General features: G+C 45.9%; 9 protein-coding genes, 1 long non-coding RNA gene, 5 other non-coding genes and 2 pseudogenes across 18 annotated transcripts; 8 read left to right on the top strand and 9 right to left on the bottom strand.

Moving 5' to 3' along the window:
* Positions 1-15,830: 15,830 nt before the first annotated feature.
* On the top strand, positions 15,831-37,451 carry LOC144484723 (uncharacterized). Of its 2 annotated transcripts, none has more exons than XR_013496107.1 (3): positions 15,831-16,158; positions 16,567-16,727; positions 36,763-37,451. It is a non-coding gene; the product is annotated as an uncharacterized LOC144484723 (long non-coding RNA). The 2 variants fall into 2 exon arrangements; XR_013496106.1 differs by having other exon boundaries at positions 15,837-15,996.
* A 4,243-nt stretch (positions 37,452-41,694) lies between these two features.
* On the bottom strand, positions 41,695-41,776 carry trnas-uga (transfer RNA serine (anticodon UGA)). The gene has a single exon. It is a non-coding gene; the product is annotated as a tRNA-Ser (tRNA).
* A 330-nt stretch (positions 41,777-42,106) lies between these two features.
* Positions 42,107-42,178, bottom strand: trnag-ucc (transfer RNA glycine (anticodon UCC)). The gene has a single exon. It is a non-coding gene; the product is annotated as a tRNA-Gly (tRNA).
* Positions 42,179-43,761: 1,583 nt separating this feature from the next.
* LOC144484728 (histone H1-like) lies at positions 43,762-44,442 on the top strand. Its single transcript, XM_078203162.1, has one exon. The coding sequence runs from the start codon at positions 43,762-43,764 to the stop codon at positions 44,440-44,442; it is 681 nt and encodes a 226-aa protein (XP_078059288.1).
* A 551-nt stretch (positions 44,443-44,993) lies between these two features.
* On the bottom strand, positions 44,994-45,076 carry trnal-cag (transfer RNA leucine (anticodon CAG)). Its single transcript has one exon. It is a non-coding gene; the product is annotated as a tRNA-Leu (tRNA).
* A 615-nt stretch (positions 45,077-45,691) lies between these two features.
* On the top strand, positions 45,692-46,003 carry LOC144484727 (histone H4). Its single transcript, XM_078203161.1, has one exon. It carries the CDS (start codon positions 45,692-45,694, stop codon positions 46,001-46,003), a length of 312 nt encoding a protein of 103 aa, XP_078059287.1.
* A 4,347-nt stretch (positions 46,004-50,350) lies between these two features.
* Positions 50,351-50,761, top strand: LOC144484737 (histone H3). Its single transcript, XM_078203170.1, has one exon. It carries the CDS (start codon positions 50,351-50,353, stop codon positions 50,759-50,761), a length of 411 nt encoding a protein of 136 aa, XP_078059296.1.
* A 1,256-nt stretch (positions 50,762-52,017) lies between these two features.
* Positions 52,018-52,227, bottom strand: LOC144484738 (U2 spliceosomal RNA; annotated as a pseudogene).
* Positions 52,228-70,918: 18,691 nt separating this feature from the next.
* LOC144484719 (histone H2B pseudogene) lies at positions 70,919-77,776 on the bottom strand (annotated as a pseudogene). Of its 2 annotated transcripts, XR_013496105.1 has the most exons (3): positions 77,088-77,776; positions 75,981-76,255; positions 70,919-72,004 (listed from the first exon to the last, which is right to left on the bottom strand). The product of XR_013496105.1 is annotated as a histone H2B pseudogene, transcript variant X2 (transcript). The 2 variants fall into 2 exon arrangements; XR_013496104.1 differs by lacking the exon at positions 75,981-76,255 and having other exon boundaries at positions 77,088-77,774.
* Positions 72,296-72,367, top strand: trnam-cau (transfer RNA methionine (anticodon CAU)). The gene has a single exon. It is a non-coding gene; the product is annotated as a tRNA-Met (tRNA).
* Positions 75,978-76,060, bottom strand: trnal-uaa (transfer RNA leucine (anticodon UAA)). Its single transcript has one exon. It is a non-coding gene; the product is annotated as a tRNA-Leu (tRNA).
* Positions 77,777-95,023: 17,247 nt separating the features above from the next.
* LOC144484721 (histone H2B 1/2-like) lies at positions 95,024-96,098 on the top strand. The gene has a single exon (XM_078203158.1). It carries the CDS (start codon positions 95,024-95,026, stop codon positions 95,396-95,398), a length of 375 nt encoding a protein of 124 aa, XP_078059284.1. The 3' UTR covers positions 95,399-96,098.
* A 454-nt stretch (positions 96,099-96,552) lies between these two features.
* Positions 96,553-96,942, top strand: LOC144484718 (histone H2A-like). Its single transcript, XM_078203157.1, has one exon. The coding sequence runs from the start codon at positions 96,553-96,555 to the stop codon at positions 96,940-96,942; it is 390 nt and encodes a 129-aa protein (XP_078059283.1).
* Positions 96,943-104,581: 7,639 nt separating this feature from the next.
* Positions 104,582-104,971, top strand: LOC144484717 (histone H2A-like). The gene has a single exon (XM_078203156.1). It carries the CDS (start codon positions 104,582-104,584, stop codon positions 104,969-104,971), a length of 390 nt encoding a protein of 129 aa, XP_078059282.1.
* A 764-nt stretch (positions 104,972-105,735) lies between these two features.
* Positions 105,736-106,146, bottom strand: LOC144484714 (histone H3). Its single transcript, XM_078203153.1, has one exon. The coding sequence runs from the start codon at positions 106,144-106,146 to the stop codon at positions 105,736-105,738; it is 411 nt and encodes a 136-aa protein (XP_078059279.1).
* Positions 106,147-107,237: 1,091 nt separating this feature from the next.
* On the bottom strand, positions 107,238-107,799 carry LOC144484722 (histone H4). Its single transcript, XM_078203159.1, has one exon. It carries the CDS (start codon positions 107,797-107,799, stop codon positions 107,488-107,490), a length of 312 nt encoding a protein of 103 aa, XP_078059285.1. The 3' UTR covers positions 107,238-107,487.
* Positions 107,800-108,684: 885 nt separating this feature from the next.
* LOC144484713 (histone H1-like) lies at positions 108,685-109,350 on the bottom strand. Its single transcript, XM_078203152.1, has one exon. The coding sequence runs from the start codon at positions 109,348-109,350 to the stop codon at positions 108,685-108,687; it is 666 nt and encodes a 221-aa protein (XP_078059278.1).
* Positions 109,351-114,746: the final 5,396 nt, after the last annotated feature.

Raw genomic sequence — 114,746 nt, 5'->3', positions numbered from 1 at the left:
CAGATCAAACACACATTGTGGAATAGTTCTGATCTAATAATACTCAGATAAGTGAGAATCAAATGAACAAAGTTACAAGGAAAGTAATTCTGTTTGGAACTAACGGTGGATTTCAGTTAACGGGCGAGAGCTCGGTTTTCAGGAGGTTCCACCAGATTTCTGTATAAAGAGACCGGATTCGAACCTGCAATCGTTAGATAGCAGCATGGACATTCGCGAAATTAATCGCTTTACCCGCTAGTCTACGGTCATGCAGAGCTGCCCGTTTGTGGAATTTGTGGGAAATTCCTTATTCAGTCCTGTTCGTTCGCCTCCCCCCCAACCGCCCCCCCATCACCCCACCCCCCCCCCACCCCCCCACACCCCCCACACCCCCCCACCCCCCCCCACCCCCACCCCCAACCCCCCCCCCCCACCCCCACCCCCACCCCCTCCGCCCCCAACAATCATCTCTTTTTCCGCTGCATCGATGACTATCGGTGCCGCGTCCTGCTCTCGTCTGCACCTCGACAAAAAATAGCTGCTTTCCTTCCAATTTCCACAGTCGCACCTTCACATGGTCCATCTCTCACACTTCCCTACCCTTCCTTGACCTCTCTGTCTCCAATTCTACACAGACTGACCACCTGTAATTAAAACCCTATTCACTCACACGTCGAGTACAGATCCTCATTCCCCGCTCCCTGTCAGGACGCCATCCCCATTCTCCTAGCTTCTGAACCTCAGTCGCATTTGTTCCCCTGATGCCTCTTTCCAAAGCAGCGCTCCTGACATGGACTCCAGCTTCCTGAAACCAGGGTAACTCCACCCCCACCCTCGGTGTTTGATTGGCGCTCAACCATGTCCCATTTATCTCCCGCACCTCTGCCCTCACCCCTGCCCTCATCCCTTCCTCTCCCAGAGCCACGATCGGCTCCCAAAAGATAGAAATCAAATAGATATTCTCATTGTCTTCTTTTCCAACATTTCAGTTAATATTTCGTCGATACCTTCACGAAATCCAATAGGAATAGCGATCATTTTTTCAGGCAGTGACCAACCCTCTGGAAGTGATCAAAGAGAATGAACAGCTTCAAACGCACTCGCTGCAAGTCGGGTTTGAAACTACGCGAAGAAACCCCATTGGATTTCAAATGCAACGCCTTAACCACGCTATGGGTTGCGCCACAAAGCCACACCAGGAGCCGTTATTCCGAATCCACACATGGTTATTTCTGACGTCGTCGAACAGACAGTTCAAAAACTCAGTGAAATGTTTTGGGAAGTCCTGTGGTTGTTAAAAGAGCTACAGAAATTCCAGTAGAACTCCGAAAGGACACAGACATGCTGGTGGAATGTGGGGGGGGGGGGGGTGGGGGGCGGTGGGGGGGGGCGGTGGGGGGGCGAGGGGGGCATATGGCAGATGAAGAATGAAGTGATTCATTTTGATGGGAAGAACGCAAAGAGACAATACAAAATAAAGGGTATAATTCCAAATCGGGATGCAGGGAAAGCGGGAAATGTGTGAACCTGTGTATAAATCATTGAAGGTGGCAGGACAGGTTGTTAGAGTCGGACATTATCCTCAGAATTAAAAATGAAATCAACTTGTTGATACAAATTTATTGCAAACAAAATCCAGATGTATTATTAGATCGCACATTAGATATTCCCAGCATTGCCCCTCGCATGAGGTGTGGTAACCCTTGGGCTAAATCACCACCAGTAAGCTCTCCCCATTGAGGGGGAAAGCAGCCTCTGGGCATTGGCAACAACGGCGACTTTACCTTTATATCTGTGTCATATTCTTTGATTTTATTTGATTTGATTTATAATTGTCACATGCATTAATAGACAGTTAAAGTAATGTTCATTGCATGCTATGCAGACAAAGCATACCATACATTTAAAAGGAAAGGAGAGTGCACAATGTAGTGTTAGAGTCACAGCAACGTGTAGAGAAAAATCAAATTAATACAAGATAAGTCCAATCAAAATTCTGATGGCAGCAAGGAAGAAACTGTTCTTTAGTTGGTTAGTGCCTGTCCTCAGACTTTTGTCGCTTTTTCTCGACGGAAGCCGGTGGAAGAGAGCATGTCCAGAGTGCGTCGCTCCATGATTAAACTGGCTGTTTTTCCAAGGCAGCGGGAAGTGTCAATAGATGGGAGGCTGGTTTGCATGATGGACTGGCTTCTTTCACGCCACTTTGTAGTTTTTTTGCGGTCTTGATCAGAGCAGGAGCCATAGCAAGCTGTGATGCAACCAGAAGGAATGCTTTCTCTGGTGCGTCTGTCTGTATTCAGACTGCGCTTTGCATTACCTGCTGCTCAATGAGGATTGAGATCTTTCTGATTCGTTCAGCTGAACTGTGCGTGTACAAGTGACTTATTTTGACTGTCAGCTTCCGGAACTGTAAAATAATTTATAAATTAAGACTGTATCTGTCAATTTTTGACACTGCAACTGACTTTCTGTATCCCCTCATTTTGAATCACTGATTAATTTTCTTTATTCATTCCTGGGATGTGGGTGTCGCTGGCTGGGCCCGCAATTATTGCCCATCCTAAATGTCCTTGAACTGAGCGGCTTGATAGGTGACCTCAGAGGGCAGCTTCGAGTCAACCACATTGCTGTGGGTCGGGGGCCACATGTACGTCCAGACCAGGTAACAAATCATTCCTTAAAGGACGTTAGTGAACCAGCTGTGTTATTTTATGATAATCGATTTGTGGTCATTGGACTTTTAATTCCAGATGTTTTTATTGATAGCAAATTTCACCATCTGCCGTGTGTGTGTGTGTGTGAGAGAGAGAGAGATTCTCACATAATCAGCCTGTTTGTGAGTATGGATTAATCCTTTATATTCCCTCAGAAACATGGTGATCCCTTGGTCTGTGTGAATTCCTCAGATACACTTGTACCACTGAGACTCTGGTGTGCAGGTGGAGGGTGGGGTGAGGTTTGAAGGCAATGCTGCAGGGTGCTCAGTGTGAAAGCAGCCGATTTTGAAGTACGTGTGTCGGAAAGTGAAGGGTGAACTTGTCTGTGTGAACATCACAGGAAAGCTCTGTCTGGTGCTGTGTCCAAGAGACAAGTTTTGTGTTGTCAGTAAATTAACTCCTGTAATGAAGGCACAAAATCTGAAACAGGAAATGCTGGAAATATTCAGCAGCTCCGAAAGCAGCTGTGGAGAAATATTCCTGTTGCCAGGATGAAAGCCTCCAATAGCATAGTTCACGTTGCTCAGACCTCTCAACCTTAGCACCTTCTTGCAAGGAACACGTAGGGCGGGAATTGGGTCTTTGTTGACTTGAGCAAATAGAGCAATGCACAAGCCTAGTAAACAGGAGATCTCGGTATCAAATCCCAGCGAGAGCCTTGAGTCCTTTCAAGTGATCAGTGCAATTGTGCAAGTCACAATGTCCCATCCTTGCTAGTCAATATTGTCTTTACCTTGACAGTGGATGATCTACAAAGATGAAACAAAAACATGTTTCGAGACTCCCCACAAATATATCTACTATTTATTTACTCGATCAGGTATTTTCATCATTTTGCAGAAAAACAATAATCTGCAATAAAGCCAATGCTGTAAATTCTACAAATACAACTTTCCATTTTTTTTCTCAGGGAATTTCTAACACAGTCGAATGGCCTTACAATCATACAATCCCAACAGTGCTGAAGGAGACCATTCTGCCCATCGAGTCTGTACCGACTCTCCAACAGAGAATCGCACACAGGACCTATCCCGCGTCGCCACGCAATCACCCCGCTAATCTACCTATACAAACACCTTCGGGATCAAGGGGCAATCGAGCATGGGCAATCCACCCAACTTGCTCATCTTTGGACTGTGGGAGTAAACAGGAGCACTTGGTTTCCTGAGATAACGTGCCTGGGTGAATGCAGCTTGAACAGCACTACAGAAGTTGAGCACCATCCAGGACAAAGCATCCCACTTCATTCGCTTCCCATGCATAAAAATTCACTCCCTCCACTACAGCAGAGTGCACCATCGACACGATGCACTGCAGCAACTCAGCAAGGCTCCTTTGCCAGCAGCTTCCAAACCAATGACTACGACAGCCTGGAAGGACAAGCGCAGCAGACACACCAGAATAACACCACCAGGTTGCAGGGCACTGATATTCATTTATTGATTGTAGTTATTTGTAAGTTGTTGTTGTTGCGTGTGTGTGTTCTTTAATCCTCTTTATCTTCCAAAAGAAGTGAAATATCTAATTGAAAAAGATGCTACTATTTCTAACCCAACCAGCGAACGTTGTATCAAACTTAAAGAAAGCCCCCGGGGTTTGTGATTTATTCTCGAGTTAGTGGTTTCCCTGGGAGCCGAGGCAACAGAAACAGCGTGGAGAGTTGGCAGAGCAGGAAATGTCGGTGCCGAAGCTGAATCACATCATTGAAGCAGCAAACTGTTTGCCACGAATCTGACCCCAAATCCAACGCTGGTGGGTCTCGAAACACAGTAAGAAGTTTAACAACACCAGGTTAAAGTCCAACAGGTTTATTTGGTAGCAAAAGCCACACAAGCTTTCGAAGCTCTAAGCCCCTTCTTCAGGTGAGTGGGAATTCTGTTCACAAACAGAGCTTATAAAGACACAGACTCAATTTACATGAATAATGGTTGGAATGCGAATACTTACAACTAATCAAGTCTTTAAGAAACAAAACAATGGGAGTGGAGAGAGCATCAAGACAGGCTAAAAAGATGTGTATTGTCTCCAGACAAGACAGCCAGTGAAACTCTGCAGGTCCACGCAACTGTGGGAGTTACAAATAGTGTGACATGAACCCAATATCCTGGTTGAGGCCGTCCGCGTGTGTGCGGAACTTGGCTATCAGTTCCTGCTCAGCGACTCTGCGCTGTCGTGTGTCGCGAAGGCCGCCTTGGAGAACGCTTACCCGAATATCAGAGGCCGAATGCCCGTGACCGCTGAAGTGCTCCCCAACAGGAAGAGAACAGTCTTGCCTGGTGATTGTCGAGTGGTGTTCATTCATCCGTTGTCGCAGCGTCTGCATAGTTTCCCCAATGTACCATGCCTCGCGACATCCTTTCTTGCAGCGTATCAGGTAGACAACGTTGGCCGAGTTGCAAGAGTATGTACCGTGTACCTGGTGGATGGTGTTCTCACGTGAGATGATGGCATCTGTGTCGATGATCCGGCACGTCTTGCAGAGGTTGCTGTGGCAGGGTTGTGTGATGTCTTGGTCACTGTTCTCCTGAAGGCTGGGTAGTTTGCTGCGGACAATGGTCAGTTTGAGGTTGTGCGGTTGTTTGAAGGCAAGAAGTGGGGGTGTGGGGATGGCCTTGGCGAGATGTTCGTCTTCATCAATGACATGTTGAAGGCTCCGGAGGAGATGCCGTAGCTTCTTGTGGTCTCGAAACCACAACCTTTGAATGGCTAACTTGCTATCATGTAGAAGTCCAACGCGCTTTCTATTGCGCCACAGAGCTGCGTGACGGAAGCTTACTTTATTTGTCCATATATGGATTTTTGACAACGTAGAAACAATTCGTATTTTCACCAATCTCGTAGTTAAAACGTCAAGAACTGTTCAGAGGAACTTCATTGATTGCAACTCGTGTTGGAACATCTTATGTCTGTTGAGACAGTTGTGGAAATACACACTTTTATACAGGAAATGTGTCCATCACAGAATGATCCTCCCTCTCTCTCTTCCTCATTCTTCTGTACAGCTTGGAGTCAAATCTCGCAGGCTTGATAGTCGGGAGACACATTCTACTCTATCTGTCAAAGGGCTGATCAGAACCTGTTTCCTGTTCCAGTAAAACATCTGCACAGAACACAACGCAAAGCTGGAAGCTGGAAATCTGAAACAAAAACAGAAAATGCTGGAAGTGCTCAGCGGATGAGGCAAACTTTTTGATTAATGGAGATTTCTGGAAAACAAATTCCTGAAGCACAGCACAGCTGCACAGTTTAAAGTTTCCTTTCATCCACAATGGATGGGCCATTCTATGATTTTGAATAATCCAAATTGACAATGCGCATTGTTATTCTAGTGGCCACAGCCTGATAACCACTCCAGGCATTGATGTCGCCCTTGGATTTTAAATTTGTAAATCCATTCTCTATCTTTTAAAGCTGCAATTGAAACTGTATCTATAACCCATTCAGTTCATTGTGAGTGAGAAGGAGAATTGAAGATACATTTGGATAATTTTCCTTTGACTGAATTTATACAGAAGCATAAAGGCGGGCATCACACACAGCACTTCATGAAACTCACCCGCTAAAAGCTTACAATGTTTAATCAAGGGATGGTCCTATTTATTCATTTATTATTAATGGAGAATAGAAAAGTTGGAACTGTATGCAATCTGGGCAATATAACTGAGCAAAGTGAAACACAATGGGGACTGGGCACGATAAGTCTCCCATGGGCAAAAGACAAAGTGGAGGTGCGACGTTGACTGCCTTGTGAGACGGAGCAGGGAAATGTTGTCGGATGAAGATACATAGGAAAGTGGGAGTGCGAAATGTTTAATGATCACTGTACAAGCAAAAGGTGCAATGCAGACTGCAGGCTGGATATTCAATCCTTACTATCCGAAACAACAGTGATCCAAAATGCCACTACGTTCAAAATATAATGCCAACCAGCACTAATACATTTCGTAAAAAGCATAGCCTTACTGATTTATATAATTTAAATGATTTAATTTCATTACAGAGGAAAGCAGCGTCGTGGTAGATTTCAAAAAGATACGGCCAACAGATTTAGTATTTCTAAATTCCTCCGTCCCGGGTTCAATATAATGTGAACAATTCTTGTCTGTTGTGTCCCTCGCTGATGTCTGAACTTCAGTCTACCAGAGTGTGCTGACATCCACTGGCCGCAATACAGAACCGCAGTAGCGCGGGAAAAAATGCACATTAACTGTCGCTGTTGACCGACATGTAGTTGGTCAAAGAAGACAGAGGGTAGCAGTGGAAAGTGGCGTTCCTCAGGGATCAGTGTTGTGACCTTTGCTGTTTGTAATATATATATATAAATGATTTGGAGGAAAATGTAACTGGTTTGATTAGTAAGTTTGCGGACGACACAAAGGTTGGTGGATATGCGGAGAGCGATGAGGACAATCAGAGGATACAGCAGGATATAGATCAGTTGGAGACTTGGGCGGAGAGATGGCAGATGGAGTTTAATCCGGACAAATGTGAGGTCATGCATTTTGGAAGGTCTAATACAGATAGGAAATATACAGTAAATGTCAGAACCCTTATGAGTATTGATAGACAAAGGGATCAGGTACACAGGTCACTGAAAGTAGCAATGCAGGTGGAGAAGGTAGTCAAGAAGGCATACAGCATGCTTACCTTCATCAGCCGGGGCATTGAGTTTAAAAATTGGCAAGTCATGTTGCAGCTTTATGGAACCTTAGTTAGGCCGCACTTGTTCAATTCTGGTCACCATACTACCAGAAGGATGTGGAGGCTTTGGAGAGGATACAGAAAAGATTTACCAGGATGTTGCCTTGTATGGAGGGCATTAGCTATGAGGAGAGGTTGGAGAAACGTGGTTTGTTCTCACTAGAACGACGGAGGTTGAGGGGCGACCTGATAGAAGTCTACAAGATTATGAGAGGCATGGATAGAGTGGATAGTCAGAAGCTTTTTCTCAGGGTGGGACAGTCAATTACTATGGGGCACAGGTTTAAGATGCGAGGGGCAAGGTTTAAAGGAGATGCACGAAGCAGATTTTTTACACAGAGAGTAGTGGGTGCCTGGAACTCGTTGCCGAGGGAGGTAGTGGAACCGGATATGGTAGTGACTTTTAAGGGGGTCTTGACAAATACATGAATAGGATGGGAATAGAGGAATATGGTCCCCGGAAGGGTAGGGGGTTTTGGTTCAGTCGGGCAGCATGGTCGGTGCAGGCTTGGAGGGCTGAAGCGCCTCTTCCTGTGCTGTAATTTTCTTTGTTCTATAACTTCGAATTTGGTATTACCTGAAGCATTTGAATCGACTAGCACAGATGTACTAAAGGGCAATCGAGGTAATGAGACGTTGGAGAATGAATTTCAGAGATAAGCAGATGATGTTACGTTGAAGATTTTGAGTAGAGAACCGTGTGGAATCATGTACTAATTAGAACAAAAGGCCCAGTTTCAATTAGGTATCTTCCGGGTAGAAAATGTACAGATTTGCAAAGTTTCTCAGATAGAGAGAGAGCGATACAGAATGAGTCCAACATCACACATATAGAATCTTAGAATGGATACAACAGAGAGAGGGAGAGCATTCGGCCCTTTGCCTGTACGCTGTGCTGTACAAGAACATCTCAGCTCATCCCTTTCCAAGTCCTTGCCTCAAAACCCTGGAAATCCTTTCACTTCAGGTGCTGATCCCATTCTCCCTTGACAACCCGGATTTGATGCTGCCTCGAACCCCCCCCCCCCCCCCAGGCAGTGCATTCCAGGTTCTAAACACTCAGCACATTAAAAACCATCTTTCTCTCCTCTGGCAATGGGAACAGTATTTCTTCATCTCCTCTTCTTAGACTGCACCCACCAACCCACCACCTCGACCATCTCGAAGGACAGCAGCAGTAAAAACATGGGAACACCAGCACTGCAAACTCCCCCTCAAGGCACTCACCGTCCTGACTTGGAAAAACATCACTGTCGCAGTGGCAAAATCCTGAAAGACTGTTTGGCTAACAGCACTGTGGCTGTACCGACACCTCAGGGACTGCAGCAGTTCAATAAAGCAGCAAACCACCACCTTCTTAAGGTCAGTTAGAGATTGGCAATGAATGCTGGCCTCGTCAGTGATGCCCTCTCGAAATGAATGAAACAAAAAAAAAACTCGCAACTACAACTGGAGACAGACAGATACAGAACAAATCTCACTCACGTGCCCGTGTTGGATACAATATGAATCCGCAAATCACATTCACTAACAGTGCGTAAAATGCAGTCCAAATTGGGCGATCGTTATCCAGTTGCAGTTTAACCAGTGTTTTATACAAGAACAGAAAACATTTTCACACAACATGCGACATTTTAACCCAATATGGAACATCATGAGACCAGATAATTAACTTTCTGCCGAACAGAAAACATCTTCACGGAGAATATTTTCACACAACAGGGAACACGTTTACAGAGCAGGGCATATATTAACAAAGCATTTTTTTAAAATTACACAAGATGGACCGTATTTATACAATCAGAAAGACATTGACAGCATCAGGGAAGCATTTTGCACAACAGCAGAAAACACCTCTCAACAACAGAGAGCACAGTTACACAGGAGGAAATATATTTGCAAACATGTATTTGCAACAGAAAATTCCTTGAAATATAGTGATAGATTCCGTGTCATGCGGTTTCCCATCACCTTTGTCTGTCGTTATATGTCCAGACAATTTAGCTTACTGCTATTGTGTGTTTTTCTCTGTTGTATTCTGGGTGTGATGCAGGGGCTGAGCCTCCTGACACTGGAACTAGTATTAAACGATACAGGGGCGAAAATCTGCCTGACTACATTGACAGACAGGCAGCCTTTGGTGTAGTAGAGTGGCGCAGCGGAAGCGTGCTGGGCCCATAGCCCACAAGTCAATGGATCGAAACCACCCTCTGCTATTCCTGTTATCACTGATAATGAAACGACTTGACAAGAACGTTTGTGACTTTTCGGTGCAGGATGCAGACAGGTATTTACATCGGCTTCTCTTTTCCCGAAAAAACCTCGATCTGCAGTGAATCACTTTTATATGCAAGAGTTTTACACTAAACAGGGAAAATCTTAACACAACATACAACAATTTACTGACAGAAACATCTTCACGGAGAATCTTCTTACACAATATAGAACACGTTTGCAGAGCAGGGGACATATTAAAAGAACAGAAAAAAACATTTAAACAGCCTGAAACACATTTACAACAACAGGGGTGAATTTTGCGCAACAGCAGAAATCATCTCTCAACAACAATTGAGACAGTTACATGGGTAAGGTGGGTGTGGAGGGATATGGGGCAAACATGAGCAATGGGAATAGCTCGGTGGTAAAAAAAACCCGACGGCATGGACAAGTTGGGCCGATGGGGCTGTTTCCATGCTGTAAACCTCTAAGTCATAGAGCACAGCAGGAAAAAGAGTGAACATCTTTGAACAACAGAGAGCACAGTTACAAAGCAGGAATTATATTTACAAACATATTTACACGAGAAAACGCATTTAAAACATCAGTGATCAATTCCGTGACCGTCCATACACGTGTACAAACCACCTCTTTTGCTGTTTTTGTGCGTGTATTTCTCTGTCCCTTCAGTCTTGGTGCTATGCAGTGGAATTTTGTGTCCAGACTGAGCCTCCTGACACTGGTGCTGGTGTTAAACTACAACGTGGAAGTTAATATCTGACTGGCTACATTGAAAGGCAGCGGAGATGGGGAGGAGAGGGAGGGGGAGGGGGAGGGGGAGGGGAGGCGGAGAGGGGGGAGGGGGAGGGGGAGGCGGAGAGGGAGGAGGGGAAGGGGACGGGGAGGGGGGAAGGGGAAGAGGAAGGGGGAGAGGGAGGGGGAGAGGGGGAGGGAGGGGGAGAGGGAGGGGGAGGGGGAGGGGGAGAGGGAGAGGGAGGGGAGGGGGAGGGGAGGGGAGGGGAGGGGGAGGGGGAGGGGAGGGGGAGGGGGAGGGGAGGGGGACAGGGAGGGGAGGGCAGGGGGAGTGAAGGAGGGAGGGAGGGAGGGAGGGAGGGGGAGGAGGGGGAGGTGGGAGGGGGAGGAGGGAGGGCGAGAAGTGAGGGGGAGCGGGGGGGAGGGGGGACAGGGGAGGGGGAGGGGGAAGGGGAGGAGGGATAGGGGAAGGGGAGGAGGGGGAAGGGGAGGAGGGGGAAGGGGAGCAGGGGGGACGGGGAGGGGGAGGAGGGGGGACGGGGAGGGGGAGGAGGGGGGAGGGGAGGAGGGAGGGGGAGGAGTGAGGGGGAGCAGGGGGGAGGGGCGGAGGCGGGAGGTGGGGGGTAGGTGAAGCTGGACTTGACGTAGCAGAAGTGGGGCAGTTGAAGCGTGCTGGGCCCATAGCTCAGAGGTCGATGGATCGAAACCATTCTCTGCTACTTCCTATTAACAATGATAACAAAACCACTTGACTACAATTCTGCAACATTTACGTGGAATATGCAGACAGGTATCTGCATTGTCTCCTCTTTTCTGTTATAAGCCCCAAACCAGTTTGGTATGCACACAAGGTGTAGACACTGTGAACATGCACCAGGATCTATTAGTGACAGAGGTAATGGTGCACAGGGCACAATTTCAGAACTTGTGGATAATGTGAAACTTGGAAGCATTGTGAACTGTGAGAAGGATAGTGTGAAACTTCAAAAAGGTTTACTGCCAACTGTTAACTTCCTTAAAGTCAATAATAATCAATTCAAAATATCAGCATGTGTGTTTTACAATCATAATTACTCGTTTGTATCAATTACTGCATCTCACATTGTTTCTTGTTAGCTCATAAATGTATTTAAAAGTCATTTAACTGAACGCTGCTAGTTTTATCAATGCCTTAATGTCGACTGGTTTAAAAATCTTACCACCCCATCAGGGGTTCCACTTCCAGGTATTAAATGTTATGAGACGTCTGGACAGAGTGGATAGGGACAAACTGTTCCCATTCGTGGAATGAAGAAGAATGAGAGGGAACAGATTGAACATCATGAGCAAAGGAAGGAATAGGAACACGAGGAAAACATTTTTCACACAGTGAGTGTTTAAAGTGTGGAATGCACTGCTGGAGAGTGTGGTGGATACAGATTCAATTGAAACGTCCTCAGGGAATTAGACTGTTCTCCGAAAAGGAAGAATGTGCAGGATTACAGGGAGAAGGCGGAGATGTTGATTTTCTGTCACAACTCCTCACATCATTTCTCATTCATCACTCATCACTGAATCGAGTGGGAACTGTTCCCTTGTCTTTGCTAAACAAGGAGAAGTGCAGCAATGATTAAATGACATGACAGTTGGTGGCCTAAGTCGAATGGGAGAGTTAAAAAATAACAAATATGTGTCTACAAGGAGGTGAGGATGGCAGAGAGATGGAATTTGAAATAAAACAGAAAATGCTAGAAACCTCAGCAGGTCTGGCAGCATCTATCGGGAGAGAAACAGAGTTAATGCTTCCAGTGCCTATGACTCTTCTTCAGAGCTGAGGAGGGGTTAAAATGTGACGGATTTAAAATGTTGAAGAGAATTCGGAGCACAATCTGGATTATTCATTAAAGCAATCACAAAAGCAAATGGCATGTGTGTTTTTATTGCAAGTTAATTGGAGTAGATGAAGAAAAGTGTCTTGCTACAATTGTACAGGAGTTTATGGAGACCACATTTGCAATGCTGTGAACAGCTATGGTATCCACATTTGAGAAAAGATAAGGTTGCGTTAGAGGCGGTACAGAGAAGGTTCACTCGATTGCCCCCCGGAATGAGGAGGTTGTTCCATGTTGAAAGGCTGAGTGAATTAGGCTGAGAGATCCTAGAGCTCAGAACAATGTGAAGATGCTGAGTGAACGCTTCCATTGCTGTCCTCTGGGCAGACGAGTGGCAGATAAAGTAAAAGTACAGAAAAGTAAAGTTAAAGGAAAGTTTATTAGTCACAAGTAAGGCTTACATTAACATTGCAATGAAGTTACTGTGAAATTCCCCAATTTGCCACAGTCGGGCACCTGTGCGGGTCAATCACCTAACTAGATGAAGTTCAATGCAGAGAAGTGTGAGTTGATTCATTTTGAGAGTGTGGAGAAATAAATGGAGAGGAAATGCAGGAAAAAAGGGATCTCGGTTTCTAAGTACAAAAGTCATTAAAGGTGGCTGAGCATGTTGGGAGAGCAGTTAATAAAGCAAATGGTATCCTACATTTTATTGGAGGATTAAATAGACGAATAAGAAGATCATGTTGAGCTTTTAAATACACTAGACAGCTCTCTCCTGGAGCACTGAGTCCAGTGGTGGGCACCACACTTGTCGAAGTTTGGAGGGAGTGCAAAGGATATTCACATGAATGATTCCATTGGTAAAGGTTTGTAGCAATGAAGATCGATTGAGAAGTTGGGTATTTTTCCTTACGGGAAGAAGCCTGTGAGGACCTGCAGAGGGACAGGTAGCATTGAGGAAGCAGGTGTGCTGCAGAAGGATTTGTATAGGCTGGGAGAGTGGGCAGAGAAATGGCAGAAGGAAAACAATGTGGAAAAGTGTGAGGTTATGCAGTTTGGAAGGAGGAATGGAGGCGTAGATTATTTTCTAAATTGTGAAATGCTTAGGAACTCAGAAGCACAAACGGACTTGGGAGTCCTTGTTCAAGATTCTCTTAAGGCAAACGTGCAGGTTCAGTCGGCAGTTAGGAAGGGAAATGCAATGTCGAGAGGGTCAGAATACAAGAGCACGGATGTCCTTCTGAGGCTGGCAAAGGCTCTGGTCAGACCCCATTTGGAGTAATGTGAGCAGTTTGGGCCCCTTATCTAAGGAAGGATGTGCTGGCCTTGGAAAAGGTCCAGAGGAGGTTCACAAGAATGATCCATGGAATGAAGAGCTTGTTGTATGAAGAATGGTTGAGGACTCTGGGTCTGTACTCGTTGGAATTCACAAGGATGAGTGGGATCTTATTGAAGCTTAGAGGACATTGCAAGGCCTGGATAGTGTGGACACAGAGAGGATTTTTCCACTTGTAGGAAAAACTAGAACCAGAGGGCACAACCCCAGACTAAAGGGACGATCCTTTAAAACAGAGGAGGAGGAATGTCTTCAGCCAGAGAGTGGCGAATCTGTGGAAACCTTTGCCGCAAAAGGCTGTGGAGGCCAGGTCATTGAGTGTTTCTAAGACAGAGATGGATAGATTCTTGATGAATAAGGGGATTAGGGGTTATGGGGAAAAGACAAGAGAATGAGAATGAGAAAAATGGCAGAGCAGTCTCGATGGGCTGAGTGGCCTCATTCTGTTCCTATGTCTTATGGTCTTTTGGAAGAGAAAGAAGGGTGGCTTTCGCACTGCTGCTGCAGAATGACAGGGACTCGGGTTCAATTCAGGCCTTGAGTGACTTACGTATTATCCACATTTTCTCTGTGTCCACGTGGCTTTCCTCCGGGTGCTCTGGTTTCCCCCCACACTCCATTGATAGGGTAAGTGGATTTACCATGCTAAATTTACCCTTATGTCTCCCAGTCTGTTTAGATTAGAAGGGTTAACAGGGTAAATATGTGAGGTTATGTGGACAGGTCAGAGAATCAGTGCAGACTCAATGGGCCGAATGGCCATCTTTTGCAATGTAGGGATTCATTGATAGAGATTTTCATGTTCCAGTCATGAGTTCATCAAGAACGCGGAGAAAATTTCAAAGTAAGTGTAAAAACTGCAACGATTCAGAGCCTAATTTACACATCTTTGGAAATTAAAGGAACATTTAACATGGCCAATACACCTAACCTGCACATCTTTGAACCATGGAAGTGAACCAGAGCACCCAGATGAAACTCATGGGGGAGAATGTGCAAAATCTGCACAGTCAGCAAAGGCCAGGACTAAACCCGGGTCTCTGAGGCTATGAGGTGGTAGAGTGGGATTGGACAGCGTGCAATTTTCAATACGGGAGTGTAGACTTGATAGGCCAAATGGGCTGTTACTGCTTTGTAAAGATTCTGTGGTTAGGGAATCTAAAACATAATCCTATTGCATGGAGCAGCAGGCTTGAGGGGCCAAGTGGTCCACTTCTAATGCGATTTATTGTGCTGTTGTGTCCAGAAAGCTGCAAATTGAGTTCTCATCATTAAATCTGAATTTACTCCAAATACCGTTGATGCATCAACTCAGTGCTCAGTGACAAACACTGACCCGTGGTTAAACAATGTCTCAATTTTAATATTCTTATTCGTGTTTCCAAAACCCTCCATGTCCTCAGCTCTTCCTCCCTTTCATCAACTCCAGCCTAACAATCCTCTGAGATATCTGAGCTCCTCTGATTCTGCCCTCGTGAGCATCCCTGATTTGGTTCACTCCGTAAGAAGTCTCTCAACACCAGGTTAAAGTCCAACAGGTTTATTTGGTAGCAAATACCATAAGCTTCGTCAGATCTGACGAAGGAGCAGTGCTCCAAAAGCTTATGGTATTTGCTACCAAATAAACCTGTTGGACTTTAACCTGGTGTTGTAAGACTGCTTACTGTGTTCACCCCAGTCCAACGCCGGCATCTCCACATCTTGGTTCACTCCACCAGTGATGGTCACACTTTCAGCTCTCTGGGTCGCAGCTCTGGAATTCCCACTCTAAACGCCGCTGCTTCTTGCTTGCCTTCCTCCCAGTTCTTTTTTGTCACCTGTTCCCTTCATTTATTTCCTCCTTCCTTTCCCGCGGGGTTCAGCTTTTGCATCCTCTGACTTTCCGCAGTCCTTTTGCCGCTTTAACTGCCATCAAATAATTATAATTGGACAACCATAATTCTGTGAGCGGTTCCACTTTAAGGATTATTTCGGCCACAAGTTCTTTGATTTCTCATTGGTTTCAGCTCCGGATCGAATTGAATGACGCAATGACGTTGGGTTGGGAGTGACGCTGCACGAGTCGCGCACGAGCGGCACATTCCGATTGGACAGTGCGTTACGATTGGCGAGAGAAGATGTCAATCACATTGGGGGCGTGTGTTGTTAGCAACGCGGTCTGTGATTGGGTACAATTGGAGCGTCATTTTCAATGGTCTCGAACTTCTGACTATGGAGCTCACGGATTGGACAAAGTAGCTGTCACTCAGTGGGCGCAGAGCGGCCATTGGATAACCGCGATGCGGCAATTTCCGATTGGTTTTCCCAGCTGCCGGTCACAGGCCCATCAGACACCGCGCGGAGCGGCAGCAAATGTCCCGCCAGTGGCTTCAGTCCCCGGGTCCGGATCCTGAGCCCGCGGCGGGGCTCCGGATGGGGGAAGGGTTTCGGCAGCGGGAATCCCGTCCTGCCCGGCTGTGAATAGGGCGGCACCGTGGTTAGGGACCCTAGTTCGATTACGGTTTGGGTCACTGACTGTGCGGAGTCTGCACGTTCTCCCCGTGGGTTTCCTCCGGTTTCCTCCCACAGTTCAAAGATGTGTGGGTTCGGTGGATTGGCCGTGCTAAATTGCCCCTGAGTGTCCGGGAGACCAGCTCGGGTAAATGCATGGGGTTATGGAGATAGGACCTGGGTGGGATTGTGGTTGGTGCGGACTCGATGGGCCGAATGACTGCCTTCGACACTGTAGGATTTTAGAAATCCGCAGCTCAGGGTCTCCAATGGCAGCTTCCTGTGTAAACATGTCACGCTGCAGTTCCCCAGTCTCAGCAGTGGTGGTACTGCAAACTCCCTGGAGTCAGGCCAATCAGCACAGAGACTGGGATCTTCCTGTGCTCTATGTGTGGGGCTCAGTGCCATTCCGGGTTCGAGCAACTCACTTTGCAGAGGCCACGGTTAGATCCTGGGATCATCCTGTGCTCTGTTTTGGGGGTGGGGCTTGGTTCCTCTGACTGAATCTCCCTTCTTGTTTGGTTCTAATTAACGCCTCTCTCTCTCTTATCGTCAGTCTGGGTGTTCCTGACTGAGCAGAATGGCCTGATCTCACCACACACATTGAGATGGAGGAGCTGCCGCTTGAGGTGCAGATGATTGAGAACTCCAGCCTTCTCTACACTTGTTTACTGAGGCCCAGCCCTTCATCCATCATTAGTTTTCCCAGGATGTCAGGTACATTAACATCTTCATCTGCTGTGCACACTGACCTGACAGTGGGAAGGTATTGGAGCAGGATAGTGCAGTCAACCATGTCAAAGGTGTGGACAGGTTGAGAAGGATAAGGAGGGATAGTTTAGCTGGGTAAGACTGCATTTACCCTGTTCTGATCTTTTCTTTCTGGCGATATGCAAAATATCACCTGCAATGATTTCCTGCCACTGCCACCCTTAATCAATGTCAGGACTGATGTCTTTGAAACCAGGCCTCTAGAGGAGTCTGTGACCTGAACGCAGCAGCTTCGACTACTCGGCCGTCCTGACACAGACTATTTATTTCACTCCTCTGCCACTTTATGGTTCCCCACTTTTAATTCCCAGTCTCAATCTCTCAGGAGCTTATGTTCACTTTAGCCTCTCTCTTTAAATATATAACCCTTGTTATATATTTAAAGAAACTCTTTCTGATTCTTTTTATATTACTTGTTCATTTACGTTTGTCATTCATCTTCTCCCACGTTAGTATTTTTCTGGTCATCATTTGTTGGTTTTAGAAACTTCCCCAATGCTCTGTCTTATCACGAATATATGAAACATCCTATGTTCTTCTTTCAGTTTAATGCAATCTTAACTTCCTCGGTTAACCATGGTTGATTTATTCCCTTTCAGAATCCTTGTTCATCACTGGTATATATCTTTGTTGTGAGTCAAAAACTATTTTCATAACGTATGTCATTGCTGATCGATCGTCTTTTCTGCTAATCATCTTTTGCAGTCCAGCCAACTCTGTTCTCATTCTTTTGTAATTACCCATATTTAAGTTGAGCACAGTTGCTTCTGACGTAAGTTTGCACTCCAGAACTGAATGCTGAACTCCACCATGTTAAGGTCACTGTTTCCTAGCAGAGCTTTTACTCTGACTCTTTATGAAAGCTGTCTCATTACACATTACAATATTCAAACTTGCCTGGTTTCTGCTCGGATCCACAAAATATTCTTCATGGAAACTGTGCCGAATGCACTCTGAATTCTTCCTCATGGCTACCTTTGCAAACTTGATTGTCTGAATCCACAGGAAGATTAAAGTCAGCCATGATTAATGTACTGCCTTTTCCTTCATATCCTCGTTATCTCCTGATTCATTCCCCACCCTACAGTATATCTACTGCCAGGGGCCGATAGACTACTCCCACCAGAGTCTTCTTCCCCTTGTTATTTTTCCCCTTCACCCATATGGATTCTACATTTTCTGACCCAAGATCATTTCTTGCTGTTGTCCTTATTCCATCTCATATTAACAAAGCTCCCCCAACACACTTTCCTTCCTGCCTGTCCTTAAAGAAAGTCACATGTCTCTGAATATATTGTCACCAGCTTTGACCTCTTGTAATCTCTGTCATGGCAAGAAGATTTTAGCTCATTTTGTGTCATTTGTTTATTGGTTCACTGTACAATTTGTGCCAAATTACAACTTTCATTTACATAAAGTGCCATTAATTTTGCCCTTTTCCCATTTTTCTTCTCTTTGCCTCTATTTTCAGCTATTTTCTTTTGCTGTATGTACACAGTGTCCCTTCCTGTCACACTCTGGGCCTCATTACCAAAAGAGCTGTCTTGCAATGCTGCCATATCTTCTTGCTTAGTTAGCCTACATATCCCTCCCCAGAACCACCACACCATTCCCCTTGCCCCTTTTTGATTAAAGCTCTTTCCACTTACCTAATTATGCAGTTTGCAAGAACACTGGCCCCAGCATGGTTCAGATGTAGGCCGTCCCAACTGTACAGCTCCCCCTTTCCCCAGTATTGATACCAGTGCCCACGAACCGAAACCCACTTCTCCCACATCAGTCTTTCCACCACGTAATCATCTCTCTAATTTGATGTATCCTTTGTCAATTTGCATAAGGTGCAGGCAATTATCCAGTGATTATAACTTCAGAGGTTCTGTTGTTTAATTTAGTGCCGAGCTCCTCAAACTCTCCATGCAGAACCTCTTCCCTCATTCTACCTGAATGATTGGTTGCCATGTGGACCACGGCAAAGGGACTTTCCTCCTCCCACTGCAAGTTCCTCTCCAGCCAGGAGCAGTTGTCCTGAATCCTGCCACCCATCCCAGGCAGGCAACACAGCCACTTGGATTCTCGCTCCTTGCTGCAGAGAACAGTGTCACTTCCCCTCACTATAGTGTCCACTCATTCTAATGCGCTTCCCTCACTTGAATGGCATCCTATACCACAGTGCCAAGGTCAGCCAGCTCATTCACCCTGCAGCCCCCACTCTCATCCAAAGCTGAAAGATGCTCAAAGTTATTGGACAGTTGCAGAGGCTACCATAGTTGCCCTCTGAGTCCCCTTATCTGCCTCAGCTGCAGTCACTCCCTCCTGTCCCTGACCACTTTTCAAACCTGAAGATTCTATCACTACCTGTCAGGATCCATCCCTTGCCAATTTAGTTTAAATCCATCCCAACAGCACGAACAAAGCTCCCCGTGAGGATGGTGGTCCCATTCCTGTTCAGATGTAATCTGTCCAACTTGTACAGGTCCCAGCTCAGCCAGAGATGGTCCCAATGCCCCAAGAATCTAAAACCCTCCCTGCTATATAATCTCTCCAGCCATGCAGTCATCTGCTCCACCTATTCTCATTCATGTATTTCCCCTGAAGGTGCTGACTCTGACTGGGTTCAGTTCTACACTCACTGGTCCCTCTCGCTCCTCCCCTGAAGGTGATGTCTCTGGGTGGGTTCATAGAAACATAGAAAAACTACAGCACAAAACAGGCCCTTCGGCCCCACAAGTTGTGTCGAACATATCCCTACCTTTTAGGCCTATCTATAACCCTCCATCCTATTAAGTCCCATGTACTCATCCAGGAGTCTCTTAAAATACCCTATTGAGTTTGCCTCCACCACCACTGACGGCAGCCGATTCCACTCGCCCACCACCCTCTGTGTGAAAAACTTCCCCCGAACATTTCCCCTGTACCTTAAACCTGTGTCCTCTCGTAGCAGCCATTTCCACCCTGGGAAAAAGCCTCTGAGAGTCCACCCGATCTATGCCTCTCAACATCTTATATACCTCTGTTAGGTCTCCTCTCATCCTACGTCTCTCCAAGGAGAAAAGACCGAGCTCCCTCAGCCTATCCTCATAAGGCATGCCACTCAATCCAGGCAACATCCTTGTAAATCTCCTCTGCACCCTTTCGATCTTTTCCACATCCTTCCTGCAATGAGGCGACCAGAACTGAGCACAGTACTCCAAGAGGGTCTTATATAGCTGCATCATTAACCCCGGACTCCTAAACTCAATCCCCCAATTGATAAAGGCCAGCACACCATACGCCTTCTTAACCACCTCCTCCACCTGCGGGGCTGATTTTAGAGCCCTATGGACCCGGACCCCAAGGTCCTTCTGATCCTCTACAGTACTAAGAGTCTTTCCCTTTATATTGTACTCCTTCATCCCATTTGACCTGCCAAAATGGACCACTACGCATTTATCTGGGTTGAAGTCAATCTGCCACTTGTCCGCCCAGTCTTGCATCCTATCAATGTCCATCTGTAACTTCTGACATCTCTCCAGACTATCCACAACCCCACCAACCTTCGTGTCGTCGGCAAACTTACCAACCCATCCCTCCACTTCCTCATCCAGGTCATTTATGAAAATGACAAACAGCAAGGGTCCCAGAACAGATCCCTGGGGCACACCACTGGTGACCGACCTCCATTTAGAAAAAGACCCATCTATACACACTCTCTGCCTCCTTTGGACAAGCCAGTTCTGGATCCACAGGGCAGCAGCTCCTTGGATGCCATGCCCTCTCACTTTTTCTAGAAGCCTTGCATGGGGGACCTTATCGAACGCCTTGCTAAAATCCATATAAACCACATCTGCCGCTTTCCCTTCGTCAATGTGTTTAGTCACATTTTTGAAGAACTCCACCAGGCTCGTAAGGCACGATCTGCCTTTGACAAAGCCATGCTGAGTAGTCTTGAGCATACTAAACCTCTCTAAATGCTCATAAATCTTGTCCCTCAGGATCTTCTCCATCAGCTTACCAACCACTGAGGTTAGAATCACCGGTCGGTAATTTCCTGGGCTATCCCTATTCCTCTTCTTGAAAATAGGAACCACATCCGCAATCCTCCGGCACCTCTCCCGTCTCCATCGACGACGCAAAGATCATCGCCAAAGGCTCTGCAATCTCTTCCCTCTTCTCCCACAGTAACCTGGGGTACATCCCATCCGGACCCGGCGACTTAACTATCTTGATGCCATTCAAAGATTCCAGCACAACCTTAGATCATAGATCATAGAATCTTTTTGTTAAAGCCCACATACTCAATCTTTTCAGTCCACCGCAAGCCCGCAGTACATCCACCCAGGTCCGTCTCCTCTGTGAGAACCGATGCAAAATACTCAGGAAGCACCTCCCCCATTTCTACTGGTTCCGTACAGATTTTCCCACCTTCACCATTTATAGGCCCTATTCCTTCACGTCTCATCCTTTCACTCTTCACATATTTATAGAACGCCTGAGGGTTTTCCTTAATCCTACCTGCCAAGGCCTTCTCGTGACCCCTTCTGGCTCTCCTAATTTCCTTCTTTAGTCCCTTCCTACAAGCCATATACTCTTCTAAATCCCTATCTTCGCCAAGCTCTCTGAACCTTTTGTATGCTTTCCTTTTCTTCTCGACTCGGTCCCGCACAGCTTTCGTGCACCACGGTTCCTTTAACCTACAAACTCCTCCCTGTCTGCTCGGAACGTTGTCCTGTAGAACTCTAGACAGACATTCCTTGAAAAACTGCCACCTCTCTTCAGTACATTTCCCCGAGAATACCTCCTTTCAATTTACTCCACGTATTTGCTGCCTTATGTCTTCATATTCCCCCTTACTCCATATAAACGCTTTCCTAGCTTGCCTGATCCTCTCTTTTTCCAATGCAAGCATAAAGGAGATAGAGTTATAATCGCTATCCCCAAGATGCTCTCCCACTGACAGATCTCACGGTAGCACAGTGGTTAGCACTGCTGCTTCACAGCTCCAGGGTCCCGGGTTCGATTCCCAGCTCGGGTCACTGTCTGTGTGGAGTTTACACATTCTCCTCGTGTCTGCGTGGGTTTCCTCCGGGTGCTCCGGTTTCCTCCCACAGTCCAAAGATGTGCGGGTTAGGTTGATTGGCCAGGTTAAAAATTGACCCTTAGAGTCCTGAGATGCGTAGGTTAGAGGGATTAGTGGGTAAATATGTGGGGGTAGCGCCTGGGTGGGATTGTGGTCGGTGCAGACTCGATGGGCCGAATGGCCTCCTTCTGCACTGTAGGGTTTCTATGATTTCTATGATCTGACACCTGTCCAGGTTCATTGGTCAGTATCAGATCAAGTACAGCCTCTCCTCTTGTCGGATTGTCCACATGCTGTGTCAGGAAACCCTCCTGAACACACCTAACGAACTCTTCCCCATTCAATCCCCTTACCCTCAGGATATTCCAATGTATGTTTGGGAAATTAAAGTCTCCCATCACAACAACTCTGCTATTGTTGCAACTCTCCAGGATCTGTTTCCCTGTCGGGCTCCTCCACCTCCCTGTTACAATTGGGCGGCCTATAGAAAACTCCCAGCAAAGTGATCGACCCCGTCCCACTCCGAACCTCCACCCACAGAGACTCTGTAGACAATCCCTCCACAGCATACGCCTTCTCTGCAGCTGTGACACTATCCCTGATCAGCAGTGCCACTCCACCCCCTCTCTTGCCTCCCTCCCTGTCCTTCCTGAAACATCTGAATCCCGGCACCTGGAGTATCCAGTCCTGTCCCCGAAACATCCAAGTCTCCGTAATGGCCCTCCACATCACACTTCCAGGCATCGATCCACGCTCTGAGCTCATCCCCTTTATTCACTACACTCCTGGCATTAAAGTAAACACAACTCAATCCTTTGGTCTGAGCTCTCCCCTTCTCTATCCCCCGTCCATCCTCCCTCTTGCACCATCTATAACCCTTCTCTGTTTGCGAGCTAACTTCCTCGCTCCCAGTCACCTTGTCTCAATCCTCTCCCCCCAACCTATCTAGTTTAAACTCTCCCCAGTAGCCTTAGCCAACCTTCCCACCAGGATATTGGTCCCCCTGGGATTCAAGTGCCACCCGTTTTGTGTGTACAGGTCACACCTGCCCCTAAAGAGGTTCCAATGGTCCAGGAACCTGAATCCCTGCCCCCTGCACCAGTCCCTCAGCCACACATTCATCCTCCACCTCACTCCATTCCTGCCCTCACCTTCCTGTGGCACAGGCAGCAATCCTGAGATTATTACCTTTGCTTTCCTCCTTCTCAGCTGTCTCCCTAATTCCCTATACTCTCTTTTCACGACCCCCTTCCCCCTTCCTTCCCACATCAGCGGTACCAACATGTACCGCTACCTCTGGCTCCTCTCCCTTCCCCCTCAGGATTTCTGGGAGTCGACCAGCGACATCCTGGATCCCGGCCCCAGGAGGCAAACCACCATCCGAGACTCCCGCCTGCCTCCGCAAAAACGCCTGTCTGACCCCCTTACTGTTGAGTCCCCGATTAACACTGCCTTCATCCTCTTTTCCTTAGCCCTCTGAGTTACAGGGCCGGACTCCACTCCGGAGACACGGCCACTGCTGCTTCCCCCAGGCGGGCTGTCCCCCCCAGCAGTATTCAGGCAGGAGTACTTGTTGTGTAGGGGCACATCCACCGGGGTGCTCTCAATCACCCGAGCTTTACCCTTCCTGGCCGTCACCCACTTGCCCTCCACCCGTGGCCCTGGTGTGACCACCTGATGATAGCTCTTGTCTATCACCTCCTCATTCTTCCTTAACAGCCTAAGATCCTCGAGCTGCAGTTCCAGCTCCTTAACACAGTCCCTCAGGAACCACAGCTCGACACACCCCTCACAGATGTGGATGTCCGGGAGGCCAGGTGCCTCCAGGACCTCCCAAATCCGACACTGGGAACAACGCACTGGCTTCACACTCATATTTGACCCTTTATACCAAGGTACTCAGAAAAGTAAATAAGAATTAAAACTCACCCCTGCTCGCCCTGTCCCCCGAAGCCCTGTGAGCCAAAGCGCTTATAGCTCACACTCTGCTTCCCAATCTCCCCTGCCCGCTCCCGACACTGCCCGCTGTATACTGCAGCCTACCTTTTGTACTTTGCGCGCTTAAAAAACCCTTCCCAGACTCCTTAGCAGCCCACTTCCGATTTTCAGTTTAAAATTAAGAAAAGAAAAATAGTATTCAAAATAAAGGCCAAAAAACACACTAACTAACAAAATAAATAATTAAATAAATCTCTCACCAGCACTCCTGCCACAAATCACTCCCTCTCTGCTTGCTCCAGTGGAACAATGAGCAAAAGAAACCCTACTGGGCTCGTCCGGGATTTGAACCCGGGACTTCTCGCGTTTTAATGCTCGTTCCACAAATTCTGGTTCCTTTCTCTCACACATAGAAAAATGTTGCCTGGTCTTGAGGGTGTTGACTCTGAGGAGAGGTTGAATAAATGCGGATTGTTTTGACTGAAAAGACAGAGGCTGAGGGGAGACCTGATAGAGGTGTACAAAATTGTGAGAGGCACAGACAGGGTGGATAATCAGAGGCTTTCTCCCAGGGTGGAAGTGTCAATTACAAGGGGCACATGTTCAAGGTGGGAGGGGGAAAGTTTAAGGGAGATGTGTGGGGGAGAATTTTCATGCGGAGTGGTGGATACCTGGAACATGCTGCCACAGGAGGTGGTGGAAGCAGGCACATGAACAACATGTAAGAGACATCTGGATTGGTCCATGAATAGGGAGGGAACAGAGAGATACGGACTAAGTCAGGTTTTTTAAGTCTAGTTCGGGCATCATTTCGGTCCAGGCTTGGAGGGCCGAAGGGTCTGTTCTTGCGCTGCACTTTTCTTTGTTTTCTTTAAACAGTGAATAGAAGCAAGAGTCGGCCATTCGGCCCATTGAGCCTGCTCTACCATTCATTATGATCATCGCTGATCAAATTCTCTTTCCTGATCCCACCTTCCACCCATATCCATTAATCCCTTTAGCCCCAAGAGCTACATTTAATTCCTTCTTGACATCACACATTTTGGCCTCAACTATTTTCTGCATTCGCGATTTCCACAGATTCACCACTCTCTGGTGGAGAAATTTCTCCTCACCTCGGTCTTAAAAATTTACCCTTTATCCTTACACAAAGGATATCGGTAACATTCTTCCTGAATCTACCCTTTCTAGTCCTGTTAGAATTTTATAAGTTCCTATGTGACCCCTCTCAATCTTCTAAACTCCAGTGAACATAATCCTAACTAACTTCATCTTTCTTCATATGACACTTGCCATCCCAGGAAGCAACCTGGGGAACCTTCGCTGCACTCCCCCTGTAGCAAGGACATCCTGCCTCAGATAAGGACACCAAAACTGCACACAATACTCCAGGTGTGGCCTCATCATTGCCCTATACAACTGCAGTAAAACATCCCTATTCTTCGACACAAATCCTCTCCCTCTCAAGGCCAACGTACCATTTGCCGTCTTTTTGTCTCTGTACCTATGCACTTACTTTCAGGGACTGAACAAAGAAGAGTACAGCACAGGAACAGGCCCTCTCACCCACCAAGTCTGTGCCGACGCAGATGCCTCTTGTAATGACTTCAATCAGGCCATTGAGGTTGGCCGATTGGAGAATGAACTCCCTGAATAAGGATCCAATTGATGGGCCAATCAGTGAGTCTTTGCCTTGTACTTAACTGGGAGTGTCAATTCCTCTAACACCCCCGGAGGTAGACTGCTAACTGTAAGCACTCGGTGTACTGCTGTTAGAGGTGTAAATAAGGGCATTTTGATGAAGGAACTTCTGCCTCCAGCAGACTTATTACACCTCTCTAATCTAATATTTTCTTGCCTCGATGTGGTCCATATCCCTCTGTTCCCTGCTGATTCATGTATCTATCCAGATGCCTTTTGAACGTTGTTCTATCATAGAAATCATAGAAACCCTACAGTGCAGAAGGAGGCCATTCGGCCCATCGAGTCTGCACCGACCACAATCCCACCCAGGCCCTACCCCCACATATTTTACCCGCTAATCCCTCTAACCTACGCATCCCAGAACTCTAAGGGGCAATTTTTTTAACCTGGCCAATCAACCTAACCCGCACATCTTTGGACTGTGGGAGGAAACCGGAGCACCCGGAGGAAACCCACGCAGACACGAGGAGAATGTGTAAACTCCACACAGACAGTGACCCGAGCTGGGAATCGAACCCGGGACCCTGGAGCTGTGAAGCAGCAGTGCTAACCACTGTGCTACCGTGCTGCCCGTGTTACAGAATCTGCTTCCACTACTTCCTCTGACAGCACGTTCCGGGCATTCACCACTCTCTGTCTGAAAAACTTGCTCCTTACATCTCTTTTAAACTTTCCCTCTCACCTTTGTCTCGAGTTATTGACCGCTCGACCCTGGGAAAAAGACTCTGACAATCCACTCTATCCAACCCTGTCATAATCTTGTAAACCTCTCTCAGGTCCCCCCTCGTCCTCTGATGCTCCAAAGAAAACAATCCACGTTTGTTCAACCTTCTTCATAGTCTGTATCCTCCAAACCAGGCAACATCCTGGAAAATCTCTTCTGCACCCTTTCCAATGTATCAACATTCTTCTGGAAGTGTGGCGACCAGAATTGTACACAATACTCCAAATGTGGCCTAACCAAAGTCTTATGCATTAAGACTTGATTGTACTGACTGATGCACAAGGACACCGAGGTCTCGCTGAGTATCCACCTTCATCAATTTACACCCATTCAAATAATAATCTGCCTTCCTATTTTTGCTACTGAAGTGAATAATGAGGTGGTCACTGCATATTTATCCACATTATACTACATCTGCCATGCAGATGCCCACGCACTCAGCCTGTCCAAATCGCGCTGAAGGATCTCTGCATGCTGCTCACAGCTCACCCTCCCACCCAATATTGTATCATCTCCATATTTGGAGATAATACATTTAGTTCCCACGTCCAAATCATTAATATATAATATGAACAGTTGGGGTCCTCGCGCTGATCCCTGCGGTCCTCCACTAATCACTGCCTTCCAATTGGAAAAAGATCCATTTATGCCATGTTTTTACTTCCTGTCTGTTAATCAGCTTTCTATCCATCTCAAGACGCTACCCACAATCCCATGGGTACTTTACCTTTACATAGTAGAGGGGCGGCACAATGGTTACCACTGCTGTCTCACAGCGCCAAGGACCCAGGTTCGATTCCCGGCTTGGGTCACTGTCTGTGTGGAGTCTGCACGTTCCCTCCGTGTCTGTGTGTGTTTCCTCTGGGTACTTCAGTTCCTCCCACAGTCTGAAAGACGTGCTGGTTCGGTGCATTGGTCATGCTAAATTCTCCCTCAGTCTACCTGAACAGCCGCCGGAGTATGGCGATGAGGGGATTTTCACAATAACTTCATTGCAGTGTTAATGTAAACCTACTAACAAACAAACTGTAACCTTTAACAATTAAAAACATTAGGAGCGACCCTGTTGAAAGTCTTCTGAAATTCTAAAGAAACAACATCCACCGGTTCTTCCTGGTCAACTCAACCAGTTACATCCTCGAAGAATTCCAGTAGTTTTATCAAGCATGATTTCCCTTTTGTAAATCCATGCTGACTTTATCTGATCATAACACTGCTTTCCAAACGCTTGGTAATGGGCTCGAGCAGCTGCCCTACGACTGACGTTCGGCTGACTGGTCATTGGTTCCCTCTTTCCTCTCTACCTCTGTTTTTGAATACAGGGTTTAGATTAGTTACCTCTCTATCCCTTGAAGGTGCTGACTCTGGCTGGGTTCAGTTCTACACTCACTGGTTCCTCTCTCCTGAAGGTGCTGTCTCTGGTTGGGTTCAGTTCTACACTCACTGGTTCCTCTCTCCTGAAGGTGCTGACTCTGGCTGGGTTCTGTTCTGCACTCACTGGTTCCTCTCTCCTGAAGGTGCTGTCTCTGGTTGGGTTCAGTTCTACACTCACTGGTTCCTCTCTCCTGAAGGTGCTGACTCTGGCTGGGTTCTGTTCTGCACTCACTGGTTCCTCTCTACTGAAGGTGTTGTCTCTGGTTGGGTTCTGTTCGGACACTGGAAATCTGCAATAAAAGCAGAAAAGAAAGCTCAGCCGATTGGGCAGCATCTGTTTCGAGAGAGAAACAGAGTTAGTTTTTCAGGTTTGTGACCTTTCATCAGAACTTGAAAACAGAAACTGGGAAGAGGAGTCGGCCATTCAACCCTTCGTGTCTGTTCCATCATTCAATGTGATCATGGCTGATCCTCTATCTCAATTCCATATTCTGTTTTTCCCAATACCCCTTGATGCCATTAAAATCTAAAAACAATCTCGCTCTCCTTCTTGAACCTATGCAGTGACTTGGTCTTCACAGCTTCTTTGGCCGAGAATTCCATAGGTTCACCACCCTCTGAGTGAAGAAATTTCCCCTCATCTCATTCCTAAATGGTGTTCCCCGTATCCTAAGACTGAGCCCCCTTGTTCAACATTCAAAGAACAAAGAAAATTACTGCACAGGAACAGGCCCTTCAGCCCTCCAAGCCTGCACCGACCATGCTGCCCGACTGAACTAAAACCCCCTACCCTTCCGGGACCATATCCCTCTATTCCCATCCTATTCATGTATTTGTCAAGACGCCCCTTAAAAGTCACGACCGTATCCACTTCCACTACCTCCCCTGGCAACGAGTTCCAGGCACCCACTACTCTGTGTAAAAAATCTGCCTCGTACATCTTCTTTAAACCTTGCCCCTGGCACCTTCAACCTGTGCCCCCTAGTAATTGACTCTTCCACCCTGGGAAAAAGCTTCTGACTATCCACTCTGTCCATGCCTCTCATTATCTGGTAGACATCTATCAGGTCGCCACTCAACCTCCGTTGCTCCAGTGAGAACAAACCAAGTTTCTCCAACCTCTCCTCATAGCTAATGCCCTCCATACCAAGCAACATCCTGGTAAATCTTTTCTGTACCCTCTCCAAAGCCTCTACATCCTTCTGGTAGTGTGGCGACCAGAATTGAACACTATATTCCAAGCGCGGCCTAACTCAGGTTCTATAAAGCTGCAACATGGCTTGCCAATTTTTAAACTCAATGCCCCGGCCGATGAAGGCAAGCATGCCGTATGCCTCCTTGACTACCTTCTCCACCTGCATTGCCACTTTCAGTGACCTGTATGCCTGTACACCCAGATCTCTTTGCCTATCAGTACTCTTAAGTGTTCTGCCATTTACTGTATATTTCCTAACTGTATTAGACCTTCCAAAATGCATTACCTCACATTTATCCGGATTAAACTCCATCTGCCATCTCTCTGCCCAAGTCTCCAACTGATCTACATCCTGCTGAATCCTCTGATGGTCCTCACCGCTATCCGGAAATCCACCAACCTTTGTGTCGTCTGCAAACGTACAAATCAAACCAGTTACATTTTCCTCCAAATCATTTATATATATTACAAACAGCAACAGTCCCAGCACTGATCCTTGAGGAACGCCACTTGTCACAGCCCTCCATTCAGAAACACACCATTCCACTGCTACCCTCTGTTTTCTGTGACCAAGCCAGTTTTGTATCCACGTAGCCAGCTCACATCTGATCCCATGCAACTTCACCTTCTGCACCAGTCTGCCATGAGGGACCTTGTCAAAGGCCTTGCTGAAGTCCATGTATACAACATCCACTGCCCTACCCTGATCAATCATCTTTGTTACTTCCTCGAAAAACTCGATCAAGTTCGTGAGACACAACCTCCCCTTCACAAAACCATGCTGCCTCTCACTAATACGTCCACTTATTTCCAAGTGGGAATAAATCCTGTCTCGAAGAATCCTCTCCAATAATTTCCCTACCACTGATGTCAGGCTCACCGGCCTGTAATTACCTGGATTATTCTTGCTACACTTCTAAAATAAAGGAACAACCTTGGCTGTTCTCCAATCCTCTGGGACCTCCCCTGTAAGAGTTTTAACAGCACCAGGTTAAAGTCCAACAGGTTTATTTGGTAGCAAATACCATTAGCTTTCGGAGCACTGCTCCTTCGTCAGATGGAGTGGAAATCTGCTCTCAAACAAATGGAAATCCATTTTGAGAGCACTGTTTGAGAGCAGATTTCCACTCCATCCGACAAAGGAGCAGCGCTCTGAAAGCTAATGGTATTTGCAACCAAATAAACCTGTTGGACTTTCACCTGGTGTTGTTAAAACTCTTACTGTGTTTACCCCAGTCCAACGCCGGCATCTCCACATCATGACGTCCCCTGTAGCCAGTGAGGATACAAAGATTTCCCTCAAGTACCCAGCAATTTCCTCCCTTGCCTCTCTCAGTATTCTGGGGTATATCCCATCAGGCCCTAGGGACTTGTCTACCTTAATGTTTCTCAAGAACCTGAATACTTCCTCCTTTTTGATATCAACATGGCTCAAACTATCGACACATCCTTTCCCAGACTCATCATCCACCAAGTCCTTATCTTTGGTGAATACTGACGCAACGTACTCATTGAATACCTCACCCATTTGCTCTGGCTCCACGCATAGATTCCCTCCCTTGTCCTTGAGTGGGCCCACCCTCTCCCTGGCTACCTTCTTGCTCTTTACATATGTATAAAAAGCCTTGGGATTTTCCTTAATCCTGCTGGCCAATGCTATTACGTGACCCCTTTTAGCCCTCCTTACTCCTTGCTTCAGTTTCTTTCTACTTTCCTTGTATTCCACACTTGCTTCGTGTGTTCCCGGCCTCCTAGCTTTGACAAATGCTTCCTTTTTCTCTTTGACTAGGCTCACAATATCTCTCGTTATCCAAGGTTCCCAAAACTTGCCATACTTATCCTTCATCCTTACAGGAATGTGCCGGTCCTGAATCCCTATCAACTTGCATTTGAAAGCCTCCCACATGCCAGATGTTGATTTGCCTTCAAACATCTGCCCCCAATCTACATTCTTCAGTTCCTGCCTAATATTGTTGTAATTAGCCTTCCCCCAATTTAGCATCTTAACTTGAGGACTACACTTATCTTTATCCATCAGTACCTTAAAGCTGACTGAATTGTGGTCACTGTTCCCGAACTCCTCCCCTACTGAAACATCAACCACCTGGCTGGGCTCATTCCTCAATACCAGGTCCAGTATGGCCACTTCCCTAGTTGGACTATCTACATATTGTTTCAAGAAGCCCTCCTGGATGCTCCTCACAAGCTCTGCCCCATCCACGCACCTAGCATTGTGAGTCCCAATCAATATATGGGAAGTTAAAATCTCCCACCACAACAACCCTGTTACTTTTACACCTTTCCAAAATCTGCCGACATCTCTGTTCTTCTATCTCCCGCTGGCGTTGGGTGGCCAATAGTAAACCCCCAACATTATGAATACACCTTTCCTATTCCTGAGCTCTACCCATATTGCCTCGCTGTATGAGCCCTCTGAGGTGACCTCCCGGAGTACAGCTGCGATATTCTCCTCATACTCACCTGATGAACAAAGAACAACACAGCACAGCAACAGGCCCTTCGGCCCTCCAAACCTGCACCGATCATGTGTTCCTAACTAGACCATCCGTTTGTATCCCTCTATTCCCAGTCTGTTCATGTGGCTATCTAGATAAGTCTTAAATGATCCTCGCGTGTCTGCCTCAACCATGTTGCTTGGTAGTGCATTCCAGGCCCCCACCACCCTCTGTGTAAAATATGTCCCCCGCATATCTGTATTGAACCTTGCCCCCCTTGAACTTGTGACCCCTTGTGTTTGTCATTTCTGACCTGGGAAAAAGCTTCCAACTGTTCACCCTATCCATGTCCTTCATAATTTTATAAACTTCTATTAGGTCGCCCCTCACCCTCCGTCTTTCCAGGGAGAACAACCTTAGTTTACTGAATCTCACCTCATAGCTAATACCCTCCATACCAGGCAACATCCTGGTAAACCTTTTCTGCACTCTCTCCAAAGCCTCCACGTCCTTCTGGTAGTGTGGCGACCAGAACTGGACGCAGTATTCCAAATGTGGCCGAAGCAACATTCTATATAACTGCAACATCATATGCCAACTTTTATACTCTATGCCCCGTCCAATAAAGGCAAGCATGCCATATGCCTTCTTCACCACCTTTTCCACCTGTGCTGCCTCCTTTAAGGATCTGTGGACTTGCACACCCAGATCCCTCTGTGTGTCTATACACCTGATGGTTCTGCCATTTATTGTATAGCTCCCCCCTGCATTGGGCGGCACGGTAGCACAGTGGTTAGCACTGCTGCTTCACAGCTCCAGGGTCCCGGGTTCGATTCCCGGCTCGGGTCACTGTCTGTGTGGAGTTTGCACATTCTCCTCGTGTCTGCGTGGGTTTCCTCCGGGTACTCCGGTTTCCTCCCACAGTCCAAAGATGTGCGGGTTAGGTTGATTGGCCAGGTTAAAAAAAAAATTGCCCCTTAGAGTCCTAGGATGCGTAGGTTAGAGGGATTAGCGGGTAAAATATGTGGGGGTAGGGCCTGGGTGGGATTGTGGTCGGTGCAGACTCGATGGGCCAAATGGCCTCCTTCTGCACTGTAGGGTTTCTATGATTTCTTCTATGATTTCTATTAGATCTACCAAAATGCATCATTTAGCATTTATCTGGATAAAGTTCCATCTGCCATTTCTCCGCCCAATTTTCCAGCCTATCTATATCCTGCTGTATTCTCTGGCAATGTTCATCACTATCCGCAACTCCAGCAATCTTTGTGTCGTCTGCAAAGTTACTAATCAGACCAGCTACATCTTCTTATAAATCATTTATATGTATATCACAAACAGCAGAGGTCCCAGTACAGAGCCCTGTAGAACACCACTAGTCACAAACCTCCAATCAGAAAAAGAACCCCCCACTGCTACCCTCTGTCTTCTATGGCCAAGCCAGTTCTGTACCCATCTCGCTAGTTCACCTTTGATCCTGTGAGATTTAATCTTTTGCACCAGTCTGCCATGAGGGACCGTGTCAAATGCTTTACTAAATTCCATGTAGACGACATCCACGGCCCTTCCCTTGTCAATCATTTTTGTCACCACCTCAAAAAACTCAACCAAATTTGTGATGCATGCCCTCCCTCGTACAAAACCATGTTGTCTATCGCTAATGCGACTATTCAGTTCTAAATGTGCATAGATCCTATCTCTAAGAATATTCTCCAACAATTTCCCTACCACGGACGTCAAGCTCACTGGCCTATAATTCCCGGGTTATCCTTGCTACCCTTCTTAAATAACGGGACCACATTTGCTATCCTCCAATCCTCTGGGACCTCAGCTGTGTCCAATGAAGAAACAAAGATTTCTGTTAGAGGCCCAGCAATTTCACCTCTTGTCTCTCTCAATAATCTGGGACAGGTGCCATCTGGCCCTGGGGATTTGTCTACCTTTATGCTTCCTAAAACACCTAACACTTCCTCCCTTGTAATTGCGATTTGTTCTAACGGGTCTACACATCCCTCTGAGACACTACCAATCAACATGTCCCTCTTCTTTGTGAATACTGATGCAAAGTATTCATTTCGGATCTCACCTACTTCCTTGGGTTTTGAGCATAATTCCCCTCCTTTGTTCTTGAGAGGTCCGACTCTTTCTCTGACAACCCTCTTGCTCCTAACGTATGTATAAAATGCCTTGGGATTCTCCTTAATGAAGGGGCAGCGCTCCGAACCTAGTGGCTTGTGCTACCAAATAAACCTGTTAGACTTTAACCTGGTGTTGTGGGACTTCTTACTATATTTATCCCAGTCCAACGCCGGCATCTCCACATCATATTCTCCTTAACCAGTAGTGCAACTCCCCCACCCCTTTTACATCCCCCTCTATCCTGCCTGAAACATCTGTATCCTGGAATGTTAAGCTGCCAATCCTGTCCTTCCCTTAACCAAGTCTCTGTAATGGCAACAACATCGTATTTCCTAGTACTAATCCAAGCTCTAAGTTCATCTGCCTTACCTGTTACACCTCTCGCATTGAAACAGATGCACTTCAGTCCACCAGATCCTCTTTGATTATAAACCCCACCCTGCCTGCTGTTTCTCTGGGTCTTACTGGCCCGACTCTCCGGTTCTCCTTCAGCTAATTCACCTTTGCTTTGGTTCCCACCCCCCTGCTAAACTAGTTTAAATCCTTCCATGTGACATTAGCAAACCTCCCGGCCAGAATATTTATGCCCTCCCAGTTTAGATGCAACCCGTCCTTCTTGTACAGGTCCCATCTGCCCCGAAAGAGACTCCAATCGTCCAGATATCTGAAACCCTCCCTCCTGCACCAGCTGTTTAGCCACATGTTGAGCTGCACTATCTTTCTATCCCTAGCCTCACTGGCATGTGGCACAGGGAGTAATCCTGTGATTACAACCCTTGAGATCCTGCTTTTTAACTTTCTACCTAACTCCCTAAACTGCTGCTGCAGGACCTCATCACTCCTCCTACCTATGTCGTTAGTACCAATATGTACCACGACCTCTGGCTGTTCACCCTCTCCCTTCAGAATGCTTTCTGTCTGTTTAGTGACATCCTGGACCCTGGCACCAGGGAGGCAACATACCATCCTGGATCTCTTTCACGTCCACAGAAACGCCTATCTACACCCCTAACTATAGAATCCCCTATAACTATTGTTCTAGTGCTCTTTGTCCCTCCCTGCTTAACAACAGAGCCAGCCATGGTGCCACTGCTTTGGCTGCTGCTGCTGTTATTCCCTGATAGCCCATCTCCCCCAACAGTATCCAAAACGGTATACTTGTTAGAGAGGGGGATGACCACAGGGGATTCCTGCACTGACTGCCTGCCCCTTCTGGCGGTCACCCATCCATCTGCCTGCACCTTGGGTGTGACCACGTCTCTAAATCTCCTATCTATGATGCTTTCCGCCTCCTTCCTGCTCCTAAGGGCATCCAACTGCTGCTCCAACCTATCCATGCGGTCTGAAAGGAGCTGCAGTTGGGTGCACTTCCTGCAGACATAGTTGTCCGAGATAGAACAAAGAACAATACAGCACAGGAACAGGCCCTTCGGCCCTCCAAGCCCGCGCCGCTCCCCGGTCCAGGATTGAATCCTGAATCCAGGATCCCCGCCCAATTTGAGATGCTGAAAGCCCCGGATCTCCCACATCCCAGAAGTGCAACACTTAACCCCACCAACCGACATTTCGAGCACCAATTAAATTATTTGAGAAAATTTATAAAACTCTTACCTTCACTTTTACCTTCCCACGGTGGCCTTTTTTTTTGGTTAGAGGAGGGAGCAAGGGAAACACTAATGTAGTGTTTCGGGTTTACCGCTCCTTGACACCAGATCTTCAGCTTCTCACTTCTTGGTAAATGTTGCTGGGCCGACTTCTCCCAGAATGCACCAGTGAAGTCCCTCAGCCGCCTCGACCGGATGCTCTAACTCCTGTTTTTCACTGGAGGTGATCTTCCGCTTTCCACTTCTTGGTAAATGTTGCTGGTTCCCCAACCACGGAAAACATCCTTCCTGCATGTAGTCTGTCCAGCCTGTTAGAATTTTATATGTTTTAATCAGATCTCATCTCATCCTTTCCTTTCTGTTTTTCACACCAAAGTGTATAACTTCACATTTAGCCGCGTTGTGCTGCATCTGCCATGTGTTTGTTCACTCACTCAAGTTGTCCAAATCACCTTGAAACCTCCTTGCATCCTCCTCACAATTCTGCCCAGTTTTGTGTTGTCAGCAAACGTGGAAATGTTACATTTGGTTCCCTCATCCAGGTCGTATATGTGAATACGCGCTGAAAAATGGGATGAGAATAGATCGGTGCTGATGGCCGGTGCATACACGAGGGGCTGAATGGCCTCTTTCTGTGATGCAAAATTCGATGACTCTCTGACCTCTTAAAGAAGTCATTCATTTGGGAACTCCTGAGATAATGATTGGTTCGATAGAAATAAAGATCTCTTGTCTTTTCTCTGGTGTCTTACACTTTGCTCCTTGCTTCCTGACAGGAATCTCCAAACTGGGGGAATTGTGGATCCTGGTGACATCACCCTTTTGGGAATGAAGCTATTGTCACAGAGTCCTGTGTTGTCAATGTACTGACCCGTTACCATAGTTACCCAGTTTCACTGGATGTTGGCAGAATGTTTACCATCGGTTTGGTGGTCGACCTGCCAGCTGTTCATAAGGAATACAGATGCTGTGAGTGAGCATTGTCCGCCTCCCACTTACAGCATTGACGGTGACAACCTGCATCATTTCCTATTGGGACTAGAGTCATAGAGTGACAGAGATTTACAGCTGGAAACAGGCCCTTCAGCCCAACTCATCCATGCTGCCCAGATTTTGCCATTACACTCGTCCAGGTGCCTGCCTTTGCCCCATACTCATCCATACCAATCTTACCCATGTAACTATCTAAATGCTTTTTAAAAGGCAAAATTGTAACCACCTCGACTACTACCTCTGGCAGCTCGTTCCAGACACTCACCACCGTCTGTGCAAAAATTGCCCCTCTGGACCCTTTTGTGTTTCTCCCCTCTCACCTTAAATCTATGCCCTCCACTTTTAAACTCCCCGATCTTTGAGAAAAGACATTGACTTTCGAGCTGATCTATAGCCCTCATTATTTTATAGATCTCTATAAGATAATCCCTAAGCCTCCTGCACTCCAGGGAAAAAGTCCCAGTCTATTCAGCCTCTCATAACTCAAACCATCAAGTCCCGGTAGCATCCTAGTAAATCTTTTTTGCACTCTTTCAAATTTAATAATATTCTTTCTATAATAGAGTGACCAGAACTGCACACGGTATTCCTAGTGTGGCCTTACCAATGTCTTGTGCAACTTCAACATGACATGCGAAATCCTATGTGAGGATAAATGGGCCAATACATTGCATTGCCATTCCGACAGTTGTTAATGAAGTGAAAAAGCCGGTGTTTAATGAAATGCCCCATGTGGAAATCTGCTCGAATATAACAACACTGCAAAATCCTCAATTATTGTTGTTTCTGCTCAACCAGCCCTGGAAGCCCCGATTGGTCTGAAGTTGGAGGTGAAGAGGAGCCAAATCTCAACAACTTGCTGACAAACATCAAAATTCAGCTGCTTTGGAGCAAGGCGATCCTCGAACAGGCCATTCAGAGTAGCCAAGACCCTGGAATGTCACCGCTGCTGGAGAACAGAGATGGAGTGAGCAAGGCCGGATTCTCGAGTGGTCAAAATGGGACCTCATTCATTGATGGAGTCTCCTACTCCAGTTCTCACTCCTTCTGACATTGTTGGATGGTTCGAAGTGGAGGAAATTAGTCAGGATGGAAGTGGTGACGAGATTCACAGTCACTCCGTTATCTTAGAGACCATTTTTAAGGCAATATGTGCAGCGACTCCACTCTGGGTTGGATGTCAGATCAGCTCACCAGGTGGAAGGAGACCGAGAGCACAGACGAGGCCATTCAGCCCCAATACTTTCTTAAATGCTCCGTTGTGCAGTTCAAAAACTAGAAGTCTGGGATTCGAGCCACGTTACGCAGGCGACTGGGAAAAGCACCATCGGATTAATCAGACCACTGGCCCATGCCGGAAAGACTAAAAGCCCAGCAGAGGGACGTCAACATGTATTTTCACTTTTAATGTTTCTTCTTTACTCTAAATAACTTATTGTGTTTGTATAATTATCATAAATGTTTCACATTAAAGCAAATACTCAGAATTTTTAGCATTGCTGGAGAAGTGTAACTGGGAACAATGCCCTGTTCATTCAGTTTGGGGAATACTTCCTGACAGAGGAAGACTGGGACATGACAGCTTCTCCCTATCAGCTCCTTCCAATTCCCCCCACAATTCTGAACACCTCTATCAAATCTCCTCTCAATCTTCTCTTCACTAAAGACCCAAATTCTCCAATCTACCGATGTAACTGAACTTCCTCATCCCTGGACTCACGCCCAGAGATTTATTACACCCTCGCTAATGCATTCACACCCTTTCTAAACACTGCTGTCCAGATCAGAGTGCAATACTCCAATTGAGGCCAAACCAGGGTTTGATACAGGTTTCCCACAACTTGCTTCCTCTTGTTCACTATGCCCCGACGTATAAAGCTCACAATCCCAAATGCCTGAGTAACCACACTCTCAACCTGCCACCTAAACAGCAATTATTAGTGTCACATTTGACCACAGGTCCCTTGTTCCTGCATGTCTTTACAATTGTACCATTTCTTTTCTCTTGTCTCTCCCTTTTCTTCCCACTGAAATAAATCATTTCACACTTCTCTGCTTTAAATTGGTCTTGTTTGGCCAATCCACGAGCTGTCTAAGAAACTGTGAGCTTCAACACTACCTCCTCACTGTTCACAATGCTGTCATGTATTGTGTAATTACCACAGTTTGAATGTGTGTTCTGTACAGCATTGCCGATGTCTCTAATATGTATCAGGAAGAGCAGAATTCCTAACACCAACTCTCCTGGAATCCCACTTTAACCAACCTCCAATCCAAATAAAAATACTTCCCACTGTGTTTCCTGTCACTCTGTCAGATTCCTATCCATGTTGCTGCTGTCCCTTTTATTCTATCAGCTCCAAATGTTACCACAAGGTTGCTGTGTGCCCCTTTATTTATAAAATGCTTTTTGCCAGTCCATGTTCACATTAACCACATTACCCTCATCAACCTTTTCTGTTACCCTCATGAAAATCTCGAGCAAGTTAAATATGATTCCCCTTTAATAATTATGTATGTGTTTTCCTTAATTAATGCACATTAGCACAAGTGAGTGTTAATTTTATCTGCAGTTATTGTTTGGAGAATATCCCACATTGCTGAGGTGAAACTGATTGGATTGAGTTGGCTTATCCTCACAGCCTTTTCTGAAAAAGTGTGTTTACCATTTGCAATTCTCCAGTCCTCTGGCACCACACATATAACTAGCAAGTATAGGAAACTTTTGGCCAATGCCTCTGCAATTTCCACCCTATTTCCCTCAGTATCCATGGATCCGTCTCTTCCAGTCACAAGAACACAGGAAATAAGAGCAGACATTGGCCACATGGCTCATCAATAATGTTCCTCCATTCGAGGGCAGCATGATGGCACAGTGGATAGCACTGCTGCCTCACAGCATCAGGGAACTGGGTTCAATTGCAGTCCCAGTTCACTGTGTGGGGTTTGCACATTCTCCCCTTGTCTGTGGGGGTTAGGTTGATTGGCCATGCTAAATTGACTCTTAGTGTCAGGGGATTAGCAGGGTAAATATGTGCGGTGACGGGAATAGGGCTTGATGGGTTGAATGGCCTCATTCTGCACTGTAGGGATTGTATGATTCAATACAATGATGAGTTATGTGTCTTTATTGCCATACAGTGCGAGGCACAGCATTAAAACAACAGCAACAGCATCAGACAATACAAAGATAGAAATCATACATATTTCTGACAAGTTTTCCAAAAGTCACTACATTTTCAGTATTCACCATCAAAATCAGGTAAAGCATTTGAAATATCAACAATTCTATGTAGGGAAAACAAATTGTGAATATCATCGCATGAACCAAATTTCTGTACTTTATACTGATGCCCACCCAAAATACAGTAGATGCGAATAAAGATCTTTTGAAGCTTGGGTAATAAGGCCATGTATCAATTTATAATATTGAACTAAACCATAAATCAGCCTTCTCTAAAGATTGCAATTCAAGAATCCTTAATCGGGTATTCCCCTCATGCCTTCCATTTTCCTGGTTACATATCTTTGCACTCTCTCTATTAGCTGAATATCATAGAATCATAGAAACCCTACAGTGCAGAAGGAGGCCATTCGGCCCATCGAGTCTGCACCGACCACAATCCCACCCAGGCCCTACCCCCACATATTCTACCCGCTAATCCCTCTAACCTACGCATCCCAGGACTCTAAGGGGCAATTTTTTTAACCTGGCCAATCAACCTAACCCACACATCTTTGGACTGTGGGAGGAAACCGGAGCACCCGGAGGAAACCCACGCAGACACGAGGAGAATGTACAAACTCCACACAGACAGTGACCCAAGCCGGGAATCGAACCCGGGACCCTGGAGCTGTGAAGCAGCAGTGCTAACCACTGTGCTACCGTGCCGCCCCAAAATATGCCCCAAAAATATTCAAAATACTTCAAAATATTTCAAATTTTCAAAGAATATCTCTTTGAAAGTGTGGGTTCCAAAGTATGGGTGCAGTCTCCAGATGTGGGCATACCAGCTTCTGATAGAGTTTCAGATCTTGGGTTCAACTCCAGTTTACTCCTCACTCCCTTGATTCCCAAAGAAACCAAAATGTGTCTATCTCAGCCTGAACTGCAATAGAATCCCTCCAGCGCAGATGGAGGCCATTTGGCCCATTGAGTCTGCACCGACTCTGAGACACCATCCCACCCAGAACCTGTCTCAGTCACCCCACATATTTATCCTGCTAATCCACTTAACTGATACATTTGGGAAACAAAGGGTACCTTAACAAGGTACCGCAAGATAGGTTGTTGCATAAGGTTAAATCTCACGGGATCCAGGGTGAGGTATCTTAATGAATACAAAATTGGCTTCTTGACAGAAGCCAGAGGGTGGTTGTAGTGGGTTGTTTTTCAAACTGGAGTCCCGAGGGGTGTGCCTCAGGGATCAGTGCTGGGTCCACTGTTATTTGTCATTTATTTTAATGATTTGGATGAGAATATAGGAGGCATGGTTAGTAAGTGTGCAGATGACACCAAGATTGGTGGCATCGTGGACAGTGAGGAAAGTTATCTCCAATTGTAAAGGGATCTTGATCAATTGGGCCAGTGGGCTGCCGAATGACAGACGGAGTTTAATTCAGACAAATGCAAGGTGATGCATTTTGGTAGATTGAACCAGGGCAGACTTACCAAGTTAATGGCAGAGCATTGGGGAGAGATGCAGAACAAAGAGATCTCGGGGTACATGTTCAAAGCTCATTGAAAGTGGAGTCACAGGTGGACAGAGTGGTGAAGAAGGCATTTGGCATGCTTGGTTTCATCGGTCAGAACATTGAATACAGGAGTTGGGACGTCCTGTTGAAGTCATACAAGTCACTGGTAAGGCCACACTTGGAATACTGTGTACAGTCCTAGTCACTATTATAGAAAGGATATCATTAAACGAGAGAGCATGCAGAAAAGATTTACTAGGATGCTACCGGGACTTGATGGTTTGAGTTTTAAGGCGAGGCTGGATAGACTGGGATCTTTTTCTCTGGACGTAGGAGGCTGAGGGGTGATCTTATAGAGATCTATAAAATAATGAGGGACACAGATCAGCTAGAATAGTTAATATCTTTTCCCAAAGGTTGGGGAGTCGAAAGCTCGAGTGCACAGGTTTAAGGTGAGAGGGGAGAGATACAAAAGTGTCCAGAGGGACAAAAGCCACATGTGTGGCTTTTGCTACCAAATAAACCTGTTGGACTTTAACCTGCTGTTGTTAAACTTCTTACTGTGTTTACCCCAGTCCAACGCCGGCATCTCCACATCATGACATTTTTTTTACACAGAGGGTGGTGAGTGTCTGGAACAAGCTGCCAGAGGTAGTAGGTGGGTACAATTTTGTCTTTTAAAATGCATTTCGACAGTTACATGGGTAAGATGGGTGTAGAGGGATATGGGCCAAACGCAGGGATGTGGGCCAAATGCAGGCAAATGGGATTAGCTTAGTGGTTTAAAAAAAGGGCGGCATGGACAAGTTGGGCCGAAGGGCCTGTTTCTACGCTGTAAACCTCTCTGACTCGGAACCCATTCGGCCGATCTTGTCCATGCCAGTCCGAGGCCCCCCTTTCCAAGCTCACCTTCCTGCACCCGGCCCGGAACCATGCAGCTGAAAGCATGATGGCGATCGAAATACTTCATACCAAAAAATCAGCAGGTTTTTTGGTTGTCTGAAATAGCGGAAGTAAACACTTCACAATCATAACCGCTGCGAGCAGGGCTCGAACCTGCGCGGCGAGACCCCATTGGATTTCAAGTCCAACGCCTTAACCACTCGGCCATCACAGCTGCGCATTTCTGTAAATAATGTAACCTCAGTAATGTTCATATTAACTTCTATCAAGTACCGGGATTGTGCAGAGCACAGTGTGTGAGCTGAAATGTGTTCCTCTACCGTTACTTTGTATCTTTGTCACGAACGGAGAACTCATTTGATGTCAGAGATTTGTTTTCCTATTTCAATATTTTTTCATGAGAAACGAATTACGTCCGAATAGAAAAAAATAAAAACTGATAGGTCTATTTTAATTCACTATTGTCAAATGTTGCGTTCGCCCTGTTTTTGTCCACTCGGTTTAAAATAATATTCGCGGATAAGGTTCTAAAACAAATTATGGATGCGATGGCCGGGAATCGAACCCGGGTCAACTGCTTGGAAGGCAGCTATGCTCACCACTATACCACCATCGCTCACTCTACTCAAGGAATCGTTATTTTAATCAGTTGTAATTACGGAACTACCTGAGTTGCTGATTTCATTCCGCACCAGGTGTGTCCATAGCACAGTTTGGAAACTGAACTTGGCTTGTCTCGTTTTTCTGGACAGTTCAATTTATCTTTTTACTGTTGTTTCTGACTGGGAACTCATTGTTTAATTTTGAGGCCTGTCCTTTCATTTAAACAACTGAAAGCAAATTGAAGCTTGATTTTCCATTAGAAATCTTCAGTGAATTTTATTTTCGGAGTGCCCACCTACTGTTGTGACATGCGATAGCGAATTAAATAAATCACCACTGTGATGGTCAGGAACTGACGTTTGGTCAAACGCTCTCCCAGTCACCACTCCACCTCCATCGTTCACCTGACTGTGCCACTCCCTCAGTGAGAAAGTCCAGCTCTGACAATGAATCTGGTTCCCTCCAGGTCCAATCGGAGGATGGTCAGGAACTGTCTGCCACTGTCAGAAACTCCATTATCAGCGAGTGGGGGATGATTATTTAACTGGCAGTCACTGGTTGTTGAGGTTGTGGTTTATTGTTACCTGTCAGTGCAGGAGAAACAAATAAAACAGGAAATCCAGAGACTCCAAGAGCAGATAATTTGTATTTTCATCGTAAACAAACACAGTGATCTCTGCAATCACAGTAATAACTGGGGGGAAAAAACAGATATGATTGGCTCTGGCCACGGAATCTGGTTAACAGATGTGGTCCTACACCACATGGACTGCAGCGGTTCCAGAAGGCAGCTCATCACCACCTTCCCAAGGGCAATTAGGGATGGGCAATAAATGCTGACCCAGACAGCGACGCCCACATTCCATGAATGAATTCAAAGACAATCTGTGGGGAGCGGGCCTCAGAGTGTTTAACAGTTACTGAGGTGAAAAACTAACTCACCCCCTGGAATCCGGAGCAAAGGCCGGAAGGAGGAGAAATTCCGTCCTGGGACCTTACATTTGGTGAAAGTTTTGTCCCGTGAATGTGTAGATGTGAATATTGCGTAAGAGAGAGTGTATGAAAGGAGCGGGCGGGTCAGACTAATCCAACTGTGTTTGTGTGTCTGTTCTGATCATGAGATCTCCGAGTCTCTCTTGTGTAAAATAAAACAATTTTTCAATCAAAGATTCCCGCTAAACCCGCTGCTGAGCCCCAAAGTGAGATTTCAAGGCAATTGTTTCGCTAAATTGAAGATTTCAGTGGCAAAGTCGAGAACATGTCAGCTATCGCGTGAGAGCGCGATCAGTGCAGCAGTAAAACGGGTTTCAGTGGAAAATGGAGTCCTCAGTTCGAGTGAAACCTTTTCAACAGCAAACATTCGTGTGTCAGAGACATGAAGGATGTGAGCTGGATCTCTGGAGAGGCGGAATTTCATTGCAATGGGAGAGTTTGTGAGGAGAGAGAAACACAGAGAGGTTGGAGGAGCCGGGAGCTGACAGCAGCTTGTCTCTGCTCCGTCCGCTCTCTGCCTTTAAGTTGCTCTGTGCCGCCACCACTGGGTTCATTTCGGATCCAGTTCTGACTCTCACACAGATTTTCCACACACTCTCGGATATGACTGAAACTGCAGCCGCCGAAACGGCTCCTCCAGCCGCTCCCGCTCAAGTGAAGTCTCCCAGGAAGAAGAAGGCGGCTCCCCGACCTGCGGCAGCCGGTCCCAAGTTAGGCGAGCAGATCCTCAATGTTGTGGCGGGTTGCAGCGATCGCAATGGGATGTCCTTGGCCGCGATAAAGAAAGCTTTGGCTGGCAGCGGAGTGGATGTGGGGAAGCGCGTCTCCCAGATCAGGTTAACGATCAAGAGGAAGGTGGAGACAGGGTCTCTGGTGCAGACAAAGGGACAGGGCGCCTCCGGCTCCTTCAAACTCGCTAAGAAGGAAAGCCCGGGGAAAATGGGAAAGAAGGCGAAGAAACCAACAGCCAAGAAATCTTTAGTAAAGAAAACAGCGGCCAAGAAGGTGACAACAAAGAAAGCAGCAGCCAAGAAACCCGCAGCGAAGAAACCCGCAGCAAAGAAACTCGCAGCAAAGAAAACTCCAGTGAAGAAATCAACAGTGAAGAAAACAAGCAGCAAGAAGGCGGCAACTCCAAAAAAGGCGGTGAAGAAAGCAGCCCTGAAGAAAAAGTCTCCTGTGAAGAAGGTGACGGGCGGAAAGTCTGTCAAAAAAGTGACTAAATCGAAGGCCAAACCCAAAGTGAAAGCAGCAAAAGCGAAGAAAGCGTCAGGAAAGAAGTGAAACAACCCGAGCAAATTGTAAACCTCTGAACCCAAAGGCTCTTCTCAGAGCCACCCACATCTCTCAGGAAAGAGCTGATCCCGCAAGAAAATGATTCCTGTCCCGCGGCCCGGCTCATTCTCAATAGAGATCATTTCAAATTCAGACTAAAGCAAATTTCATTTGAATTTGACATTTGTTCAATCGCCACTTTCTCTCATAATAAAGATGTCTGGTAGATTCAGTGTGAGACAGTAACACTGGCGGCTAAATACCGCATTGCAGCCTAATTTTTAATCGAATCCCTGCAGTGCAGAAGGAGGCCAATCGTCCCATCGAGTCTGAGCCGACCTCAATCCCACCCAGTCCGGATCCCCATGACCCTATTTATTGACCGGACACTCCGGTGCAATTTAGCATGGCCAATCAACCTGACAGGCACTTTGGTGTGCGGGAGGAAACCGGAGAAAGCCCGGGGAGAATGTGCAAACTCCACACAGACAGTGACCTCAGCCGGGAATCGAACCCAGGTGCCTGGCGCTCTGAGACGGCAATTCTTAGCCAAACATCAATGTCAGGAGTGGGATTTGAACCCACGCCTCCAGAGGAGACTGCGACCTGAACGCAGCGCCTTAGACCGCTCGGCCATCCTGACTCCCTTAATTTTAACACAGGAGATTGCCCGAAACAGCTTCAATAAAGTGTTTGCAAACAGCGAGAAGCAGATGTGTGTGAGGATGTTCCGGAGGAAGATTCTTGCTATAGAATCGACTGTGTTTACGTCGGAATATTACTGACTGGGAATTATTACGGACCAGGTTTAAAAACACAAAAGAACAAAGTCACGACCCGAAACGTTAACTCTGTCTCTCTCTCTCTTCACAAAAGCTGCCGGAGCTGCTGATTAGTTGCAGCATTTTCTGTTTTGATTCCATATTTCAAAGCTCCGGGTTTGTAGAAACTCTTGTGTGTGAAGGGCGGCTCTGGAAGGGTTTGTGTGGGGAGCTGTGTTTCGCTTCCATTGTTAATAAACGGGTTGAAATTGGCGGTTGCAGAAACTGGAGGTGGAGCTGAAAGATCAGGGGCCGTTCTGTGTGTGTGTGTCAGTCCGGCTCTCTCCTCCCTCCCGCTCTGTGTTCAATCTTCACTCTGTCTCCTCCCCTCTCTGCTCTCACTCCGCCTTTCTCAGTCAGGTCGGGGCGGGCTGTATAAAAGGAGCCTGAAAGAGTTCCTCTCTCATATTGTGCAGAGATCTGAGTGAAGAATCATCATGTCTGGCAGAGGGAAAGGAGGCAAAGGACTGGGTAAAGGCGGCGCAAAGCGGCACCGCAAAGTGCTTCGTGATAATATCCAGGGCATCACCAAGCCAGCAATCCGCCGCCTCGCTCGCCGTGGCGGTGTCAAGCGGATCTCGGGTTTGATCTATGAGGAGACTCGCGGGGTGCTGAAGGTTTTCCTGGAGAATGTGATCAGGGATGCGGTCACCTACACTGAACACGCCAAGCGCAAGACGGTCACTGCCATGGATGTGGTGTACGCTCTGAAACGCCAGGGCCGCACTCTCTATGGATTCGGCGGCTGAACAACTGCAACCTTCCTACCGAACACACAACAAAGGCTCTTTTAAGAGCCACTCACCGCTTCACAGGGAGAGCAGTGACCTGGGGACGGGGGCTGGGACAGGCTGTTCAGTGTTTGAGATGCATGTTTGTTTTGTTTAGGTTACAGTGCGGGAATCACCGAATTTAACATTTCATTTGGAGCAGCCATGCGGATTGTTTTTGAAATTTTTAAGTGGATTGTCTGAGCAGCCCCCAGTTGACATGTGCCCTCAGTGAAACGCCACATCATTCCTGTTTAATCACTCAGTGTTTGGATAGAGTTTATCAAAGCTTTCTCTGGAATAGCGGAGTTTAGTAGCAGCAGCCGGTGAATCGTTCACTGGACCAGTCCCAGTTGTGATGCTATTTGCCCCCAGACGGTTGTTTCCTGCACTGAAACTGACGCTTTGTGAAACTGATCAGTTTCCGCTCAGTCATTCACAAACCCGCAATTCCCGCAGTTTGAGCCGCTCCAACCCCAGCCTGCTTCTGATTGGCCATCCTCTCCGCATTCGCAGCTCTGAACCAATCGCAGAGCATCGAATGTGAACATTGAGCCAATCATTGGCTTCAACTGTCAACCAGCAGAAATTTTGAATTGGGGGAAATGCCGCCAATTTCAGCGCGGGAAAGGGAATTGAGACAAATTCTTAACTTATTAAAAATAGATTCTCAATTAATATTCTGCTGTAAGATTATTTTACAAAGAGGTTTCATTTGTGAACATTTGTCCGCCACGGGCAGCAAACGACTCTATTCAGTAATGTCAAACGGGACAAATATGAAGTCACTCTCTGTAACAAACAACAGACTCAACCCCTTTCTGGGGGAAGGCTAACTTTATTGGGATCAGGCAGAAATTGGCAGCTCTTGATTGGGAGAGGCTGTTTGAGGGTAAATCTACATCTGGTATGTGGCAGTCTTTTAAGGAACGGTTGTTAGGGCTACAGGACAAGCATGTGCCTGTAAAAAAGAAGGATAGGAAGGGTAGGATTAGAGAACCCTGGATAACCAGGGAAATTGAGGGACTGGTCAAAAGGAAAAGAGAGGCGTATGTTCGGCCCAAGCAGCTCAAAACGGAGGGAGCTCTGGAGGAGTACAAAGAAAGTAGGAAAGTACTCAAACGGGGAATTAGAAGAGCAAAAAGGGGTCACGAAATGTTCTTGGCAGACAGGATTAAGGAGAATCCCAAGGCATTTTATTCATACGTTAGGAACAAAAGGGTTGTTAGGGAAAAAATCGGACCTCTCAGGGACAAAAGTGGGGACTTATGCTTGGAGCCCAAAGAAGTAGGGGAGATCCTAAATGAATACTTTGCATCGGTATTCACAAAGGAGAGGGATGTGTTGACCGGGAGTGTCTCTGAGGGGAGTGTTGAACCGTTGGAGAAAATCTCCATTACAAAGGAGGAAGTGTTAGGTTTGTTAGAGAATATAAAGACTGACAAATCCCCAGGGCCTGATGGAATCTATCCAAGGCTGCTCAGGGAGACGAGAGGTGAAATCGTTGGGCCTCTGACGCAAATCTTTGTCTCGTCACTGGACGCAGGTGAGGTCCCAGAGGATTGGAGGATAGCCAATGTGGTCCCGTTATTTAAGAAGGGTAGGAAGGATAACCCGGGTAATTATAGGCCGGTGAGCTTGACGTCCGTGGTGGGGAAGTTGTTGGAGAAGATTCTTAGAGATAGGATGTATGCGCATTTAGAAAGGAATAAACTCATTAACGATAGTCAACATGGTTTTGTGAGAGGGAGGTCATGCCTCACTAACCTGGTGGTGGTTTTTGAAGAAGTGACCAAAATGGTTGACGAAGGAAGGGCCGTGGATGTCGTCTATATGGACTTTAGTAAAGCATTTGACAAAGTCCCTCATGGTAGGCGAGTGAAAAAGGTTGGATCCCATGGGATAAAGGGGGAGGTGGCTAGATGGGTGGAGAACTGGCTTTGTCATAGAAAGAAGTTTAACAACACCAGGTTAAAGTCCAACAGGTTTATTTGGTAGCAAAAGCCACACAAGCTTTCGAGGCTCTGAGCCCCTTCTTCAGGTGAGTGGGAATTCTGTTCACAAACAGAACTTATAAGACACAGACTCAATTTACATGAATTCATGTAAATTGAGTCTGTGTCTTATAAGTTCTGTTTGTGAACAGAATTCCCACTCACCTGAAGAAGGGGCTCAGAGCCTCGAAAGCTTGTGTGGCTTTTGCTACCAAATAAACCTGTTGGACTTTAACCTGGTGTTGTTAAACTTCTTACTGTGTTTACCCCAGTCCAACGCCGGCATCTCCACATCATGTTTGTCATAGAAGACAGAGGGTGGTAGTGGAAGGGTCTTTTTCCGGCTGGAGGCCTGTGACTAGTGGTGTACCGCAGGGCTCTGTATTGGGACCTCTGCTGTTTGTGATTTATATAAATGATCTGGAAGAAGGAGTAACTGGGGTGATCAGTAAGTTTGCGGACGACACAAAACTGGCAGGACTTGCAGATAGTGAGGAACATTGTCAGAGGCTACAGAAGGATATAGATAGGCTGGAAATTTGGGCAAGGAAATGGCAGATGGAGTTCAATCCTGATAAATGCGAAGTGATGCATTTTGGTGGGAATAATGTAGGGAGGAGCTACACGATAAATGGAAGAACCATAAAGGGTGTAGAGACGCAGAGGGACCTGGGTGTGCAAGTCCACAGATCTTTGAAGGTGACGTCACAGGTGGAGAAGGTGGTGAAGAAGGCATATGGCATGCTTGCCTTTATAGGACGGGGCATAGAGTATAAGAGTTGGGGCCTGATGTTGCAGATGTATAGAACGTTGGTTCGGCCGCATTTGGAATACTGCGTCCAGTTCTGGTCGCCACACTACCAGAAGGATGTGGAGGCTTTGGAGAGAGTACAGAGGAGGTTTACCAGGATGTTGCCTGGTATGGAGGGGCTTGGTTATGAGGAGAGATTGGGGAAACTGAGTTTGTTCTCCTTGGAAAGACGGAGGATGAGGGGAGACTTAATAGAGGTGTATAAAATTATGAAAGGCATAGATAGGGTGGACGGTGGGAAGCTTTTCCCCGGGTCGGTGGTGACGTTCACGAGGGGTCATAGGTTCAAGGTGAAGGGGGGGAGGTTTAACACAGATATCAGAAGGACATATTTCACACAGAGGGTCGTGGGGGCCTGGAATGTGTTGCCGGGCAAGGTGGTGGAGGCGGACACACTGGGAACGTTTAAGACTTATCTAGACAGCTATATGAACAGAGTGGGAATGGAGGGATACAAAAGAGTGGTCTAGTTTGGACCAGGGAGCGGCACGGGCTAAGTGTTCCTTGTTTCTCGTTTCAAGGCTTCATTCTATGATCATCTTGCTGGTGCCAGTACAGAGCGAGACTGCGGATAGTTGGGAACCTGTCTCGGGGGCAGGGAATTCATATGGTGTTCGTGGAAGTGGAAATGACTAGGGTTGGGAAGCATTTTCCGATCAGGGCCAGTGTGATCTCCTGGACTCGTTTCGATCGCCTCAGGGGGTCGGAGAAGAATTTCCTAGATTTTTTTTCCCCATATTGGCCCTGGGGTTTTCACTCTGGGTTTTCGCCTCTCCCTGGAGATCACATGGTCTGGAATAGGGGGGTGGGGGTGAGTTAATAGGTTGTGATGAACAAAGCATCGTAGCTGTGAGGGACAGCTCGGTGGATAGGATATTGGTATGTAGATAGGCTGGAAAATTGGGCGGGGATCCTGGATTCAGGATTCAATCCTGGACCGGGGAGCGGCACGGGCTTGGAGGGCCGAAGGGCCTGTTCCTGTGCTGTATTGTTCTTTGTTCTTTGTTCTTTCACACCGGCTTCAGGGAGACACAGAGAAGCGACTGATTTCTGATCCTTTCCCCCGAAAACGGCGGCGAATTTTACAAGCGACAGGAGAGGGGAAATCTGAATGGGCTGGAGAGCAGAGGGACAGGGATCGAGTGGAACAGCGTGAGATTCTGGGAATGAACAGCCCAGAGAGCGGGAAAAGGCTCTAAAGCACTAAGTCGGGGGAGATAGACTTCAAATCTTCAATGTTTCTGGGAATTATCTTATTTAGGACGGAATGAAGACTTATTTTATACAAACGGTTATTTCCTGCACAGAAAACGGCGGAATTTCTGAAAGGGGCGGTTAAGAAAACAACTGAACCAATCAGAACCTGAGGTACAGACATTAATTCGCTGGTCACAGTTTGATTGAAACTTCCTGGGCCAATTCCCGCTGGGGGCGGTCCCTCACAGAGTTTAAAAAGGCGGATGCAGCGCAGACTCTGTATTAACAGTTTGTGTCTCAGATTGTGCTGCATCCGTTCAGAAAATGGCCAGGACCAAGCAGACAGCGCGCAAATCGACCGGAGGGAAAGCTCCTCGCAAACAGCTGGCTACCAAAGCTGCCCGGAAGAGCGCTCCAGCCACGGGCGGAGTGAAGAAGCCTCATCGCTACAGACCCGGCACTGTGGCTCTGAGGGAGATCCGCCGCTACCAGAAATCCACCGAGCTGCTGATCCGCAAACTGCCCTTCCAGCGCCTGGTGCGAGAGATCGCTCAGGACTTCAAGACAGACCTGCGCTTCCAGAGCTCGGCCGTCATGGCCCTGCAGGAGGCCAGCGAGGCTTACCTGGTGGGGCTCTTTGAGGACACCAACCTGTGCGCCATCCACGCCAAGCGAGTCACCATCATGCCCAAAGACATCCAGCTGGCCCGCCGCATCCGCGGGGAACGCGCCTAAAACCCGACCTCGGCACCAAGTACAACAACGGCTCTTTTAAGAGCCACCAAATCGGCAAATGAAAGAGCTGCGATCTCCTGTTAACGATTCTAGTGTTTGAATTCCCAGGACAGAATATTCCCAGGACTCCAAAACTGAAACCTCTCAATGTTACAATTAACCCTCCGTTGCATTGAGGTCACTCATAACTCCAAACCTTTGATGGTTAGAGTAAAAACGATGCCGTTAACAGTTCTACCGCAATTCAATTTTAAAGTAGTTTTATTAAACCTGCGATCGTTTCAGTTTCCGAGCAATAATTCCGCAAATCCACTTTCTCCGCACGTGTTTCGAGTCGCAGCGAGTATTGAAAATTGCGTCAATTAGGTTCAGAATATGAAGCATGTCTCAAACAGGAGCCCACTCACACAAGTATAGCCATTGCAGAAACGCTTGCACATTCGCATAGACAATAATTAACACTTTTCCAGATCGAGTGACTGACTTTGAAAACCGATGGGCTGCAGATGAATATCCTCGCAGATTATCACATTTTAAAGCAATTATATTTGAAATAGGATCATTTCCGTTCACTGGGATGGTTTCCCCGATAAACAGCAGCAACTTGCATTAAAATACTGTCTGTGTCAATCGTACGGATTGATAGAACAAAGCGGGAAACAGCTGTACTGTGAATAGCAGTGCAGAAACTGACCGATAGACACCAGCTCGCCCTTTTTCAGATAAAGTGAGTGGCTCTGAAAAGAGCCTTTGGGTTATCAGATTAAAGAATGGTCGCTTCACTTGCTCTTCGCGGACCCAGCGCTGCTTTTCTTGGGCAGCAGCACGGCCTGGATATTAGGCAGCACCCCGCCCTGAGCGATGGTCACTCCTCCCAGCAGCTTGTTGAGCTCCTCGTCGTTGCGGACGGCCAGCTGCAGGTGTCTGGGGATGATGCGGTCTTCTTGTTGTCCCGGGCCGCGTTCCCGGCCAGCTCCAGGATTTCAGCGGTCAGATACTCGAGCACAGCAGCCAGATAGACCGGGGCTCCGGCACCCACACGCTCAGCATAGTTGCCCTTTCTCAGGAGCCTGTGAACACGGCCAACCGGGAACTGCAGTCCAGCCCGGGAGGAGCGAGACTTGGCCTTGGCCCGAGCTTTCCCGCCGCTCTTTCCTCTTCCAGACATTTTTTTGTACTTTTCCAATTCAATCAAATTCAATTCAGAGTCTCAACAAGTTGAGACATTTCCGACCAAATTACCCTGTCCTGGGCTCGATCTACATGAGCCAAGCTGAATGGAGTTGGGGGAGGTTCCTCCTCCAAGGCTTGAGCTCATTTGCATCTTAGCCAAAAGGCCGAGATGCCGCTTTTAAAAATTGCTTCATATGAAACATATGAAGCTTCAATGTAACCTCATGACCTCAACCAAGTGCAGCATCCAATCCATACTACACTTGATCTTAGCCAAAAGGCCGAGAAGCGATTGAAAAGATGTGCGGGTTAGGTGGATTGGCCGTGCTAAATTGCCCCTTAGTGTCCCGGGATGCATAGTTTAGATGGATTTGCGGGATAACTATGTGGGGTTACGGGGATAGTTACGGGGTTACGGTGGATAGTTAGAGATTCTGTAGATCGTTGAACAAGGAAAGAGTTAGCAGAGTGAGCACTGGTTCTATAGAAAGTGCAACTGGGGGATTGATAATGGAAAACAGGGTATTGGCAAATGTATTTTTCATTGGTGTTCACTGTAGAGGATACAAGTAACATCCCAGAAATAGCTGGAAACCAGCAAATGGAAGGGAGGGAGGAACACAGGAAAATTCCAATCAACAGGGAAAGTGGTATTGAGCAAATTGTCGGGTCGACAGGCTGACAAATTCCTGGGTCCGGATGGACTTCTCGTGAAGGACATGAAAGAAGTGGTGAAAGAGATAGTTGATGCATTTGTTTTAATTTTGCAAAATTCCCTGGCTTTGGAGAATGTTCCATTAGGTTGAAATATAACAAATGTAATACCATAGAACCATAGAAAATTACAGCTCAGAAACAGGCCTTTTGGCCCTTCTTGTCTGTGCCGAACCATTTTATGCCTAGTCCCACTGACCTACACTTGGACCATATCCCTCCACACCCCTCTCATCCATGAACCCGTCCAAGTTTTCTTAAATGTTAAAAGTGACCCCGCATTTACCACTTTATCCGGCAGCTCATTCCACACTCCCACCACACTCTGCGTGAAGAAGCCCCCCCTAATATTCCCTTTAAACTTTTCTCCTTTCACCCTTAACCCATGCCCTCTGGTTTTTCTCTCCCCTAGCCTCAGCGGAAAAAGCCTGCTTGCATTCACTCTATCTATACCCATCAAAATCTTATACACCTCTATCAAATCTCCCCTCAATCTTCTACGCTCCAGGGAATAAAGTCCCAACCTATTCAATCTCTCTCTGTAACTCAGCTTCTCAAGTCCCGGCAACATCCTTGTGAACCTTCTCTGCACTCTTTCAATCTTATTTACATCCTTCCTGTAACTAGGTGACCAAAACTGTACACAATACTCCAAATTCGGTCTCACCAATGCCTTATATAACCTTACCATAACACTCCAACTTTTATACTCGATACTCCGATTTATAAAGGCCAATGTACCAAAGGCACTCTTTACGACCCTATCCACCTGTGACGTCACTTTTAGGGAACTCTGTACCTGTATTCCCAGATCCCTCTGATCAACTGCACTCTTCAGAGTCCTACCATTTACCCTGTACGTTCTACTTTGGTTTGTCCTTCCAAAGCGCAATATCTCACACTTGGCTGCGTTAAATTCCATTCGCCATTTTTCAGCCCATTTTTCTAGTTGGTCCAAATCCCTCTGCAAGCTTTGAAAACCTTCCTCACTGTCCACTACACCTCCAATCTTTGTATCATCAGCAAACTTGCCGATCCAATTTACCACATTATCATCCAGATCATTGATATAGATGACAAACAACAATGGACCCAACACCGATCCCTGCGGCACACCACTAGTCACAGGCCTCCACTCAGAGAAGCAATCCTCCACAACCACTCTCTGGCTTCTTCCATTGAGCCAGTGTCTAATCCAATTTACTACCTCCCCATGTATACCCAGCGACTGAACCTTCCTAACTAACCTCCCATGAGGGACCTTGTCAAAGGCCTTGCTGAAATCCAGGTAGACAACATCCACCGCCTTCCCTTCATCCACTTTCCTGGTAACCTCCTCGAAAAACTCTAATAGATTGGTCAAACATGACCTACCACGCACAAAGCCATGTTGACTCTCCCTAATAAGTCCCTGTCTATCCAAATATTTGTAGATCCTATCCCTTATCACACCTTCCAATAACTTGCCCACCACCGACGTGAAACTTACTGGCCGATAATACTACCTTGATTCAAAAAGGGATGGAGACAGAAAGCAGGAAACTACAGGCTGTTAGCCTAACAGCTGTCATCGGGAAAATGTTAGAAGCCATTCTGAAAGGTATTACAGATATTACAACTTGGAAAAAATACAAGGCAATCAGGCAGAGTCAATATGGTTTTCTGAAAGGGAAATCATGTTTAACTAAATTATTGGAGTTTTTTGAAAGAGGCCCATGTGCTGTGAATGGGGAACCGGTGGATGTCCTGTTCTTACATTTCCAGAAGACATTTGCCAAAGTGCCAGATTAAAGATTATTGTGTAAAATAAACATTCATGGTTTTGGGCGTATCATTTTGGCATGGATTGATGGTTGGCTAGCTAACAGGTCAAAAAGAGTTAGCACAAATGGTTCTTTTTCTGGGTGGCAGGATCTGATGAGTGGTGTATTCATGCTGGGGCTACAAATTGTTACAATTTATAAAAATTGCTTGGGTGAAGGGACTGAAGGTACCGTTGCTAAATTTGCTGACAGCATAAAGATAGATGAGAAATTAATTGTGAAGTATACGTAAGGAGGCTTCAAAAGGAAACAGATAGATTAAGTGAGGGCAAAATGTGGCAAATGAGGCAAATTGCGAGGATAAAACAGTGGTTGACAAATGGGAGACTTTCAAAGTTGAGTTGAATGGGATGCCAGCCAGGTACATAGCCACCAGACACACATATGCGGTGTCCAAAGCTGGAGTATCCTGGATGTCTGAGGTTATTGACGAGAAAATAAGGAAGAAAAAAGAGGCATATGATGCATGCTGGAATAATAATAGCAATAGAAATCATGAAAAACAGCTCAAAATGCAGGAGAGGGGCTAAGGCTGGAATAATGAAGAGGAAGCATGAGGAAATGTTAGCAGGCTGCGCTAATACAAATCATAACATCTTCTTCAAACATATTAATTGTAAAGGATTAGTGAAGGACAGAGTGGGGTTCATAAGGGCCAAGCAGGGTAAACTGCTCACTGCAGCAGAGGGTATGGCAGAGATAGTAAATAAGTACTGTACTTCTGGCTTTACCAAATTAGACAATGTGACAATGGCCCAGTTGAAAATGTATGTGTTGATTAACTGAGCTTCATAGTGAGTGTGTGGAATTAACTCTCTCTCAATCGATCATTGTGTGTGGGTGCGGAATTAACCCTGTCTCAATCTATTCGTGTGTGTCAGTGTTGAATTAACTCTCTCTCAATCTATGAGAGAGTGTGGAATTAATTCTCAATCGATCATTGTGTGAGAGTGTGGAAGTAACTCTCAATCTTTTATTGTGTGAGAGTGTGGAATTAACGGTCCCTCAATCTATTACTTGTATGAATGTGGAATTAACTGTCTCTCAATCTATTACTCAATGTCACTGTGGAATTAACTCTCAATCTGTTACATTGTGTGAATGTGGAATTGACTCTCTCTCAATCAATTACCGTGTGTCAGTGTGGAATTATATCTCAATCTATTACTGTGTCCGAGCGGGGAATTAACTCTCCCTCAATCTTTTACTGTGTGCCAGTATTGAATTAACTCTCTCTGAATCTATTACTGTGTTTGAATGTGGAATTAACTCCCTCTCAATCTATCATTGCGTGTGAGTGTAGAATTAACCTTCTCTCAATTACTGTGCATGTGTGGAATTATCTCTCTTTCAATCAATTACTGTGTGTGTGTGGAATTAACTCAATCTATTACTGTCTGACTGTGGAATTAACTCTCACTCAATCTATTACCGTGTGAGAGTGCGGAAATAACTCTCTCTCAATCTGTTAAAGTGTCAGCGTGGAATTAACTCTCTCTATCTGTTACTGTGTCCATGTGCAATTAACTCTCAATCTACTTTTGTGTTCGTGTGTGGAATTAACTCCCTCTCAATCTATTACTGTGTGTACGTGTGGAATTAACTCTCTGTCAATCTGTTGCTGTGTGAGAGCATGGAATTAATTCTCAATCTATTCCTGTGTGTGAATGTGGAATTGACTCTCTCTCAATATATTACAGTGAGTGAGTGTTGAATTAGCTCTCTCTCAATCTATTGCTGTGTGTCAGTGTGGAATTAACCCTCTCTCAATCTATTACTGTGTGTCAGTGTCCAATTAACTGTCTCAATCTATTACGGTGTGACACAGTAATGGATTGAGAGAGAGTTCATTGCACTGTCACACCGTAATAGATCGAGACAGTTAATTGGACACTGACACACAGTAATAGATTGAGAGGGGGTTAATTCCACACTGACACACAGCAATACATTGAGAGTTAATTCCACACTGACACACAGTAATGGATTGAGAGAGAGTTCATTGCACTGTGTTAGTGAGGAATTAACTCTCTCTCAATCCATTCGTGAGTGTCAGTGTGTAGTTAAAACTCTCTCAATCAATTACTATGTGTGAGCGTGGAATTAACTCCCAATCTATTACTGTGTGTGAATGTGGAATTGACTCTCTCTCAATATATTACAGTGTGAGAGTGTGGAATTATCTCTCTCAATCTATTACTGTGTGGGAATGTGCAATTATCTCTCTCTCAATCTATTTGTGTGTGTCCATGTGGAATTAACTCTCTCTCAATCTATTGCTGTGTGTCAGTGTGGAATTAACTCTCTCTCAATCTATTACTGTGCATGAATGTGGAATTAACTCTCTCTCAATCTATTGCTGTGTGTCAGTGTGGAATTAACTGTCTCAACCTATTACGGTGTGACAGTGCAACTAACTCTCTCGCAATCTATTGTGTGTCAGTATGGAATTAACCCACTCTCAACCTATTAATCTGTGTGTGTGTGTGGAATTAACTCTCAATCTGTTACAGTGTGAGAGTGTGGAAATAACTCTCTCTGATCTATTACTGTGCGTTACTGTGGAATTAACTCTCCCTCGATCTATTACAGTGTGTCAGTGTGGAATTAACTCTCTCAATCTATTATTGTGTGTGAGCGTGGAATTAACTCTGTCTCAATCTATTATTGTGTGTCAGTGTGGAATTAACTCTCTCCCAATCTATTACTGTGTGTCAGTGGGGAATTAACTCTGCATCTATTCCTGTGTGTGAATGTGGAATTAACTCTCTCCCAATCTATTACAGTGTCAGTGTGGAATTAACTCTGTCTCAATCTATGACTGTGTGAGAGTGTGGAATTGACTAGCTCTCATTCTAGTATCGTGTGTGTGGAATTAACTCTCTCTCAATTTATTACTGTGTGTGAGCGTGGAATTAATTCGCAATCTATTCCTGTGTGTCAGTGTGGAATTAATTCTCTCTCAATCTATTACTGAGAGAGAGCTTGGAATTAACTCCCAATCTATTAATGTGCATGAATGTGGAATTAACTCTCTCTCAATCTATTGCTGTGTGTCAGTGTGGAATTAACTCTCTCTCAATCTATTGCTGTGTCAGTGTGGAATTAACTCTCTCTCAATCTATTGCTGTGTCAGTGTGGAATTAACTCTCTCTCAATCTATTGCTGTGTGTCAGTGTGGAATTAACTCTCTCTCAATCTATTGCTGTGTGTCAGTGTGGAATTAACTCTCTCTCAATCTATTGCTGTGTGTCAGTGTGGAATTAACTCTCTCTCAATCTATTAGTGTGTGTCAATGTGGAATTAACTCTCTCTCAATCTATTGCTGTGTGTCAGTGTGGAATTAACTCTCTCTCAATCTATTGCTGTGTGTCAGTGTGGAATTAACTCTCTCTCAATCTATTAGTGTGTGTCAATGTGGAATTAACTCTCTCTCAATCTATTGCTGTGTCAGTGTGGAATTAACTCTCTCTCAATCTATTGCTGTGTCAGTGTGGAATTAACTCTCTCTCAATCTATTGCTGTGTGTCAGTGTGGAATTAACTCTCTCTCAATCTATTGCTGTGTGTCAGTGTGGAATTAATTCTCTCTCAATCTATTACTGAGAGAGAGCTTGGAATTAACTCCCAATCTATTAATGTGCATGAATGTGGAATTAACTCTCTCTCAATCTATTGCTGTGTGTCAGTGTGGAATTAACTCTCTCTCAATCTATTGCTGTGTCAGTGTGGAATTAACTCTCTCTCAATCTATTGCTGTGTGTCAGTGTGGAATTAACTCTCTCTCAATCTATTGCTGTGTGTCAGTGTGGAATTAACTCTCTCTCAATCTATTAGTGTGTGTCAATGTGGAATTAACTCTCTCTCAATCTATTGCTGTGTGTGTGTGTGGAATTAACTCTCTCTCAATCAATTGCTGTGTGTCTGTGTGGAATTAAGAACAAAGAACAAGGAAAATTACAGCACAGGAACATGCCCTTCGGCCCTGCACTGACCTTGCTGCCCAACTGAAATAAAACCCCCGACCCTTCCAGGGACCATATCCCGCTATTCCCATCCTATTCGTGTATTTGTCCAGACGCCCCTTAAAACTCACTATTGTATCTGCTTCAACCACCTTCCCCGGCAGTGAGTTCCAGGCACCCACCACCCTCTGTGTAAAAAACTTGCCTCATACATCTCCTTTAAACCTTGCCCCTCGCACCTTAAACCGATGCCCCCCCAGTAATTGACTCTTCCACCATTGGAAAAAGCTTCTGACTATCCACTCTGTCCATGCCCCTCATAATCTTGTAGCCTTCCATCAGGTCGCCGCTCAACCTCTGTCGTTCCAGAGAGAACAAACCAAGTTTCTCCAACCTCTCCTCACAGCTAATATCCTCCATACCAGCCAACATCCTGGTAAGTCTTTGCTGTACCCTCACCAAAGTCTCCACATCCTTCTGGGAGTGTGGCGACCAGAATTGAACACTATATTCCAAATGCAGCCTAACTAAGATTCTATAAAGCTGCAACATGACTTGCCAATTTTTAAACTCAATCCCCCGCCGACGAAGGCAAGCATGCCGTATGCCTTCTTGACTACCTTCTCCACCTGCATTGCCACTTTCAGTGACCTGTGTACCTGTTCACCCAGGTCCCTTTGCCTATCAATACTCCTAAGGGTTCTGCCATTGACTGTATATTTCCTATCTGTATTAGACCATCCAAAATGCATTAATTCACATTTGTCCGGATTAAACTCCATCTGCCATCTCTCTGTCCAAGCCCCCAACCTATCTATATCCTGCTGTATCCTCTGATGGTGCTCATCGCTATCTGCAAATCCACCAACCTTTGTGTTGTTCGCAAACTAACTAATCAAACCAGTTGCATTTTCCTCCAAATCAGTTATATATATATTACGAACAGCAAAGGTCCCAGCACTGATCCCTGAGGAACGCCAAATGTCACAGTCCTCCATTCAGAATCGCACCCTTCCACTGCTACCCTCTGTCTTCTAAGACCAAGCCAGATCTGTATCCACCTTGCCAGCTCACCTCTGATCCCATGCGACTTCACCTTCTGCACCATTCTGCCATGAGGGACCTTGTCAAAGGCCTTACTGAAGTCCTTGTAGACAACATCCACTGCCCTACCCTCATCAACCATCTTCGTCACTTCCTCGAAAAACTCGATCAAGTTAGTGAGACATGACCAGCCCTTCACAAAACCATATTGCCTCTCGCAAATACATCCACTAATTTCCAAGTGGCAGTAAATCCTGCAGCCAGTGAGGATACAAAAATTTCTCTCAAGGTCCCAGCAATTTCCTCCCTTGCCTCTCCCAGTATTTTGGGGTATATCCCATCAGGCCCTGGGGACTTGTCTACCTTAATATTCCTCAAGAACCCCAACAATTGATCTCAACATGATTCAAACTATCGACACACCCTTTCCCAGATTCATCATCCACCAAGTCCTTCTCTTTGGTGAATACTGACACAATGAACTCATTGAATACCTCACCCATTTCCTCTGGCTCCACGCATAGATTTCCTCCTTTGTCCTTGAGTGGGCCAACCCTCTCCCTGGCTATCCTCTTGCTCTTTATATATGTATAAAAAGCCTTGGTATTTTCCTTAATCCTGCTGGGCAATGATTTTTTGTGACCCCGTTTAGCCCTATATTAACTCTCTCTCCGATCTATTACTGTGTACCAGTGTGGAATTAACTCTCAATCTATTACTATGTGTGTGGAATTAACTCTCCCTCAATCTATTACAGTGTCAGCGTGGAATTAACTCTCTCTCTCTATCTATTATTGTGTCCGTGTGCAATTAACTCTCTCAATCTATTTTTGTGTCCAAGTGTGGAATTAACTCTCTCAATTTATTACTGTGTGAAAGTGTGGAATTAACTCTCTCTCAATCTATTACTGTGTGTGAGCATTGAATTAACTCACTCTCAATCTATCCCTGTGTCAGTGTGGAATTCACTCTCTCGCGATCTATTACTGTGTGTACGTGTGGAATTAACTCCCTCTCAATCTGTTGCTGTGTGAGAGCATGGAATTAACTCTCAATTTATTACTGTGTGTGAATGTGGAATTGACTCTCTCTCAATCTATTACGGTGTGAGAATGTAGAATTAACTCTCTCTCAATCTATTTCAGTGTCAGTGTGGAATTAACTCTTTCTGAATCCATTACTGTGTGGGAACATAGAATAACTCCCTCTCAATCTAATGCTGTGTGGGGGTGTGGAATTAACTCTCTCTCAATCGATTAGTGTGTCTGAATGTGGAATTAACTCTCTCTCAATCTATTACTGTGCATGAGTGTGGAATTAACATTTTCTCAATCTATTACTGTGAGAGAGTGTGGAATTAACGCTGTCAGCCATTCTCTGTTCATGTGTTTCAGTATGGAATTAAATCAGTTCATCTATATTAGTGAATGCGAGGATGGAATTAAATCTGTATTTGTTATTCACTATTACTGAATGTGAATGGGACATTAACTCTCTGTTCATCGCTGTTATAGCATGTGAGAGTGGAATTAACTGTCAGTCTTGGTTATTGTGTATGAATGTAGCATTAACTCTTGCTCAGTAGAATTGAATGTGTAATTAACTCTGGCTGTGTTACTGTATGTTAGTGTGGAATTGATTCTCTATCCTTTAATCACCATCACTGTATTTATGTTTGGAATTACCGTTGTGGCAATCTCTGTTACTGCATCTGAATGTGTAATTCACTCCCTATCTATCAATAATAATGTGTGAAATTACTTCACTGTCTGTCAGTCTCTGTTACTGCATGGAAGTGGGTCACTGTCAGCTTAGCAAACTGCTGCTTGCAGAGAGCCACATGGATCAGTGCTGGGTTCTCAGCTATTTACAATCTATACTAATGGCCCAGATGAAGGGACAGACCATCACCAAATTTTCAGACAATACATAAATAGGTGGGGAAGTAGGTTGTGAGGAGGACACAGAGTCTGTAAGGAGATATAGCGAGGTTAAGTGAATGGACACAAATTTGTCAGGTAGGATACAATGTAGGAAAATGTGAGGCTTTCCACTTCAGTGGGAAGGATGGGAAGGCAGAACATTATTTAAATAGAGGGGTAGATACAGCAGATTGACCCAGAAAAGGAGGAAATAACTCTAATTATAAGTACATATGTGGAGTATCAAAGTAGGGAAGTGTTGCTACAAATACATGATATTGCTGAGTTTAAAGGTTTTCTCTGATTTAAAGAGGTAAATACTTGTATTGGAGGCAGTGAAGATTCACTCGGCTGATTGCTGAGATGAAGGAGTTATCTTATGAGGAAAGTTCAATCAAGTTGAGCCGATCTCATAGAAGTTGAGAAGAATGAGAGATGATCAGATTGAAACATTGAAGGATCTGAGGGAATTGGACAGGGTAGATATCGAGAGGAATGTTTTCATTTGTGGACAAAATTAAAACTAGAGGACACAGTTAAAAATAAAGTATGCCCCACTTTAGATGGAGATGAGAAGAAATTTCTCCTCTCAAAATGTCCTTAATTTGTGGAATTTAACAGATTCCATCCTAAGTTAGAAAGAGTTTTGATCTACAGGAGAGACAAGGGTTATGGGGCAGGCAATTAAATGGAGTTGAGGCCATAATCACATTAACCATGATCTTACCGAATGGTGGGGGAACCCTAAAGAACAAACTGCCTTCTGCTGCTCCTGCTTCTTATGTTCTGATTTGATGTCAATGTGGGACTAACTCTCTGTTAGGCTCTGTTCCAGTATTTCAGTGTGAAATTAACTCAAGCTTGATACTGCATATGAGTGCAGAACTGATTTGCTGTCGATTATTTATTCTATATGAGAGTGCAATGTCTCTGCCAGTCTCTGTTCCTGTACAGGAAACTTTGATGAGAAATGTTTGGGCTCGACTGGTCTCAAATGTACTCAGGGTTAAACCCATCAGCTTTTCCTCCATCAACACTCCAGTTCAAAGCCAGCCAACAAGAACGTACCTTCACAGAACATCCACCCTCATTCCAAAGGGGCCTTCATTTGTCTATTTCAGGCCTCAGTTTTCTGAACAGCTGCAATATTTCACCGGTAAAATCATGTGGATACTGAACATCTGAAACAAAGTGAAAATTCTGGAATGACTCAACAGGTCAGGCAGGTCAGAGAGAAACAGAGTTCATGTTTCAGCTCTCTGACAATTGGCTTGCATTAAAACACGTACTGATGTCTGTGAATGTCAGCAGCCATTAATTCCCACATGAGGAATTAATGGTGCAGTGGAATTGTCACTGGACCATGATCCAGAGTAATGCAATGGGACCTGAATATCACCACAACAGAGTGACATTTGAGCTCAATAAACAACTGGAAATAAAAGGTCTAATGATGGCCATGTCGTAAAAACCCACTTGATTCACTGATGTCCCTTTAGGCAAGCAAATCTGCCCACATGACCTCTTCTGGCCTACATGTGACTCCAACCACACAGCAATGTGTTTGACTCTTAAATGCCCTCTGAAATGGCCTAACAAGCCACTTAGTTCAAAGGTAATTAGTGCAATGAATGCTGGCCAAGTCAGTGACGCACACATTACATGAATGAATAAAAATAATTATCTGCACCCAGAAAGCGCTCTATCCAACACACTGACTTGCCCAGGCACTGAGAGTGGGCATGCTCCCCAGGGGCAGCCGCGGGGCAATCGGTGCTGGAACTTTCCTCACTGCCACTTGTCTCCCATTCCACCAAGCTGCCTGTGTCCTTTTGAAGTTTCCCACTTTCCTCCTCACAGTTGCCAATGCCTCCAAGTTTGGTGGCGTGTGGAAATGTTGAGCTTGTGTCCTGTACGCCAAGGTGTGTGTCATTAATATATATCAGGAAGAGCAGGGCTCCGAACACCGAGCCCTGGGGAACTCCACTGGAAACCTTCCTCCAGTCTGAGAAACAACCATTAACCACTGCTCTCGGTTTCCTCTCACTCACACTGTTCCATATGGGGCGGTGAGGATGGCCTCGCTGCATCATCCGCTTCATGGTGCCGCTCCCTCGCCGCACGTCCGCCGAGCCCGGCGGCTCTGATTCGGGCTCTGAGAGCCGCTGAGACTCACGTTGTTGCGCGTGCACAGTTCAGCTCAGCTTCCGCTCCGGGGCGGAGCCTCCTGACGCCTGCGCAGTGCGGATCATTCTGAATGAGATAGACCGTATTCACGCTCGCGGCGTATTGTGGGTTACACTGCCCACCATTTCATGGAATAATACAACATATCATAGAAATCATAGAAATCATAGAAACCCTACAGTGCAGAAAGAGGCCATTCGGCCCATCGAGTCTGCACCGACCACAATCCCACCCAGGCCCTACCCCCACATATTTACCCGCTAATCCCTCTAACAAAGAACAAAGAACAAAGAACAATACAGCACAGGAACAGGCCCTTCGGCCCTCCAAGACCGCGCCGCTCCCCGGTCCAGGATTGAATCCTGAATCCAGGATCCCCGCCCAATTTTCCAGCCTATCTACATACCAATATCCTATCCACCGAGCTGTCCCTCACAGCTACGATGCTTTGTTCATTACAACCTATTAACTCACCCCCACCCCCCTATTCCAGACCATGTGATCCCCAGGGAGAGGCGAAAACCCAGAGTGAAAAACCCCAGGGCCAATATGGGGAAAAGAAAATCTGGGAAATTCCTCTCCGACCCCCTGAGGCGATCGAAACGAGTCCAGGAGATCACAATGGCCCTGATCGGAAAATGCTTCCCAACCCTAGTCATTTCCACTTCCATGAACACCATATGAATTCCCTGCCCCCGAGACAGGTTCCCAACTATCCGCAGTCTCGCTCTGTACTGGCACCAGCAAGATGATCATAGAATGAAGCCTTGAAACGAGAAACAAGGAATAATTAGCCCGCGCCGCTCCCTGGTCCAAACTAGACCACTCTTTTGTATCCCTCCATTCCCACTCCGGTCATATAGCTGTCTAGATAAGTCTTAAACGTTCCCAGTGTGTCCGCCTCCACCACCTTGCCCGGCAACACATTCCAGGCCCCCACGACCCTCTGTGTGAAATATGTCCTTCTGATATCTGTGTTCAACCTCCCCCCCTTCAAAGAACAAAGAACAAAGAACAGTACAGCACAGGAAACAGGCCTTCGGCCCTCCAAGCCTGTGCCGCTCCTTGGTCCAACTAGACCAATCGTTTGTATCCCTCCATTCCCAGGCTGCTCATGTGACTATCCAGGTAAGTCTTAAACGATGTCAGCGTGCCTGCCTCCACCACCCTACTTGGCAGCGCATTCCAGGCCCCCACCACCCTCTGTGTAAAAAACGTCCCTCTGATGTCTGAGTTATACTTCGCCCCTCTCAGCTTGAGCCCGTGACCCCTCGTGATCGTCACCTCCGACCTGGGAAAAAGCTTCCCACTGTTCACCCTATCTATACCCTTCATAATCTTGTATACCTCTATTAGATCTCCCCTCATTCTCCGTCTTTCCAAGGAGAACAACCCCAGTCTACCCAATCTCTCCTCATAGCTAAGACCCTCCATACCAGGCAACATCCTGGTAAACCTTCTCTGCACTCTCTCCAATGCCTCCACGTCCTTCTGGTAGTGCGGCGACCAGAACTGGACGCAGTACTCCAAATGTGGCCTAACCAGCGTTCTATACAGCTGCATCATCAGACTCCAGCTTTTATACCCTATACCCCGTCCTATAAAGGCAAGCATACCATATGCCTTCTTCACCACCTTCTCCACCTGTGTTGCCACCTTCAAGGATTTGTGGACTTGCACACCTAGGTCCCTCTGTGTTTCTATACTCCTGATGACTCTGCCATTTATTGCATAACTCCTCCCTACATTATTTCTTCCAAAATGCATCACTTCGCATTTATCCGGATTAAATTCCATCTGCCACCTCTCCGCCCAATTTTCCAGCCTATCTATATCCTGCTGTATTGCCCGACAATGCTCTTCGCTATCTGCAATTCCAGCCATCTTTGTGTCATCCGCAAACTTGCTGATTACACCAGTTACACCTTCTTCCAAATCATTTATATATATCACAAATAGCAGAGGTCCCAGTACAGAGCCCTGCGGAACACCACTGGTCACAGACCTCCAGCCGGAAAAAGACCCTTCGACCACTACCCTCTGTCTCCTATGGCCAAGCCAGTTCTCCACCCATCGAGCCACTTCTCCTTGTATCCCATGAGCCTTAACCTTCTTAACCAACCTGCCATGTGGGACTTTGTCAAATGCCTTACTGAAATCCATATAGACGACATCCACGGCCCTTCCTTCATCAACCGTTTTTGTCACTTCCTCAAAAAACTCCACCAAATTTGTAAGGCACGACCTCCCTCTTACAAAACCATGCTGTCTGTCACTAATGAGATTGTTCCGTTCTAAATGCACATACATCCTGTCTCTAAGAATCCTCTCCAACAACTTCCCTACCACGGACGTCAAGCTCACCGGCCTATAATTTCCTGGGTTATCCCTGCTACCCTCCTTAAACAACGGGACCACTTTCGCTATCCTCCAATCCTCAGGGACCTCACCCGTGTCCAAAGAAGCAACAAAGATTTCCATCAGAGGCCAGCAATTTCCTCTCTCGTCTCCCTGAGCAGTCGAGGATAGATGCCATCAGGCCCTGGGGCTTTGTCAGTTTTAATGTTCCCTAAAAAACCTAACACTTCCTCTCTCGTAATGGAGATTTTCTCTAACGGGTCAACACCTCCCTCCGAGACATTCCCGGTTAACACGCCCCTCTCCTTCGTGAATACCGATGCAAAGTATTCATTTAGGATCTCCCCTATTCCCTTGGGTTCTAAGCATAATTCCCCTCCTTTGTCCCTGAGAGGTCCGATTTTCTCCCTGACAACTCTTTTGTTCCTAACGTATGAATAGAATGCCTTAGGATTCTCCTTAATCCTGCCTGCCAAGAACATCTCGTGCCCTCTTTTTGCCCTTCTAACTCCCCGTTTGAGATCTTTCCTACTCTCTCTGTATTCCTCCAGAGCTCCATCTGTTTTCAGTTGCCTGGACTTAACGTACGCCTCCCTTTTCATTTTAATCAGATCCTCAATTTCCCTGGTTATCCACGGCTCTCGAATCCTACCTTTCCTATCTTTCCTTTTTACAGGCACATGCCTATCTTGCAGCCTTATCAATAGTTCCTTAAAAGACTCCCACATGCCAGACGCGGACTTACCCTCGAACATCCTCTCCCAATCAACATCCACCAATTCCTGCCTAATCCGGCTCTTGTCAGCCTTCCCCCAATTTAGCACCCTGCCCGTAGGACAGCACTCATCCTTGTCCATTACTATCCTAAAGTTAACAGAGTTGTGGTCACTATTTGCCACATGTTCCCCTACCGAAACTTTGACGACCTGACCGGGCTCATTTCCCAGAACTAGGTCCAGTATAGCCCCCTCTCTAGTCGGGCTATCTACATACTGTTCCAAAGAACCTTCCAGTACGCATTTTACAAATTCCTCCCCGTCCGGTCCCCCAGCTCTAAGCACTTTCCAGTCTGTGCCAGGGAAATTAAAGTCCCCCACTACAACAACCCTATGTTTTCTGCACCTATCCAGAATCTCCTGACATATCCTTTCCTCCACTTCCCGTGGGCTGTTGGGTGGTCTGTAGTACACCCCCAGCATAGTGACTGCACCCTTCCTGTTTCTGAGTTCCACCCACAGCGACTCAGTACATGACCCCTCTAAGTTGTCTACCCTCTGCACCGCGGTAATATGCTCCTTAACTAATATCGCTACTCCCCCACCTTTTTTAGCCCCTCCTCTGTCTCGCCTAAAACACTGATACCCCGGAATATTCAGCTGCCAGTCCTGTCCTTCTTTTAACCAAGTTTCCGTCACCGCAACCACATCCAAATTCCGCACAAGCATTAAGGCCCTAAGTTCGTCTGTTTTACCCGTTACACTCCTCGCATTGAAGCAGATGCACTCCAGACCTCCAGGCCCAGTCAGGTCCTCCTCCTCCAGAGTGCTCCTCTTCTTAGCTAGCCTTGCCCTGGCCCCCAGCTCGACCCCAGCCTCAGTATTTACTGACCTCCTGTTTTGTTCCCCACCCCCCTGCCACACTAGTTTAAATCCTGCCGAAACACTCGAGCAAAACTCCCAGCCAGGATATTTGCTCCCTTTCTGTACAGTTGCCATCCTGACTTGAAGATTTCCCAGTTATCTATGAATTTAAAACCCTCCCTCTTGCACCAGTCCTTTAGCCACGCTTTCAATGTAGAATCTCCCTGTTCCGAGCCTCACTTGCACTAGGCACCGGGAGCAGTCCAGAGATTGCTACACTGGAGGTCTTACTTTTTAGCCTAGCACCCAACTCCCTGAATTTCTCTCGTATGACCCCCCTGCTCTTCCTACCTACATCATTTCCCCCAATGTGTACAATCACATCCGTTTGACTACCTTCCTTTTTAAATATGCTTCCTACCCTCTCGGAGACATCCAGTACCCCGGCACCAGGGAGGCAGACTACCATCCTGGATTCTCGTTCAGTCCCACAGAAGCGCCTGTCCGTGTCTCTAACTATTGCGTCCCCCACAACTATCGCTCTCCTAAACCCCTTCTTTCCCTTCCGGACCCCTGAGCCTGTCCCCGTGGAGGTGATCTGGTCCTCGTGGCTTACCCCTGGAGGGTCATCCCCCTCCACAGAATCCAAAACAATATACCTATTGTGGAGGGGGACAACCACAGGGGATCCCTCCACAGACTGCTCACTCCCTTCCCTTCTCCCATCTGTTGCCCATCCCTTTCTCTTATGGGAGACTGCCACTGGGGTGCTTTCTGGCACATCACCCTTCTGACTATTACCCCTCCTAACCGTGACCCACGTGTCTTCCTTCCGAGACCCTGGTGTCACTACCTGACTATAACTTTTATCTATGACTCTCTCATTTTCCCTAACTAAACTGAGTTCATCGAGCCTCAGCTCCAGCTCCCTTACACGATCCTTCAGGAGATGCAGTTCCACACATCTGGCACAGATATGGACTTCCGGGAGGCAAGTTGTCTCCAGGAACTCCCACATCCCACACCGAATGCAGTATACTGGCCTCCCACTCATACCAGCCATGTCCTTTTTAGTTTTGGGGATAAAACAAAAAGGGGGTGTAACCGAAGAAAAACAAACAAACAACCTTCCTCGCCGAAGCCCTGTGAGCCAAAGCCCTTTTAGCTCTCACTCTGTCCCCTGCTCACTCCACTGCCCGCTAACGACGCTGCCCGCTCAAAGGTGCGGCCTACTTTTAAACCCTCCAAAATCTTCCCAGGCTGCTGCTGGGCCTATTTCCTGTTTAGAAAAAAAAAAACCTCCGATTTTTTTCACTAATTGAACTGAAAAATAATTAAATAAATTAATTACTCTACTGCAGCCCGAGCAGCACTCCCACAGTGAGACACCAACTGTCACACTCTACTGCAGCCCGAGCAGCACTCCCACAGTGAGACACCAACTGTCACACTCTACTGCAGCCCGAGCAGCACTCCCTCACTGAGACACCAACTGTCACTCTCCACTGCAGCCCGAGCAGCACTCCCTCACGCATCTTAGGACTCTAAGGGGCAATTTTTAACCTGGCCAATCAGCCTAGCCCGCACATCTTTGGATTGTGGGAGGAAACCGGAGCACCCGGAGGAAACTCACGCAGACACGAGGAGAATGTGCAAACTCCACACAGCATATGGGGTTATATTTAAACCCATCGGAATTCTGCCAGAGATTTCGTAGCGAATCCGCCCCATTGCCTCTTTATGCCCTAAAATTCGCCCTTTAAAACGGTTTTTCTCCAACTGCTCTTTGAAAAGATTTTGCATCAGATTCCCCAGTTTTTTAGACAGCATATTCAGGATTTACAGAAACTAGCTACCTATGTAAGTAAACATGTGTTTGCTCACAATATCTTTACTTTTTTAACAAATCATAATGAATCAATGTCCTCATGCAACAGGAACAGTTTATGCCAATTTACTCTATTAAAGCTGTCCATGATTTTGAACACCTCCATGAAAACTCCTGTTAACGTGCCTGCAGACATCAAAAACTATGAATGCTGGAAGTACAAACTTAATTTTGAAAATCTGGATGTACACAACAAGTATGCACCTGCGGGGGTAAATATTGGTCAGGTTTAAACTTTCAGATCAACATCCTTTCATCAGCACTGGTGAAAGTTACAAATGTGATCGAAGATTTTAAGAAAATGCTACAGAGAACGGCAGATGGCAAAAAAAAAACAAAAGGGAGGTTTGTGATTGTGTGCAACACACACGCATAAAATGGCAAACAGTCTAAAGGAAATAGTAAGAGTACAAGTAAAGATAGTGAGCACTGTGTCGTCAAGAGGGGTGCATGAGTTCCATTGGAGCACTGGAGAAGACCAAGGACAGAATGATCAGTGTGAGCAAAGCACAGAATTAAAATGATAGGAATTATCACAAATAGTGTGCTTCTTGTGGACTGAATGGAAATGTTCCACAATCTGTACATCTGTCATCAGAATGTAGAGCAGAGTACATTGTGAGCAGCAAATACAGCACACTACATTTAAATGATTAGTCCAGTAGGATTCATTGAGGGGGTATCTGATGAGGAGAAAAGAGGTAAAAGGCCTGTTGTTGCACCTTGACAGGTGCCATGGAAAGTCAAAACGACAAATAGAAGCTGTTAGGAAAGCACTGCGGTATTCGGAGGGGAAGGAATGTTTGGTGAGAGCATCACACAAGCGAGAGGTGGTAAAAATGCTGAGAGCTAATCCATTGAAAAAGTTGGTAATTTAAAGGAGGAAGCATTATCATAATATAGAGAATATAGAGACGGGGTGAAGCAGAGGTGTGGGACAAGAGCAGACACAGATGAGTATGCTGTCAGCCACAGAGTGGGGAGACCAGTGGCTGAGGAAAAAGGAAGAAATATCAGAATTTCTCAAATGGAAAGCTCCATTATCAGTACGCATTGTTCAAGACCTTAATTATACGGCCAGGAGAAATATTGATGTATCTGAACGTTTTATGTTTCAATTTTGTAGAATACATTCAATGCTGACAATGTGGTTTGCTCTGGGTTGGATAGATTGAGTGTCTGCTTTGTGAAACACCTGTCTTCAGTCAGAATAAAGATTCAAATCCAAGCTTAAACTGAAGTCCCAGCTCTCAACAAAGGAAACTCAGAATGTATTACAGGTGAGTTGGCTAAAATAGATTGGGAAACTCGATGAAGGGGCACGAAGGTGGATAGGCAGTGTCTGATATTTAAGGAAGAAATGCTTGCATTGTAACAGTTGTACATTTCCTTCAGTCGCAAAAACATAACAGGAAAAATGACCCAATCATGGCTAATAAAATTAGGTATTATTAGATCTGATGGTGATTTTTATAAAGTTGAAAGAAAAAGTTGAAACCCGAAGGATTGGGAACAGTTTTTATTTCAGGAAAGGAGGACAAAGAGATTGATTAGAGGGATAAAATGCTGTACGAGAGTGAACTTGCAAGTCGCTGACAATTGGACTATTAAAGCTTATGTTAGTATGTGAAAAAATATAACAAAGATAAATTTAGGTGCTTTGCATTCGGATATGGGCAAATTTATAATGGAGAACAAGGAAATGGCAGCGCAATTAAATAAGTGTTTTCATGCTGTCTTCATGGAGGAACACACAAATAACTTCCCAGCAATGCTCGGGAACCATGGTCTAGAAATTGGGGGGATTTAATATACTGAAATATATAGTGCTGGGGAAATTAATGGGACTGAGGGCTGCAAAATCTCCAAAGCCCAATAATCTACATCACAGGGTTCTAAACGAAGTGGCAATGGGAAGAATGGATCCAACATTCTCTACATTCTTTAACAGTCTAAGCAGTTTGGAGAGTGGAAAATGTAACCCCTGAGCACAGTTTCACAGCAGAGAGCACAGTTCCACAGCAGAGAGTATTTTTCCACCACAGGGAAATGAGTTCCACAGCGGAGATCACAGTTCCACAGCAGAGAGCACAGTTCCACAGCAGGGATCACAGTACCACAGCAGATATCACAGTTCCACAGCAGGGAGCGCAGTTCCACAGCAGGGAGCGCAGTTCCACAGCAGGGAGCGCAGTTCCACAGCAGAGAACACAGTTCCACAGCAGAGAACACAGTTCCACAGCAGAGAGCACAGTTCCACAGCAGAGATCACAGTTCCACAGCAGAGATCACAGATCCAGAGCAGAGATCACAGATCCAGAGCAGAGATCACAGATCCACAACAGAGATCACAGATCCACAACAGAGATCACAGTTCCACAGCGGAGAGCACAGTTCCACAGCAGCGAGCACAGTTCCACAGCACTGAGAACTTTTCCACAACAGGGAAAAGAGTTCCACAGCAGGGATCACAGTTCCACAGCAGAGATCACAGTTCCACAGCAGAAAGTACAGTTCCACAGCAGGGATCACAGTTCCACAGCAGAGATCACAGTTCCACAGCAGAGATCGCAGTTCCACAGCAGAGGATCTATTTAGAAACAAGGAAGCAGAATTAAACAAGAAGAAGAAGGTTAGGAACAGGAGACATCTTGGGATTTACATTAATGACCACTCAGTCCATTCTCCTTTGCCTGTGTGTGATCTTGTGTATCCTGACTATCTGTCGCTTCGTCTGTGTGTCGTTCTGTGTTTTCCATTCTTGGTGACAGTGGAATTGTGGCGCCAGGGGGAGCAGCCGAGCGCATGCACTCCAATGATGAACACGGAAGTGAATACCTGTGACACATTCACAATAGCTCGCAGGCAATTTTAACTGTGTAGCAGAGTGGCGCAGCGGAAGCGTGCTGGGCCCATAACCCAGAGGTCGATGGATCGAAACCATTCTCTGCTATTACGTTTTGAGCAACAGCAAAAATAATTCCTCAGCGGCTCCTTCAAAATGATTTGACATTCCCGCCCAGGATGCTGTAATTTTCTTCCGCTTCTCGCTACTCGTTAACATTTGAATGAGCAACAGATCGCTGAAATGCCATTTACTCACACACGGACACAAGCTGTAAATGTAGCAAAGATACACAAGCCAAGGTTTGTCCTTTTCAGCCCGTTTCTCCCAAACAGCTGACACAGGCGTGATGATCCGAATGATCTTGAATTATTCACCATCACTCTATGATTGTCCGAATAGAAAAAAAGCTATTTTCTTCAATGAAAACAATCTAGTGAAGTTTAGACATATTAGCTGCAGTATTTCTGATCTACGGGGCACCCTGCAGTAAGCCACCATGCTTATATGGGCAGCAGCGTCCTCCCTGTGACAAGAATATCAGCACAGCGGACACAGCATCACGTTAAAAACAGAGTTAATCCTTATTTGGACAGAAATCATTATTTTTTTCTTAATTACTGGTTTAAAACATGAAATTCAGTTCCCAAAATCACCATAAACTGAGAAAGTGAAGTTTCCTTTCTTCAGGCTTGCATTAGATACACATTGTATGAAATACTTTTTTCAGTCTCTCATTGTTCCCTTGATTCGCCTCTTCACAGCTGGACGGATTTTAACGTTTTCAGTTTACAACATATTTCACCCTTCTCGGCCTAACTTAAGGTCAAAACTGTGACCTGCGTGTGTCCTTTCTCCTCGCACTGAATGTCTGCCTCTAACATATTGTGGTCACTCAGTGTTTGATGTTTATTTACTGTCAGATTATTAATTAATCCTGCTCCTGCCTCATTACTGAAATTAGTGGAACCTTTTGTCTTGTGCTTCCCAAAGCAAGGTGGAGGGCAGGAGTGATTAAGTAATAAAATCATTGGTGCTGCAAGGCGAAAGGGAGTGGGAAAGGAACAAGTAACAGCAAACAGAGATGTGTCTGAAGGAGGTGTGAATTGAAGAATGACGAACAACTGCCAGCTGAAAGCAAAATCAAGAGAAAATATAGATGAAAACCAAAAATCAAAATAAAATGGAATCAATTATGACGGTTACTATCATATTAGAAATACGGGCAGGAGTCAGGCCATTCAGCCCCTCAGTCCTGCACCATCATTCAAGAAGGGGAGGCGATGGTCTCGTGGTATCATCGCTAGACTATTAATCTGGAAACTCAGCTAATGTTCTGGGGACCCAGGTTCGAAACCCTCCACAGCAGATGGTAGAATTTGATTTCAATCAAAAGTAATTTGAAAATAAGAATCTAGTGATGGCGATGGAACCATTGTTGGAAAAATCCATCTGGTTCACTAACGTGCTTTAGGGCAGGAAATCTGATGAAATTACCTTGTGTGGCCTACATGTGACTTCAGAGCGACAGCAATGTGGTTGACTCGATACGTGGATGGGTAATAAATGCTGGCCAGTGATGCACACATCCTATGAATGGACCAAGGAAAAAGATCATAACTAAAATAATTGTGGCTGCAATTCGACTTTTCGAACTTTTGCAGCAACCATTCACTCCCTTGTATAATCTGTCTAATTCAGCCTAGAACATATTCAATGATCCAGTCTCAACTGTTGTCTGGGGAAGGGAATTCCACTGACTAACGATCCTCTGAGATGAGATGAGAGTGACTGCCCTTGACATCAAAACAGGATTTGACCGAGTTCAGCATCAAGGATCCTCAGCAAAAGCAAAGTCGATGGGAATCATGGAAACCTCTCCACTGGTTGGAACTTTATCCAGCATAAAGTAAGATGGTTGTGGTGGTCAGTCATTTCATCCTCAGGAGACCATTTCCCGAGTTTGTCAAGTTACTGTCCCAGATCCTTCCACCATAAGGTCAGAATTGGAGATGCTCGCTGATGACTGTGCAATGTTTAGCACCATTCAGGACTCTTCAGTTACTGAAGCAGCCCATTCCCAAATGCAGCAAGAACTGGACAGTATCCAAGCTTGGGCTGAGAAGTGGCAAATAACAATCACACCACACATGTACCAGACAAAGACCATTTCCAGCAAGACAGAATCTAACCATTGTCCCTTGACATTAAATAAAATTATATCAATATCTTAGTGATTACCTTCAACTGGACTAGCGATGTAATACAAGGGCTACAAGGCAGGTCAGAGACACAGAATCCCATGGTGAGTCACAAAGATCCTGACTGCCAAACACTGTTCACCATCTACCAGGCACAAATCAGGAGTATGATGGATTAATCTCCACTTGCCTGGGTTAATGCAGCACCAGCAACACTCAAGAGGTTTGACACCATCCCGGACAAAGCATCCCTCATGATTGACATCCCATCTGGAAACACACATGCCCTTGACCACTGACACACAGTGGCAGCAGTACTTACTACCTCCAAGATGAGCTACTGGAACTCACATTTGGGGTTCATTCAGCATCTGAGTATATCTGCTGCTGTTTCTAAAGGGTGCAAATCATGTGTATTGGTCAGACTGTCATAATGTGTGTGAGTGTGGGATCATTCTGAATCTGTCACTGGTACTCAGTGTCTGGGATACTGCTATGTAAGTGTGATAATCAGATGTAACGTTCAGTCCCTGGTGCTGTCTGTGCAGCATGAGTCATTCATCTAACACTGAGCACATGTTTGAGAATTATCGTGTGTCTGTCAGACTCTATGACTCAGTGTGAGCATGGGATTCATCGTATAATCTTCAATCTATTTATAAATTTGGATTCATTCCATATAAATTTCGAGCAAAGCAACAGGCCACTGATGTGGTAGGTTTGAAGCAAACAATGTGTGTGAATTTCGGCCCAACATTAAATCTGTGTCACACTGAACACAATTGTGAAAGATAATGTATCCTTCAATCTGATACTGGATTGCTATGCAAGCTTCACTCAGGTTGTTCACATTGATTTGATCTGTGACACTCAGTCTGATTCTGAGTAAGAATTTTGACATGAATGTAAAAGGAAACTCAGTCTGGAATTCGTATAGTATTGTCCATCTGGCTCAGTGTGAGTGGGGAGTTAGGATTAGTTAATAAGCTATAGTTCTTTCATAGTAATCAAATTGATATTGTAACTTTAAGTTTCATAATCTGGGTGAGTTTTCAACTGGAATCTGAATTTGTATCTCAGGTTATACTCGCTCTCAGAATATCTCAATCTGAGAATGTATTTGAGATGAGGCTTCGTATCGAATGTATTTGTGAGGATACAAACTATGGGCCACTTTTAAACCCCTGATGTGGGTGGTATTTAACTCGAATCTCAGTGTACATTGTTAAGGTACATTGTGTAACTTTTAACCGAAAACCATTTGTCAGTTTGATCAGATATTGAATTTGGAGCTGTGGCTGCTCTATTGTGGGATTGACACAGTGATGATCCAATATTAGGTGAGAATTTGGACTGGGATTTATGGATTCCCCTATCAATGGCACTGAGTTTGTTTTGATGTATTGGTATACAGTGAAAGGTATTGCTTCTTGTGTAAAACGGACGAAGCATACCGTTCATAGAGTAGAGGGGAGAAGGAAAGGAGAGGGTGCAGACTGTAGTGTTAAAAATTCATTTACCAGGAGTGGGGTTCGAACCCACGCAGACATATGTCCATTGGATCTTAAGTCCAACGCCTTAACCACTCGGCCATCCTGGTACGAGAATTGGCCATCAAATAGGCACAACATCTGTCTCTCCTGCAGTTTGGGTCTGTGGAATTGATCAGCTGTCTGTGTCTCTGAGCTGTCAGTGACAATGTACGGACTGTGTGTGAGAAGGAGTTGGCGACAATTTCCCCTGTAACTTGTGTGGAGGAAATATCACGTTTGTTTTGGATCTGTCAAATATTTGTCTGTGGAAACAAAGTACATTCAATATCTCAAATCCAGATTCCGTCAGTTTAATCTCTATTAATAATCATTGTGAGCGGTTTGTGAGGCTGCAGCCAGACTCCAGCTCTGATTGGTCACTCACATTTCAATCACATTCTTAACCAATCGGAGAGCCAGGGAGAAGAAATGGGAGGTTTTGATTGGTTCACATTTTCAAACTGGAAAAACCCGCCAATTTCAGTGCAGGAAAAATACAAAATAACGGAACGCCTGAATGTTCAGGAAACTATTTCAATCTCACACTTTATAATCTGTTTATTGTATTTTCCCTCACACAATCCTGGCGCTATTTTAGGAACAGTTTGAATTTCTCAATCTCTTATCTGTAACCCGCGGTAATCAGACCCCGTTCAGCAATTTAAAACGGAGCAAATCTCAGCTCAGTGGAAAAGCAGAAACATAGAGATTACCAACCAACCCCTTCACAGGGACAGAGGGAAACGGCTGATTTCTGATCCTCTCCCCTGAAAGCGGCCGGGAATGTTACAATGGGAAGTGCGGAGAGAATCCCCGGCCCGATCTCGCCGGTGGAACAGGCAGCTTTGTGTCCGGAGAATAGGGAGCGCCGGGGGGAGGCAGATCTTAAAGCGCTGCAATGGACTCAGGTCCTGTGTGGCTGATTCCGTCCTCTGGGAAAGCTGCGGAATAAACAGATCAGCCCGAGAAGAACCTCTTCATTCCCGCCTTTACTCTGTTCCGGGAGCGGCTCCCAGATCACCCGAGAAAAAAATAACAATTTAATTCAGAGTCGTGAAAGTCTGAATATAGTTATAATTAAATTTAAATAATTACCTCCTGATACTCTTTCTCCCCATTGTCCGTGACGATCCCCAGACTGGGATTTAAAATCTGCTCTCATTTCAGTTTGATTGTCCCTTCAATGTGAAAGTGTGTGTGAGGGGCGGGTATGAAGTCCCATTCACAACATTCTGCACCGGGACAAATCTCTATCCTCCAGAAAGACATTTCTCATTCATTCAATAAGGGAAAAGATGGCGCAGCTTTTTCACAGAGATTGTGGGTGGCTCTTAAAAGAGCCGTTGTGTTTGGGATGTTTTTCAGTCCATGGGGAGTTTTACTTGGAGCTGGTGTACTTGGTCACCGCCTTTGTCCCTTCCGACACGGCGTGCTTGGCCAGTTCCCCGGGCAGCAGCAGGCGCACGGCGGTCTGGATCTCCCGGGAGCTGATGGTGCTGCGCTTGTTGTAATGGGCCAGGCGGGAAGCCTCACCCGCGATGCGCTCGAAAATATCGTTCACGAACGAGTTCATGATGCTCATGGCCTTGGAGGAGATGCCGGTGTCGGGGTGAACCTGCTTCATCACTTTGTAGATGTAGATGGAGTAACTCTCCTTCCTCGACTTTCGCCGCTTCTTGCCGCCCTTTGTTCCCGGTTTCTTAATCACTTTCTTCGCCCCCTTCTTGGGAGCTGGTTTCGATGTTGGTTTCTTCTCATCAGCCATCTTCAATTTCACACAGAAATAAAGCAAACCCCTTCCGAGCGCTGATTAAATAGACAGTCCCACAGAACTATGCTAATGAGGAATTGGGAAAGCAATGATTGTGATTGGACATTTTGAAAGTTATTACAGTCACTTATCCGGGATTCATTTGAGTGGATATGAAAACAGACCAATCAGATTGAGGAGTTTCCGCCAATCACAAGCCCCCTTACCACAATCAGGAATTACATTTCACAAAGAATGTCCAGCGCCCGTTTGTCAGTGTGGAAAGATCCACCGGGAAATGTCGCCTGGCTGTCGGTGTGAGGGACCCTCCTCCACAGAGGGACTGTGCGGGAGTGTGGGATTCCTTCCGGAACTGTGAATCTCTGGTAATGTGTGTGAGTGTGGGATTTACTCACTCTCTGATACAGTATGTGAGTGTGGGATTTACTCACTCTCTGATACAGTGTGTGGGATTTACTCACTCTCTGATACAGTGTGTGAGTGTGGGATTTACTCACTCTCTGATACAGTGTGAGTGTGGGATTTACTCACTCTCTGATACAGTGTGGGAGTGTGTGATTTACTCACTCTCTGATACAGTGCGTGAGTGTGGGATTTACTCACTCTCTGATGCAGTGTGTGTGTGGGATTTACTCACTCTCTGATACAGTGTGAGTGTAGGATTTACTCACTCTCTGATACAGTGTGTGAGTGTGGGATTTACTCACTCTCTGATACAGTGTGTGAGTGTGGGATTTACTCACTCTCTGATACAGTGTGTGAGTGTGGGATTTACTCACTCTCTGATGCAGTGTGTGTGTGGGACTTACTCAATCTCTGATACAGTGTGTGAATGTGGGATTTACTCACTCTGATACAGTGTGTGAGTGTGGGATTTACTCACTCTCTGATACAGTGTGAGTGTGGGATTTACTCACTCTCTGATACAGTGTGTGAGTGTGGGATTTACTCACTCTCTGATACAGTGCGTGTGTGTGGGATTTACTCACTCTCTGATACAGTGTGAGTGTGGGATTTACTCACTCTCTGATTCAGTGTGTGAGTGTGGGATTTACTCACTCTCTGATACAGTGGGTGAGTGTGGGATTTACTCACTCTCTGATACAGTGGGTGAGTGTGGGATTTACTCACTCTCTGATACAGTGTGAGAGTGTGGGATTTACTCACTCTCTGATTCAGTGTGTGAGTGTGGGATTTACTCACTCTCTGATACAGTGTGTGAGTGTGGGATTTACTCACTCTCTGATACAGTGTGAGTGTGTGGGATTTACTCACTCTCTGATACAGTGTGTGAGTGTGGGATTTACTCACTCTCTGATTCAGTGTGTGAGTGTGGGATTTACTCACTCTCTGATACAGTGTGAGAGTGTGGGATTTACTCACTCTCTGATACAGTGTGTGAGTGTGGGATTTACTCACTCTCTGATACAGTGTGTGAGTGTGGGATTTACTCACTCTCTGATACAGTGTGTGAGTGTGGGATTTACTCACTCTCTGACACAGTTTGTGAGTGTGAGATTTACTCACTCTCTGATGCAGTGTGTGCGTGGGATTTACTCACTCTGATGCAGTGTGTGAGTGTGGGATTTACTCACTCTCTGATACAGTGTGTGTGTGTGGGATTTACTCACTCTCTGATACAGTGTGTGAGTGTGGGATTTACTCACTCTCTGATACAGTGTGTGAGTGTGGGATGTACTCACTCTCTGATACTGTGTGAGTGTGGGATTTACTCACTCTCTGATACAGTGTGTGTGTGTGGGATTTATTCACTCTCTGATACAGTGTGTGTGTGTGGGATTTACTCACTCTCTGATACAGTGTGTGTGTGTGGGATTTATTCACTCTCTGATACCGTGTGTGAGTGTGTGTGGGATTTACTCACCCTCTGACACAGTGTGTGAGTGTGGGATTTACTCACTCTCTGATACAGTGTGAGAGTGTGGGATTTACTCACTCTCTGATACAGTGTGTGAGTGTGGGATTTACTCACTCTCTGATACTGTGTGAGTGTGGGATTTACTCACTCTCTGATACAGTGTTTGTGTGTGGGATTTACACACTCTCTGATACAGTGTGTGTGTGTGGGATTTACTCACTCTCTGATACAGTGTGTGTGTGTGGGATTTACTCACTCTGATACAGTGTGTGAGTGTGGGATTTACTCACTCTCTGATACAGTGTGTGAGTGTGGGATTTACTCACTCTCTGATACTGTGTGAGTGTGGGATTTACTCACTCTCTGATACAGTGTTTGTGTGTGGGATTTACTCACTCTCTGACACAGTTTGTGAGTGTCAGATTTACTCACTCTCTGATGCAGTGTGTGTGTGGGATTTACTCACTCTGATGCAGTGTGTGAGTGTGGATTTACTCACTCTCTGATACAGTGTGTGAGTGTGGGATTTACTCACTCTCTGATACTGTGTGAGTGTGGGATTTACTCACTCTCTGATACAGTGTTTGTGTGTGGGATTTACTCACTCTCTGATACAGTGTGTGTGTGGGATTTACTCACTCTCTGATACAGTGTGTGTGTGGGATTTATTCACTCTCTGATACCGTGTGTGAGTGTGTGTGGGATTTACTCACCCTCTGACACAGTGTGTGAGTGTGGGATTTACTCACTCTGATACAGTGTGTGAGACCATAAGTTATCGGAGCAGAATTAGGCCACTCGGCCCATCGAGTCTTATCCGCCAATCATGACTGATATTTTTCTCTTCCCCGTTCTCCTGCCTTTTCCCCATAATCCCTGGTCCCCTTATTAATCAAGTCTATTTATCTCTGTCTTAAAAACACTCAATGACTTGGCCTCCACAGCCTTCTGCGACAAAGAGTTCCACAGATTCACCAGTCCCTGGCTGAAGAAATTACTCCACATCTCTGTTTTAAAGGATCGTCCCTTTAGCCTGAGGTTGTGCCCTCTGGTTCTAGTTTTTCCTGATGTTGCAAACAACCTCTCCATGTCCACTCTATCCAGGCCTCACAGTATCCTATAAGTTTAAATAAGGTCCCCCCTCATCCTTGTGAACTTCAATGAGTACAGACCCAGAGTCCGCAACCGTTCCTCATATGACAAGCTTTTCATTCCAGGGATCATTCTTGTGAACCTCCTCTGGGCCCTTTCCAAGGCCAGCACATCCTTCCCTAGATACGGGACCCAAAGCTGCTCACAATACTGCAAATGGGGTGTGACTGGAGCTTTGTACAGCCTCAGAAGTATATCACTGCTCTTGTATTGTATCCCTCTTGACAGAAATGCTAACGTTGCATTTGCCTTCCGAACTGCCAACTGACCCTGCCGGTTAACCTTAAGAGAATCTTGAACAAGGACTCCCAAGTCCCTTTGCGCTTCTGATTTCCTAAGCATTTCCCCATTTAGAAAATAGTCTATGCCTCCATTCCTCCCTCCAAAGTGCATAACCTCACACTTTTCCACATTGTATTCCATCTGCCACTTTTTTGCCCACTCTTCTATCCTGTCCACGTCCTTCTGCAGACCCCCCTGCTTCCTCAGTACTACCTGTCCTTCTCCATATATTTGTATCATCTGCAAACTTAGCAACAGAGCTTTCACTTCCTGCTTCCAAATTGTTAATGTATATGGTGAAAAATTGTGGTCCCAGCACTGATCCCTGAGGCACACCACTCATCATCGGCTGCCATCCTGAAACAGACCTCTTTATCCCCACTCTCTGCCTTCGGCCAGTCAGCCAATCCTCTATCCATGCCTGGATCTTACCCTTAACACCATGGGTCTTAACTTATTTCGCAGTCTCCGACTCAGCACCATGTCAGAAGGCCTTCTGGAAATCTAAATAAATCACGTCCACTGGTTCTCCTTTATCGAACTTCCTTTTACCCCCCTCAAAGAACTTTAAAACTTAGTGTGGGATTTACTCACTGACAGAGCATGTGAGTGTGGGATTTGTATCTGTGAATGGATGAGAACATATCTGAGTTTATGAATCATTCTGTATCTGGGTCTCATTGTGTGTCTGTCCAAAGGTGGTGCATGTGACTGCATGTAGTAATAATTCTCTTCTTGGTGGGATTAGTTTTATTTTTGTTTGTATCCCTCTCCTCCACAATATCAGTGTGTTCATTTTATTCTGTATCTGTCAGTCTCTGTACCTGTATTTAAGTGCATGTGCTGCAGAACGGCAGTGGAATCACACACTGACTCTGTTTGACTGTTCTTCCTTTGTGCTTGATAAGCAATTGATAAAATACTCAATGTATAGCGTATTTTCTACCTATCCCCTTAAATTTAATCAACATTTTTCCTTCTGACAGGCAAAGAGTTGAAACCAGCAGAATAAGTAGAGAGATTCTTTCACACAAGGAGAATTGCAGCCAGCTCCTCACACAGAGTAAGTGTCACTCACACACCCAGCAGAGATGGCCAAGAGGTTCACTTGCTGAAGTTCTGTTCCATTGTGCTCTGCAAGCACAGGCCCCAAGCACAATATTGCTGTTGGTTTATGGTTCAGTCGTCTGGTTGGTGAGGGTTTTGACTAAATTGGCAGCGGGTTTGACATCAGCACATAGAAGTAGCAGAAAGGAATAAGGGCAGAAAGGAGGGAGAGTGATGGATAATACTGGAGAAGGAGCAGACTAAGAAGCACTGAAGCATTGAAGTTAGTCCTCTTCCAATTTAGAATGTCTACTTGAGATTGTTCCTTGCTAATGTCAAGCTTGTGATACAATGATCACTGGATAAAAACACAGACACTTGATTCATGTGGCCAACCTTGGCGCACCCCATTCCCCAGCACCAGATCCAGCAATGCTTTGTTCAGAGTTTCTTGAGAATACTCTGGTCCAAGAAATTCTCTTGAACATATTTCAAAAATTCCCAGACAGATGAATGCATGAATTAGGAGCAGGTGTAGGCCACTTGGCCCCTTGCGCCTGCTCCACCATTCAATATGATCATGACTGGTCTGACTGTAACTTCAAACCCACATCCTTACCTATCCCCGATAATCTTTCACCTCCTTGCTTCCTCATAGAACCAGGGAGCCGGGTTCAATTCCAACCTTGGGTGACTGTCTGGAATTTGCACATTCTCCCTGTGTCAACATTTGTTCCTTTGGGTGCTTTTTCTGAGTGGCAGTCAGTGACGAGTGGGGTTCTGCAGGGATCAGTGCTCGGACCCCAACTGTTCACATTATATATTAATAATTTCGAAGAGGGAACTGAATGTATTGTCTCCAAATTTGCAGATGATACGAAGTTGGGTGGGAGGGTAAGCTGTGAGGAGGATGCAGAGTTACTTCAGTGTGATTTGGACAAGCTGAGTGCATGGGCATCGCATGTCAGATGCACTATAATGTGGATAAATGTGAGGTTATCCACTTTGGTAGAAGGAATCGGAAAAAAGATTATTATACATGAATGGTTGTAAATTGAGAGAGGTGGATATTCAATGAGAGCTTGGAGTCCTCATGCATCAGTTGCTGAAAGTAAGAGCGCAGGTACAGCAGGCAGTAAAGATGACAAATGGTATGTTGGCCTTAATAGCGAGAGGATTTGAGTACAGAGATAGGGATGTTTTGCTGCAATTGTGTAGGGCGTTGGTGAGGCCACACCTGGAGTATTGTGTGCACTTTTGGTGTCCTTATCTGAGGAAGGATGTCCTTGCTATAGAGAGAGTACAATTGAGGTTTACTTGGCTGATTCATGGACTGGCAGATCTGTCATATGATGAGAGACTTAATCGCTTAGGATTCAGAGAGACTAAGTTGGCTGGAAAGAATGTTCCAAATGGTGGGGGAGTCCAGAACTAGGGGTCTTGGTTGAGGATAAGGGGTGAAGCTTTTAGAACTTAGGTGAGGAGAAATTTCCTCACCCAGAGGGTGGTGAATGTGCAGAATTCACGACCACAGAATGTAGTTGAGGCCAAAACGTTGTCTGGTTTCAAGAAGAAATTAGATATAGCTCTTGGGTTCAAAGGGATCAAGGGATAGGGCGGGGGGGGGGGGGGGGGGGGGGGGGGGGGATGGGGGGAGAGTGGGGATCAGGATATTGAATTCAATTATCAGAATGAATTGTGGAGCAGGCTCGATGGGCTGAATGGCCTACTCCTCCTTCTGATTTCTATGTTTCTACGCTCCAGTTTCCTCACACATTCCAAAGATGTGCAGGTTAGGTGGATTGACCATGCTAACTTGCTTCTTTGTGTCCCAAGATGTGTAGGTTAGGGGGATTAGCAGGGTAAATGCATGGGGTTACAGGGATGCAGCAAGGAGTGGGCCTCAGAAAGATGCGCTGTTGGAAAATCGGTGCAAACCCGAGGGGCCAAATGGCCTTCGTCGACACTGTAGGTATTCTATGATTTTCTATCCGCCTCTGCAATCAAAATATTGAAAGACTTTGCTTGCTTTGCCTTTTGAGGAAGGGAGTTCCATCGACACACAACCCTCTGAGAGAAAATAATCTCGCCTCATCTGTGCCTTAAATGGATGACCCTTTATTTTTAAACAGTGACCCCTCATTCTAGATTCTCCCACAAGAGGAAATATGCTCTCCACATCCATCCTGTCAAGACCACTCAGATCTGTAAAGTTTCAATCAAGTCGACACTTACTCTTCTAACCTCTCGCATGCAAATTTATCCCCTCCAACATTTCCTCATGAGACAACCCGCTCCTTCCTGGTATTAATCCCGTAAACCTTCTCTGAACTGTTTCAAGCACATCTACATATTTAGCTGAAGCTAAACGAAGCACGTTATTTATTGGGAAAATTATTATATATTATCTTTATTTGTTCTAGCAAGAAGTCTCACAATACTGGGTTAAAGTCCATCTGGTTTTTTTGGTGGCATGAGCTTTCAGAGCGCTGCTCCTTGTTAGAGTGTAACAGGGGACAACTTTGATTGGATGTAATGTGACCAATGGGAACAAGATGTAAGGGTCAGCTGACCCAACAAAGCATGGAACCAATCAGAGTGATGTAATAGTCAGCTGATGAGCTGATACACTATAAATAAGAATCTGTGTGAAATTGTGGGGAGCTTGGAGTGGCCCAGGGTGGGGCCCCAAGTTTGGAGTAATGATGTTTCTTTATTAAACCCGTTCTTTGGTTTATAAGATGGAGTAAGTTTTGTTGTATTTTCACTCGCTGCATTTTGAAGAGTTCCTTCTGAAGAAACACTCCTTCCTCAGGTGAGTGGAGAGTTGGATTCACAAACAGGGCATATATAGAAACATGTCTATCTATGCCCTGTTTGTGAACCCAATTCTCCACTCACCTGAGGAAGGAGAAGTGCTCCGAAAGCTCGTGCTACCAAATAAACCTGTTCGACTTGAACCTGGTGTTGTGAGACTTCTTACCGTGCCCACCCCAGTCCAATGCCGGCATCACGACATCTGATTTGTTCTAGTATAAGGTGTAAATTTTACATTGAAGACACGTCAGGTGAAGACAGCTGAGTGGAATGTGTGGTTTGTCTCATGTGGGGAGTCTTGGATGCTGCCATTGTCTTGAATGACCACATGTGCAGGAAGTGTTCCCAGCTGCAGAAACTGGAGCTCCAGGTTTCGGACCTTGAGGAGCAGCTGGAGAGACTGTGATGCATTTGAGAGGCTGAGAGTTATGTCGACAGCACATTTAGAGAGATGGTCACAGCACAGCTCAAGGTACTAGAGGAAAGAAGGAAATGGGTGACCACTGAGCAGTCCAGGAAGAACAGGCATGTGGAATCATGGAATAGAATCATAGAATCCCTCCAGTGCAGAAGGGGGCCATTCAGCCCATCGAGCCTGCACCAACAACCATCCTACCCAGCCCCTATCCCCATAACCCCAGGTATTTACGCTGCCAATCTCTCTAACCTACACATCTTGGGGCACTAAGGGGCAATTTAGCATGGTCAATCCACCTAACCTGCACATTTTTGGACTGTGGGAGGAAACCCACGTACAAACGGGGAGAATGTGCAAGCTCCACACAAACAGCCACCCAAGGCCGGAATTGAAGCCGGGTCCCTCATGCTGTGAGGCAGCAATGCGAACCACTTTGTCACCCTGCCACCCAAACAGGTATTGCAGGAGTCCCCTGGGATCCTAGTCACTAACATGTTTTCCATTTTGGATGCAGATGAGGGTGCTGGTCGGCACCCCAGAGGAGTGCAGTCAGAGCCAAGATTCTGGCACCACAAGCATCTTGCTTGTACAGGTGGGGAGGAAGAAGACAGGAAGAGCAATAGTGATAGGGGATTCATCAGTCAGTAGTGCAGACAGGCATTTCTGTAGCCAAGGATCTGACTTCAGGATGGTGTGTTATCTCCCTGGCCAGTGTCAGGGATGTCACTGAATCGCTGCAGGACATCCTGAAAGAGGAGGGTGATAGGATAGAGGTTGTGATACATATAAAAGTAGCAGAAAGGAAGAAGGGCAGAAAGGAGGGAGAGTGATGGATAATACAGGAGAAGGAAGTAATACCATGTTGGATAGAAGGAGACTAACAAGTACTATGAAGAATGTCAAAACAGGTTTCCTATGTATGTAAACACAAAAAGTGTGATAAATAAGGTTGATGAGCTTGAAGGACCAAGAGAAATGTGGGAATCTGATGCAGAGGCATTGACAGAAATGTGGCTTAAAAAGAGTGAGGACAGGGTGCTGAATATTCAAGAATTGTGTTCAGAAAGAGATAGATAAGAGAAAAGGAGAGGTGGGATGACAATACTGACCAGGGACGTCATTGTAGTGTTGGAGAGTGGAGATGTCCTTGAGGTGACAAGGACACAATCCATAGAAACATTGAAAAACTACTGCACAAACAGGCCCTTCGGCCCACACGTTGTGCCGAACACATCCCTACCTTCTAGACCTACCTATAACCTTCCATCCTATTACGCTACATGTACTCATCCAGGAGTCTCTTAAAAGACCCTATTGAGTTCGCCTCCACCACCACTGACGGCAACCGATTCCACTCGCCCACCACCCTCTGTGTGAAAAACGTACCCCTAACATCTCCCCTGTACCTACCCCCAGCACCCGAAACCTGTGTCCTCTCATAGCAGACATTTCCACCCTGGGAAAAAGCCTCTGAGTGTCCACCCGATCTATGGCTCTCAACATCTTATACACCTCTATTAGGTCTCTTCTCATCCTTTGTCTCTCCAAGGAGAAAAGACCGAGCTCCCTCAGCCTATCCTCATAAGGCATGCCACTCAATCCAGGCAACATCCTTGTAAATCTCCTCTGCACCCTTTCAATCTTTTCCACATCCTTCCTATCGTGAGGCGACCAGAACTGAGCACAGTACTCCAAGTGGGGTCTGACGAGGGTCTTATATAGCTGCATCATTATCCCCGGACTCTAAAACTCAATCCCTCAATTGATAAAGGCCAGCACACCATACGCCTTCTTAACCACCTCCTCCACCTGCGGGGCCGATTTCAGAGTCCTATGGACCCGGACCCCAAGGTCCTTCAGACCCTCTACAGTACTAAGAGTCTTTCCCTTTATATTGTACTCCTTCATCCCATTTGACCTACCAAAATGGACCACGACGCATTTATCTGGGTTGAAGTCCATCTGCCACTTGTCCGCCCAGTCTTGCATCCTATCTATGTCCCTCTGTAACTTCTGACATCTCTCCAGACTATCCACAACCCCACCAACCTTCATGTCGTCGGCAAACTTACCAACCCATCCCTCCGCTTCCTCATCCAGGTCATTTATGAAAATGACAAACAGCAAGGGTCCCAGAACAGATCCCTGGGGCACACCACTGGTGACCGACCTCCATTTAGAAAAAGACCCATCTATACACACTCTCTGCCTCCTTTGGGCAAGCCAGTTCTGGATCCACCGGGCAGCAGCCCCTTGGATCCCATGCCCTCTCACTTTTTCTAGAAGCCTTGCATGGGGGACCTTATCGAACGCCTTGCTAAAATCCATATAAACCACATCTACCGCCTTCCCTTCGTCAATGTGTTTGGTCACATTTTCGAAGAACTCAGGGTCACAAGCAAGTTGGAAGGGCACAAATATCCTGGCTGGGAGCTTTGCTAGTGCAGTTCGGGGGGATTTAAACTAGTATGGCAGGGAGGTGGGGATCAAACTATTAGGTCTATAAGTGTGGAGGCTGGGGACGAGCTTGGGGCTGGGACAAGGCTGGCAAAGAAGAAGAGCACTCTGGGGGAGGACGACCTCACTGAGCCTGGAGGTCTGGAGTGCTTATACTTCAATGCAAGGAGCGTAGCAGGTAAGACAGACGAACTTGGGGCCTTAATGCGCACGAGGAATTTGGATGTGGTTGCGGTGACAGAGACTTGGTTGAAAGAGGGACAGGACTGGCTGCTGAATATTCCAGGGTACAAGTGTTTTAGGCGAGACAGAGGAGGGGCCAAAAGAGGTGGGGGAGTAGCGGTATTAGTTGGAGAGCATATTACAGCGGTGCAGAGGGAGGACAATTCAGAGGGGTCGTGTAACGAGTCACTCTGGGTGGAGCTTAGAAACAGGAAAGGCGCAGTCACTATGTTGGGGGTGTACTACAGGCCCCCCAACAGCCCAAGGGAAGTGGAAGAATGGATATGTCAGGAGATACTGGATAGGTGCAGGAAAAATAGGGTTGTTGTAGTGGGAGACTTCAATTTCCCTGGTATAGACTGGAAATCGCTGAGGGCAGGGACTCTGGATGGGGAGGAATTTGTAAAATGTGTACAGGAGGGTTCGTTGGAACAATATGTAGACAGCCCGACTAGAGAGGGGGCTATACTGGACCTGTTACTGGGGAATGAGCCCGCTCAGGTCTTCAAAGTTTTGGTAGGGGAACATGTGGCAAATAGTGACCACAATTCTGTTAGCTTTAGGATAGTGATGGAAAAGGATGAGTGGTGTCCCAAGGGTAAGGTGTTGGATTGGGGGAAGGCTAACTTTATTGGGTTCAGGCAGAAATTGGCAGCTCTTGATTGGGAGAGGCTGTTTGAGGGTAAATCCACATCTGGTATGTGGCAGTCTTTTAAGGAACGGTTGTTAGGGCTACAGGACAAGCATGTGCCTGTAAAAAAGAAGGATAGGAAGGGTAGGATTAGAGAACCGTGGATAACCAGGGAAATTGAGGGACTTGTCAAAAAGAAAAGAGAGGCGTATGTTAGGTCCAAGCAGCTAAAAACGGAGGGAGCTCTGGAGGAGTACAAAGAAAGTAGGAAAGTACTCAAACGGGGAATTAGAATAGCAAAAAGGGGTCACGAAATGTTCTTTGCAGACAGGATTAAGGAGAATCCCAAGGCATTTTATTTGTACGTTAGGAACAAAAGGGTTGTTAGGGAAAAAATCGGACCTCTCAGGGACAAAAGTGGGGACTTATGCTTGGAGCCCAAAGAAGTAGGGGAGGTCCTAAATGAATACTTTGCGTCGGTATTCACAAAGGAGAGGGATGTGTTGACTGGGAGTGTCTCGGAGGGGAGTGTTGAACCGTTGGAGAAAATCTCCATTACAAAGGAGGAAGTGTTAGGTTTGTTAGAGAATATAAAGACTGACAAATCCCCAGGGCCTGATGGAATCTATCCAAGGCTGCTCAGGGAGACGAGAGGTGAAATCGTTGGGCCTCTGACGCAAATCTTTGTCTCGTCACTGGACGCAGGTGAGGTCCCAGAGGATTGGAGGATAGCCAATGTGGTCCCGTTATTTAAGAAGGGTAGGAAGGATAACCCGGGTAATTATAGGCCGGTGAGCTTGACGTCCGTGGTGGGGAAGTTGTTGGAGAAGATTCTTAGAGATAGGATGTATGCGCATTTAGAAAGGAATAAACTCATTAACGATAGTCAACATGGTTTTGTGAGAGGGAGGTCATGCCTCACTAACCTGGTGGTGTTTTTTGAAGAAGTGACCAAAATGGTTGACGAAGGAAGGGCCGTGGATGTTGTCTATATGGACTTTAGTAAAGTGTTTGACAAAGTCCCTCATGGTAGGCTAGTGAAAAAGGTTGGATCTCATGGGATAAAGGGGGAGGTGGCTAGATGGGTGGAGAACTGGCTTGGTCATAGAAGACAGAGGGTGGTAGTGGAAGGGTCTTTTTCCGGCTGGAGGCCTGTGACTAGTGGTGTACCGCAGGGCTCTGTATTGGGACCTCTGCTGTTTGTGATTTATATAAATGATCTGGAAGAAGGAGTAACTGGGGTGATCAGTAAGTTTGCGGACGACACAAAACTGGCAGGACTTGCAGATAGTGAGGAACATTGTCAGAGGCTACAGAAAGATATCGATAGGCTGGAAACTTGGGCAAGGAAATGGCAGATGGAGTTCAATCCTGATAAATGCGAAGTGATGCATTTTGGTGGGAATAATGTAGGGAGGAGCTACACGATAAATGGAAGAACCATAAAGGGTGTAGAGACGCAGACGGACCTGGGTGTGCAAGTCCACAGATCTTTGAAGGTGACGTCACAGGTGGAGAAGGTGGTGAAGAAGGCATATGGCATGCTTGCCTTTATAGGACGGGGCATAGAGTATAAGAGTTGGGGCCTGATGTTGCAGATGTATAGAACGTTGGTTCGGCCGCATTTGGAATACTGCGTCCAGTTCTGGTCGCCACACTACCAGAAGGACGTGGAGGCTTTGGAGAGAGTACAGAGGAGGTTTACCAGGATGTTGCCTGGTATGGAGGGACTTGGTTATGAGGAGAGATTGGGGAAACTGGGGTTGTTCTCCTTGGAAAGACGGAGGATGAGGGGAGACTTAATAGAGGTGTATAAAATTATGAAAGGCATAGATAGGGTGAACGGTGGGAAGCTTTTCCCCGGGTCGGTGGTGACGTTCACGAGGGGTCATAGGTTCAAGGTGAAGGGGGGGAGGTTTAACACAGATATCAGAAGGATATCAGACGCTACGACAACGGGTGAATGAACACCGCTCGACAATCACCAGGCAAGACTGTTCGCTTCCTGTGGGGGAGCACTTCAGCAGTCACGGGCATTCAGCCTTGGATCTTCAGGTAAGCGTTCTCCAAGGCAGCCTTCACGACACACGACAGCGCAGAGTCGCTGAGCAGAAACTGATAGCCAAGTTCCGCACACATGAGGACGGCCTAAACCGGGATGTTGGATTTATGTCACATTATCAGTAACCCCCACAGCTTGCCTCCTGGGCTTGTAGAATCTCACTAGCTGTTCTGTCTGGAGACAATACACATCTCTTTAACCTGTGTTGAATGCTCCCTCCACCCACATTGTCTGTACATTTAAGACCTGGCTGGCTGTAGAGATTTGCATTCTAATCAGTATTCTGTAATTTGATTTCTGTGTCTGTTTGCACTGTTTGAGAACAGATATCCACTCCATCTGACGAAGGAGCTGTGCTCCGAAAGCTTATGGTATTTGCTACCAAATAAACCTGTTGGACTTTAACCTGGTGTTGTGAGACTTCTTACTGTAGAACTCTAGACAGACATTCCTTAAAAAACTGCCACCTCTCTTCAGTTCATTTCCCCGAGAATACCTCCTTCCAATTTACTGCTCTAATTTGCTGTCTGATGTCTTCATATTTCCCCTTCCTCCATGTAAACACTTTCCTAGCTTTCCTGATCCTCTCTTTTTCCAACGCAAGCCTAAAGGAGAGAGTTATGATCGCTATCCCTAAGATGCTCTCCCACTGAGAGATCTGACACCTGTCCAGGTTCATTGGTCAGTATCAGATCAAGTACAGCCTCTCCTCTTGTAGGCTTGTCCACATGCTGTGTCAGGAAACCCTCCTGGACACACCTAACGAACTTTTCCCCATCCAATTCCCTTCACCTTGGGATATTCCAATTTATGTTTGGGAAATTAAAGTCTCCCATCACAACAACTCTGCTATTACTGCATCTCTCCGGGATCTGTTTCTGTTTCTGATCCAGTTGTTTAAAGTCTGAAATCAGTGTCAGGGGAACTATTGAGAAAAATTGTGAGGGTCAAAATTAATCTCCATTTGCAGAGGCAAGGATTAATGAAGGATAGTCAGCATGGCTTTGTTCGAGGGAGATGATGTCTAACAAATTAGATTGAAACCAAGTCTGTACCGATGCAGATGCCTCTCTGATCTTTGGAACAAGTTTGGTGAACCTTTGTGACACTTTCCAGGACAAAATAATTATCCTTCCTAAGGTAAGGGGACCAAAACTACACACAGTTCTCCAGGTGCAGTCCAACCAAACTGCTGTACAATTAAAGTAAGACTTCACTTCTGCTGTACTCAAAACCTTTTGCAATAACGTCCAACATATCATTAGCCTTCCGAATTGCCATCTGGACCTGCATGTTAACATCTAGAGTCCTTTTGTACATCTACATTTTCATAACTTTTGTCTTGACAGGTATATATCACAGGAATTATACAAATTCATCCACTCACAGATATAAAACATGGTGTCACCTTGATCACACATTAAGTAGCAATTCTTCACTCAGACAGACAAAAGGTCATTGTACAATACTGAATAAATTACAATTAATTACCTGATACTATATACAGGGATAAACATGTAAATGAATCCAAAAATGCTCAATATGAGTAAGATAGAAAGATGTAACAGCAATCCCTTTGCTACAAACTGCAGGAATTACTTACCAGGTTCCAATTGTTACCATTCACAGAATTACTAATTGAATACTCACACACAGCTGCTGAATATAAACAGGGACAGTCAAATGTACTGGAAATCTACATGAAAAAATAAATTGAAAGATGAACAAATATCAACACATTATAGTTTTAGCAGCTAGTGTTTATCACAGTGTCTGAGATACATGTCACCTTAAAGTACAGAAGTATCCCACACTTCAACACAACGCAAGAGACACATGGATAAAGATTGATTCCTACACCCACATGGATAACCAGAGAATCACAGATGTAAAATTAATCCTACTTTCTCAAACTCTCTCGAGACAGATGGAAGAACAAGGAATTCCAAAACATACTAGAGAATGACAACTACAGAATGATACCTACATTCAAACTTTTGTTTTGAGAAACAGTGAAGCAAAATGAAGTTCACTCTCACACAGTATCACAAGTAGCATCCATAGAATGAACCCTGCATTCACACACAACACCACAGACAGACAGAAAAGCACACTCAGATGTTGTACCAGAGACCGATGCATACAGTATGATTCAGACACTTATGCAGTGTTTGTGGGTTATTTGCATGCCTGCAGAACTGAAATCAAACTCCCATTCAATTCAAGACACTGGCATGAGCAGAATTTACCCCATATTAACATACACAGTAGAGACTGATATAGTGCATGAGTCACAAAATTATGTTCAGCCAATCTCACACATGCAAGCTGGCAATCAACAGACAAATACACATTTTGTTTCACATACTGTACCCAATACTTACAGGCACATAATTAATCACATTCTGTACATGAAATAGAGAGATGCTATTTCAGTCCCACACTCAGCCTCACTGATTTAGAATAGAATCCCTCCAGTGCAGAAGGATGTCATTTGACCCATCAAGTCTGCATTGACTCAGCATTTTACCCAGGCCCTATCCCCATAACCCCACAAATTTACCACAGCTGCATCCTCTAACTACACATCTTGGGATACCAAGGGGCAATTAACATGGCCAATCCGAATAACCTGCACAACTTTGAACTGTGGGTGGAAACCGGTGCACTTGTAGAAAACCCATGCAGATAAGGGGAGAATATGCAACCTCCACAAAGACAGGCGTCCGAGGCCGGAAACGAACCTGGGTCCCTGGCATTGTGAGGCAGCTGTCTAACCATTGTGTCGCCCGTTCTTGCAGTGTACTTCACAAATGGTGCACACTGTGTATGAATGGTTGAGGGAGTAAATGCTGAAGCTGGTGAATGGTTTGCAAGTGAAACCAAAAACTAGATTTGTTTCTGAGATTATTTGGTGTTGTTGGAGGTGCACTGACCAGTGAGTGGAGAGTATTCCATCCCTTACCTAAATGTGGAATTCAATTGTGGAAAGTCTGTTGGAAAATAGGAGGCCAGTCACTAGCTATGGACATGCTCTGTTCTATTTTTAAAGCCACAGTCATATTGTGACAGGATACAAGAAGTACCTTGTACCCATTTATCGTTAATTACAGTCACAGAATGATGACCATGCTAAAACATAATTAGAAGATAAGAAATTGGAGCAAGAGTCGGCCATTCGGCTCTTCGAGTCTACATTGCCATACAGTGAGATCATGACTGATTTTCCACTTCAACACCATTTTTCTGAACTATCCTCGTAACCCTTGATGTTTTTGATATGTAGAAATCTATCAATCTCACTCCTGAACATATTTAATGATTAAATCTCCTCATATCTCTCCGCATTGCATTCTATCTGCAAAATTGTTGCCCATTCGCTCAGCCTCTTCAAATACACACAAGGAGTCTTTGCCTCCTTCTCACAACTCACACATCCACCTTGTTTGTGTCAGCTACCAATTTGGAAATATTACCTTTAATCCCAAATCATTGATACACAGATTGTAGATAGCAGTGGCCCAAACACTGATCCTTGTGGTAGCCCACTTGTCATAGCCTGCTAACTTGAAAATGACCCATTTGTTCCTACCCTCAGTTCTCTGTCCATCAGCTAGTTCTTAGTCTATTTCAGGATATTCTCTTCCCCCGCCCAGCACCCCCACCCCCCACCCCCCACCCCCCCCCCCCCCCATTCCACGTGCTCTCATTTTTTTCTTTATTTACCTCTGGTGTGGAACCGTATCAAGGCTTGTAGCCAGTAATATCCAATTCTGATTCCACTCCTTCTTGCAGTCAGCTTTTTGTTTTAGCAACAATGTCAATGTGGCTGTTGCTCATCAAACTTATTCCCCTTCCACACGCCCAGATATTGTACACTGCCAGCTCCCGGTGATGGGCGGAAGTAAAGCAGAGCAGTTGGTGCTGGTGAGGAAGGGGAAATGTATGAACAGTATCAGCAGTCTGATAGAGTGATGTGGGATTAGCAGCAGAGAGAATGCGCTGGTGCGGCAGAGGGAGTGAGAGAGTCAGGGGGTTGGGTGGATCGGGGCGGACAAGGGGAAAGGACGGATTGACAACAGACTGGTTGCTGCTCAAATCCACAAACTATGTGTTTGTGTATCTGAACTAACCAATCAGAGAGAGAGCGTCACGAATTGACATCATTGTGAATGAGCCAATGGGGAACAGGGCTTTCAGCAATCCTTCATTAGCATAGGCCTCTGCTTTGGTCTATAAAAGAGGAGTTCCGAGCGCGACTCAGTGATTCTGTGTCTGAAATTAACTGTGAAAATGGTGGATGAGAAGAAAGCAGCTCCTAAGAAGGGGGCGAAGAAAGTGATTAAGAAACCGGTAATAAAGGGCGGCAAGAAGCGGCGAAAGTCGAGGAAGGAGAGTTACTCCATCTACATCTACAAAGTGATGAAGCAGGTTCACCCCGACACCGGCATCTCCTCCAAGGCCATGAGCATCATGAACTCGTTCGTGAACGATATTTTCGAGCGCATCGCGGGTGAGGCTTCCCGCCTGGCCCATTACAACAAGCGCAGCACCATCAGCTCCCGGGAGATCCAGACCGCCGTGCGCCTGCTGCTGCCCGGGGAACTGGCCAAGCACGCCGTGTCGGAAGGGACAAAGGCGGTGACCAAGTACACCAGCTCCAAGTAAAACCACCCATGGACTGAAAAGCAACCCAAACACAACGGCTCTTTCAAGAGCCACCCACAATCTCCCTGAAAAAGCTGTATCATCCATTTAGTTTCAATTAATCTTTCACTCTGAAGCGTCTCGAACAATCTAATTGTTGTTTTTACTGTTGAGCAATGATAGGTACTGAGTAATGCAAGTTGATCGCCCAGCGTCTGATTGATAATGTTTCATAAGTTAATTAATTGGTTTCCGACCGCCTCTGCACTTAGATCTCAGAGGCCCATTTCGACCCGTTTCCCCGACTTTAGAGAGAGAGAGTGAATGGAGCAAATGTGTCAGCTTCCAATTCTGTTCCAGTTTGGTCTTAATAATCGATCAGTTTATTCCCTCTCCGCCCCGGTTGTGCAGGAACCTCCGTCTCGGCACTGGTCAATTTACACCGAAAATGTTCACTCCCCTCTTGATTCTCACGAATATGGAGAACATCCCGTCCGTTTACAGAACGATGTCAATGAGACTTTCTGGCGGCGAGTTCGAGAGTTTTAAAAAGGGCCGAGATTAACCCCGAATGGATCCAGGATTCTAAAAGCAAATCTGCAACTTGGGATAAAATGTGAAATGGTGCAAACACCGATGTTTTAAACACTTTGTTGTTAGACAGTTAATTATTGAGAGTTTATTTGAAATGTATTTCTTGTTTTATAAATACATCTGCGAACTTTTCAAAAATGAATCGTGAAAATTTTGTTATTTTCGACTTATTTTCCGAAAAGCCCAGACTGAAAATCAGAAACTGCCAGATACAGGTTAACTATAGACTGGGGAAGGAGAGAAAGGGAGATTCTTACATTACTCAAAATTAATTAACCATTACCTATTCGTATAATTTCCGAAACTCTTGTTCTTTTCCGCTTTGGCGGCTTTTACAGTTTGAAATGAAATCGGTTGGAATCTGAGATTTTGGCGCCGTTATTTTCCGCCCTCACTCCGTGGGCTCTCCGGATTGGTGAGTTAAGCAGATTTCTGATTGGTCATATGAACAAGATGCTGAGAGGCAGCAACAAAGTGACCAATCAGCAATGTCCGCACCTCCATTCCTCCCGGAGCTATAAGAGAAGCGAAAGGGAGTGGATTTCAGCATTCTTTGTGAAAGTGTTTGTGAGATTGTGCAGATGTCTGGAAGAGGAAAGAGCGGCGGGAAAGCTCGGGCCAAGGCCAAGTCTCGCTCCTCCCGGGCTGGACTGCAGTTCCCGGTGGGCCGTGTTCACAGGCACCTGAGAAAGGGCAACTATGCTGAGCGTGTGGGTGCCGGAGCCCCGGTCTATCTGGCTGCTGTGCTCGAGTATCTGACCGCTGAAATCCTGGAGTTGGCCGGGAACGCGGCCCGGGACAACAAGAAGACCCGCATCATCCCCAGACACCTGCAGCTGGCCGTCCGCAACGACGAGGAGCTCAACAAGCTGCTGGGAGGAGTGACCATCGCTCAGGGCGGGGTGCTGCCCAATATCCAGGCCGTGCTGCTGCCCAAGAAAACTTCTGCGGCCTCGTCCAAGAGCAAGTGAAGCGGCCATTCTTTAATCTGATAACCCCAAAGGCTCTTTTCAGAGCCACTCACTTTTTCTGGAAAAGGGCGATCTATTGTCTGTCCCTCAGATGCTGCGGTGCTATTCACAGGCCAGCTGTTTCCCGCTTTGTTTTATCAATCCGTAGTTCCCCCTGTGTGCGATAGTAAATAGACCCCATCAGTCTCGCAGCAGATACAGAGGAATTCATCAGGCGAATACACCATCCACATTACGACAGTATTGTCACAGGCAGTATTTTAATGCATGCAAGTTGCTGCTTTTTATTAATAGTTAATATCTGGAACCCAGGTTCTGATTTCAGTTGTTAATCAACAATTTCATCATTTGCGCCATTTTTTGTGCAGCAAATAACCATCTGTGCAAACTCAGACTTTATTCCATTCTGATAAAGATTGTCCCTTTTCTCTCAAGACCATACAGATTTAACACATAAGCTCACAGGATCAGTGAAAGGGCTGCTTCCTGGCAGCAGGGAGTCAGAGATGGTGTTATTGTCACGGTGGATTGATCTGTTTCTGATTTGTTTACTGATGTTTTGTTAAAGTCCAACAGGTTTATTTGGCAGCACAAGCTTTCGGAGACTCAGGCTCCTTCAGGTGAGTGAGGAGATGGGTTCACAAACAGGGCATATACAGGCACAAACTCAATTTACAAGATAATGGTTAGAATGCGAGTCTTTACAGGTAATCAAGTCTTAAAATTACAGATAGTGTAAGTGGAGAGAGGGCCAAGCACTGGTTGAAGAGGTGTGTATTGTCTCCAGCCAGGACAGTTATTGATATTTTGCACAGACAAGTTGTGGGGGTTACAGATAGTGTGACATGATCCCAAGGTCCCAGTTGAGGCCGTATTCATGTGTGCGGAACTTGGCTATCAGTTTCTGCTCCGTGATTCTGCGTTGTCATGTGTCGTGAAGGCCACCTTGGAGAATGCTTACTCGAAGATCAGAGGCTGAATGCCCATGACTGCTGAACTGTACCCCGACAGGAAGGAAACACTCCTGCCTGGCGATTGTTGAGCAGTGTTCATTCATCCGTTGTCATAGCATCTGCATAGTCTTTTCAATGTGCCATGCCTTGGGACATCCTTTCCTGCAGCGTATCAGGTCGACAACATTGGCCGACTCGCAAGAATATGTACCATGTGCGTAGTGGATGGTGTTCTCACGTGAGATGGTGGCATCAGTGTCAATGATGCGGCACATTTACAGAGGTTGCTGTGGCAGGGTTGTGTGGTGTTGTGGTCAATGTTCTCCTGAATGCTGGGTAATTTGCTGCAGACAATGGTCTGTTTGAGGTTATGCGGTTGTTTGAAGGCGAGAAGTGGGGGTGTGGGGATGGTCTTGGCGAGATGTTCGTCTTCATACTTGACATGTTGAAGGCTCCGGAGAAGGTGTCGTAGCTTCTCCGCTCCGGGGAAGTACTGGACAATGAAGGGTACTCTGTCTATCGTGTCCTGTGTTTGTCTTCTGTGGCACATCGGAACTGTCGACCGATGAGTCGAGCACCATATCCTGTTGTTATGAGGGCATCTTTCAGCGTCTGTAGGTGTCTGTTGCAACACTCCTCATCTGAGCAGATCCTGTGTATACAGAGGGCTTGTCCACAGAGGACGGCTTCTTTAACGTGTATAGGATGGAAGCTGGAGAAGTGGAGCATCATGAGGTTATCCGTGTGCTTGCGGTACAGTGAAGTGCTGAGGTGACCGTCCTTGATGGAGATGCGTATGTCCAAGAATGCAACCAATTCCTGACACACAGACATCTTATTAGTTCAACGGTCTCAGAGAGCAGAAATAGTTGCAGACACATTTTCAATCCATCAATCAAACAGAGCAGGAGAGACAGACATTTTTGTCCATGTGACTCTAAATATCCTACCAGGATGGCCGAGTGGTTAAGGGGTTGGACTTAAGATCCAACGGACCGATGTCCATGTGCATTTGAACCACACTCCAATTAAATGGACTTCTAACACTACATTCTGCACCCTCTCCTTTCCTTCCGCTCTATGTACTGTATGAACTGTATGCTTTGTCTGTATAGCATGCAAGAAATAATACTTTTCACTGTAAACCAATGCATGTGACCATAATAAATCAAATCAAACCCAGTACCATTGATAGTGGGATCCATAAATCCAAGTCCAAATTGACTCCTGCCATCAGATCATCACAGTGTCAATCCCACAATAGAGCAGCCTTAGCTCCAAATTAAATATGTGGTAAAACTGACACATGGATTCTAATTAAAAGTTACACAATGAACATTAATAATGAACTCTGAGATTCGACTTAAATACCAGTCACATCACGCAAATCAGGGGTTTTGAATTGACTGTACTAATGGCCACAGCGAATATTCACAAATACATTTGATACAAATCCAAATCTGAAATACATTCTCAGATTGAGGTATGATTTGATTTATTATCATCACATGAAAAGTATTCGTGAAAAGTATTGTTTCTTGCGTGCTATACAGACAAAGCATACCATTCATAGAGAAGGATAGGAGAGAGTGCAGTATGCAGTGTTACAGTCATTGCTAGGGTGTAGAGGCCATCCTCACCGCCCCATATGGAATAGTGTGAGTGAGAGGAAACAGAGAGTAGTGGTTAATGGTTGTTTTTCAGACTGGACGAAGGTTCCCAGTGGAGTTCCCCAGGGCTCGGTGTTAGGAGCCCTGCTCTTCCTGATATACATTAATGACACACGCCTCGGTGTACAGGACACAAGCTCAACATTTCCATACGTCACGAAACTTGGAGGCCTTGGCAACTGTGAGGAGGAAAGTGGGAAACTTCAATAAGACACAGCCAGCTTGGTGGAGTGGGAGTGGCACAGTGGTTAGCACTGCTGCCTCACTGCGCCAGGGACCCAGGTTCGATTCCTGGCTTAGGCCATTCTCTATGCGAAGTCTACACAATCTCCCCATGTCTGCATAGGTTTCCTCTGTAGGAGTTTTAACAACACCAGGTTAATGTCCAACAGGTTTATTTGGTCGCAAATACCATTAGCTTTCAGAGCACTGCTCCTTCGTCAGATGGAGTGGAAATCTGCTCTCAAACAGGGCACAGAGACACAAAATCAAGTTACAGAATACTGATTAGAATGCAAATCCCTACAGCCAACCAGATCTTAAAGATCTTAGATTAGAATGCTGATTAGAATGTGAATCCCTACAGCCTACCAGATCTTAAAGATGGGCCAAAGGGCTGTTTCCATGCTGTAAACCTCTATGACTCCAAGGATCCTATCAGCCTTATTAATAACTGTTTCAACTTGCCTTGCCCGCAACAGAGCATTATACACTTGAAACCCAAGTTCTCTCTGCTCCTGTACTTCCCCTAAATGTTGTACCACAATGGGCATATTTTCTCCTCATGTTTCTTGTACCAAAATGCATTTCCTCACATTTTGCTGCATTGCAATTCATCTGCCAGGTGTCTGCCCATTTGGGCAACTTGTCAATGTCCCTCTAAAGTCACTCAGCATCATTCTCACAATTCACTATTCTCCCCAGCTTGGTATTGTATGCAAATTTTGCCCTTAACCCCGATCTCTAAATGATTTATATAAATCAGAAAAAGCAAGTGTCCCAACACTGATCCCTGGGGAACACCACTTTCAACTCGTCTCGAGTCTGAGAAATGCACATCTATACCCAACCTCTGTTTCCTATCTTTCAGCCAACTTCTAATCCATGCTGCCAAGGACCCATCAATCACAAACATTTCTAATTCGCTCACCAACCTGCCATGTGGCACCATATCAAATGCTTTCTGAAAGTCCAAATATACAACATCCACGGCACTACCCTCATCCAATGTCTGTGTCTCATCTTGCCAAACATGACCTGCCCTTGAGAAAATTATGCCGTATGCCTAGTATGAACTTATATTTCTCTGAGAGTATATATATATCTTATTTCAGACTGTGGCCTCCATCTGTTTTCTCACTATTGATGTCCAGCTGAGAGGTCTGTAGTTTCCTGGGATATCCTTTGCCCCTTTCCTGAAAAACAGCATTACATTTGCAATCCTCCAATCCCATGGGACTAATTCTGTGTTCAAAGAGGCCAGGAAGTTTCTGTCAATGGCTGCGCAATTTGCTCCCTCACCTCTCAGCAATCTACGATGCATCCAGTCTGGACCTAGTGACTTCTCTACTGAGAGTGCTGCCAGAGTTTTAGTGCCTCTTCTTTATCTATCACTATACTGTTCAGTTACTGAGCACCCATATTTTCAACAGGGCCATTGTCCTATTGTCTAATTTTGTAAAGACAGAAGCACGATACTCATTTAGTATCTCTGCCATACCCTCTGCTTCAGTGATCAGTTTACCCTGCTTGTCCCTTATGAGCCCCACTTTATCCTTCACTAACCTTTTCACATGTATATGTTTGAAGAACATTTTACTATTTGTTTTAGCGCAGCCTGCTATCCTTTCCTCATGCTCCCTCTTAGCCTTCCTTATTAAAGCCTTCGCCTCTCTCCTGCATTTGAACTGTTTTTCCTGATTTCTATTGCTATTATTATTCCAGCATGCATCATATGTCTCTTTTTTCTTCCTTATTTTCTCATCAATATCCTTAGACTCCAGGATACTCTAGCTTTGGATGCCGTGTATTTATTTCTGGTGGCTATGTACCTGGCTGGCACCCTATTCATCTCAACTTTGAAAGTCTCAATTTTTCATCCACTGTTTTATCCTCGCAATTTGCCTCATTTGCCACATTTTGCCAATTCACGTAACTTTTCTGTTTCCTTTTGTAGCCTCCTTACGTACACTTTGCAATAAATTTCTTGTCAATCTTTATGCTGTCAGCAAATTTAACAACCATATCTTCAGTCCCTTCATCAAAGTCATTTTTATAAATTGTAAAAAGTTGTGGCCCTGGTACAGATACACCATTCGACATATCCTGCCACCCAGAAAAAGATGTGGAGATGCTGGCATTGGACTGGGGTAAACAGAGGAAGAAGTCTGACAACACCAGGTTAAAGTCCAATAGGTTTATTTGGTAGCACAAGGTTTACTTAGTAGTAAAATAAACCTGTTGGACATTAACCTGGTGTTGTGAGACTTCTTATTGTGCTTACCACCCGCCCCCTCTCCCCCCCCCCCCCCCCCCCCACCCCCAGTCCAATGCCGGCATCTCCACATCACATTCTCTGAAGCCAGGGAATTTTGCAAAATTAAAACAAATGCATTAGCTATCTCATTAGCCACTGATTTCATGTCCTGAGTGTGAAGCCCATTCGGACGCAGGGATTTGTCAGCCTCCAGATCCGACAATTTGCTCAATACCACTTTCTCTGGTGATTGCAATTTTCCTGAGTTCCTCCCACCCTTCCATTTGCTGATTTCCAGCTATTTTTGGGATGTTACTTGTGTCCTCTATAGTGAACACAAATGAAAACTACCTGTTCAATTCATTTGTCAATATCCTATTTTCCATTATCAATTCCCCAGATGCACTTTCGATAGAACCAATGCTCACTTTAACTCTTTTATTGTTTAAATACCTACAGAAACTCTGACTATCCACCTTCATGTTACTGGCTGCTTGTCATCTTCAGCTTGTTAATTTCCTGATAAACTCAGCTTTAACAATTGTTTGTGGACAATTCAACATTCCCACCATCCTCTATCAAGAAGCTTTCCCTGAAATTAAATAAGGGGATCAGGGATTATGGGGAAAAGGCAGAACAATGGGGATGAGAAAAATATCAGCTATGCTTCATTGGCAGAGCAGACTCAAACGGCCGAGTGGCCTAATTCTTATATCTTATATTCTTATGTCTTATGGTCTAAATTATCCCTGAAATGTCTCATCTCATTTTACGGTGAGGTTCCCCCATTCAGAGCTAACAGTTTATCTCTCTGCACCCTATCAAATCATTCATTGTAAACATATCACTCACATCACCACTTAATCTTCCATGTTCAGGTTATTACAGGACTAGTCTTTGCAATCTGTCCTCATCATTTGAGTCTGGCATCACTGGTGAAATTCTGCTGCTCCCACTCCAAGGCCAATCTAACCTTCCTGGGATGAACACAGTGATCTAAATGGGGTCTGAACAGAGTTTTCTGCAACTGTAACACAAATTCCAATCCTTCATAGACTATTAGCTTTATTACTTTACCTACCAGTTAATGATGTTTGTACACTGGTGAGGTGATGGCCGAGTGGTATTATCACTATGCTATTAATTCAGAAACTCAGCTAATGTTCTGGGGACCCGGGTTCGAATCCTGTCACGGCAGTTGATGGAATTTAAATTTGATTTAAAAATATCTGGAATGAAGAATCTACTGATGACCGTGAAGCTATTGTCGATTGTCAGAAAATCCTATCTGGTTCACTTTAGGGAGGAAATCTGCCGTCCTTACCCGGTATGGCCTTCATGTGACTCCAGAGCCACAGCACTGTGGTTGACTCAACTGTCCTCTGAACAAGGGCAACTCAGGATGTGCATTAAATGCTGGCCAGTCAGCGATGCCCATGTCCCACAAATGAATTTTTTAAAAACACGGCCCTCTGTTCGTCTACAGTTTCCTGCATCTCGCCACAAACATAACCACTCTGCTCTATTACATCACAAGGACGTTTCAAACTAAATGTGTTCCCAAGGATAAGCCGTTTGTGCCCCATCACTATGAACTTTTCTCGTTGTTCTTTCAGCCGGTGTAAATCCAGAGAATGGAAGGGATGGAGGGAAAAATCTTTCCCGAATCCTATTTGATCATCATTCCATAAACATTTGGGTGAGGAAATCTAATCGTCAGTCTCTGTGAAAAGCTGTATCCGGCACCTTCCTATTCGATGGTTAGAATGCAAAATGGAATAACTTCGACTGCTGTTTGTGTCTCCTGTCCTGTAAACCAAACATTAACCCAGAATTCACTCACTGCCTTCGCTTTGTGCTGAAAGCTGTTATTATTCTGTTATTTTCACAGCCCCTAAATGACCTCATTCGCGGCTATTTTTCGCGGTAACGGTCCCTTCTCTCAATTCCTGAAATGTTCATTGATTCATCATTTTATTCACAGTAATTCTCCGCAATGTAACAGTCCGGAGTGGGATTGTTACAGAGCGGAATAAGGACAGTGTGCGGACTCGATCCGGCTCCCTGTTTTCAGTGAAAGACACTGGGTTCTGATTGAAGACTAAACGGAGTGTTTTCCTTCTGGGAATGCTGTGAACAGGGATTGATTCCCGCCCGGGACAGTTAGAAAGCGATAGGAGAATGAAGCACATTGAAAGAAAATGTTAAAGCCGCGCCTCCGATTGGTGACGGGAAGAGCTGAATAAAAGCAAATCAAAAGAAGGGATTTGAAATCTCTGACTGAGGGCGACATTGATTTGAATTCGCTCCTTTCCCACAATGAAATTGGCGGGCTTTTGGAAATGGACAAATTCTCTGCTTCTGCCGGTTGTTGTGGGGAAATCCCGCCCTCTTCTGATTCCAGTGAGCTGATTGGTGAAGAATATAGGCAAATGAGGTGAATAGAGCAGCGGCCAATCAGAGGGGCTGTCAGTTTATAAGAACAGTCAATGCTGGAGAAATTGCTGATTCTTTGTGAAAGTGTTTGTGAGATTGTGCAAATGTCTGGAAGAGGAAAGGGCGGCGGGAAAGCTCGGGCCAAGGCCAAGTCTCGCTCCTCCCGGGCTGGACTGCAGTTCCCGGTGGGCCGTGTTCACAGGCTCCTGAGAAAGGGCAATTATGCTGAGCGTGTGGGTGCCGGAGCCCCGGTCTATCTGGCTGCTGTGCTCGAGTATCTGACCGCTGAAATCCTGGAGCTGGCCGGGAACGCGGCCCGGGACAACAAGAAGACCCGCATCATCCCCAGACACCTGCAGCTGGCCGTCCGCAACGACGAGGAGCTCAACAAGCTGCTGGGAGGGGTGACCATCGCTCAGGGCGGGGTGCTGCCTAATATCCAGGCCGTGCTGCTGCCCAAGAAAAGCAGCGCTGGGACCGCGAAGAGCAAGTGAAGCGGCCATTCTTTAATCTGATAACCCAAAGGCTCTTTTCAGAGCCACTCACTTTATCTGAAAAAGGGCGACCTGGTGTCTATCGGTCAGTTTCTGCACTGCTATTCACAGCACAGCTGTTTCCCGCTTTGTTCTATCAATCCGTACGATTGACACATACAGTATTTTAATACAAGTTGCTGCTGTTTATCGGGGAAACCATCCCAGTGAACTGAAATGATCCTATTTCCAATATAATTGCTTTAAAATGTGATAGTCTGCGAGGATATTCATCTGCAGCCCATCGGTTTTCAGAGCCAGTCATTGTATCTGGAAAAGTGTTAATTATTGTCTATGCGAATGTGCAAGCGTTTCTGCAATGGTTATATCGGTGTGAGTGGGTTACTGTTTGAGATGCTTCCTGACTGTTGAAAATTGCGTCACTCACGCTGCGACTCGAAACATGAGGACAAAGTGGATTTGGGGAATTATTCCTCGGAAACTGAAATTATCGCAGGTTTAATAAAACCACTAAAATTAAACTGCAGGAGAATTGTTAACGGCATCGTTTTTACTCTAATCATCAAAGGTTTGGAGATATGAGTGACCTCAATGCAACGGAGAGTTCATTATAACATTAAGAGGTTTCAGTATTGGAGTCCTGGGAATATTCTGTCCTGGGAATTGAAACACGAGAATCGTTAACAGGAGATCGCAGCTCTTTCATTTGTCGATTTGGTGGCTCTTAAAAGAGCCGTTGTTGTACTTGGTGCTGAGGCCGGGGTTTAGGCGCGTTCCCCGCGGATGCGGCGGGCCAGCTGGATGTCTTTGGGCATGATGGTGACTCGCTTGGCGTGGATGGCGCACAGGTTGGTGTCCTCAAAGAGCCCCACCAGGTAAGCCTCGCTGGCCTCCTGCAGGGCCATGACGGCCGAGCTCTGGAAGCGCAGGTCTGTCTTGAAGTCTTGAGCGATCTCTCGCACCAGGCGCTGGAAGGGCAGTTTGCGGATCAGCAGCTCGGTGGATTTCTGGTAGCGGCGGATCTCCCTCAGAGCCACAGTGCCGGGTCTGTAGCGATGAGGCTTCTTCACTCCGCCCGTGGCTGGAGCGCTCTTCCGGGCAGCTTTGGTAGCCAGCTGTTTGCGAGGAGCTTTCCCTCCGGTCGATTTGCGCGCTGTCTGCTTGGTCCTGGCCATTTTCTGAGCGGATTCAGCACAATCTGAGACACAAACTGTTAATACAGAGTCTGTGCTGCATCCGCCTTTTTAAACTCTGTGAGGGACCGCCCCCAGCGGGAATTGGCCCAGGAAGTTTCAATCAAACTGTGACCAGCGAATTAATGTCTGTAACTCAGGTTCTGATTGATTCAGTAGTTTTGTTAACCGCGCCTTTCAGAAATTGGGCCGTTTTCGATGCAGGAAATAGCCGTCTGTATAAAAGACTTTATCCCGTCCTTATTAAAATAAACATTACTCGAAATATTGAAGATTTGAAGTCTATCTCCCTGCACTTCGTGCTTTAGACCATTTCCCCGCTCTCTGGGCTGTTCATTCCCAGAATCTCCCGCTGTTCCACTCGATCCCTGTCCCTTTCCTCTCCAGCCCATTCAGATTTCCCCTCTCCTGTCGTTTGTAACATTCGCTGCCGTTTTCGGGGGCAAGGATCAGAAATCAGTCGCTTCTCTGTGTCTCCCTGAAGCCGGTGTGAAAGGGGTTGAGTCTGTTGTTTGTTACAGAGAGTGACTTCATATTTGTCCCGTTTGACATTACTGAATGGAGTCGTTTGCCGCCCGTGGCGGACAAATGTTCACAAATGAAACCTCTTTGTAAAATAATCTTACAGCAGAATATTAATTGAGAATCTATTTTTAATAGGTTAAGAATTTGTCTCAATTCCCTTTCCCGCGCTGAAATTGGCGGCATTTTCCCCAATTCAAAATTTCTGCCGGTTGACAGATGAAGCCAATGATTGGCTCAATCTTCACATTCGATGCTCTGCGATTGGTTCAGAGCTGCGAATGCGGAGAGGATGGCCAATCAGAAGCAGGCTGGGGTTGGATCGGCTCAAACTGCGGGAATGTGAATGACTGAGCGGAAACTGATCAGTTTCACAAAGCGTCAGTTTCAGTGCAGGAAACAACCGTCTGGGGGCAAATAGCATCACAACTGGGACTGGTTCCAGTGAACGATTCACCGGCTGCTGCTACTAAACTCCGCTATTCCAGAGAAAGCTTTTATAAACTCTATCCAAACACTGAGTGATTAAACAGGAGTGATGTGGCGTTTCACTGAGGGCACATGTCAACTGGGGGATGCTCAGACAATCCACTTAAAAATTTCAAAAACAATTCCCATCGCCGCTCCAAATGAAATGTTAAATTCGGTGATTCCCGCACTGTAACCTAAACAAAACAAACATGCATCTCAAACACTGAACAGGCTGTCCCAGCTGCCGTTCCCAGGTCACTGCTCTCTCTGTGAAGCGGTGAGTGGCTCTTAAAAGAGCCTTTGTGTGTTCGGGAGAAAGGATCGAGTTGTTCAGCCGCCGAATCCATAGAGAGTGCGGCCCTGGCGTTTCAGAGCGTACACCACATCCATGGCAGTGACCGTCTTGCGCTTGGCGTGTTCAGTGTAGGTGACCGCATCCCTGATCACATTCTCCAGGAAAACCTTCAGCACCCCGCGAGTCTCCTCATAGATCAAACCCGAGATCCGCTTGACACCGCCACGGCGAGCCAGGCGGCGGATTGCTGGCTTGGTGATGCCCTGGATATTATCACGGAGCACTTTGCGGTGCCGCTTTGCGCCGCCTTTACCCAGTCCTTTGCCTCCTTTCCCTCTGCCAGACATGATGATTCTTCACTCAGTTCTCTGCACAATATGAGAGAGGAAATCTTTCAGGCTCCTTTTATACAGCCCGCCCCGACCTGACTGAGAAAGGCGGAGTGAGAGCAGAGAGGGGAGGAGACAGAGTGAAGATTAAACACAGAGCGGGAGGGAGGAGAGAGCCGGACTGACACACACACACAGAACGGCCCCTGATCTTTCAGCTCCACCTCCAGTTTCTGCAACCGCCAATTTCAACCCGTTTATTAACAATGGAAGCGAAACACAGCTCCCCACACAAACCCTTCCAGAGCCGCCCTTCACACACAAGAGTTTCCACAAACCTGGAGCTTTGAAATATGGAATCAAAACAGAAAATGCTGCAAATAATCAGCAGCTCCGGCAGCTTTTGTGAAGAGGGAGAGTTAACGAGTCGGTTCGTGACTTTTTGCTTTTGTGTTTAAAACCTGGCCCCGTTATGATTCCCAGTCAGTAATATTCCGACTTAAACACAGCAAGAATCGAGGAAGAATCTCCCTCAGGAACATTCTCACCCACATCCGCTTCCAGCTGTTTACAAATACCTTACTGCAGCTGTTTGGGGAAATCTCCTGTGTTAAAATTGAAGTTGGAAAGCGGTATTTAGCCGCCAGTGTTACTGTCTCATACTGAATCTACCAGACATCTTTATTATGAGAGAAAGTGGCGATTGAACAAATGTGAAATTCAAATGAAATTCAGCCTCTGCTGTGTTTTGCTTTAGTCTGAATTTGAAATTATCTCTATTGAGAATGAGCCGGGCCGCGGGACAGGAATCATTTTCTTGCGGGATCAGCTCTTTCCTGAGAGATGTGGGTGGCTCTGAGAAGAGCCTTTGGGTTCAGAGGTTTACAATTTGCTCGGGTTGTTTCACTTCTTTCCTGACGCTTTCTTCGCTTTTGCTGCTTTCACTTTGGGTTTGGCCTTCGATTTAGTCACTTTTTTGACAGACTTTCCGCCCGTCACCTTCTTCACAGGAGACTTTTTCTTCAGGGCTGCTTTCTTCACCGCCTTTTTTGGAGTTGCCGCCTTCTTGCTGCTTGTTTTCTTCACTGTTGATTTCTTCACTGGAGTTTTCTTTGCTGCGGGTTTCTTGGCTGCGGGTTTCTTGGCTGCTGCTTTCTTTGTTGTCACCTTCTTGGCCGCTGTTTTCTTTACTAAAGATTTCTTGGCTGTTGGTGTCTTCGCCTTCTTTCCCATTTTCCCCGGGCTTTCCTTCTTAGCGAGTTTGAAGGAACCGGAGGCGCCCTGTCCCTTTGTCTGCACCAGAGACCCTGTCTCCACCTTCCTCTTGATAGTTAACCTGATCTGGGAGACGCGCTTCCCCACATCCACTCCGCTGCCAGCCAAAGCTTTCTTTATCGCGGCCAGGGACATCCCCTTGCGATCGCTGCAACCCGCCACAACATTGAGGATCTGCTCGCCTAACTTGGGACCGGCTGCCGCAGGTCGGGGAGCCGCCTTCTTCTTCCTGGGAGACTTCACTTGAGCGGGAGCGGCTGGAGGAGCCGTTTCGGCGGCTGCAGTTTCAGTCATATCCGAGAGTGTGTGGAAAATCTGTGTGAGAGTCAGAACTGGATCCGAAATGAACCCAGTGGTGGCGGCACAGAGCAACTTAAAGGCAGAGAGCGGACGGAGCAGAGACAAGCTGCTGTCAGCTCCCGGCTCCTCCAACCTCTCTGTGTTTCTCTCTCCTCACAAACTCTCCCATTGCAATGAAATTCCGCCTCTCCAGAGATCCAGCTCACATCCTTCATGTCTCTGACACACGAATGTTTGCTGTTGAAAAGGTTTCACTCGAACTGAGGACTCCATTTTCCACTGAAACCCGTTTTCCTGCTGCACTGATCGCGCTCTCACACGCGATAGCTGACATGTTCTCTACTTTTCCATTGAAATCTTCAATTTCGCGAAACAATTGCCTTGAAATCTCACTTTGGGGCTCAGCAGGGGGATTGGGGGGAATCTTTGATTGAAAATCGTTTTATTTTACACAAGAGAGACTCGGAGATCTCATGATCAGAACAGACACACAAACACAGTTGGATTAGTCTGAACCGCCCGCTCCTTTCATACACTCTCTCTTCCACAATATTCACACCTACACATTCACAGGACAAAACTTTCACCAAATGTAAGGTCCCAGGACGGAATTTCTCCTCCTTCCGGCCTTTGCTCCGGATTCCAGGGGGTGAGTTAGTTTTTCACCTCAGTAACTGTTAAACACTCTGAGGCCCGCTCCCCACAGATTGTCTTTGAATTCATTCATGGAATGTGAGTGTCGCTGTCTGGGTCAGCATTGATTGCCCATCCCTAATTGACCTTGGGAAGGTGGTGATGAGCTGCCTTCTGGAACCGCTGCAGTCCATGTGGTGTGGGACCACATCTGTTAACCAGATTCCGTGGCCAGAACCAATCATATCTGTTTTTTTCCCCCAGTTATTACAGTGATTGCTGAGATCACTGTGTTTGTTTACCAGGAAAATACAAATTATCTGCTCTCGGAGTCTCTACATTTCCTGTTTTATTTGTTTCTTCTGCACTGACAGGTAACAATAAACCACAACCTCAACAACCAGTGACAGCCAGTTAAATAATCATCCCCCACTCGCTGAAAGTGAAGTTTCTGATAGTGATGGACAGTTTCCGACCATCCTCCGATTGGGCCTGAGGAAACCAGATTCACTGTCAAAGCTGAGCTTTGTTACAGAAGGGGTGGAAGAGCCAGGTGAGCGATGGTGGTGGAGTGGTGACTGCGAGCATTTGACCAAGAGTCAGTTCCTGACCATCACAGTGGTGACTTATTTAATTAACTATGGCAGGTCACAACAGCAGGTGGGCATTCCTAAAATAAAATTCACTAAAGATTCTCACCATCACTGTGTTTCTAATGGAAAATCCAGCTTCAATTTACTTTGTGGAAACTTTGTTAAAATGAAAGAACAGGCCTCAAAACTAATCAATGAGTTCTCAGTCAGAAACAATAGTAAAAAGGTGGCTGAAACTGTCCAGAAAAACGAGACAAGACAGGTTCAGTTTACAAACTGTGCCATGGATACACCAAATGTCTGATGAAATCAGCAGCGAAGGTAGTTCCTAATTATAACTATTGAAAAGAAGGGCTGATTGAGCAGATTGAGTGATGGTGGTATCGTGGTGAGCACAGCTGCCTTCCAAACAATTGACCCGAGTTCGATTCCCGGCTATCACATTGATAGTTTATGTAGAACCTTGTCCACGGTCTCTTGTGTTTTAAACCGAGGGGACAAAAACAGTGCGAACGCAACATTTGACAGGAATGAAATAAAATAATAAAAGTTTCTTTTTTTTCTTCGGACGTAATTCGTTTCAAATGAAAAATTATTGAAATAGAAAACCAAATCCCTGACCTAATAAATGAGTTCTCCGTCAGAGACAAAGATAAAATTACAGCTCACTCACTATGTTCTGCACAATCCTGGTACCTGATGAAGTTAATATGAACGTTATTGGGGTGGTTCCATCATTCTGACACATGTGCAGCTGCAATGACTGAGTGGTTAAGGCTTTGGACATCGGCAATGCTGCACAGAGCACACATTCAAACTGTGGTAATTATACAATACATGGCAGCATTGTGAACAGTGAGGGGGTACTGCTGAAGCTCAAAGTTCCTTATACAGCTTGTGGATTGGGCAAACAAGACCAATTAAAAGCAGAGAAGTGTGAAATGATTTATTTCATTGGGAAGAAAAGGTTGAGACAATATAAAAGTAATGATACAATTGTAAAAGCATGCAGGAACAAGGGGCCTGCAGTTAAATGTGACACTAATAATTGCTGTTTGAGTGGCAGGTTGAGAGCATGGTTAATAAAGTATTTGGTTTTGTGAGCTTTATACGTAGGGACATAGAGTACAAGAGCAAGCAGGTTATGGGAAACCTGTATAAAACACTGGTTTGGCCTCAGTTGGAGTATTTGACTCTGATCTGGACAGCAGTCGTTGGAAAGGATGTGAAGGCATTGGAGAGGGTGCAATAAATCTCTGGGCATGGGTCCAGGGATGAGGAAGTTCAGTTACATCGGTAGATTGAGAATTTGGGTCTGTTCTCTTTGACGAAGAGAAGGTTGAGAGGAGATTTGATAGAAGTGTTCAGAATTGTGAAAGGAGTAAAAAATTCTGTGCTGGGACCTTACAGTTGGTAAAAGTATTGTCCTGTGAATGTGTGGGTGTGAATATTGTGGAAGAGAGAGTGTATGAAAGGAGCAGGCGGGTCAGACTAATCCAACTGTGTTTGTGTGTCTGTTCTGATCATGTGGAGGGAATTGGAAGGAGCTGATAGGGAGAAGCTGTCATGTCCCAATCTTCCTCTGTCAGGAAGTGTTCCCCAAACTGAATGGACAGGGCACTTTCCCGGTTACACTTCTCCGGCAATGCTAAATATTCTGAGTATTTGTTTTAATGTGAAACATTTAAGATAATTATACAAACACAATAAATTGTTGAGAGTAAAGAAGAAACATTAAAAATGAAAATTCATGTTGACGTCTCTCTGCTGAACTTTTAGTCTTTCCAGTCTGGGCCAGTGGTCTGATTAATCCGATGGTGCTTTTCCCAGTCGCCTGTGTAACGTGGCTTGAATCCCGGCCTTCCAGGTTTTGAACTGCATAGCGGAGCATTTGAGAAAGTATTGGGGCTGAATGGCCTCATCTAGCTCTAGTCTTCCTTCCGTCTGGTGAGCTGATCTGACATCCACCCCAGAGTGGAAATGCTGCATAGATTGTCTTAAAAATGGTCTCTAAGCTGAGGGAGTGACTGTAAATCTCGTCACCACTTCCATCCTGACTAATTTCCTCCACTTCAAACCGTCCATCAATGTCAGAAGGAGTCAGAACTGGAGTCGGAGACTCCACCAATGATTGAGGTCCCATCTTTGACCACTCGAGCATCCTGCCTTGCCTCACACCTTCTCTGTTCTCCAGCAGCGGTGATGTTCCAGGGTCTTGGCTGCTCTGAATGGCCTGTTTGAGGGTCTCCTTGCTCCAAAGCAGATGACTTTTGATGTCTGCCAGCAAGTTGTTGAGATTTGGCTCCTCCTCATCTCCATCTCCAACTAGGACGGCACGGTAGCACAGTGGTTAGCACTGCTGCTTCACAGCTCCAGGGTCCCGGGTTCGATTCCCGGCTCGGGTCACTGTCTGTGTGGAGTTTGCACATTCTCCACGTGTCTGCGTGGGTTTCCTCCGGGTGCTCCGCTTTCCTCCCACAGTCCAAAGATGTGCAGGTTAGGTTGATTGGCCAGGTTAAAAATTGCCCCTTAGTGTCCTGAGATGCGTACGTTAGAGGGATTAGCGGGTAAATATGTGGGGGTAGGGCCTGGGTGGGATTGTGGTCGGTGCAGACTCGATGGGCCGAATGGCCTCCTTCTGCACTGTAGGGTTTCTATGAACTTCAGACCAGTCGGGAACTTCCATCTTCCAAGCTTCTCGGGGCTGGTTGAACAGAAACAACAATAATTAAGGATTTTGCAGAGTTGTTACATTCGAGCAGATTTCCCCCTGGGGCATTTCATTAAACACCGGCTTTTTCACTTCATTATCAACTGCAGGAATGGCAATGGAATGTATTGGTCCATTTATCCTCACATAGGAGTTGGGACGTCATGTTGAAGTTGTACAAGACATTGGTAAGGCCCCACTAGGAATACTGTGTACAGTTCTGGTCACACAGTTATAGAAAGGATATTATTAAATGAGAAAGACTGCAGAAAAGATTTACTATGATGCTACCGGGACTTGATGGTTTGAGTTATAAGGAGAGGATGAATAGTCTGGGACTTTTTGTCTGGAGCGTAGGAGTCTTAGGGATGATCTTATAGAGGTTATAAAATAATGAGGACCACAGATGAGGAAGATAGTCAACATCTTTTCCCAAAGTTAGGGGAGTCTAAAAGTGGGGGACACAGGTTTAAGGTGAGAGGGGAGAAACACAAAAGGGGCCAGAGGGGCAATTTTTTCACACAGAGGGTGGTGAGTGTCTGGAACGAGCTGCCAGAGGTAGTAGTAGAAGCGGTTACAATTTTGTCTTTTAAAAAGCATTTCGATAGTTGCATGGGTAAGATTGGTATAGAGGGATATGGGCCAAACGCAGGCAATTGGGAATAGCTTATTGGTAAAAACTGGACGACACGGATTAGTTGGGCTGAAGGGCCTGTTTCCAGCTGTGAATGTCTGTGACTGTATGACTATGACTCTAGCCCTAACTGGAAATGATGCAGGTTGTCACTATCATTGCTGTAAGTGGGATGGGGACAATGCTCACTCACAGCATCTGTATTCCATCTGAACAGCTGGCAGGTAGAACACAAAATCAATGGTAAACATTCTGTCAGCATCCAGTGAAACTGGGTAACTATGGTAACGGGTCGGTACATTGACAACACAAGACTCTGTGACAATACCTTCATCCCCAACAGGGTGATGTCACCAGGATCCACAATTCCCCCAGTTTGGAGATTCCAGTCAGGAAGCAAGGAGCAAAGTGTAAGACACCAGAGAAAAGACAAAAGATTTTCATTTCTATCGAACCAATCATCATCTCTGGAGTTCCCAAAGGACAGTCAATGAATGACTTCTTTAAGAAGTCATAGAGTCAGAGAATTTTACAGCACAGAAAGAGGCCATTCGGCCCCTCGTGTATGCACCGGCCATCAGCACCTATCTATTCTAATCCCATCCCGATCTGGATGAGGGAACCAAACGTAACATTTCCACGTTTGCTGACAACACAAAACTGGGCGGAATTGTGAGTTGTGAGGAGGATGTAAGGAGGCTTCAAGGTGATTTAGACAAGTTGAGTGAGTGAACAAAGACATGGTAGATGCAGCACAACGCGGCGAAATATGAAGTTATACACTTTGGAGTGAAAAACAGAAAGGACAGGATGAGAGGAG

This window comes from Mustelus asterias, unplaced genomic scaffold, assembly GCF_964213995.1.
Source record: "Mustelus asterias unplaced genomic scaffold, sMusAst1.hap1.1 HAP1_SCAFFOLD_124, whole genome shotgun sequence".
Taxonomy (NCBI): domain Eukaryota; kingdom Metazoa; phylum Chordata; class Chondrichthyes; order Carcharhiniformes; family Triakidae; genus Mustelus; species Mustelus asterias.
Note: the sequence above shows the minus strand (reverse complement) of the source record. Positions and strands in the feature narration are given on the sequence as shown.

Bases quoted from the DNA above. Each gene is read 5' to 3' on its own strand.
- LOC144484728 (XM_078203162.1), top strand. From the start codon at position 43,762: ATGACTGAAACTGCAGCCGCCGAAACGGCTCCTCCAGCCGCTCCCGCT.
- LOC144484727 (XM_078203161.1), top strand. From the start codon at position 45,692: ATGTCTGGCAGAGGGAAAGGAGGCAAAGGACTGGGTAAAGGCGGCGCA.
- LOC144484737 (XM_078203170.1), top strand. From the start codon at position 50,351: ATGGCCAGGACCAAGCAGACAGCGCGCAAATCGACCGGAGGGAAAGCT.
- LOC144484721 (XM_078203158.1), top strand. From the start codon at position 95,024: ATGGTGGATGAGAAGAAAGCAGCTCCTAAGAAGGGGGCGAAGAAAGTG.
- LOC144484718 (XM_078203157.1), top strand. From the start codon at position 96,553: ATGTCTGGAAGAGGAAAGAGCGGCGGGAAAGCTCGGGCCAAGGCCAAG.
- LOC144484717 (XM_078203156.1), top strand. From the start codon at position 104,582: ATGTCTGGAAGAGGAAAGGGCGGCGGGAAAGCTCGGGCCAAGGCCAAG.
- LOC144484714 (XM_078203153.1), bottom strand. From the start codon at position 106,146: ATGGCCAGGACCAAGCAGACAGCGCGCAAATCGACCGGAGGGAAAGCT.
- LOC144484722 (XM_078203159.1), bottom strand. From the start codon at position 107,799: ATGTCTGGCAGAGGGAAAGGAGGCAAAGGACTGGGTAAAGGCGGCGCA.
- LOC144484713 (XM_078203152.1), bottom strand. From the start codon at position 109,350: ATGACTGAAACTGCAGCCGCCGAAACGGCTCCTCCAGCCGCTCCCGCT.